Source organism: Crassostrea angulata, chromosome 6 (assembly GCF_025612915.1).
Source record: "Crassostrea angulata isolate pt1a10 chromosome 6, ASM2561291v2, whole genome shotgun sequence".
Lineage (NCBI taxonomy): Eukaryota > Metazoa > Mollusca > Bivalvia > Ostreida > Ostreidae > Magallana > Magallana angulata.
The window spans coordinates 47,589,999-47,733,005 of NC_069116.1; the positions used below are offsets into that span (position 1 = coordinate 47,589,999).

Below are 143,007 nucleotides of genomic sequence, written 5' to 3' on the forward strand. Positions count from 1 at the left end.
AATCAGATGCAACAACTCAGACAATTAATTCATTGCATGACCACTTATATTGTCTACAATTAACATCTAATACTGTAGGTACTCAAACAACACGTGAACTTTCATCTTTCAAAATTTTGACAGAGAAAGATTCAGTGTTTTATACAGGGTTGTCACTGACAGTATACTCTACTTTAGTAGATATAATGAGGGTACATGGCAACGATTTACCTTATTTATTGTCCATCGATGAACAAGTTTTGTTAACGTTAGTTAGATTACGTTTAGGGTTACAGTTCCAAGACTTGGGGAAAAGATTCGGAATTTCCCATCAGCTTGCTAGTAGAATTTTTAATTCATGGATAAATATCCTAGCTGTTCAGTTGAAAGATTTGATAATGTGGTTGCCAAAGGACACAATTCAAAGATCTCTACCAACTTCTTTTAGGAACACATATCCTAAAACTACATGTATCATAGATTGTACAGAAGTGTACCTTCAGAGGCCATTGTCCCTGAAAGCAAGGACTGCAACTTACAGCAGTTACAAGTCGCACAACACATTAAAATTTCTTGTTTGTATTGCACCAAATGGTTACATCATGTTTTTGTCAAAGTGTTATGGGGGCAGAGCAAGTGATAGGTTTATCACTAAAAAATCAGGGTTTTACAACTATTTGAATCCAAATGATGAAGTTATGGCTGACAGGGGATTCACAATAGGTGAAGAACTATTCAGTTTACATGTTGGGCTTAACATTCCTTCATTTTTACGAGGTAGAAAGCAGCTTAGTGAAAAAGAAGTTATCCAATCTCGTAGAATAGCATCAGTGCGCATTCATGTTGAAAGGGCAATTCGTAGAATGAAATCTTACAGAATTTTGAACAGCATTATTTCGATAAAGTCAGTCAAAAAAATGAACAAAGTAGTGAAGGTAGTGGGTGCTCTTTGTAATTTAAGACCTCAGCTTATTAAAGATTAGAGGTGCTCATGCATAGTGTAGAATTTTTACATTGTACTTTTTTGCTACTTCATTGCTCTTTTCTGAAGATAACAAGAAATTATGTACAAGTGTAAAGACTGTTTATTTTTGTTTTCATAAAGTTGAACACAATTTTTCATACTTCTCACTGAAAACAAATCTGCCTTGTGAAAAATCATCAACAATTCTAACAAGTAGATGATTGAAATAAAATGCTCTGATTCTTGGTAAAATATTGGAAACAAAAGTTTCGTTATATTGTACATCAATGCACACTGAATCCCCATTTTTTGCAAACCATGTAAAATATTTGCACGTCGATTTTCTTGTACAGAAAAGTTGCATTTGTATTTGTGTATAATATCCATTTCTGCCTGACTTATTAACAGTGATAGTATCATTTTCTTTACAAATGTCATAACTTTTGTTGTTTAAAAGTTCATCAATTGATTTTACTGGACATTTTATTTCTAAAAGCATATCATCATCAATTGTGCCATCAGGACTTGCAGACAGAAAAGGTTCATCTTTATTTATAACAGTACCACAATTTTTAACTTCTAAATCAAATTTCTTTTCAAAGATTTCTTTGGCTATTGGTTCTGATACTTTTCCATGTTGTGTTGCATTGTTGCCCTTGAATCTAGGATATAAATGGTTTGTAACAAAATTTTGTGGATTTGCTTTGCTTGTTTTTGGTACTTTGTTAGCCACAGATGCTGGAATTCTAACCTTGCGACTATCAAACCACAAGTCAGAATTTTGTTCCGTAGTATTGAGACAGACTTCATCAATTTTGTTTTCAGACAGATGAACATATTTTGTATAAAAATCTCTACAAGGCTGACACTGAATATCAGCAATATTGATTGGATTTGAATAATCAAGATCATGATTCCCATGATGCACATCTTTTGGGTTACTTGTTTTTCCTGCAGATGTGCTTAACTGACAGGGCTCAGATAACAAAATCTTATTTATAATTGTGCCCTTGCACTGAAAAATTTTTGAAAGGCATGATGAATGTGAAAACTCAACCAATTCATTGTGTGATTCTAATTTCTTAAATCTAAATTCTTTTTGAGGTTTACATCTCACAATAATGTTATCTGTATTTATCGGTTTGTTTTTATTTGGCCGTGAAAAATCAATTTCTTTGAGCTCCGCCTGATGGTCAACTGCAGAGGATGTTGCTCCCTTGCCCCAAGACACTGGGAAATCTGTAACAGATTTTCCTGCGAATCCTTGATTCCATGCCATGACAACAGCATACCCAATGGCTGAAATATGGCTGCATCCTCTTCCTAAACCTGCGGGGCATGTGCAACTAGCATTCTCAATCTTGTAGCTATCTTCTCCATCGGATGCAATTAAAATCCATGCATGATAATCTGCACGTCCGACTCCAGGCTGGGATGGAGATACTTTTGCTTTCAGGAAAACATTTTGTCCAACATTTATACTTTGAATATCTCCTAGCCACCTGGAGTTGACATAATTTTGTCCCCAAAGAGATCTAAATGACTTCATTTCTTTACCATCATAAGCATTTGAAAATATCAAGTAGTCTACTAAATCTTCATATAAAATATGAGGCCAGCTTTTCAGATCATTTGTTTTCCAACCTGGGTCAGATTCATTTGGTGGATCTGCAATTTTTAAATATTGTTATTTATTTCAATTTTGTTCATTATGCATAACTTTTTGGCGAAAGGAAAACTAACAATTAAAAGCAACTTATTATGAGGAGTTGCTGGTTGAAGAAATACAAAAACATTGATAACTAAATTTTTAATGCATGCAAAAATTTTGAACTGCATAAGAAATTGGAGATCCACCAGCATTCTCTTCAGATTATCACACTTCACATTACGGGATTTGATTGTTTGTATAAACCACCCAATTATATACTCAAATTCTCGACTCAATGTGTTACTTTCATTCAAGTCAGAGAATTGAGGGATGTAAATAAAACAAATTTACGTTAATTGTGCGAGGTGGGCGGGTACGGATCCAAGTTTTACTGTGAAATAAACAAAATTACAAACACAGAAAGACCAAAAACAAACAGAACGTGAATTAAATGAGGTTTAAATATATATTTACAATTCTTTTTATCCATCACAGTGATGTTCCACACTCAAAACGAGACAAAGTCGACGTAGTAAATATGACACTTGTTTACCGTTGTCAGCACCGTAATGGCGGTAAATCACGTGATCGTAATATGGCGCCGCCCATAAATTAGGTCAGAGAATTAAGTATAGTACGATTAAAAGAAATCTGGATACTTTAGAGTTATCGAACATTGCGGAGGATCGAAGTTGCCAATTTTGCCTGAAAATAAATACCATTAGAGTATATAATTATGCTAATCAACGAGCTCTGATATATATAAGTGAATGCATATCTATCGGCCTCAAAACAAATCATAATTGCACATATAGGTGATGATACTGATAAATTCATGTATCACACCGATTGTATGAGGGCTGAGAAAAACATATTCTTAAAAACAGGCCAGTACTCAAAATTGAGTGTGATGAAAATTGTACCTTCACTAGACCCTTTTTGTGACAGTAGAAAGAACCTTTAGACGCTTTGACATCAAAAGACTGACTGTGTATGGAATAAACAGTGTAACTACCGGGTAGTATTTTCGTAATTTGTGTTAGTAATCTTAGTATTCAATTTTTATCAATCGCATATTGACTTATTGACAATTTTCTATCGCAAACTCCTGGAAAGGAAAAAAATAACTCAAATTTAGGAGTTATTTTTTAATTGTAAAAGAAAAAAAAACACTTTATTTAATAAATGTATAAAGTCAAGAAGCGCCAATATTGGACCTGTTTTATTCTCTCTGGTGGAGATGTTTTCTTGATATTTATGAATTTTTGATTGGTGGAATCTTCAAAAAGGGTGTTTTGGAAAATCGTCTAATCAATGTTTAACACCCGACCTCTAAAGATAAAGTATCCACTTATGATGTAAAGTTGCATTAGTGGTCTCATTCAAAAGAAAAAACAGAAGTAAAACATTAATTTTAGTGTTATTGGGAAAACATCTCAAATAAACGCAAATACTACATTTTTTAAAATTCATTTTAAAAATTAAAATTTCAAGACAGCAATTTTAAAAATGTCTGTAAATGATCAGAGACGAAATATTTAGGGTTTTTTTTCTTTTTTTTAGATTTAACTTTGTCCACGGGGGAGTCCCCGATGGAGCACAATTTAATTCAGTACATAGACCGTGATATAAAATTTATACCAATTGCAAAGTCTTTACAATGGAACAATAATAGATAGAATTGACCAATTACTGTCACTTTTTCACCGTGGTATAAAATAAAACGCCAGTTTTTTCCATTGATACCATTTAATGTATATTTCAACCAGATTAAATATTCTGCACATCAACCAATGTATTGGACGAATCTTTTTGAGGGTGTATCCAACCATACATTATATAACTTTCACACAATAACAAGGAGTGGCAATTACCATTCAACATGCTGTACTGACCAACTGATATACGAGAACACCGTATGAATGTAATGTTGACCAAATTATTTTACGCTCTGACTCACTGCTTCATTTTTCTAACCGTTTAATATGAATACAGCACCAGTTATGTCATTATTACCACCATTCAACGTGCTTTTGCAATCATATAAAAATAGTTGTAAACAATTTATTGTATTACAGGCACTTTTAAATATGTGTTATTCACCATACGTTATATACTTTTCACCATATAACAAGGGCTGGTGACTATTTAACATACAGAAACGACCCTTTATTGTATGAATCTCACCATGTATTATGATGTAGGCCTACCATACCTTAGGCAGCTTTCACTAGGGTAAACCGGGGTAATTTCGGCCACCGGTCAATTTCGACCAAATTAGTAAAACTCAACAGTTATTCAAGGAAGTGTCTAAAAAAGTATCATGTTTTGCGAATTAGAGAAAGTCAGTCTCCCAATTGGTTAACTTTTTAACCAGAATAATGTTTTCTTGATTGAAATCACTGTTTTCAGAACGCTTGCTTTCACGTCGGTAAAAACAAGAGAGGCAACTCTTACCACATTGTTGACATTTTAATCAAAATTCAAAAGCACGTATCTTATTTTCTATTGGCATTGCTTCATGTTACAGTATGTTACTATTTTTTATTCGATTTTCCTTAGAAAACACAATATTTACCCGCAGAAGTTTGGTCGAAATTGACCCGTGTGGTATTAAATGACACGGGTCGATTTCGACCACATAGGGTCGATAGGGTGGTTACTACATGTATGCATTGGACACCCTTAGATTTTTCTTTTTTATATGCGTCAATTATGGTCTGAATAAAAATAAAACTTCTATTAAAAGTTACAGATTTTCCCTTGCTTAATTATTGAAAGACAATAAGTAAATTTGTTTAAAAATAGTAAATTATTAAGCACATTAATGCAGTATCAATGGGGTTACTTTTATCGTGCCAGAACCTACAGGAACTTTGGGTTTAATATGCTGTATCCACAAAAATCGGATTTTGTGTGGTTGGAAGAGAAAAGTCTTCTTCAATTATTTCTTTAAAATATATTTTGCTATGCACTTGGTTATATAACAAGGAATATGCACCTAACATGTTAATGATTAGGAAAAATCATCCATTGAAAAACTGTAATACATGGTTAGTTTGTGTCCGATCCACAGTGAAATGAAAATTTTGAGCTAAAATGACCTTTGAGTAAATGTAGATTAAATTTCCACACCTGATGTGAATAAAAAATTTGTTTCAAAACTTACTTCTTTCTTATCTTTTTTTTTTTTTGGGGGGGGGGGAGGGGGGTGTAGATGATTTTTATTTTTATTAATTCACATTCATGCATAGCCTTCAAATTATGAAATGGATCGGACAACTTTGGTTAAAAATTTATAGCCTTAATAATCTAAATGTGGTCGCGCTCGTGTTGTTTTGCATGTCCCTGAATTTGAACTAATGAACTTTATCATTATATTAAGAATATGATAATTGTTGAAACTTGTCATTACTGGTTATCAGTTAGTATTTACACAATCAAAATAATTGAAAGAAAGGTACAGAGGAGTTAAGCTATCTTTATTGAGCGACAATGGACGGGACAGACGTGGATATACAATGAATTTTAATTTTCTATTCTGCTGCACCAGTTCTTGGAAATTGATATCAGTAGCATCTCGTGCCAGCAACAACCTGGATGTAAAAATATTTACATATTTTAGTGTCTTTGTATGTTACATAACACTACGAATCGATTTTATACTGTACAGTCCAGTAAATTCAATCAAAGTATTGTTTGGGTGTAAGCAAGGTTTGAAGTAAAGTAAATCAAATGATTATGTCAATATTCTAATATTTAATCATATAATGGCTGGAATTTGGTGAATATAAGTAATATGGAATCATTGTTTCAATATTTAAGGTGATAATTTCATGAATTCGTTAATGATAAAATTATATATAATAAACGGTCAGAAGTCTGACCACTAATGCCACTTTATATCATTAGTTAATACTGTATCATTAGAGGTTGCCTCACATCCACATTACCAAAAAATCAGAATTGTTCATGTAAGTTAAGATTTTTCTTCATTTGTTTTTTTTACACTTCACTAATATTTGATCACAATCCTCATATTTCTTCTGTCAAACACAAAAACGTCGTCATTAAACCAGGGCCCTTTCACAGCAAATATTTCATAAGATGGAATACGCCGCCTATGTTATAACCTAAGAAGTTCCTAAGATTTGTTGAAGCTGTTTCACAAAACTTTCCAACCGTTGCCTTATTATAAGTTGTACCAATTAAGAGGCTGTCCAAGCAAACATCAGGCGAATATATAAGAAAACGTCGCACATCGATTTTCACGAATTTTTTGTTTTTCCTCTGAAATAGTTTCTTTGTATTCTCTTTTAACCCACAATAATGATGATTTGCTTGAAAAAATAATTTAAGTGGTTATTTGGACGGGAAGATATATATTTCATTCTCTTATATAAATCATTGAAACCATGTACCAAACTGTGATCTTTAAAATCCAATACATTGTTTTTGGTGAGGGTTTGTATTTTTTATAAATTAGAAAAATATTTTGACTTTTTATTGATAAAATAAAATAAGTGGGAAAAGCTTGCGTTGAAAAATTGTAGACAAGTATATTTTGGTAATGTTTGATAATTTCAGTTACCTCCCTTGCCAAATGAATATTTGGAGGCTTAAAAACTTAAGAAAATAATGAAAGCAATAAATTTTCAACTATAAATAATTCATATAAAATCAGCTTAATTGTTTATGATAGACATAATTTTTTTTAAACGCTGAAATATATTTTCAAAAAATATTCAGTGCGGGTATATTTTCAAAACCAGTGTAAACAAAGATGGCCGCCGACTTGGCAATCGGTCAGAGTACATATCTGACATGTGACAAGAAATGTAAATAAACAATTTCACACAACAGTATGATATTAGTTTTGCTAAATAATGATAATCAGAACATTAAATGGAATCTCTGTATGTGTTCCACAATATTTATTATCAATTTTAAGATCTTAACACTTGAAGGTACATGAATTTGTTTTATTATGTGTTTCTCTATTTTTTATTTTTTTTTAGAGAAGTGCAAATGAAATATTCTTCTGGAAAATACTATCCTTCTATGTTTAAACTTGGATAAAACATAGAAAAAAAACCTACAAGATTGCTGAAAGAAAAAAAACCCATCAAGTTGCTTAGCATGATGGATCTGGATGATTTTTACAGCATCTAATATGGGTAAAAATGATATTCCTGCATATGAAACAGTGAAAGTGTGCCGAATAAGAAAGAAGATCAAGAAGGGATTATGTGAAGCAGTAATTTCAAAGGATATATTTAGATGGCAGAGAAACTAACTAGATTTGCGAATCATTATATAAATGGCCACATTCATTCAAATTAACCAATGTTTTCCTAAGGAGTGGTTGAATTTCCAGAAGATGTCACTTGGAATTTGCTTTTCTCAATTTAATTATCTGCACATTTTTCTTCAATGAATAAAGGATGCAAACAAGACTAAAATAAGATGCTTTTAAGTTTGTCGGATTGACCACATGAGAGAGAGAGAGAGAGAGAGAGAGAGAGAGAGAGAGAGAGAGAGAGAGAGAGAAGTTGAATGAACTTGTCTTCATGCATCATGCACTGTATGTATATGTTATCATTTAGCATCTTAATGCTCAATAAATTGTTAAATTGTTATCTTGCATGAGTTTATTCTCTGTTTATTTATTCCAAATTGCTACTGCACACTTTCTTAGATAACTAAGTTAATTTTAATGTTATTATGATAAGTTCAATATCTTCATCTATTATGGTTGTTTGTCATACTATGAAAGTAACTCATACTAGCCTAGTTAGTTTGTATGTTTAGAGATTTCAATATCTTGAGTAAATAACTAAATACATGTATAATTAAATATATTAATTAGATGTCTGTGATGTCTGACGTTTCTGCTACATTCATTGTGGACTTAGTCTGACTAAATTATTGTTGTATGCCAGTCTGTTTATGTTAATTTTTACCCAAAAGTTAAACACCTGCCTAGAATTTCCAAAAGCTACCCGACTGAAAGTAGAGGTCACATTTCTTAGTTCTCATTCCAAAACAGTTGTATGCATTCATTTTGAAACTTTGGATTAAACAAGTTGCTAATGGCACTAATATAGAGATAATAACGAATTCAAATGTTACTACTAAGAAGAAATTATTTGATATATTTACCGGTATGTGTATTTGTACATTATGGAATTGCTATAATTGTTTTGTTTAAACAAACAACAACAAAAACCCCTCAAATTCAGTAGTACAAATGATAAATTGGATTTGACCTTTTTGCACAATTTGATAAAAAAAACAACTTCTTTATTTAAGATAATACCGCTTCAATATTATTATCCCACCAAGTTTATTACCAGTTTAAGAAGAAAAATTTAGTTAATACTTATTGAAAACACACAAATACATTGAATATAAAAAATACATTCAGTTTTACACTGCATTAATTATTATTCCTTAATCAGTGATTAACACATTTTGAATCCTTATTCTCAAATTTATGTACTTCATGAAATACTGAAAACCCTTAAAATAATTTTAATGTATATTAGACCATCCAAATAGTGAAATGTTCAGCTAATTTTCTTCAGTTGTGAATAGTTTTAGTAGACTTAAACTCAGTTTTTAACATTTTTGTCAAAATGACCTTTTTGCACTTAAAGTTATGAAAAATGTTGGTTTTTGACGAGTGATCATTATTTCTTTCGTCATAAAGCATTTCCTATTATAAAGATATAAGCATGTATTAAATTATAGTCAATATTTGTGACATGAACTCTGTCATTCACTGTCTTTTAACAATAATAATAACACATTATGCATGGAAAAACTTCATTTTCAATGTTAAAAATGGGTAATTTTGAGCAACTGCTTCTATGAGACTGATGCTGTTCCCACTGAATTTATTTTTGTTTCTCAAAATTTCATTTCTCAGGTTTATAAAGATGCCTCATTTTTTCCTTTAATGAAAATGTATTGGATTTTATTGAAATTTCAAATTAACATTAAAATACCAGAATTTTTGTTTACAAAATATGCATCAACTTTGATAAGGCATATTTTTTTGTTTGAAATATATTTATACTTTAAAAGCAGTCTAAGTTAAACAGTTAAGTGTGTTTAAACTAAATAATATAATTTTTAAAAAGGTTTAATGGAATTAAGTAGTTTTATTACTGATCAAACTTCACAATATTTTTACAACTTCTGTGACCTTTTTGCACTAAACATGTACAAAATTCAAAAATAGACATTTTTCTGCCTAGTTAGGCATACAATGAACTTTTTCTTTCACATGTATTACAATCATGTTAAAATGAAGTGATACACAAAAATTTATTGAAATCCAAGACATAGCATGTGCAAAGCACTGCCTGAATTTTGTTTGGACAGCCTCTTAAGTGAAACCTTTCAATATGACACAAATGTGCACTATTAAAGCGATTGTGAAAATTCATCATATTTTACATTCATATGCAAATATGAGTAGGAAAAAAATACTTATTATAATAATTCCATATATTTTTTAAATTAAGAGACAATGCATTACTCATATTGTAAACATTGGACACTTCTAGAATTTCTGTAATTTTTTAAAATTAATCTATTATGACCAAGAGCATTTTTTGTCTAGTTGGTCCTTACAAATCGACTGAGTGCTTTTATGTATACCAACGTTATGTATAATATTGTGCTTTTATGTATACCGACGTTATGTATAATATTTTATATTTAAATCTAGTCTTCTTTAATCGCTAATTTTTATCTGAATACATATTCATTTCTCAAAGTATGAACAGACAAACTTCGTGACGATTGTTTTGCCCTAGCTTTTATAGTGAATTTTGGGAAATCGGAACGAACGACAACCGTCGGTTTTTCAGGTCATGATTTCCTGCTTGACTCATGATAACGACAACAAAACAGGAGCCAAGTGTAAACAGGACTCTCATCAGTAAGTACTTTATGTCGGTTTTTATCGTATTGTCAATCATTTGAGAGACATATATAGTCTATTTTTCATTGCAACATTGTCATTCCTCTCTGATATTTGCACACAGATGTAGCGTGGATCTATTGTTTTAAAAATAGATGATATAGCGGTTTGAAAAAAACAAGTGCAACTGCCAGGGGAAAACAACAAAAAGGTAAATGTGCTACCAAAGTAAAATCAATAAACCATCGACAATGGTAGGTTGTTTATTTGTTTCTATATATATGATTAGCGGCACTCCTTGCATTAGCCAATGTTATAATATTTTTTCTATGCTTACGCCAACCGAAATGAATGTGAACTCCTAAATGATTCCATTGTTTAAAACAATAATGTATGTTTTATTTAAAGCTGTATGTTTCGATTTAGATGGGAAAACTGTTTCGCTATGTTAAATGAATAATTGTAGCTTTCTATCTACAAATCTACATGACAAAAAAAGCAATGGATAACATTCTAAAGCTATTACAAAATTAATGTTTGTAGCGCAAACAATCTCAGTTTTATGAGCGTTTTTTTTTCACCTTAATTCGCTCTAATAGAGTTCAGAATTATCTTTTATTTGCATTTGCTTTGAATTGTGTCTTCAAGCAAAATAATTTATTCGTAAGATAGAAATGAACTAAAACTTAAAGCTAAATCTGAGTAAAAAGTTACCATTGCTAAAGTGTTTTAGGATTATATAGGACTAACACAAACGATTCGTAGAAATGAAAGAAACAGAAGAAGACAGAATATCTTATTTATGATTGTAAAACAAGTACTAAGTGTGTTTAACTTATCCTTTGTCATCTGATCCAGTCCCTTGCTTCCCCTGGCACTATTTCAATGGTACTTTTAAAATGTTAACCAAAATACTATTTATCGTACTTAAAGTGCTAAAGATGTGTAAGCTTATTTCCGTTTGTCTAGCGACACCAGAAACTATTTTCCCACTGGCGCCATGTACTCATTGAAGTTAATTGCTTTTATCTAGTTTTGTTGGTTTAATTAGTAAGTACAGTATATATTTAAATTATTCAGACCTTGAGGTTTGCTGTAAGAGGTTTTTCCTGTTTTATAATGCCCACAAAAAATATGTTATTTGTCAATAATAAATGCAATTTTGTCTTTCAGAAGATGACTTTGGCAATGTTATTAAGCTTGTTGCTGTTGCTAGTAGATGTTGCATGGACAAACACTTGTCCCGCCAAGTGTTTTTGCAACAGGGTACTTACTTCAGTCAACTGTGACGGTAAAAGGTTAATGGAAATACCAACTGGTCTACCAAAATCAGTTCAAAAACTTTATCTGCGCTTCAACGAAATTGCGAACTTGGAGCCAAATTCACTATGTGGTCTTCCTGAATTGCAGGAACTTTACCTACAGAATAATAAACTGTCTATACTAAAGAGTTGGACATTCAATGGCACCAGTTTACCGAATCTAAAAGTGATACGACTTGACAACAATCGCATCAGTTCTTTGGAAGAAAATGCATTTTTCAATTTGACAAGTCTAAATTTGACCTATTTTACTAATAACTATATCACATTCATTCATCCACGGTCATTTGTTGAATGTTTAAAGATGTCATTTTTGCATTTAGGACAAAACTATTTAGATCACATTCCAGCAATATCATTACTACCTGGACTACAACAATTTAGCATACAGGGAAATAAAGTCAAGAACGCAACATTTCCTGATACTTACGAGAATTCAAAAGAGCTTGCAACAATTGGTCTAAGTTCAAATCTGATAGAAAATCTCACTAAAGAAACTTTTCAAAACCTGCAAAATTGTCCCGTCAGAAAATTGGAACTATCCAGAAATAAAATAACTTACATTTCCAAGGAAGCATTTCTGCCGTTGACAAAACTTGTGTCTCTCACAATAAGCTCAAACCCTTTAACGGCATCAAAACTACAAATTGGATTAGAAGGTCTCAAGTCCTCATCGCTGAGCTCACTTAATATAGCAAGACTGCAGCTTGGAGGTCAATTGCCCTCGTCCACATTTGCACTTCTAAATGGAACATTACTGAAGCAATTGCTTATGAGTGATAACATAATCAACCAACTACCTAGTCGTGCCTTTGCTAGTTTAAGGAGGCTAGAACAGATCGATCTGAAGGGTTGCAAGATTCAGACTATCGCCAACGACACCTTCGCCGGTCTTGATACTCTCACCAATTTGAACCTGGAAAACAACCTTTTAAACAAAGTTCCAACAAATCTTCCATCAACGCTTAATATACTGTATCTGAATAGGAATCAAATCATTGCTCTTGGTGAAAATGCATTTGTTAATCTAGTGTCGTTGAAAAACCTCTATTTGGATTCCAACAAAATTTCTGAGGTTAACAAATTAGCATTCAACGGTTTAGTCCGCCTACAAAAGCTACATCTCGTTTCCAATAGCATAAGTAGTCTAGCCGCAGAACTGTTTGCTCCATTCGGACAACTAATATCCCTGGACTTGAGCAATAACAATTTAAAAGCTATTCAAAATTCGCCAGACATTTTCTCATCCATGACGTCCTTAACGTCTCTCTCGCTTGCTGAAAACGGGTGTAGTTCTCTGCCGTTACAGTCATTTAACCATTTGCAGTCATTAAAACATTTAAAATTTGATGACAACAATCTTGAAGGTCTAATTGGAAGTGACAATATTGGAACTTTGTTTGCTGGATTACACAAACTAGAAACACTTAGTCTTTCAAAAAATTTTCTACATAACCTACCGACTTCGATTTTTAGGGATCTTAGTTCTTTACAGACGTTAACAATGAAGAGCAATAGAATTTCTGGTTGGAACAATGGTTTATTCAAACAAACGTCTGCGCTTAGAAGTCTTGATCTTAGCGATAATTCCATATCGTTGGTGAATTCATCTTCCCTGGCAGATCTCTCCCAAAACAGTAATTTTCAAATGCTGAATCTGAGTAACAATCCCTTAGCATGCACTTGCGACCTTCGATGGTTTAGGGATTGGGTAAACCAAACTAGAGTAAACATTGCAAATGTCGATAATTACGTGTGCAATTCTCCGAATGTATGGAAAGGAAAACCTTTCCTGTCATTTGATAGAACCAAAATTAACTGCGTTTGGTTTAACCTGTATTTTGTGGTCGGGGTTAGCGTAGCGTCTGGTCTTACAGTACTTGTCTTCTGCGTCATTATCTACAAGAAGCGATGGTGGATTCTTTACCGATGTTACCGTCTGAAAAACTGTTGTGTGGTCAGTGAAGCTCGCTATCAGCCAATAAATTATCAGGATGGACATGAATTAGTATTTGACGCGTACATATCGTATGCAGATGACGATTACAAATGGGTCCTTGAACAGCTACTGCCCGATATAGACTCTGGAGAATTGTCACCGGGAGAACCATTCAAAGGGGAATTCAAGTTATATTTTCACGATAGGGACTCTGTCCCTGGAAGCAGTATGATTTCCAGTATCTCCGACAACATTGAAATGAGCAGAAAAGTCATCATCGTTTTGACAGAAAAATATCTCTCCAGTGCTCGGCACAAATTCGAAATTGATCTTGCTGTAATGTTAAAATCACAAGGTGTCATCGACGATATTATTGTCATTAATGTTTGTGGTGTTTCGTTTGCATGCATTCCAAAATCGCTGCAAAGAAAAGTGTCTAAAGATGAGTTTTTGCTCTGGAAAGATGATGTGGATGCCATTTGGTTATTTAAACAAAGACTAAAAGCAGAACTTAAACATATGAAAGACGTGACTGAGGTCATAGCTTAACTGTCTGTTTAATGAGAGCATTTACCTTATCTAGGTGTTTGTCAAAGATATGCCTTTATGTGTACCTACTGTGTGTTTTAAATATCATGTTGTTAAAAATAATTGCTGTATGAAGGGTTATTTTTTTCCCATGTAATTTCGCCCATCTACACTTGCAAACAGTTTCGCCCCTCCTTAAATTCGCCACATGCAGTTGTGTTTTAAGAGAGATAATTTGATACATTCACATTCGCCCAGCCCTAAATTCGCCCGATGACAACGAGGGCGAAAGGGGAGAGGAAAAACCAGAAACCCTGTATACAGCACTATTTCTTTTATAGCTGGTTTTCCATTTTTTATCATTATCCATTATTAAATAGAAAATACAATAAAATTTAGGGTTTTTTTTGTTTATGTCAGAGAGTATTAATGATTTAAACATATAAATCATCATGCATAACCAGGAGCACCTGCTCACAGTAGATTTATCTATGGAAATGATGTAATTCACATCTAACTCAAGAAAAGCTTGTTATTTTAAAAAAAAAAAAAGCCTTTTAAGCTTTTTTTCTCGAAAGATTATGTATGATACTTTGACGTGTTTTAAGTCTAGGTCATGAACTTGTCAAATGGACATCAGCAATGTTTTACAATGCAAAAGCATGAATCATTCAGAGAAAAAATTAACTGGTATATGACATTTGACAACAAACTAAATCTTGTGCGGAAATGCAAAAAAACTAATTTGCAACACAACCAGGTGCAATTTTATAGACAGTATCTTGTCAAGTTATCAAAAATCGTTTTAAAATACCGGTATATCTACTTTCATCCTAACTAAAAGAATGTAACGTGTTTTACCTAAACAAAATACCGGGTTCTTTTGAAGGGATATAAAATTTTCCTAGGACTTTCAGTGCAATGATTAGACATATATTATTTTACTTCTACTCTGCCTGAATACAATGATTAAACTTGATTAACAATTGATTGGAGGCGTATTTAGTTAAACTGGGATACGTATCCCCGCGTGCCATGGTAAAGGGTTCTTAATATTACAGGAAGTCAGGCGCCTCAGTCATATAGACTTACTACCTCCCGACAACCAATTAAGATCCCAATTTCAATTACCGCTGAGGAGTATTCCTTCCCCTAGTCTGCCTACTTACAACCTCACAAATTACTTCAGATTTCTATTACTTTCCAGGTCTTGTGGGTTCTTCTGGGAGCTGTGGGTTTTAGACCTACTCTGCCTAATCTGCTAGATGTGTCTGCTTATATACCCCATTGGGAGAGTTTACTTCCAAGGGGGCACCAGGTCATTCCATTTCAATGAGTGTACTCTATTACGTGTACGGGTGTGCTTTATTACTTAAACTTCATGGGTTTGTTTCGCTGCTTGTCACTACCCCTATACCGTTTCACTAACATTAAAGTAATAGTTAAACATTTAAACAACAGTAAAATCTTATTAGAAATAACGTATTCTTCATAAATCCTTCCTAACTACACTAACTATGAAAAAGGTAAATTAGATTGTTTCATAATCCAAGACGCTTCGATTCTCGCTAAGATTTTGTTATTCACCCAAATTTAGGTTCAATAATGCTAAAAATTGACTTAATAACCCCGTGTAGATCTTTGTTAGGTACTAGCTTTAATATTGTGTTGCATACTGTGTGCATAGTTCTTTGAAAATAAAATGCATGTAAAATAATGGGGGGGGGGGGACACAGTCTTACATATCTGATAATATTTGCGAAAACATTATGTTATCATAGATAATCGTGCATACGAAAAAAAGTCATTCTTTTAATTGTTGAAAAATCAATAATTGTTTCATTCAGTCTTATCCGCCTATTACCTTTATTTACCTAACATGCGTGAATTCAACAGCAGTTTAAAACCTTGGCCTAAATATCTTGTTATCAATCTATCTGTTTTACTTTCGTTTTAGGTTTCTGCTAATCTTCATGCGAATAATTACCTTCAATATGAATCGATAAAAAAAGATATGAATCGCAATCTGCTAAAGTCTGCAATGTCTTTTTAGCGCAGTACACGTGTAAGTTTTCGTTTTTAACCATGTACACAACCACTTTTTATGTTTTTCTATTATTTGGACAAATCTTTGTTGTCTTCGGGATGGCTTCGTGTCCACAACACTGCTCATGTCGCAATAATGTTGTCGACTGTAGAGGCAAACAACTCAAAGGAGTTCCAAGGAATCTTCCAGCGTCCACACAGAAGTTATATCTCGGACATAACCAGATAGAACTCATCGGAAAGAGTGATTTCTGTTTTCTTCCACAACTTTTCGAGTTACAGTTGCAGAATAACCTTATCGCCTCACTGTCGTCTTTTGTGTTTTCTGGAGAGTGTCTCCCAAAAATCCAGACCATACAATTAGAGAACAACAGGATAAATTTTACTGAAGCAGGTACATTCTATAATCTATCATCGCCCCTCAATATAACTTTAACAAATAACAAAATTGCTGAGCTTAATAACAGGACCTTTGAAGAAACATCTTTGGTATTTTTGCACCTTGGCGGTAATAAACTTCAAGAAATTCCAATTTTACAGAATTTGGAAACTCTTCAAGACCTAATATTAGAGGGAAATGATATTCGGAATTGTACGTTTCATTTGGTATTCAGTAACATGACACAATTAAAAAGAATTGGACTTAGCAACAACAACATTCAAATTCTAAACAAAAATACGTTCGAAAACTTAAAAAACAGCAATGTGCGCATAATGGAACTTGCCAGAAATAACATATCTCATATATCTAATGACAGCTTTCTGATGCTTACAAAATTACAATCCTTAAAACTTGGAAGAAATCCTTTGACAGACACTGAGCTTTCTAATGCATTAGAAGGGTTGCAGCAGGCTCCTCTGAACTCTCTTAGTATTCCCAAGATGAACTTTGACGGAATAGTACCATCTTCTTCTTTTCAATGGTTGAAAAGTATGAACTTGTCAACCCTCGATCTTAGTTTCAATGAGTTATACACAATTCCAGTTCAGTGTTTTCAACATTTAACCCAATTAAAATCTCTAGACTTGAGCAATTGCGGAATTCGTGACATACACGAAAATGCGTTCGATGGGCTTCAAAATCTAAACAATCTCATGCTAAGCAATAATTTCATTGAATATATTCCAAAGAATCTTCCAAAGAGTTTATTATATCTCTATATGGCTGGAAATCAAGTTGAAGTTTTAAACAACAATGCCTTCACGAATTTGACTCTTTTAAACCGCCTTCACTTGGGCAACAACAAGATATTAACATTGTTTAAAGGAGCTTTTTCTGGACTTATTAATCTGCAGGACTTACAATTATATGGAAACAGAATCAACACCCTTCCTAAACAATTATTTGCTCCTTTAACGAATCTAACTAAGTTGCAACTCCAACAAAACAGGTTGACAACGATACAAAATTCTTCCAAAATTCTTTCCTCATTGACGTCACTAAAATATTTAAATTTATCCGACAACGGGTGTTCTGTTTTACCATTAACCTTGTTTTCAAACCTCAGATCTCTTAAGGAGTTGCAACTGAAAGGGAACAAGCTAGGAAAGTTTCTACTTTATGATGCGGAGGGGAAATTATTTTCAGGGTTACAAACACTGAAATTACTTGATTTGTCAAGCAATCAAATTCATACATTTTCTACTCGTTTGTTCAGTGACATGATAAACCTAGAAATCTTGAATTTAGAAGACAATTGGATACCTGGACTAGTCGGGATTATCTTATCCAAGGCTAAGCAGCTTCGCTCTTTAGTCCTTTCAAATAATATGATTTCTGTCGTAAATGAAGAAAGTATGAAAGGCTTGGAATCGTTGACAGAAATCAACTTTAACAACAATCCATTTGCATGCACGTGTGATCTTCGATGGTTTCGAAGATGGATCGACAAAACTAAAACTTTCGTACGGGACTTAAAGAAATACAAGTGTTATTCTCCTGAAGACTGGAAAGGCAAGACACTGTTGTCGTTTGACGAGACGAAGATTGAATGCAACTTGGTATCTGTAAAAGTAACCGTTGGAATAATTGTGACCGTGATAATATTGTTTGTCGTTCTAATTTCTATCAGCTGTTGGTATCGCATGCACATTTTATTTCTCACGTATTCAACAAAGAACCGCATTCGTCGATATTTAACAAGAAGGAATCAAAACTACACTGAATTAGTTAATATGGAATACGATGCATACATCATTTATTCCGAGGATGAAGAGGACTACGAGTGGATAAAAACGAATCTTCTAACAGAGTTCGATGAGGGTAGTGAAGACGATGAAAACTTTCATGGCAAATACAAGTTGTATTTTGGCGATCGAGACACCTTAGGAAGCGTTGACAATCTGCAAACATCAGTAAACACTATGGAAAACAGCAGAAAAATTATCATTGTCGTTTCCAAACATCTGGAATCCTACCGTCTAAGAGATATGTTCATTGGAGAAGCACTAGATTTGAAAGGAAACTCGTTGTGCGATATTATTGTTATCACTGTGGGTAATATTTCCTTAGCTGAGATACCGAGACTTCTTCACTCTAAAGTCAGGATTGGTGATCACATTGAATGGAGAGATGATGATATTTATCGGAGAGTTTTCAAGGTGAAGATGGAAGAAAAGTTGATGAATAATTCCACTTAACGTAATTGAATAACAAGATGCCAGATTAAGATTGTTGCTTGTTAACCCTTGAATTTCAAATTAGGGACATCTTCATAAATGTTATGCTCTTCAATTGAAATGATAAGTTATGATTTTGTGTTCTTGTATTTAGACTATGGTATTATAATTATCCAAATGAGAAAGTATAGAAGAAAAATATTGTAAAGGATTTTTTTCAGACAGAGTAACTGTTGAAGTGATAAAAAAAAACCAATGCTATATTTACAGGAATTTCTACTACTGTTATACAATTATTGTATATAAAAATATTTATACATATTAAATGTCGTTTTAAAAACAAACATTTGCAGATTTGGGTCTTCACATATGATACCATTGGTCCTTTCTTTAATCGCAAATCTAACATGAAAATAAACAATGCGGCCGATTTTGCATTGCGTTGAGTGATTAACTTTCTTATCTGTGTGTATTTCAATCGTGATTCGCAACAAAGATTCTGATTGGCGCATTTATATAGACCCGCCTATTCATCAAATGCATGTTGAGAAAATGACGCTAACACGTGGAAACAAATTAAATGTAGGGGAAAGAAAACTTATCAATAAATGAAGTTGTACTCGCAAGTTAAAAAGTACAGAGTTTTTTGAGAACAAACGGGCGATGTTTATTTACTTTGTAAAGAAGAAATTAGTCAGTAACGGAGCTGAACAGACTTGGTTTATTTTCCACAAAACTGTAGATCAACGGGAAAATTCGGGTTGACACACCGTGATATCCAAGAGACGTTTTACAGTATTTGCTAACAATAAATATGTACTGAAAATCTTTGAAACATCGACACCATCACCGTACAAAATGAAGAAGTGTGGTTTGTTTATATACATGTAAAACTGTGCGAAATGGCGACTCGGTCTGCACCGTGAATTTTCAATTCGAGTTAGATTAGCGTGTTTGAGAGAAAGTATGTGGCAAGTAAACCGTCAACATCAGTAGTAAATATTGTCTGATGAATATTGAGGTACATATATTAATATTAAATGAATGTTTCTACAGACAGAGAGCCACAAAATGAAGTTAATCACAGATCAGTCAAAAATTAAACACGTTTATGCCGTAAAGTTCAAGTTTGAGTATGTTTGATAACACATGCACACTTGTAAAAGTATACCATTTTTCGGTTGAAGTTCAATAAAATGCAATTTATGTAATTTTTTGTCAGCATCTGTTGTGGCTCCTTGGAATAAGCTTCAACAAAATAAGTAAATAATGCCTCAACTTAAATTGATGCGTTATAAATGATGGAATTCATCGATGAAGAATTATGTTGAAAAATGAAATGGGGAATCTGTTTAACCAACGTGATTGGACAATTGTTTACACCATAAAATCAAAGTACTGAGGCACTGACGGGAGTTGAATTTATCGATTATTTTATCTGAATCAACTCTCCTATGCACTTACTCGGGCAAAGCGAAAGTGTTTGGACCTAAGCACAAATCAATACCGCTGACAACACTTATTTCTTGAAAATAATCGATAAATTCGATTCTATGTATTCTGAAGCATTGTTTTTCAAGAAAACTTATTTATTAATACCATGAAAATAGTAAGATTTTAAATTCTACATAAAGTTTAGATATTTTTTAAAGTCGTATGTATTCCTACGCTAGAGTTCAATGTAGTCTCGTTCAACCAGACGCTTGGCTGTCTCCGTTAATACCTGACAAAACAGAGTCCCTCTTGCTTGTCAGAGATAAACTTAGACAGTCGAGCGTTAGGTTGAACAAGACAAGAGTTCAATCTTGCCTGCTTCCATACAATTTTTCAGAAATATTTCGATTACTGATACTACTTGCCATGCAAAATCACATATCGTTGATTTTGAATAAATGATAATCGATTAAATCAACTCCCGTCAGTACTTCAGTACTTTGATTAATTTTAAAATCAACGATACGTTATTTTGCATGGCAAGTAGTTTCTAATCTGTATTTGAATTACGCAAATTTTTATAATATGAATGAACTTTTCCGACAAGAATTTTGAGAAATCTCCATATGAATGATGTTGTGTAATATTTAAAGGTAGAATCAATTGCATCAAACTATGTATCAGAAATCGAAATATATCTAAAAATTGTACACATGTCTGGATCCAAGCAATATTGAACTCTAGTCTCGTTCAACCAGACGCTCGGCTCTCCGACTACCAAGAGAAACCCTCTGCTTGTCGGAGACTTACGGAGACAGCCGAGCGTCTGGTTGAATGAGACTATATCGAACTCTGGCGTAGGAATACATACGACTACAAAAAATATCTAAATTGTTCGTACTATTTAAAATCTTACTATTTTCAAGGTATTTATAAATAAATTCGTTTCCTTCAAAAACAATGTTTCAGTATACATAACACCGAGTTTATCTATTATTTTCAAGGTCTAAGTTTTGTCAGCAGTGTTAATTTGAGCTGAGGTCCAAATACTGTTTCACTTTCGGTTTGCCAGAGTAACTGCATAGGAGAGTTGATTAAATTCAACAACTCCTGGTCAATATACGTCACAGCTGGCAGTTGATGCATAAACTATCAATACCGCATAAGCAGGTAAGAGTGGGCGGGTACCATCTGACTAGTACCAAATCGGTCAATTAAAACGCTTCTTTTATTAACTGCAACCCGTGATTCGACCTTTATAACTGTATTCCCTCAAGCCAGATTTGCGATAACTTTATAGTTTTCATATCATTATTCTATTTCTATATCTCTGTGAAATAGAACCATTAGATTGATTTTGTTGTTGTCTTTCCTTCATTCAATTAATTTTAAAAAATATATATTTTCAGACGGCTTATCTTAGCTAGTTAAAGATGTCTAATAATTTAACCCTTTTGATGGTGAAAAGGCCTGCAATTTTTTTTCTAGATTCGGCGGGCAAAATGCGATTTCGTATTTTGAAATTCTGGACTATTAAAGGTACATTTATGTTGATATATTTCATAACTCCAATTAGCATTAAAAAAATTTAAATTCTGATAATTTTCTTATTGTGATAATCTATATAGTGCTTTAAAAACGGCAATGTATCTCGCTTAACGCACAGGGGCATCGTATCCGCTCTACACTCTATGACATATATGTCATAGAGTGTTGAGCGGATACGATGCCCCTGTGCTTAACGTTTATTGGATGATGTTAAATTTCCATATTTAAGTCATCGATTTTCGATTTTGTATTAAATGCAATTTTAATACAGGGCACGCCTGTTTTCCAATTATGATCCCAATACTACATGCACGTCTAAAAGATAACAACGGTCAGCAAAATTATCAACATTTGCAGAGGTGTGTGTCTTGTTAAACTTCGTAAACTAGTTTCTTGATAAGGAATAGTATTTAATTCATAATCTGAAAAACCACAAGCAGTATCGAATGCGCGCAGTACACGTGTCAGTCTGTCTTCTTAACCATGTGCAAAATTACATTATGTACGTTTCTTGTTTTAAGACAACTTTTATTTGTCATCGGTAAGACATCGTGTCCTTCCTCCTGTACTTGCACCAAAACTGTTGTCGACTGTAGGAACAAACAACTACTGGGATTACCAAAGAAGCTTCCAACAAACATGGAAAGATTATATCTCGGAAATAATCAACTATATGCAATTGGTAAGGATGATTTCTGTGCTTTTCCTCATCTTGTCGAGTTACAGTTGCAAAATAACAGTATCGCATCATTGTCGCCATTTGCGTTTTCTGGAGAGTGTCTTCCAAAACTTCAAACATTACGATTGGAAAATAATAAGATAACTGTCATTAAAGCAGGTACATTCTTTAATCTATCATCGCTTGTCAATATTACTTTAACAAATAATGAACTTGCTGAGTTAAATCCCAGATCTTTCGAAGAAACCTCTTTGGAATTTTTGCACCTTGGCGGTAATAAACTACGAGATATTCCAATTCTACAGAATTTAGAATCGCTTCAAGATCTAATATTAGAAGGAAATATTATTCGGAGCTGTACCTTTCATTTGGTATTCAGGAACATGACAAAATTAAAAAGAATTGGACTTAGCAACAACAACATTCAAAACCTGGATGGAGACTCTTTCGAAAATTTAAAACAAAGCAGCGTTCGAAAGTTTGAGCTTGCCAGAAACAATATCACTAAGATTTCGAATAAAAGTTTTTTGCCACTTTCAAAATTACAATCTTTGAAACTTGGATTAAACCCTATTACAGACGGTGAACTATGTAATGCATTGGAGGGGTTACAGCAGGCTCCTCTGAACTCGCTCAGTATTCCCAACATGAACTTCAACGGATTAGTACCATCTTCATCTTTTCGATGGTTGAAAAGTATGAATTTGTCAACCCTTGACCTCAGTTTCAACGAGTTTTACACAATTCCGGCTCAAAGTTTTGAAGGTTTGACCCAACTGAACTCTTTGGACTTGAGCAGTTGTGGAATTCGTGACATACACGACGACGCCTTCAGTGGATTACAAAATCTTAACAATCTCATATTAAGCAATAATTTCATTGAAAATATTCCATCGAACCTACCAAAACGTTTAATGTTTCTTTATATGGCTGAAAATAATGTTGGCGTTTTAAACAACAACATTTTCTCAAATTTGACTCTTTTGAAACGCCTTCACTTGGGCAACAATAAGATATTAACATTGTTTAAAGGAGCTTTTTCTGGACTTGTTAACCTGCAGGACCTACAGTTGCATGGAAACAGAATTAACACCCTTCCTAAACAGTTATTTGCACCTTTAGCGAATCTAACAAAGCTCCAACTCCAACAAAACAGGTTGACAACGATACAAAACTCTTCCAAAACATTTTCGTCATTGACGTCACTGAAATATTTAAATCTATCCGATAATGGGTGTTCCTTTTTACCAATAACAATGTTTTCAAGCCTCAAATCTCTACAGGAGTTGCAGCTTAAAGGGAACAAGCTAGGGAAGTTTCTGCTAAATGATGTGGAGGGGAAATTATTTTCAGGGTTAAATACACTCAAAATCCTAGATTTGTCAAACAACCAAATTCATACATTTTCTTCTCGCTTGTTCAGAGACATGATAAACCTAGAAATCTTGAATTTAGAAGAGAACTGGATACCTGGATTAAACGGAAACATCTTATCTACGGCTAAGCATCTACGATCCTTAGTATTATCAAATAATATGATTTCTCTGGTAAATGAAGATAGCCTGACAGGCTTGGAATCGTTGAAAGAAATCAACTTTAACAACAATCCATTTGCATGCACGTGTGACCTTCGCTGGTTTCGAAGTTGGATAAATAAAACTAAGACGAATGTACGGGACAAGAAGAAATATCAATGTCATTCTCCTCAAGACTGGAAAGGCAAGCCACTGTTGTCGTTTGACGAGACGAAGATTGAATGCAACCTAGTACCTCTAAAAGTCACTATGGGTGTCGGTGGTTTGATTATAATTCTTCAGTTATTTGTCTATTTGTATCGCATGCACATCCTATTTTACTGGTATACGACAAAGAAACGCTTTTTTCGTTGCTTTGGTAGAAGGAACAGAGATCTGGATCATATGGATTACGACGTCTGTATCATAAACTCCGAGAATCCCGAGGACTACGAGTGGATAAAGACGCATCTTTTACCAGACTTTGACAAAGGAAATGAAGATGACAACTACCATGGAAAATACAAGATATATTTTGGCGATCGAGACACCCCGGGAAGCGCTGATATGATGAAAGCAATGGTGGATGCCATGGAAACAAGCAGAAAAATAATCTTTGTCGTTTCCAAATATCTGAAAACATATCCTCTAATTAATCTGTTTATTGGAGAAGCAATACATTTAAAAGGAAAGTCGCTGAGCGATATAATTATTATTACTGTAGGTAATGTTTCCTTTGCTGAGATACCTAGACTTCTTCACTCTAAAGTCAGGATTGGTGATCACGTTGAATGGAGAGATGATGATATTTATCGGAGGGTCTTCAAGGTGAAGATGGAGGAAAAGTTAAAAAATAATTCGTTGTAATGAAAAACCAAGATGTAAGCGACAGGCTATTCTAATGTATATGATGTTGACAAAGAGTCAGACTGTTACCGTTATTTAATCACTTTACACTTCCTCATTTTATTGGAAAGGGTGAAAATTGATTGATGGATTGCAAAACGGTTTCATTTGCGCTATTACAACAATGCAAATCAATAAACTAGTAATATGTACGTTTACGTATCACGGCACTTGTTCTGCGTTGGAGTCTACTCCAGTATTGTAAAACAAAGGTAAATTATTGTGTGATGTAGACAAGTGTCTGTTTTAATTTCATGCATTTTTAATTTATTTAACTTCTCTTGATATAAATAAAATATTTTTGAACTGTTCGAACAAATGCTTAAACAAGCATGGGTTCAACAAGATATTATTTATTTTCAAGTATTTACAAATGGGGAAAAATGTATTTAGAGTATCATTCTGTAGAAAATAAAGGAGAAACGGTTACAAGTTCATCATTTATTACATGTAATTCACCAATGACCCCCTCGCGCTAATATCCGTGCCAACGAGAGATATTAATATAAGTTGTACAACTTGTTTATCAATCGTTGTAAAATAAATAAAGTTCAGTTCAGTACATGTAATTTGAAAATTGTATTTAAAATATATTATTTTGATTGGAGCTGTTGATTCCACATCACAAATTTAAAGTTCATCACAATTCCCTCAGAAGTTAACATGAAGCAATCATCTGGCCCATCAAGATGTCATTGAAGAGTCCAATTTAAATTCACAAAGTATGTTAAAAGGCTTACCTGAAATAAAAAATACATGGATCTAGAAAAATTATTCAAAAAACGCTATAGTCTCTCTTGCTTACAAGCATCTGGAAAAAATGTTACTTGGTCCATTTCCCTTACCTTTCAGTAAATTAAATATTAACACTACAAACGGTCAAACACTTCTCTTCTGATTCGGTATTAAACCAACTTAAATCAAATCTCTATTAGATACAACAATAACTGTTAAATTTTATCCCACCCCCCAACAAAATCATTTTCATATTGATTTATCAGAAACCAATTGAATATAGTGAACCAAAAGCAAACCTGAATTATATTTGTTGGCCAATTTAACTTTCTGATAAATTAATCAAAACAATTTCTATATAGCATAATAGCATCAACTTGTATACATTTAATAGTATCATTTTCACCTTAATGCTATCTATCTTTTTTTCTATCTTGAAGATAGCTACCTATCTTTTTTTCTATCTTGAAGATAGATATCTAGATTATATATATATATATATATATATATATATATATATATATATATATATATATATATATATATATATATATATATATATATATATATATATATATATATATATATATATATATAGTATTCCTCCAATTTTTAATTGGATGCACATCAGTGTTATTTTGTCCTATGCGACACATTATTACATAGCCAAATACTAATCATATATATGTAATTCTTCAAAATATGTCAACATCATTTAATAAAGAAAGGGTAACTTAAGTAAGAAATTGATTCTCAATAACATTAATTTTTTTCTGGGTTTTTTTTTTATTGGTGGGCACCTGTAATTTCTCCCAAAGCATTATAACATGCTTTACTACTTGATTGGTTTATAACCTTGATATGCATTTCCTCTTCTTATGACTGGGCTTCTTATCTGGAAGACAGAGAAGTATTTCATTATAAATATCAAATCCGATTTCTTATTAGAACCAGCAAGATTTATACTTACTTCAAAACACCCAACAGATATCAAAGTGTTAATTGATACTTTTTCTCTCATTAAATTCTATTCTAATCAACACTGAATAAATACACAGACACTTTACCAAATTTTTTTTAAACCTTTACCATATGTTCTTTGGAAATCGTATTTATTATTTCCCTCTGAAATATTAATCCATTAGGATTTCACCACTTTTAGGTGAAGAAATCAAAAAGTGTCATTTATTTTCCAACAAAGCAGGGCTTTTTATTGCTGTTCTCAATTTTGGCATAAAAGCCATGAACCCCTGAAAAGTGTATTTCAGTTTTCAACAGTAGGGTTTGCCATACATGATTGTTTGCAATTTACGTGAGCCGAGATGATAATTCCTCCATTGTCCAGTTGCCAGCCTGATCTCAGCTTTCAACTCGCTGGTCTTGTCACAATGAGATGTGTCTCATCTCTCGCAGATACAAGATGCAAAGAGAAAAGCAACTTATTTAGGAATAGAACTCTTAGCACACAGTGATTGAATAATATCTCATTGTCTAATACAAAATTGACAATTTGTCTGCATGTCTTTGTCGGATGTAGGTCAAAAAAAGAAGAGGGTGATGAAAAAAAAAATCTAATTAGACAACTAATCTGACAACAATCAATTGAAAGTAATCAAGAAACAATTATTACCACATAAAACCCCTGTGTGCTACCCAGCAGGCTTTCTTAACTGTGCTGTTAAGGCCTAAGTGAAGAGAAACATTGACATCAGATATTTATTTCAAAACTACAAAGAAATCAATACATAACAAAGACAAAACATGGAAATCAAAACATATACCAAAAAAAAAAGTCATATATCTTATTTTTTTCTATAATATATCTCATATATCTGATATTTTTTTTTCCCTAATATCTTGGCAAATATATAAATGTAAGAAAAGATTTTTATGCATTGGGGCTAGAGGAAACAAATGAAGAGGAAATAAGGTTTTTTTTCCTAACATTTGAAAAAATTAAATCAAAGTGCAGCATCTTGGTTTTCACTTATCTTTGACACATGAGCTGAAGTTATCACAATCAGGATCAAACTTTTTTCTGTATTTATACCATCATGTCTGGAACAAAACAAGTTCCAAAATCTTTTAAGAAATATATTTTTAGAGCAAACTAAATTTATTCAAATATTCAATATCTTTGAATACAATAAAATTATGAAATAATAGTTTTCAATTTTAAATTGTGTACATACTGACATACAAATTTACACAATAATGACCTCTGAAGAAAAAACTGAAAATAAAGTAAACGTTCTTGAAATGACTGTTTTTAAATTGTTGTTAAGATAAAATTGGAACTTTTCTTACCTATTTTACCTACAGTATGTCAAATAAAAACACATGAATGTTACAGAGATGACTGCACAGTCAGCGGAGTTCAGTATGGTTACCTTATATACAAAAGAGTTTTCCTGTCTGTGGGGCATTGAGCCCCTAGGCTTGTAGCTCATACTGAAATGTAAAACACATCACATACAGTCTCGACAATCATTTTTTTATCCAAAAATCGCAATAAAATAGTCAAAACATTAAGTCTCTTTCTTGTACTTCCGTACAAGCATTCTGGCAATAACGCTCACAAATCACGGAGTTCATGTACAAACAAATCTGTACAATTCCAGCACATTGTGCTATCAATTTTTTCCTCTCCCCTAATATGTCCCCTGTGTATAGGCCAGTATTTATGAGCCTATCATTACACAGGTTAATGTGCATTCACTCACGACAACCTATACCCTCACTAGACATACAGTCTTTGATCACAGTCTGTCCTGAATGAACGGGTGCGTCAGGGCCTGGTTAATGGAGATGCGTTTACTGGGGTCCAGCATGAGTGTGGAATCCAGGAGGTCCTTTAGCTGCCGCACTTTCTTTAGCTGGTCTTCTGGGAGGCGCTGGTACCCAATCAACTCTGCAAACAGGTCCTTGCTGGCACTGATGGTGCTCAGAACGGAAACTTTCTCCTACAAAACACGTCCATAGATCTTACCTGACAATCCTTGTTAAAGGGCAAGACTCAAGCTTGTCATTGTACATGTATATGTTAAGTAAGTGATCCCCCAACCCGAATCTCCATCTTCCCTGAGACAAGACACCATGTCAAAACTCCATAATGAGGCTTGTGATTACATAAATTGTGATTAAATAAATTAAGAGGAATTAAATAAACATACATTTTCTCTTGCATTACCTTACATTTATAAAATGCATCAACCTAAACTTTTGAAAAAAATCTAAACACTAATTTACAGTACATCAACTTGAATAATTTTCATCTTACAATTTCATATTGAAAGATATAAAAATAAGAATACATGTAATTTTCATATTAAAGAAAGCCCCTGTTCTGCTTACATTTTACTCTTCACTCTCCACACCAGTTGTAAGAAATGTCAATTATCACAAGAGAAGACAAACAATGGGAGTGATAAACTTCATTCAAAAATCAGGGTGTCAAGTACAACTTAACGAACACATCTAAATTTCACAAATTAATATGAATTAGCTTAAAAATTATTATCTAACAATTCACACACCATAGACAAGAAATTGCTGATGAAACATAAGGACTTACTCTGTGTGTGACTTTGTCCACTTCATGATACAGGAAGTTGTAGTTGCTGTCAAAATGCTGATCCCTAAACATACCCTTTCTGATGATTTTATTGGGGAACTTTCCCTTCAGGTCCATCATGAACTTGAGCATCTCATTGTTTGACTGCCCAGGGAACAAGATCTTGCCTGTGTACAGTTCAAAGATGGTTGTTCCCACGGACCACAAGTCTACATTATGGTCATAGCCCATTCCAATGACTGCAAATTAGAGTAAATAGAAGTCAATTACAGTAAATTCATTATATATGAGGTCATCTACTGTAAATGTGCAATATTTGGCTGTGTGTTCAATTACGAGTAATCATTTTTAATGGAAAGCAGTTTCCACCAAGTCAGTATAATGCTAAACATGAATGGGTACAATTGGTACATTCAGAAATGCGCTTAATTAAAAATACACCCTAACTTGTTGAAAAATTTGTATCTATTAAATACAGTACATGCTAAATATTATTCAGTTATAAGTCTTTAAATACCAGTACTTTATTTCGCAAAACAAAGAAGATTATGAAACAATTTTGAACAAAATCTCAATAAATCAGCTAGCAGTTAAGAACACCTGTTGTAGTGCAAGTTAAACAATTTGAGATAAACGTACTGATTTCTGGAGCTCTGTAGAATCGGCTGACCAGATAGGGGGTGATGTCATTTTCCGAGACATGCGATGCCGATCCAAAGTCACAAAGCTTCAGGTGAAGTTTACTTTCATTGACCTGCAGAGAGAACATAAGAATGAAGACCATCACATACCGTTTATCCAGGGGTTTTTTTCGTGTGTCACAAAATTTGAAAAAATGGAGAAAATATGTAACTTTTTTAATCAGCGTCAGTCATTTTTTGCGATTTAGAAAGTTTCTTTTAGAAAATCATACGGATATCATTTCTGTGTACTCAATTATTTGCGATTTAAAAGAGATCGCGAAAAAAGCGAAAATAAGATCAAGGTGAAAAGTACAGAATATACGATATATAATTTTTATTTTAAATTTGCTAATAGCCCATTTATGATACAAAAATAACAAGCTTTTCAGATTTTAGTGTATCCTCACCTATTGCTTTGCTGATTAAAAAAATCATAAAATCCATGTAAGTCTAACATGACTTCTAACTGAATCAAACCATGTCTTATCAATAACAACTGCTGCTCTGTTACAAATCATTTATCAAGTCTTATGAAATTCTATCTTCAGACATGTATAGAAAGACTGATATTTAGTATTACACTGTACAGACCAGAATGTTATCAGGCTTGATGTCTGCATGAAGAATGCTGTTCCTCTTGAGATGCTTAAGGGCCAAAAACAGCTGCTGACTGTACGATCTGACGGCCTTTACATGAAGTCCAATGTCTTTCCCATATTTCTTTAAGACTTCCCTTAAATTCATACTACAAAACAGAACATCTTTTTTTTTTATAATAACAGACACATATTTTAATATCTAATTCAGAATCATTCAAACAAAATTCAGAGATTCTTATGTAGAAATTCATTAAGCTATCTATTTTATTTTGCATTAAAGTCAAACTACCTAAAAAATGTTTCAAATATCTTTAAAAAATAATTTAAAATAAGATTCCTATTAAGTAATTTGATAAATAAAAAAACACAATTATCATATATTAAATTAGATTTTACATCACAAATATAAAAATCATGTCTAACCTTAAAGACTCGAACACTAAACATAAATGATTTTTGTGGAAGAAATGTCGATAAAGGCGGAGACAGTGAAATTTATCGTCTGGGTCAGCATCGTTAAGTTTTCTGAGAAATTCAAGTTCTTTGAGTCCAGTCTTGTGCCTTGAAAAAAAAATATGATAAAACCATATTAATTCATTTAAATGCATCACTGAAAAAAACCAAAACAAATATAAATCAGCAGAATAGTGTTTACTAGTACATGTATATTATTTGATTAAGAATTGATTGATTTAAACATTTTTGTTACATGGATCTTTTCCCATTACTGGTTGCAAAGATGGACCTACATGATTTCGTTATTTCTGATGATTTTGATGGCTGTTTCCATGTTTCCTCGAGCTTCGTCCCTGGCTCGGACCACATTACTGAACACACCCTGTCCTGTGTATCCATACACAGAGTATCGCTTGTCCAGCATCTCCCCAATCCTCACCCCTGAAATCAGAGTCAATCATAATACATCAAGTTTACACCCATAACTTTTCCACTTGAGTGGTTTGATTGATGGACATGTACAACTACTTACTGTAGTAGCCCTCTGCATCATCCCAGTTGTCAATCAGGGTGGGGTTCTCCACCACCGGCCCAGTAAACCTTGAAACTGTGCTTGGACTTCCCAACTAATGAATTGAAATTAAAAGTGTTGGACAATAAAGAAATTACCTTTTTTTATTCGTAAACATTTTATGTATTTCTTGTTGTGAAGTAATTCTTTAGTAAATAGTAAGGTATATGCTGAATAGAATTTAGCAACTGCAGATACTTACAGCGTAATCATCACTGAACATATCCTGTGTGTCAGCAAACATGTCGGCCTTTGACTTCTTCTTTTCACCCTCTTTTGTGGTTCCATCAGCTGGACAATAGTGAAACACTGATTAGCATACTTTCAATACCTTAATACAAATCAAAAGATACAAAGACATAATTAAGTTCACTTACCATCAGATTTGGCATCTTTAGATTGTTGCTCTTTCTTTGTAGGCTTTTCTCTTGACTGATCAGTAGATATGCTACCCTTTCTTTCACTCTTTTTATCCTTTTCACTTCTTTTGTCATCGGAATCATCTGACTCTGAACTACTTGATTCCTCCCTTCTCCTGTCGATATCAGGACTCTGGGATTTACTCTGGGATTTCCTCTTCTCTCGGTGGTAATCTGGACTCTTGGACTTTCTCCTCCTCCTGTAATCCTCGCTTCCTCTGGACTTCCTTTTTGGGTGATCATCTTCAGAGTCGGACTCCGAGCTGGAGCTGGAACTGCTGCTGTCAGAGCTAGAACTTCTGGAGGATGAACGATGCCTTGGCCTTGACCGGGAGTAAGACCTTGACCTAGATTCTGATCTGGAGGGTGACCGTGACCTTGATGGAGAGGGTGAGGGTGACTGAGGGGCTGAGGGTAATGGAGCAGGTGAGGGAGGCTTAGGTGAAGGAGCTGACTGTAGGCTTTCTTCTTCTGTTTTTAAACGCTGAAATTAAGATACACATACAAAATACTATGCTTATCAAAATAAATTGCAGTACAGAAGAAAAATCTCTTTCAAAAAAATTTCAGAACTATTCAACAAGAAATCATCACCTGCAAAAGAGCCTCGCGTTGCTTTCTTCTTTTCTCTATCAAAGTATCTTCATCATCATCGTCATCGTCTGGGATATCAATGTTGATCCTTGAGGAAGATAAATTATTCAATTAAGACTTTTATAACCCATTTAAACCACATAGGTTATAAATAGGATGCTGTGGTTACCCTTTGCATAATAGAAAGTGAACATTTGTGATGGTAGTCTTTTTAAAACTTACTCTTCATCTGACTCCTGCTGAAGGGCCATTCCCTCTGACAAGCTGCCTTTGAATTTATCCTCGTTCTTATCCTTCCGTCTGCGGTCCCTGGATCTACTTCTTCTGCCTCTTCTTCTGTCCCGCGATCTACTCCTGTCAAACCGCCTGAAAAAATCAATTGTAATTATTCAATGAATGCACAAAATCAATTAACAGAACTTTTTTATATATGCACAACTCACAACACTGATTTATTTTCACCTTATCTTTAATTTTGAGGGAACTTTAGTTAACTTTCTGAAGATAACTTATTACAAAACTGATTCTACCTAAATCAGGCGGAAATCTTTAAGGTACCTTTAGAACATTATGAGGGAAATTAAGGTGATAACAGACAGTAAAATGTTATAACTTATTGAGTTACTTGATTTATGACAAAGAACTCGGTAACCTACCCCCTGTCCATTGATCTGATTGGTGGGGATCTTCTGTCCCGCCTATCATCTCTAAATCGTCTGTCATCATCATCATTACGCCTCAGAGAATCGTCATCCTCGCCGTTCCTTCGGCGTCTCTCTTCCTCAATGAGTCTCTCCTCTCTTAATCTTTCTCTGGCACTCATTCCTCCTTCTTTGCCCCGGTCTGCATCTCTAGATCGATCTTGACTGAAGAAAGAAAATAACCCATTAATTATTAAAAGAATAAGCAAAACAGCACACTACAAAATGCTGTAAATCGCAAAAATAAAGATATTAATGAAATTTACCTTCTTCGAACTGGAGAACGACTCCTTCTCTCTCTACCAACTCTATCTCTACTCCTTTCCCTACTTGGAGAGAGTCTCCTTTCTCTTAACCTACTCTCCTGCTCTCTGACAGATCGTTCTCTCTCCCTGGATCTGTCTCTATCTCTAGAATGAAGTTCTCTATCTCTGGGTTCCCTATCCCTTGGTTCCCTATCTCTAGACATGTGAGGCCGCTCACTACTTCTTTCCTGTCGCCTTCTTTCATCCCTTCTGACGGAGTCTTCAGACTCTGACGTTTTTCTTCTGTCTTTATCTCTTCGATCAGTGTCTCTACTGCTTACTTTCCTGGACTTTTTGTTCTCTTTGGACATACTGCCCTGAGTTCTAATTGGGGGCATTTTCCGAGTAGCTGCTTCCACAGATACAATTTCACAGTCTGAATCTCCACTTTCCTCCTCAACCACCTGTTTCTCCTTTTTATCAGCTCCTTTTTCTTCCTTCTCCTTCTCTCTACGAATTCGGTGCATCTTCTGGCACTCTAGTCTCTTTTTCTTCTCTTTCTGTGTTTCTTCATAGTCCACCTCTCCCTCTTCCTCTGAATCAGTCCCGTATCCTTGTGCTATCAGCTCCATTGGATTAGAATCAATGATATTTCCATTGCTCTCTGACTGCAGGACCTCTCTCAGAGCTTCTCTGGCAGCCTCTAATTTCTCTAAATCAACAGAGTCATCAATTTTCATCTTTTTAGAAGATCTCCCTTCCTTTTCATTCTTACTGTTCTTACTCTTTTTCTTCTTATGTTTATGTTTCTTTTTCTCGTCTCGCTTCTCTCCATGCTTAGAATGTTTGTGCTTGTTCTTGTTCTTGTGTTTGTGTTTATGTTTTTTCTTTTCTTTGCTGATTTGAAAGTCTGCTTCTGGCTCTTCTTCCACCTCAATATCTTCATCTATTTCTTGGACATTTGCATCACTTTCTGAGGTTTCATCCTCGCTTCAATAAAAAGTATTAAATTAGTAACTGTAGTCTTTGACTATTGATAAAAATATTAACTGTAGAAAGAATATATCCTAATTTTCTGTTTATAAAATGATGACCGATTCTTTATTTTATATAATAAGTTACTTAGTGTTTGTGTATGTAACAATGAGACAAAACCTGATGGGTTAATTGTCAATACGTCCCCACCAATAATAAATGTAGTCCTACTGATGTATATGTATTGACTCTCACTAATGCCAACCAGCCTCCATCCAATACCATACAATTTTTAGGATTCACAATTCATTATGGTGTGTATGCATGGAAACCTATACTATAAATTTTTCAACATTATTATCAAGGTACTTTCATCTTGTTTGCATTGCTAAAATCCTATTTTCTCGCATTATTACCGGTGTGAGATCGGTTTGTCCAGTGCGAGACAGCAGTGTTTGAATTTTCTGTCTTACACTGAGTATTACTATGCCGCTTTAAATAAATGTAAAATAATATTGTAAAATAATGCACAAAAAATAATAATTCATAATAAACTCGCGTGGGATTGTGAAATTCCATTGAGGGGACAAGATTCACAGTCTAGGATGAGGCCAGTCCTAGACCATGAATTTTGTCCCCTCGGTGGAATTTCACTATCCCACACGAGTCTTTAATGAATGATTCTATTAATCTCCTTAAAAAATTATTTCTTTAAATCTCCACCCGGCGTGGAGTGCCCACATTGATACTTTACTGTACGAATGTAAATGAGTGTAATGTGAAAGTTGACTTTAATTTCATAATTATGTACAGTACCATAATGTACTTCACAATGAAAATGCTGAATTTTTAGAATTTAAAATACAAACAGATCATGGATCATTTAATAAATCAATGAAATTTGTAAAATGATAATATACGCCATTGGATTATGATGATTTTACATAACTTTGAATTTAAAAAAAGAAATCAGAATGACGACAAAAATTGACACCAGATAATTCCCGTTAATCATGGTTGAATTCATACCAAAAAATGAATAACCTATCTCAATTACATAGTCACTGATTAAACAATCACAAATAAAATACTGATCAAGACTTACCTCAACTTCCCATTGTGAGTGTATTCAGTCGCCATTTTCGTTAGCAGGTCGTTGTTGGTTTTACTAATAACAGTAAAGTCTTATAAACACATCAATAGGATCCATGCATATATGATTAATAAAAAAGTAAAAATTTTAATAACTGAGAAATTTTCTCATTTTTTTTCTAAACATCACAGTCATTCAAGAAATTCGTTGTGATTCACAATATTTCAAATATAAATGTCATACTTTTCTGAAATGTCATTTCGTTCAACATTAATTTCCCTATTCGATGAAATTTCTTTTGGTTATGTTAAATCATTTTTGACTCAAATTGTGTTTCTTGTTGTCGAAAAAAATATTAGGCCTATAAAATTTTATTCTTGTTGTCGCATATGTGAAACATATGTTTCCCTGTTTTTAGTAGATCTCTCTATGACGTCATAAAGGAAGTCGCTCACCTCCATAGTTTGACAGACATATAAAAGTCACCTGCCATTGTTTACATTGTTTCAACAGCTAACAAGTAACGAAGGAAGATGAAATTCAAGTTCAGAGAAGAGCATACCTTTGGTAATGTATCTATGGTTATTTTGGATTTTGTTTTCTTGAGTATCGATGTAAATAGTAAAGGTTTATATGGTCTAGTTTTGGTTTGGGGGCGAAGAATAACATTGTCTAATATTCAGCAGATATTGAGCAACGATTTCTCAGTGATGTAAACAAACGTTCATAATAGAATACTTTCTTAATCTTTCTATCACCAAGGAGATGAATAAATTCTAAATATAAACTAATATTGTTTTTAGATTTATATCATTTTCGTATTAATTATGTTACTAAAATTTATTTTAACATTCTGTCTCCAAATTAATGTATGTTGTTGTTAATTTTTTTGTATTCATATCTATTTTTATACCCATAAAGATAGTAGATTGAATCTTGTTTTTTCTGTTTATGTTTTGTTCATATTCAACGGTTTAAATACCCACTCAAATAAAACACCTGTCTTTAATTGTCCATGACATATTAAATAAAAAAGCCATGCAGATTGGAATCGCACACATATAAAAAACTTATAGACTGTTTCAAGATAATGCAGTACTGCTCAATGTTGCAGAGGACATTGATACATGTATATGTAACATAATGTAACTGCAGCAAATGTTTTATTAAAAAAATGTGTCAATATTATCAACCCTGTACTAATTAAAAATATAAAATTGTGTATTTTAGTCATGATTTTCATAAATTGAATGATGAAATTATGGATTTAATAAATCATTCAGAATATTATTTTATACTAGTATTAATATCATCTCTCAGCTAGTCCACAAAAAATCTTATATTATACTTAATTAAATTTTAGAGATTGATACAAGGATCTCTATAATTACAAAATGGCCATGTGCAGGGGCATTAATTTTAAAAATTGAACCCATCTTGTGTATCCAAGTTAGTGATACAAACTAAATTGTCACTACTTTTGTAATGAAAGAGATTTCAATATCTACAACATCTTAATCCTGCCCATATCCTTTTAGTTTTATGTCAAATCATAATTTTATTGCTATGCAACAAGTCAAAGATTTATTAATCTAAGTTGTGTTGTTGAATTTTTGTAAGTTTAATCAATGTATAAAATTAATTTGTGGAACGAAAAAATTCCATTTCACAATTTACTTACAATGTATGTAGAAGTACATGCATGCTCATACAATCTGACTTTTTGGCAAGTAGCTTTGATGAGGTTATTGCCATTCTATAAATATTCATTCATGGCAATTACTTGTACAGGTAGAAAAATTTCACAAGATCATCTTGTTATAACATATCATATTGTGCTATACACTGTTTACCTACATGTGTCAGATGACACAGCAGGTACCGAAAAGAGAAGAAAATTTCTTTGTATGCACATATACTTATGTAATGGTACCCCAGATTTAAGAACAATTTGAAGTAAATTAATTGTGTGTTTGAATAGCCATTACATAAACTCACATTGGGGGGTAGGCTGTCTTTAAAGTACAATTAAATTGAAATTTGTTGGCCATTTAAATCATTTGGGGTAAAATATTGCCTTTTGCTCCGGTAAATGAGCAATGCTGATGTTGCCACATGAATTACTGTACACAGCTAGGTCCTACATGTTATTGTACATAACATTACATAGCATGACAGCAATAGACACTGCTTAGCGTATATCTGTAGTCATGCTCAAGTTATTTACAATGTACACATGATCCGTAGGTTATATTCTGTAGGATGTTGATCCTGTGTATGTAAGGTATATGTACTACATGTTAGGTAATATCATATAATGTGGTATCTGCAAAATAGGCCTTTACTTGTAAATAAATGCAAGTAAAGTGTTGCAAAATAACCTGAAAATTTATCTTAATTAATGTCTACTAATTGTTGTAAGTTTAGTCTGGTCATATATTTGGTGTGGGTTTTTTTTTCTTTTTTTTTATCCCCAAAATTGTAAGTACCATGATAGGTAATTACATTTCAAATTTTATCTCAAAAAGATTGATAAATATATACACTTTAAAATCATTGGATCTTTTTTTTAAAATCAATATGTACATTTAATTCATCTATTAGAAAAGCTATGCACAAAATATTAGTTAAACAGTTTGCTCAAAAAGCATCTCTGTTTACACGGGTCACTCTGTATACACTGTGGATGCATTGTCTTACTGAGGAAATGACAATTCAGAGAAAATATGTGTATATATCACAGAGTTCTATATATTCATTTCTATATGTTGGTTTCCTGAATTCATGGAAAATTAGCAGAAAAAAATAAAAATAAATTAAGCGCATAAAAGATTTGAAAATTTTTATTAGTTACAAAGTTCAGTGGGATATGAACTTCAACTTGGTTGGTACATGATCAGATCCTGTGAGCCTGAAGAGCCTCTCAGAAGATTTGATCTCAAAACAAGCAAGCTAGTTCATATCCCTGTGAAATTTTTAAAATTGCTGTTAATTACTTATATAGTTACATTTAAGAAAGGAAAATTGTTCATAATTATAATTAACATTTCCTTGTTTTTATGTTTGCAATAATGCAACCGTCAAACAACATGTGCTTGCTGTTATCATCTTGACTTCATGAAAAAATTCTCACAGAATTGAACGTTTTTGCTTGCATGTATATAGGTTCATACAAGGAAACATATAATTTGCGAATGTAAATATTGTGCCATGTACTTACCAGGGTATATCTATTTTTTTCTTTTCTATGAAAAATATAATACTTCCCATTCAAAGATAAAAATAAAGCAAAATAATGGAATTTTAAGGTTATACCTCATTGAGAGCAGTTTTTGTAGTTACATACTGTATACAGGGTTATTTTTGCCCCGTCTTATTTTAGCCCTTCTACATTTGCAGACGGTTTCGCCCAGTCTTGAATTTGCCCAATTGCAGTTGTGTAAACAGAAATATTATTTGTAACATAGAATTCGCCTAGGCTTAAATTCGCCCTCTGACAACGAGGGCAAAAATAAAACAGGGGCGAATATTTCCCTGTATATAGTAATTAATATGTACTAGTGGGTGTTGTTTGTAATAAATGAGGAGTATATTTTGCCATTACATTTTATCAAAATGATATGAATTTAAAAAGTTTACGTAACTTGCTCAAGATCAAACTACGAATGCTAGAAGGTTGGAATATTGTTAGTTAGGAAATAATAGAAATGTTACGTCAAAGACAAAAATGAAAAAAATATTGTATATTCTATGTGTGTACTATAGAATGTCAAAAGTAGCTCACAATTTAAGTAGGTACTTAAAGTTAAGTGTTGATATGTTACATATAATGATGTTTTCAGGAAATATTGTTAAGTGTCAGAGACATGTTGCACATGCAATTAGGATATTTGAAACATTTTTTTGGTATTCATTATAGAACAGAGGAAGGCAGAGTCCACAAAGATTAGGGACAAGTACCCAGAGAGAATTCCTGTGAGTAAATTATCATGATATTGTTTATATGCTACTTTTATAAAACAAATAAAAATGATATGGATGCCAGCAGTCCTTACTAAGAATATTTTATGCTACTGGCCAAAAGATCTGTTGATTAATAATTATTTCTGTTAAATAATAAAAATATTTCTGTTTAATGTACATTTTCCTAAAAATAAACTTTCTTAAGATGCATTTAAACAGTGAAATGTCATCTTTGCCAAACAATAAAAACATATTTAAATATTTCACATTTTTTCTACAAAAATAGGTAATCGTGGAGAAAGACCCGAAATCCCAGATTCAGGACATAGACAAACGCAAGTTCTTGGTTCCCAATGATATTTCTGTGGCTCAGTTTATGTGGATCATAAGGAAGAGGATTCAGCTACCCTCAGAAAAAGCCATCTTTCTGTTTGTAGGAAAAGTTTTACCCCAGTCTAGGTGAGTTCATTGTGGAAATTAAGACACACTTGTGCTTAAGCACATGACTGATAAGTTTACTGATCTACGTGACACAGTAACTAAGAAAAAGAGTCATCATAGCTGTCAGTGTGTGCTTATGTGTGTTCGTGTGTTTGTGACAGTTTTAGTTTATTAATTGAATTCTTGATGTCATGTGATCACAGAGCTATGATAAGGCTACCAATTATTGAGTACGAAAAATTTTCTGGCCAGAAAGGCACTTCTCTGTACTTCTAAATATAAGTAACATTTTATTTTCTAAAAAATCTTAATGAATTTAAAAGCATAGTTTGATTTAATCACTTGCACTTTAAAACGTCTGCAAATACTGGACAAACTATCATGCCATAAATTATTAGTTACTTAGGATTTTACATATTGAATATAAGCATTTTTAGACTCTATATCATCTATGTCACAATAATTTCAAAGAAATACTCTAGACTTGGCTACAGAGCTGTTTTGCAGCATATTCTCAATAAGATACATGTATGATAAAGTTATTTTAAGTTCACGGGTATAGTAAGTAAAGCTGAATACCCGTATGTATGAATTGTAATCATTCCCTGAAACCAATATTTTCCAATATTGAATATTACGGTAAATGAATAAAACGATTTTCAAATAATTTACAAGTGAAGGTTAATTCTCACCTTTAATATTAACCTGGTACTGCTTCTTCTGTTAATATTTACTGTTCTGTTATTTCCAGTGCAAGCATGGGACAGGTTTATGAGGAACACAAGGATGAAGATGGATTTCTATATATTGCATACAGTGGGGAAAATACATTTGGACAGTGAACTTATGGCAGACTTTCTTCTGTGTGTCCAGTTCCCCAGTTGTTAATTTTTTTGTTTTGTTTAAATCGTCCATCACATTTATTTGTAAAATGAAAATACATGTATGTTAATTACACAACTACCGATAGAAACTGTCAAATCAACTAGTTATATCAACTGCTGTTGGTAGTCAATTAAAAAAAATTTTTTTTTTTTATTTATTTATTAAGTTAAGAATATTTAAACATTGTGAGATTTAATAATACATGTATTAGGATCATTTCTGATTTTCAGAAGAAAATAAATTACTCTTCTTAATTTGTAGGAATTCTTAATTTTTTGATAATGTATATTTAATTACCAGTATTTACATGTGTATGTTGTGCTTGTACTTGAATGGATTTGTTTTATTGAAACCAATCAAGAAAACAAATTACATTGTATAAATGTGTTTACTTTGTTTTTCTTCATTTGTCATTCATATTGTTCAGCAGGGCATATATAACTGATTGTTTGCAAATACATATTGCTTTGGTTGAACATTGCAGAAAAAGAAAGTAGTAGATAGTTTTAACAAGTAGTAGTATTAATTTGATCCTCAAAATTTGTTACTTTATATTTGTAAATACTGGTTATTTTGGTCAATAGTATTTTAAAGTCTTTTTAAAATTTGTGGTATGAATATGATATGTGTTAGATATAGCTTTGAGTTTATTTTTTAAACAAAAAGAAATAATTAAGAACTTTTTTATTACAAATTATATTAATGTGCATTAAATTGGCAAATGTTTCGGAACATGTATCTATAGAAAGTTACAATAAATATGTATGGTAATATGTATTTGCATTTTCATATCAATTTATGAATTTTTATTATTTTGACTTGTAGGCCTATATGAAAAACAGCTAAGTTTCTTGAAATGGCAAAATCAAATAACTATAATTGTTTGTTGAAATTGAAAATAATGAGATGTTATACAAAGTAATTTCAAATTAATATTTTCAAAAATGTCTAATACTTTAACAATACACCTTATTATGTAGTTTTTTTTTCAAAGATTTGTTGTTGATTATTTTTTTCTTTCTAATTTGCTTTCAGCATTAGAATTATTATTGTACATTTAAAAATAATTTGAGATTTCTGCAAAATAAATTACAAAGCAGATGTTTGGAGTTGTTTCCCTTCCTTACACTCTTTTGTGTTGATGTAAACATGCACTGATGCAGGCCTGACTTTTCATGGATTTGAAATTGACAGTACTTAGGTAATTTCTCCTTTCGTAAGTGATATGAATAAAATACCTGTTCCATTTTTACTAAGTTGATATTTCACGACACCGTTTCAAGATGTGGATCAGTGTCCAGAATTTCCTCAAATTCAAAACGAATCGTTTTAAAAGATTGAGTTTTTCTGGCATCCTATGAAATTGTTTTGGAGAGTATTGGTTTAGAAGATTCAAAACTTCTTGAAGATCTATCCAAAAAAATTTAGGGTTGTAAAAATACAAACCTGCTTGTTAAATTGTTGGTGAGGAGAACATATTGCATAAATGAAATTTCAGTCATTTCGTGTTGTAAATCCACTGCAGTGTGATACTAAGTGTATATTTAGACCACACCAGTATAATTTCTTGTTCGTCAGACCCCATTTGCTCGTAGTTAAATAAAACTATACAAATAATATTATTAATTTTCCATATCCATGCAGGAAATTCTGTGCTGTTCTATTTCCACTCTATTTTTTGCAATTTGAATACTTTATATTAATTTAATGTATAAATTAGAAACAAGTAGAAAAAATAGAACCATTCGTATAAAATTTATTTAACCGCCTAAAAATTTCGTCTACAAAAAATAACAACTTTATTATTTAATCGCTTGCCAGCTCGTACCTTTTTTCATTTGATGTCCGAAGAACAAGAAATTATATTGGTGTGGCCTTACATGATAAATCCCAGATCCCTCTTACTCTAACCCCCGCTGTTATATTGTAAAGTGCAGGTCTCCCCAACACGTCACAATATAAAAACAGGGGTTAGAGTCGCAGGAATCTTGGATTTTTACATGATATGCTTCTACTTTCACACTTAAACCAAAGCGACCCATCACAAACTATTTTTCTCCTTTAATTCTTACTTTTTTTACCACCCTTTTACTATGAAATACACAATATAAGCAAAATATACCAATAAAATTCACAATAAATGAAACAATATACCGGTACACTAATATTATTAATAGTAAAGGAGTGGTCAAAAAGTAAGTGGAGAAAATGTTTTTGACGAGCCTCTGGGCACTAACTAGTGGGTTAACCTTTTAATTCGGTCTGTTTTTAACTGAATGTCTTGGGTTCGAGCCTAGTTGTGGTCATTCATTCTATTTTATTGGTGCACAAAAAATATTAGCCATGTGTTTGGATTGAAGAGGCTCATGTGAGATTCTACTTGAGGAATAGAAATCTCGAAAGAAAAGGGGGAAAAAGGGTGTTAGTGTGCATGACAGCTAGAACCAGTAACGTGCTCTTCTAACACTTAACCCTTCAGCTCAGTTGGTAGAGCATTTGTTTTTAAACTGAAAGGTCTTGGGTTCCAGCCCAGTTGTTGTCTGCGTTTCTCCTTTTCTTTATCAATACAGTAGTAAGAAATTTTTCATAGCTTGTCAATGTGATAGGTTTAAAGCCAGAAGAAGATGGAACTTGATGAAAGGTTTGCAGACAGAGTGGCTGATTTGTGTTACATGAAATACCAGTCTCTACCAAAGAAAGGGAAGCCCCAGAAGAACAAGGAGTGGACTTTACTGTCCTGTGTATGCTTGACACGTAAGGATTTCTTCTGCATTGATTTTTTTCACCTAAAAATGCAAATGCTACATTATATTTTATTCATTATCGCTATTAAACTATGGCCAATATGTATGATCCTTTCCCATCTGGCCCGAAAGGAGCTGTATACTGTAGCTTGATGTAATGTTTCATGTTATACTATTTACGGTTTTACCAGAACAATAGTGCCATTCTGACAGAGTACATAATACTAATGTATATGGCTTATCGATGTACTTATGGAAATTTCTTTTATCATATTATGTAATTAATTTAAGAGGCACAAATAGAAATGTTTGACAATTATAAACACATAATTCTGACATTTATTTTACAAATTTCAATGCTAGTAATGTTACATCTTTTAGGAAATGCTGAAGAGATAAGAGTTGTTTCCCTTGGCACAGGAACAAAGTGCATAGGAAAGAGTAAGCTAAGTGCTGATGGTAAGATATGTAAATTATATTGTTATATTTCATTGTTCCATATTAACGAATATATATAGTGTAGATACTGATTTCAAATATTATAACTTGTTTATGTGAAAGAGAGAAGAATTTTGCAGGAGACATGGTCAACGACAGCCACGCAGAAGTTATTGCAAGGAGAGCTTTTTTAAGGTGTGAAATCTTGGGCATTTATCAATTTTTTTTGGATAAATTGAAATTTAAAGACAAAACTACTAAATTGTATTTTAATTCAATTCAGATCTGGGGAAAGATTATTAGTATTGTTGATTTACATGAAGTGAAATTCTGTTTTGTTAGAAATAAATTTGCTTCTAACTGAAAAAAATATGCAAATGGTCATCTTTCTGCAAGGTATCTTTATTCTGAGCTTAAAGAGGCACATAGTGGAAGAAAGAGCGAGATATTCACTTCAGCAGATTCAACCCACAACAAGTGTCAACTCAAGCCAGGGGTCAAGTTTCATCTCTTCTCCAGTCACACCCCTTGTAAGTACTTAATGGATGAGACCTGGGGGTTCATATGATCTTGTTGTATGTAAAGTCTTACTTTTGTACAATTCATGTGACATTGTATATTATTAGAGTGGTGAAAATGATTGCACTTTATTTGGAGTTGTCAATTTATGTACCTGGTATGTTTACATTATCTGAATACTGTTTCACAAAAGCATCGTAAATTTAGCACTACTTAACAAGCTATGGCATACTGAAGAACTATGTAAGAAAAGAAGTTTTTCATATTTTAAAGGTGGCGATGCTTCCATTTTCCCTAAAGATGCAATATCTGGAGAAGAAGAACTAGATTGGGATTCCTTTTCTTGGCAATATGGTAGAAAGAGAAAATCAGATACAAAGAGTGATATAGAACCCAAATGTTTAAAAGTAGAAGAGAGTATAACAAGTTCAGATTACAATTCTCCAAATTCTGACTTACTAGATTTACAAGATTTGCATTCAAATTGTCCAAAACAAAGTGAACAATGCGTATCAGACCTTGTGCTCTTTCCAAAAGAGACTGACACTGAGAAGGTTACAGAAAGTGACTCGAATAACCTAAAAACTGATGGAGAAGGGAAATATTCAGAGTCCTCTAATCAACTTACAAATGCTGCATGTCTTATTTGCAATAAACACAGCAAAGACGATGAACATTTACAAGTTACAAAATGTACCAAAGAAAATGTCCCTTTCACGGAAACGAAGGGTCAAAAACCACATTCGGATATTTTTAGAACAGGAGCAAAACCTGTTGCTGGGGGTGGGGAAGATCCCCTTGGAGAAGGGGCAGGGTACCACTCAGTGGGGCTGTTTAGAATCAAGCCTGGAAGAGGAGAGAGAACTTTGTCTATGAGCTGTAGTGACAAAATGGCAAGATGGAATGTTCTAGGATGTCAAGGGTCATTACTCTGTCACTTCCTGCAAGCACCAATGTATTTTTCTTCCATTATCATTGGCAGGTAGGATGACCAACATTTCTAATCTTTTCATTATACAGTCCAACTTTGTTATCTGTAACTTGATAGGATTAAGAGAGTTTCTTCAAATATTTGAGAATTTCAGATTTAGATGTTGAAATACATAACAAATAATGCTTAATAAGACTTCCATTTCACTTATATAGACTTAATTCCATTGTATTTGAAATGTTGAGGTTTGTGACCTTAAAGTAAAACTGAATGTTAGCAGGATTATAGAAAGTTTATTCAATCAATATATTTGAAATTTTTTTATTTGGCAGATGTCCATTCAGTCAGGAGGCCATGACAAGAGCTGTGATCACGAGGTCATCAGGGGTCAAAGATCTTCCAGATGGTTTCCATATCACACATCCTGCCATTCTCCAGTCCAATAAGACATTCGTTGACGGAAAGGCCAGTGTAGAGAAAAACACAACTGGAAGAGTTGTTCCCTCCTCAGCATGTATGAAACAACCATCCAGTATTCTCTACATTATAGGGCTAAGGGACTATATGTAGTTGCTTGATTGAATGTTGAAGTTTCTTTCCTCTTCCTCTGTACATTAAATGTCTTATATTTTTTTCTCAAAAATATTTGTGATAGATTTGTTGTGTCAGACTAAAATTCCAGTACATAATGATAATGAAAAAGTACCATTCTTTCAGTCAATTTTTAGATTTGTATTCTGAATTGAAGTAGTATTACTCCTTAAGGCTGTCATGTCTCTGAAATAGCCCAAAGTACAAATTGAAAGTTTCTTGAGATATGTCCTTAAAATATGTTCTAATACTGTCATGAACATCATACTGTAATCAAGGAAATATTCAGTTTTATTTTCGTCCCATTTGCCCATTTGTCCCAACTCCCAAGGTATCAAATTATCTCTCTTTAAACACAACTGTGTCTGGGCAAATTCAAGACGGGGCGAAACTGTTTGCAAGCATAGAAGGGGGAAAATAACACAGGGCGAAAATAAACCTTTATACAGTAGCTGTTACTACTCTAAATTAATTCAAATAAGTGATATAATTTATGATTGTGTAGATTTTTTCCTTATCGGTTGCAACTCGTTGCTTCTGGATTTAAAGAACTTGTGAGTTTATACTTACCAATGAAGATAAAAAAACAAAGATAGACCCATATCCATATTTTTTTAACTTCAGTTATTTCTTAAACTGAAAGAAAATTACTATAGCCTAAGACAATTTATTGATTTTCATAAGCTTTGTCATTCTTTATCAAATTGTAGCAATAATATGGTTCAATTCCATGGAAACACCTGAAGTGATCAATGAAGGGAAACCCCAAGGGCTCACAAAGAAAGATTACTTAAAGAACCCAGAAAAGGCCAGGTATGGAGAGAGAGAGAAAGAGAGAGAGAAACAACTTGTTTCGGCCTAATCCTCATATAGGTTTGTCAATGACCTCTTGCATTTTCTCGTCCTACAAAATGAACATACAGTGCAAGTATACTGTGAATCCTGTATACACAGCTGTGACTTAGGGGTACTACATACATGTATAGTACTGGTATCACACTTGAACATTGGCTAAGTCACTGAACTTTACACAGTACCAGGTAATGAACTTTAATCATGCACCATACACCTATAGGTTTCAGAGCTGATACAAGTACTAGTACAATGTACTTACCGATATATCCTTGGCCTCCACTGGCTCTTTTTACTTTACAAATGTATATCACATTGCAATGAATTGATTAGCATTCTTTTATTTTATTTTTAGGAGTAAAATATGCAGCAGAGAAATATTTCACTGTTTTATGGACCTTATGAAGTTTGTACAGATTGAAAATTTTCCTCATCTAAAATCTAGGTATGACATTTTTTAAAAATTAATAAATAGCAATGTCTTTATTTATTTTTTCAATTATCATTTTTATTTTCAGTAGCAGACTTGTTTAAAACTTGATTTTACCATTTCAGTGATGTCACACACAACTCTAGTTACTTTGACTGGAAGATGACCTCGAAAGATTATCAGCAGTCCTGGCAGATACTAGGGGCCCACTACGGCTCTTGGAGCCAGAAACCAAGAGATCTACTGAAATTCACTTGCGATGTGAAATTCAAATAAAATATTTATTAAAAGAGATTCATTTCCTTATTATATCATCACAAGAGAGAGATTCATCAGTTGTTTAAGGAGACTGGGTCTGAGTGGGTCATCAACAAAATACCAAATAATTTAAATATTCTTTTGCTATCAATATGGCGTTATTTTAAGAATTAATTTTTTTAGCTTAAAAAAGGTTAAGTTTACAATATTTTTGTACAGAAATTGTCCAGCTGGCAAGAATAATCTCAAAACAGCATAACCATCCAGCCGTTTTAAACCAAATTAATGGAGTCTCCGACAATTCTTTGCTCCAAAATCATTCTTCACGTTTACCTTTAATGAAACCAGTGCTGTGTATTTACTTAAGAACTTGTGACTTGCAACCAAATTCATACATGTACATGATGTTTATTCATAAACTATAATTTTAATCTTATACCAACAACATATTCTTTTGGCTGTTAAAATTGATTGATAAAAATTGTTTTCTTTAAATATAAGTCAAGGATTTTTTCACGAGACTTGGAAGATTTGATGCAAGTTCTTTTGTTAAACACAGTTAAGATTCTTTCATTGCGTCTGTCCGAATACAAACAAGAAACACACCTGATTTCACCCTACTTTTATTGAAAAATGTGTCTACATAAAATATGGCAGGAATTGTCTGTGATGTTGAATAAAAAAATGTGTGTATATATCAAACTGAGACACTCCCAAATGTGACATCCTGGTGAATGGGGTCAAATGAAAGGTCAGATTACAAAAATGACTGACTAGTTTCTCTGGCAACACTGATGAGTTTTTGACAGATGATGACAATTATTGCCCACTGCCCCTAACAACAAACAGCTAAAATGTTAAAACTAAAGATTGTTTACACCTAAACACTATATAATTACACAGAATAATCTCTAAACCAAGCTTTATATCTCAATTATTGCAAAAAATCATTGAAAGCACCATAACAAATCTGTTGTTACAATCAGACTGTTAGATTTCTGTTGAATAATACTGCATCAATAAGTGATGACTACATTAATAGCAAATACAAGTACTTGACCTGATTATAATTCACACCTGCCCTTGTACACACAATCAACAACATAACAAAATAGCATAAAATCTGAAATAAATAAATTTGTTCACTTAATACACTGATCTTCATACAATTCTCTAAAATACACTTTTCAAAAAAATCTGCACCATGGTGAAAATTTAATATTCTTTCAATGGTATTAAAATGTATTTTGCCCATCAGTCAATAATCAAAATACACGTATCACATTCATAAATCATAAAATTTAAGAAAAGAAAAATCCAAATCTCTGAGATTCATTAACAAGCAGTTTGAGTATAGATATAGAGTTAACAAACAATTGACAAATAAAGAGTTTAATCGAAAGAGGATAACCTTGTAGGATTCCTGCAACTGAATAAAAATCTATCACAGACATTCATTCACAATGTAAAAACCATGGTACCTCACAGTTTACATAACCTACAGTTGGTCAACATTGTGATTGAGTATATGTTCATGCTTAAAATATTCTTCAAAATGTCGCCAGCCAAAATTTTTTTTTCCTTAATCAATTTGACTGATTTTATAAGACCTACGGATTTTGTTCAGTTCAAACAGAGAGATTTAACCTCTTTTTAATGATTAAAAAAAAGAAAACAGTGAAGGTAATTTTTAATATCACACTTTGTTCAAAATGTTAAATAAAAATTGAGATGTAATTCGTCAGTAGAGTAACCTCCCTTTACCCTGTGTCTATAATTATAAAAGGAAAAAAATAGCACATTAAGTGATGGGGGATGTAATCTCTTTCTATGAAAACCAATATAAAATTGTGAGAAAATTAAGGATGAGGATAAAAGTTTGAATAAGATGAGGGACTTCTATAATGAGAGATCTGAAAGACTTGAATGAACGGGACAACTCCGTCTACAGAGACAGTTGATGCTGACTATAAAACCTTCACACAGTATAAATAACCCAACAGCATTCAAATACAGGAAATACAATGATGCAATAGTCATAAATATAAATATACAGAACACTAGATTAGTAAACTGGTCGATACAAGGATGGTCTGAAGAAAAACAATTCAAACATTGGTATAACAATCTACTATCCAACACTAGCTTTGACCAAAATGGATATTTTGTACAAATTTCATTTTAAAGAAATGAGATTAGTTTTTAATATGTGGTGTAAGTTGACGTAATTCCCATGTATTGGCTGAACTGGAGTTATGTGCTCTTGCTTCTGAAAATCAAGATTGCTACACAGCATCCGAGAAAGAATTCACCATGTCGATTTCATCCGAATTCAGTCCACTTTTCAAAGTCCGTCGCACTAAAAGAAAGGAAAATACAGATAATTATTAAACGATTTGATAATTAATTTAATAACACATGAATAAAATTAATCCCATATACATTCACTAATTAATTTTTTTCCTTAATGCATTAATATACAATCAAACATATCTACTATCATGTATAATAACATGCATTTCAAATGCATTCACATATAAACACATATGATTTTTCAGAGTTACACATGAATATAGAATACACGTAACATGTAACGAGGCATCTAAATATAAATATGCTGAATTTTAAAATTTTATGCATTTTGCGACATTGTGAAGGCAATCTTTACAATGCAAGGAAAAGACATTGTGAATGTTAATATATAGCACATTTTTTTTATGTTAAAATGCAAGTGTTCAATGGTGTCCTAACGGCAAGGATTCAATACAATCTACATTAGAAAAACAACAGCACTGATATCTACCGTACATTAATCTTTTGACAGAATGCGTCACAAATATGTAAAAATCTCATATTATAATCTAAACAGAATCATCAACATAATGCACAACTACATGTAAATTCTAGCAAACTCCAATCATTCCATTCATTTCCAATTCGGCACAATCCTCATGCTTTCTTATTCTAAAGAACCAACTTCTGTTTGCTTATAAGCCCACCCCCTCCCACATACCCTTTTCTCTCTGTGTTAGTTTTTAACTTATTTTCCCATTTTTGAGCCTGCATTCTAAAAATATGATTTTTAAAAAATTACAGAAAATGTCCTAGTGCTTGCATGGACTCACTGGTGATGTTAGAGGAAACAAAAGGACTTTATTTAATTAGTCTCAATGTGATACGATTATTTTATTTTAATTAATATTATGGGTTTTGATCATCAAACTTCTTATAATACACTGCAATATATCTACCAGTATCCACATCGCAATGTTCAGTCCACCCTGAAAATTATTGGGTTTTTTAATTCATAGATATAATACATCAATTTGAATCCTTTTAACAACATTAAACAAGCACCATCACCGAATTTTGTTTTTGCTCTTACCAGTCTCTGAATTCTGATTTTATAGAATTCCTACAGAAAGAGATATTACACAATTAACAAGGTAATTTGAGGGTCAAATGTTAATTAAGGTAGGTTGGATTTGAAGGCATCACATATTAGGTAAAATTGGTTCAAATTCCAATCAAATGTTTTAATGCTTTCAGACAGAAACATAGTCCTAACTGCTTGTATTTATAAATATTAAAGTTTGAAAAAAGAGAGAAAAATTTGTCCGAGTATGCATTGAAAACTCTGCTCAGAACCTTCTGCATAATTTAACAAAGATCTATGCTGCCTACAATACAAAACATAAACTACAATAGCTACGATGTGAAGAGTCAAACCAAGTAACTGAAAGCATCAATACATCGGAAATAACGAAACACAAAAAATGAAAAAAAAAATGTTCAAACTGAGCATGAGCACACTTGATGGCTGTGACGACGCTAGGCGGTTTTACCTAAATATGATCAGTGTCACTGTCCCAAACTGAAAGAGAGGCCATGACAAAATACACGTTACTACAGGAGACGGAAAGGTGAAAATGGTGAGAGCTAGTGCCCGATACATATATATAATGGATGACAGCTCTTGTTACAGCACGTTACAAGTATATGTATATTAATCTCTGTACTTTTTAATGATTTTACTATAATTATAAAATTTCAGCCCTGATTCATAACAGTTATAAATACCCTATAAGGTTAATAAAGAGAAATGTAGACAGTTGGTATGAGATTAGTAGGTTCTACCACAGTGTGGTGTTATCTCTCTTTTTATTCTTTTCAGCAACCTCATGCAGTGTCAACAATCTTCTAAACTCATCTTTAATTCTGACTAAAATGCATCTTAGTGCAATTGAATATGCTTGAGAGATAATGTTACAAAAGTGCTCTGCAAATATATGCACATATATTTTCTTAAACATACAAAACATTTGAATTCTCTACATTTTCTCCGTTAACACATAGCTTTGTTTATTAGTTGAACTTTTTTGTCCCTTAAAACTGACTGGACATGTGAAATAGCAGAAAGCATTGAAATGGTTAAATCGGGGAGCGTGAATTTTTCTTCCGGATTATATGTTATATACAGTTGCCTTTTAAAGAAAGAGCTTATACTTATATACGATCCTCCATGGAAGGACGAGTTCGATACAGATCGCTATTTTTAATCTCGGACATCAAATCACCCCACTCTGCTGTGTTAAAAAGATTGGTGATGGAGGTCAAAAAACAAATTTCATTTCAATATTAAAGACAGCATCAATAGCAAAGGGTTTGTAGAAACATCTGAATTAAAAAGGAATCTAACAGGCAGTAAAATGCTTGATCCAAATTAAATCAGAATCGGAAACCAATCAATAATGCAATAGTAACAGTAAAAACTTTTTCAATGAAAAACTATGTCAAGTCCTACTTCCTCTCCACGAACTCTCATTTTGACAAAAAACAAATTATAAATGTCAGAATGCTTCATAATTGCATGAATAGGAGATTATATGATTAATAAGATTCTTGTGGAGAGGAAGAGTACTTCTTTAAACACTGCACTCCAAGCCTGTCTGACTTCATGACGTAAGTCAGGGGCGTAAAAAGGGGCAATTTTTACCTGAGTGGGGCACACCTAATACATATCTAATAGTCGGGGGTCAATAACTGGAACGGCTGGAATTACAGAGCAATTGTCATCAAAATATTCAATGCTTTAAAACTCATCTATTTTATTTTCTTCATGTTTAAAGATGGGTCAAAAATGTTTTACCAATTTAATGGGAGAAATGAGAGATGATGACACAATTAAGGGACTTACAAGATTTTCGGTGTTTGCTGGCTCGCTTCCTTTCCCTGGGGGCTCGGGTCGGTGCGGCGGTTGCCGTCCTCACACAGGCTTCCAGTATCTCGTCATCTCCAGTATCATACATCTCGGAGTCCGTCGTTACACAACCCCTCGATGATGAAAACTTGGATTCAACTAAAAACACACCAAAACAAGAGTTTTCACAAATGAAGTATATACATATTTATTTACATTAGGAAATGATTCTAGAATGAAATGAAGAAAATACTGTTACAATGTATGACTGCAAATACATCAATAAAATAAAATTTAATCAAAATGCAACACAAGACGGAAAATAATCACATTTTAAGCCACAGAATCTACACTGCAGCATGAGAGAGTCCAACTTACGTGGTCCTACAGATCTTCGACCTCGACCCTTGAGGCCCCGTTCATCACAGCTCGTGTACCCATTGGACAGAAGCTTGTGTAGATTGGCCTGGTCCTCACTCATGTTCCCGTCATCTTTTGACCGACTTCGTGAAAAGTTGGCAGTCTTAAAAATAAAATACCAAAGTTTAAGTTTTCATAAAGCTTCATCAATTATTGTATAGGATTTTTAAGTACTGGTACTTATCAGTTCAACAAACATATCAAATTACCATATCAGCGAAATTTCCAAACTAAAAGTTATTAAGTGTTTAAAGATACTTTCCAAAGTGTTTTCAATTACTGTACTAACATCCACAATCATCTTTCCTCTGGTCTTCTTTCTCTCTCTCTGGTTGGCTTTCTTGGCCAGCTGCTGCATCACTTTTTCTCGTGTTGTTCTGTATTCCAGAGCAAATTCACTCACAATTTTACAGAAAGAGTTCACTTTCATGTCCTTAGCAAAATGTAGAGGAATACCCATGTATAGGAGCAGTTTATGGTAACGATTGATCACTCGTTTGAACACAATTTCAAGAATCATTATCCTCTGTGCTGCATCAGCCAGAAACTCAGATAACCTGTGTACATAAAAGAACATAACTATGTTTTATCAACAGACATTGTCAAAGACTAAGCTTTAACACAATACAAGAAAAAAAACTCTAGAACCACACTTTAAACAAAAATTATTTTATGCTCTCTCCCAACCGATTTAAAAAAACTTAAATCAATATCATTTCATAATCAATTTGAACATTTCTTTTTTTTTGAAAATCCAATTCATTGCAGATCAAATTTTCATCCAGCTTTATAAAAACAATTTACTTCTCCACCACTGGTCCCAGAGTTCAAACAACAAGTCCGGTGGGCAAAAAGAACAACTTTTTACATGCGTCCTGGGCCAACTGGTGAGAAAACTTACTTGGATTTGAGATTGGATGTTGATCCACCCTCATGTTTAGCTATTGCACGTAAGTGATCCCAAGAACTCTTACAGTCTCTCTCCAACTTTCCCAGTTTGTGTTCCAACTCCTCCCAATCCACCTGTAAACCAAATATCACATTAAACATGCTAAACATACAACTAGTGAGAGTAACAGGGCCCAATCTTGATAACATAATTTTTTTATGATTCCACACTACTTGAATATTCAATATATAAGTGAATTCTGAATTTAAGTTTGTATAATTTAAAACAGTACCAAAACTACTTAAAAATAACGCCCTGAATTAAGCTACGGTAATTAAAATTATGATCCTTTAATCTATGTGCCATACCGTAATTTATTAAAACAAAGAATGAATGATGGTAATGACAGTATGAGCTAAAAACATTGGGTAAGTATAAGAGGTAAACATATAAAATAATATTTACTCTAGAACAGCGAGCCAGGGCTCCGATCTCGGAGTACAGGTCCGTTGTGTCCGGGAACTGTTCGATGATGATGGCACACAAATGATGGAGTAATGAGTGTTTGTGTACTGTATCTTTGACTTCAGGAATTTTTGCCAAGTACTCAATACTGAATCCCCTGGCCTGGAATGATTAATGATAAAATATTAAGAAAGATGCATGAAACAAAAAAATATAGTCAGTGGTGAATGCTGGAGGAAAAGATACTTACTTGAGCACCATTTAGGAAGTTTCCTATCGTTAATATCACAGACAGAATACATTTAAAAGTTTTGTTCTTTTTCAGCTCGTCAACGCCTTTCTTCAAATCACAGAGTGGCTCTGAAATTTCCTGTAAAATAAAACAAATGTGATAAAACGGATAAATGATTAAACTGACTAGCAGTTGATAATAAATCTAATACATTTATTCTACATGATCCTTCATTGACAATTCTTGGTAGCAATTTTGTAAAATTCTTTCCTCAGTTTTTGATGAGCAGTGAACAGCAATTCTATCCAATTTCCTTCACATATTTTCAAGGCTTCTGTGCCATATTTATGACTTAACCTGTCAACTAATCTGATACTTACAGATTCTATTGTTTCGTAGTCCAGCTTGAAGAGCCAAAGAGAGAGTCGAGCATGCAACTCGCTGATGGAAGACAGAGTCAACAGAAACTGCTCAGCAGTTCCAAGGGGAATATCTGGGTTAGCCATCTGGGCCTCCAGAATATTTGTTTTCTCCTCTGCTGTGGGAATCATGCCAGTCAAAATTTTCTGGAGAAAAAAAAATAAAAATTGTGAATCAATCGGGTCCTTTATCAAATAGTCATTAAAGTAAAAATTTAAAGCTAATAATCTGGCATATAAATGCAGTTTTTCAGTAAAACTTCTGTTTACAAAAACAGAACATGAAAAACAGTTTATCTGTGGTTACCTCAATGCCTTCTCTGTTCATAATGGCATTATCCATCTTTAAGATGGCCGCCTTGATCGTCCTAGGGGGAGGGAGCACTGTTAATCCGATGTTTATTGCATTGGATCGCTTTGCATCTAGCACCGTTATTTCTTTCTTTCCTGTTGTTTCCTGACGCTGCAATCGTTTATAAAAACTAAATTAACGCAACTCAACCATACTAAGGAATATGTGCCTAAATGCAAGAACAATACATTTATCAATAAAACATCAACTGTTTCAAAATAATGCAGAACATGTTTTCAATACATGTATTACTTATCAGTTATTTTGAAATATTTGATTTAATTTTAAAAGTTGTCCAAACATTTACCATTACTTTTATTCAATTGAAAAATTTCATTATTTGAGTGTCAATATAATCAAAGGAGGGACATTCACATGGAAGCATTTCTGTTGGATCTGTTGGGTGCCCTGTGTTCTGATTCTATACAAGTGTGTGGGACTGAGGATTTTTGTGCTATACATTGTTGAATTAATAAACAGGAAAGGTTTTTCACTGGAATGTAAAATCTCACAGTACAATACCTTGTGGACAACAACTGTTAGTTGATGAACACTCTAAATGTTAGAATTAAATGTAATATTAGAGTGAATTAGTACAATAAGTGTATTATTATAAAACTTACTCATGCAAATTTGGTATTTCAGAATTTCTAATGTAATTAAATTAATAAGGTTAAATACAACATTTATAGAGTCTGTAACAAGAATGTAATAACAAGTAGACCAATAAGAAGTGAGTTATTGTCTACTAGCTGGTAAGGAGAGGAATAATGTCTGTAAAAAGGACCCATCACCAAGAGAGAGAGTGCTGTTTGTGTGAGGTCATACTGACTATAGGGATTATCAGACAAACAGAACAATTATATGGAGAGTCTATTCATTTCTTGTTTGTTTCTTACCACATCCTGTTTGTGTTTTTACAAACACGGCAAAACACATGCACAAATAGCCAATCAACATTTAGAACCATCAAATGTGTGTCAGCGATGAGTTAGCGCAGCATGAAATAGAAAGACAAGAAAAAAACCAACATCAGTGCATGTACAGCAAATATAGTTAAAGCTTCACACACGAGTGTAGCGTGGAATGATATCCTTATAAATTGCCAGCTGAACATTTAACACTTTACTGTATAATAATTGTCATTTACAAAATCTACAATACCAATCACAAGAATGTCAATAAATTAGTAAACAACATCTATGAAAGTATGCAATTTGTTTTATTCTTTCTAGTTTTATTCTACTATTACCATTTTTACAATGATTGTTGTCAATTTAAAATATACTAAAACATGATATTGTTATTTTATACATTACTTAAAATGATTTGATAAATTCTACTGTAGTAAAATTTGTGGTTATTGCAAACATCAAATGACAGAGAAGTGCTCCTTGCCTCACACCAGTAACACAATTATAACACTGACCTTTTTGTTGATCTCACTACTCCTGGTCTCAAACAGGTGCTCCAGCTTATCTGGGTCCACTTTTACATTTATAACATCTTTCCAGATTGTTTCCCCTTTGGTGGAAGGGTGGGGTGCTTCTGGTTGAACAGTTTTCCAGTGGAGTTTTATTGTCTTTTTCACTTTCTTCAAATTTGCCCCAGGTGGTGGAGGTAGGTTTACCTTTGATGTGTCGGGCTTGGGAGGACCTCCAAATGGTGGAGGGGGAGGGGGAGGGGGACCTCCAAAAGGTGGAGGAGGCGGTGGAGGGGGACCTCCAAAGGGTGGAGGTGGTGGAGGAGGAGGGATCATTCCTGGTATTCCAGGAGGTGGTGGAGGTCCCAAAGATGGATCAAACTTTGGAGGAGCAAACACATCCTCATCCTCAGAGTCTTTGAGATCAGTAAAATCAAGATCTTTGATTTTCAAAGGTCTGTGTAATTTTTGCAATAACTTATCCCACTGAACATCACTCTCTGTCTTCTTCACTTCCACAGGCTGAACAGGCTCAGGCTTTTTCACAGTTATCTGCTGCTGAAGTCCTTCTTTGGCACGACTAATTAACCCTGATTTATCCCCGACAGGTGCTTGCTTTTCTTTGGATTCAATCACACCTGGGCCACTAGAGAATTTGTCTATATGATCTTTGAGTTTATTGTCCTTTTCCTCAAAGCCCTCCACAACTTTTGGAGGCATGAGGGAGGTTCCTTTGAGTCCTTGCTCCAGGGTCTCTTTCCTCTGAGTGAGGCTGGTGTCCCCCCTGAGGGAGGGGTGGCGTTTGAGGACCCCTGGTTCTGGGACCTCATCCACCTCCTCCTCGTGCTCTTTTTCTTTCTGTTTCTGCATGTACATCAACCACCTACTGTTACTCGACATGTCCTGTGGTGGGAGTTCACTCTCCTGGCTCTGCCCGTTCTGATTCTGGTTGAGTTGGTCGTTGATGTCGTTGTTCCTGGTTTCCAGGTTGTTCTGTTGACTGTGAGAAGCCTCATCATTGCTGTTGTATCCTGATTCTTTAGAGATGGTGTCCTCTGGTTTCTGAGGCTGCAGTAACAGCTTCGGTTGCCCTCTTCTTTTCTCATGAACTACAATTCAATATATACAGCATTAACATTCAGTGCAAAAGACAAACTTTATTTTATGTCACAATTAATCTGCACAAATTAAAATTATTTGTAGATATGCTGCTTACTTACATTTTGCATAACATGTAAGTTATGAAAACATTTCAATACTGATTATATATGAATAAAGAACTTTACATGCTGACCTAGCATAAAAATAATTCAATCATGCAGAAGTTGATGCATGCTTATGCCTTTAAGTAAGTTTATCATTGGGTATATACAGTATTTATAAGTCAGAAATCTTTAAATATATATGAATATATCAAAGGACAATACATGTATCTAAAACACTGAATGTTATGATTAAATTAACCCACTTCTGTGAATGAATAGTGCATATATAAGTTTCATTTGAATTGTCATAATTAAAAATACAGTTTTTGTCTTGCAAGATGAATTTCTATCTATGCTCTACTAAACAGGTCCACTATATCTATGTCTAAAGTCTCTACGCTCTTACCCCTCGAGTGATCATTTGTTTCTACGTCACTGAGCGAGCTCAGTGATGAGTATTTAGACTCAATCTCCACAGGGTGTGAGTTACTATCACATGACCCCGTGCTGGATGTGCTGGCCACCGAAGCACGGTCAATGTCATGGTAACGATCAGAGACATGTTGCCGTGCTCGCTCCATTTCCTGTTCCTTAAGAAATGAGCGCTGTCGTTCTCTACGCTGTTGCCGACTCCTTGGAGCATCTGTTGGGAGGACATGCGTTGTTAGTAGGTCAAGTTCACAGCAAAGAAAATAAAAAATTCAACCAGAGGCCAACAAATCCAAAAAAAAAGATCAACCCAAAAAATTTTAACTTCAAAATTCAAATGTTTCCATGCCATCTAAACCTGTGCAGGGCAGAAATTTGCGGGTCCTTTTTTAGTTAATAAGATGTTCTCCATCCTGTATGATAACTCTTAACATACATCTTAGGTTGTACCCTTATAAAAAAAAAAATTAGCCAAGGAGCCGATTCAAAATCATGGTAGTTATTTCATACTACCAAAAGATTTTGGAAAACTCAGAATAGACTTTCAATTACTTGAATTCAGAATTGAAAATTTTTCCAGTTGAAGCAACATATTAAGGAAAGTGTTGGACATATATTGCACACAGTAAGGACAAATTACAGATGCGAAATTATATAAACATTTTCAAATGTGAATGGCTTCATTTTTTACTTTACTTATTCATTTTTAATTTGATTACTTATTAAGGATAAATGTTTTCAAACCTGCTGTCAAATCTTTGAGGAGGTTGCCAATACTATCTATAATATATCTTTACTTTCGACACATCAAATATCAAAGTTGGTGCAAATAAACCTTTGACTAGCAGGACATATTTTATCAGAGAAAATAATGGCTAAATAATGCATCTACACTTGCAAGACAAAGGACATATTACATTGTAATAGTGATTGAGTATAAAGGTGCCATATTGTGGGGGAGGAATATACATTTCTGCACTGCTTTTCATTGAAAGTGACTGAAAGCAAGAATAAAGAAATCAAGCCAATTAAATAATCATTTACTTTCTGTTTGATATAGCTCTGTAAATAATCTCAAAATAAAAAATTTGACATCATCAATAGAGTTAATTTAATATGGGCTATTCAACACTACATAAAGTTTGTTTCTGAAATGAACTTAGTATTTTATTTTGAAAAGTCTCTTTTATAACAGATGTACTTAATTTTCTATATCAAACAGAAAATAAAATCAGTGCTAAAACAACTGCTACTAGTTGTTTGGTCATCAGAAGCACTGGCCTTAGACTAGAGATGACATGCGTGAAGAAACCCTGGTAAGCGGTGATAACCTGAGTCTACTTACACGTGTTGACTTCAAAGGCTGGGTCTAAAAACAGACACATTCACAAATAAACCATGCAAGATACTGATCAACTTAAAAAAACCACAAGTGTTTATATACAAAATCTACTTCAAAACGGAAAATAAAATGGGATTGTGACATCGACTAAATACATAGAGAGTCTGAGATAGAGGAACTATGGATCTAGACAAACGAGATAAGTGACGTGTTCACAACAATCATTCTTGGTCATTCGGTCATTCATAGAACCATGCGAGGTACTTACAAGAGGACTGGCGACACTTGGACTCGGGGGTCACATGCTCCCCAAGCATCTCCCCGTTCATCGGAGACTGCGGCGGGGAGAGGGGTTTGTCTGGGGGTCGGTCTTCTTCTTCTAAGTTCTGTTGTAACTCCTCAAACTTCTTCATTCTCATCTGTTGATCTGGAAGCTGATCGTGTTGTTCATGTTCTTCTGGAACCAGCTGACATCGCCTGTAAAACACGCACACAATCATACAGCTAGTACATGTGAATTTCCCTTCATATTAAACATAAGTAATGTGCAATATTATCATTTTCATAGCAAACTAAACTCTATGTAATGTCAGTGGATGGCAGAAATTGAAGAATCAAATTATTTGGTATATTTCAAACATATTTACAATATATATACAGCATATTAAAGAGCAAAAATATACACACTCTTTTTGTTTTTCCTTTCTGATCTTGTATTCCTCAGCAGGGTGGAGATCTGGGACACTCTTGGATTTATGGAGTTTGTTGGGACCTGTTCCTAGAGAATATCGCCGACTCTTTCTACCCATTTCTCCCTCTGCTTTAATTCTTGGTGTTCTCCTAAAACCAAAAACATAAAAGTACAGTTCAAAACATTCTGCAAGTTATGGTAATTATCACTCAAGAAATGATAGGAGAGTCTTTGATAATGCCTATATGGAAACAAGAAAGACACTACACCAGTACCTGAGATTTTCTACTTGTGTTTGATCTCCATCCTCTTCACCATCCTCTGCTTTCAAAGCAGCCTACAATGAAAAAACGATTTTTAAATCTGGTGAAATTCATTAGTGACAAAAGTAAACTTTCAATTTTGTTTATCTTTTTCATTTTTATATTCACACATTAATGATGCATTATCACTTTATCCAACATTGGTTATATATTTAAATAATGAATTCCTCTTAAGGATAATATTTTTTCACTTTCGTTGCTTCTGCATTACAATATTACCTCATAAATCTGGAATTGAGACAGAAGGTCAAGGTCAGCCCCGTTTCTGTTCATGTGTCTCTGAGTCACCCTCTCCATACCAAGCTCCTCTAAAGCGTCAGTTACATCATAAAAGGTGTCTTGGTCTGGGATGGCATTCAGAACCTAAATAATGGTAAAAAACGATAATGCTTTTTGTCTAAAGGAAAAAGAATGTAGGGTTCAATAAACATAATCTACTTTTTCACTGACAATTAACAGATTATCTATTTGAGAAACTGCAAAATATTTTAAACATTTTTTTTTTGGTCTGATATTTTTATATCTTGGATGGCTTGGTTATTTATTTTTTTCGATCTACTCTATGATGTAAGGTTCGTGGGTATGCCCTTCACAGTACTGACCTTGTTGACAAGGGTCATGGCATACGTCAAAAGTTCAGTGTCTCCTCCTTCCTTTTCATCCAAAATCCCCATGATATTGGACCAAGGCTTAACCCCTGTAAACATTAAAACAGAGCAATTAGCTTTTATTATACAGTAACATGCTGTGGTTTGGGGAGTTATCTTTCTTTTCATAACGTCTTTGGTGTGAATTGGAAGGGGAAGGGGGGGGGGATATGATAATATTAATTTTCATCTGACATTTGGTAATTTGGGCAAACCAAAAAAAAATTCCAACAAATAAAAACAGGAGGTTATTTTCAATTACTAAATTTCTTAAAAATTCATTAAACAAAAAAAAGAAACTAAATATTCTCATAACAATCATGGCAAATTAACTTCCTTCATGCCTTCTTTTGTCATACAAGGATAAACATCTTTAATCAGTAACCTGGTTTCAATGTGCCATGAAATTGACCTAGGGGTTACACACAGAACCTGTGTATGAAGTTTCGGTCCGAGTAACTCATGACATACTAACTGGGAACCCGACTTGGAACCCGATATAATTTAAAATCGGCCAGCACGCAATTCTGTAGTGTCAATTGAACAATTCTGTCCATTCACAGTGTACTTTTAACTAGAGAGTCCCATGTCTCTCTCCCATAAATAAATTCATTAATGTCATCAAACTTATTAGTTTACATAATCAATTCATAACAAGTATACAACTGACAATATGTGCGTAGGTTTCTGTTTCTTTGTACATTGATCAATGCATGCAGTGGCGTGCACTGGACTGTGACTTGACAGACTATTTCAATAACATATCGGAGGCATGTTCCTACATTTGAATTGTGAACAGAATTTAATGTCTGCATTTGACATTTAATTACCGCGTTATGGGGTACTTAACAGAGTGTAAATGACATGTATCCGGCAATAACACTTCTGTACACAAACAACATTTAGTAACTTTAACTGGAAAAGTAGCAACTTCAAAAGATATCCCATAGAGATCATCATTAACAAATCAAATTTCACACAAAGGAGCCCATAGAAGAAATAAAACAGGAGTATCTTTATAATACTAATTTGGACATTCTCAAAGTTAAAGTACCAGAGAATTAGCCACTTGTCACTTATTATCATTACAGAGAGGTTGACCATTTCTTACCTCTTTTTGAGTCCACTGCTTTGACCGCAGCTACGAGGATTTCTGTATTGGACTCTGTATACTCCACGAACACAAGTAACAACTTCAATGATGTCTTCACAACCAGACGAAACTGAAAGTGAAGATTACATTATCACTTTGGTCTAATGTCATAATGAACACATCAGCCCAAAAATGTAATTCCTTTGTGCAACATATCTACAATATTTCTTGGGAAGCAAATCGATGTAAGGCGTCGAAATATAAGATGAAGAGTGAGAATAAAGAAGGAGCTCCTCTCTAAGTGTATTACCCCTGGGAGTCTGAGGACCAATACAAATCCAATTTAGTCATTGTATCTTTTAAGCAAGACAAAGTTAACAAGAATTTTCTATTTTTGTGTGCGGTTTGGCTTCATTTTTGTGAGACACTTGAAACTTGCCCACACTGAGAATGGTCAATGTATTTTCTCTATACATGAGTAAGACCTGGAGTTTCCTGAACTTAAATTGATTCAGTGTAACTTCAAAAGTTTCATTCTTAAGCGACAACAAACCGCAAGTGCTCTCTGTACTCAATGTTTACAACGAGAAAACACTGAATCTACGCAATCAAAGCACTGACCAAGGATATCTCCGAGTTTCTCAAAATGACTTGTATCAAAAGTATTTCTTTGAACACATGGGAGGATTTTGGGTGTATATGCAGAGGTTCAACAGGTATGTATCAAAGACGGGAGTTTTTCTTCATTCATACATGTAGAGAAGAAAATGAATTTTGTCTGTGATCAAGAAAATATATCTGGAATTATAGATATTTTTTTTTTAATAAAAATTTGGTGGAAAGCATTTAAGTAGATTGCAACTGCCTTTAAGTTTGGATCTTCTTAATTCTTATGAGCTGAACTCTCACCTTGGATGCTAGGAGGGAGTAGAGCCATTGTATTGTAGCGGTGTGGTGTATGACTCCATTCATACCATCCACATACAGCATCACTTGTCCCAGAGCTAAAACAGACAGATAAGGTATGCATGCTTATAACCCTCATATATAGTACATATATTATGTAGAAAGCTATAAATAATACAACAGAACTACCGTATGTATAAGTTTTCAAAGCATTATTGATGAATGATTAATTACTTCTTTTCTCTTGCAGTGCTTCATTTAATTGAGAGATGTTATTCTACTGATCTAATTACAAGTCATCTCCGTCACGCTTTCTGGACTTTTTTTTCTTTATTAAATCAGCTGCTGTCACTTCTTTCTCACAGGTATCAAAATAATAAAATCTAGAAATTCTATCCTTTTAGCATGACAAAGAAATCTCTCACAATAATATTATTTTTACTTCTTCATTATATGTAATCTTGTGAACAATTGTTTATAAAGTGTTCAGAATTTGACACTTTGAAACCTAATGTTCTGTTTCTTTTTAACTCTCAGGTGTCAAATCATGCTCTTTTCATTCAGGTGTCAATACTTGGTAATTTAATCATCACCCTACAGAACTATATATTTGTGGACTGTTTACTACCCTCAAGTACTTTAATCTAGGTCATGATTTTAGACTAGTGTTGTATTTTGTTTTTTGTTGGAATCACAATGTTCGATAATCTGTAAATACCACCAAGAGGAGAAATCTTTGTCAGCCATTGTAAACATTATGCCGGTCGATTTAAACCCACAAAGCGGACTTCATTACAAAGGAATAGGCCTAAGTCGTGAGTAAATACGGTAGTCCCGACCCGAACAGGGCATGTTCCATTAACACAGACTCGCCTCATAGCAGTGCTAAGTTTGCTTAAATCCCTTCAGTGTTTCAATCCCCGTGCAGATCTAAATATGCATATTGCAAACATTGAACATTCTTAATTCCTTCTTTTTATCTATTGTCCCTAGAACAAGACTATATATATATTTACCTATGTGCAGTATAGATTCAATAGACTGTTCTTTATGTGTTTATAATTCAATTTTCCCTGTGTGGGGTGTACTGCACATCAAATAAGGAAGGCTTTTGTGATCTCTACCTTTCAAACTATTCATTAGGTATTTACAATTATATGTTCAGCATGTGATAACCTATATTTTGTCACCATTTGTCAACTTTTCTTTTTTTGCAACTCAAGGTCAATCATTTAAATAATTCTTACACCCCAGAGTTAGCAAACAAGTAGGTACTCAATAAAAAATCTTCTTCAACTTCTGCTATATGTCAATATACTGGTTTTTATGCCAGTGTTATAAGGAAACTACTAGTGGCGTAAGATTGAAATGTTAAAGACATGGCCAATATATGAGGCGAGATATGGAGACTAGAAGATTAATTGTGTGGTTTACTTATAAGACCATATACCTCTGAGTATATAATTCTGGTAGTTCTGATCTGCCTCCGATCCGACTTTAATGAGGCAGTCCAAGCCATCATTGTTAACAAACTCATGGACCAAGTCTTTGTCATCCTAAAAAAACAGAAGGTATCAACATATGTGTACAACGTATACAGTGGGGTCACAATTGCATTGATTGCTTAAATACAGGTTATATCAACAGTAAATCAAACACATGCAACCGCCAAACAGATAACAGCATGTGATTGATGTGTGTGCAAGGTTTTTACCTGGAAAATCTGTTTCAGTGAAAACAATGCTCGCCTCAGCTCTCTCCCATGTGAATTCAAAAGTTTTTCTGCAAAGAAAAAGAACAAAATAATTTCTATGCCTTTTCAGCAATGTTGTAAAAGATACTTTTATTCACAGTCCTAACATGAAGAAACTGACTCATTAAGTTTACTTTGATATATGATGATATTTTTTTCCCCTGTGTAATACTTAAATATAATGAACTCCAGCATCAAAACATATGAAGCTGATGTTTGCGTGCTAAGTCTTAGAGAGGGGTGAGGATTACAGATAAATCCCCCCTATATTGGCAATGGCTTTAGTCTGAACAGTTGTAAAGGAAGTGAGTCATAGCTTCAATATACTTTTTATACATTTTATTAATCTGTATGTCAGTTACACCTGCACGTTTCTTTAACTGCTCTCTGACTGATATTAAGGGATTATTTTCGTACTCTGATGTAATATGCACACGTAAATTGAATAAATCCTAAACTCTACAAGTGAAAGAGTGACACTTCACCTGTGTTAGTGAGCTTGTACTGTATAACGAATAAATCAAAATGATTTTGACAATTATCTGCAGGAGTGTGGATTTAAGACACAGTCAACACAGCACTAACACCCAATCTCCCACTTCACAATCCCCAAGTAAACAGAGAGGTACATAAAACCTATACAGCTTGACCACTTGTGGAAATGAGGGAACACATAGCAAGTACCCACAAATCACTGGGACAGGAAAGCCCTTTAACGTATTATCATTGACCCCCCTGACTCTTCATAATGAGGCAAATCTTATCGCCTTATGAGGACCAATCACCATTACATCAATAAATGATCAAAGATTTCTCCCCATTTCCCTTGCATAACTGCCACAAGACCTGGGGACTTGGATTGCTGGATAAACACTCAAGCCATTCTAAAATTCAATACACTGAATGTCCTGTGAAACCTTCACACAGATTTGATCCCTATAATCCTAAGAAGATAGGGAATGTACACATATAATATAAAGGCATGTCTGTTACCAATATTGATGAATTTTGACCTTCTCCAGACCTCAACAAGCTCTGACCACAGAAAGGCCAGCTAGCTGACTGGACCGCGATATAGATTTGTATCATTATATGCTTCACTCAATAATCTCCATTCCAAATCTACAAAAGGCCTACCAGTATTCATAGAGATGGTACAACATCCATAGTTGAAGATACTTATACTTGAAATCAAATCAGTTATTTTCAGTTAAAAAGCTTTGGAAATAATAAGTGAAAGAAAGATAGTTAGATACACCAGCCCTATCCACTACATGGACTGCTCAGAGGGATACATAACTCACTGGTGTTTATTTTATCACCTTTGTCAAACACAAGAGGTCCTTTTTCATGACTACCTTCAAGCTACATCTGATATACAACCTTACCCAAATTTTGTCATAATAATCACAATTTTTTTTGTGGTACACTAAATACCAGTAGACGAATGCGTAAATGACCCACATTTTCTCACAGCCCAAAGGGGAAATAACTCTGGTGTAGGTGGTACACAAGTACCTCCCCTACGATGATGTATATCTGTTCATGTACAGCAAGACATGTTGTGAAGATACACACAGGGTTTTCTCCCCAAGACTCTTTAGTGCATCTCATGAAGTGTCTTCAGATTTTTCACACAGCTGTGAAAACTGATTTCAACACAGATTAAACACTGCTACAGGCAGAATGTCTTGACACACTGGGAGATTTATTATTAATCCATGTACCTATTTTGTCTCATCTACCTTGAATAACCTAATACATTAAAACTTACCAAGAAGGAGAACATATGAAATTCTTTTAGACACAAATTCCTCTCCGGAGACATTATTGTTGGAGTCTTTGGGATCCTTGAGAGAGACTCGACCACTATTACATGTCTTAGGGTCTTCAGGTTTACTAGCCTTACTCTTGTCTGCTTCATCAACATCTTTATTGTAAGATTTATTGCAATTAGACTTTTCTAAATCTTTAGTTGGTCCTATCAAAACTTGATAACAATTCCTTTGCTTAGATTTGTCTATAGAGTCCTTGGCCAATATACGACCCACACTGATGGTTGAGCAATCTCTGGGTGTTCTACCAGTCGTTCCTGTTTTCCATTGAATTCTACAAGAATGGTCATCAAGTACAGACACAGAATCAGTTACAACCTCTTGTCTTCTGGGCCATCTTCTTACTGGGTGGACCGAGAAAACATTCAATTCTGCTGCCATATTTTCCTTAGATTGTGAACTTAAAAGACCCCTTTGTCATATTCCTCTCTGTGTTCAGAATATTTTAACCTCCAATGACACAATTTCATATCAACAAAACACCATATATCCACTGACTATATAGCAAACACAGACAAAATTTTAACCATAGAATAAGTAGAAATATCAGTAAATCCAAATGAATGTCACCTTAGCTGTCAAACTGTAATCCACAGTACAGTTTAAGAATACACATGCATGCATATATTAAAGAAACTTGAAGACCAAGCAACTGATATCCTGACAATAGTAAGAATATCCCCTTCTGTTAAATCTAACACCAAAAGCCGAAAGACTTTGAAACTGATTTAATTTTCTGTATTCATAAGATGTGTTTCTTTATTTGTATAGGTCAGGGGGCACAGTTAGATGGTACATCAATCTTAAGACAGATAGTCTTTTTTTATCAGATTAATGTTGATGTAACTAATTGTAGAACTTCCTGGGATCCTGATAATGAGGAGAGCAGCAGGTGCCCCATCACTGTTTTTACAAGGGTGGGGGTTTTAATTATTTCATACATAAAGCGAGTATATCTACGATAAGTTCTATTTTTATATCAGATATATATCAATGAATGAGTCTTAATTTGTTTACTATATATTGATATTCTCACAGATATTCAAAATGCAAGACCATGTGACTACTACATAACAAGATTCACCAGCGATAAATAAAAAACCTATTCTTTTCAATACACGTTTGAAAATCAAAGCAAAACACAAAACCTAAATATCAGTTTGAGGGAAATTAAGTTATTTTCCATAAAATGAAGAAAAAAAATATCTTCAAAAGAAACCTGATGATCATGTGATGGACACAGAGTTATGAGTGTTCAGACCTTTGGCATCACTTGTTGATCTGAGGGAAGCTTTGGCAGACTCCAACAGGAAGCCCCGAGATTACTTATCAGAGCTTCATCGGCAGGACGTCTTCAAATGATACCAGCATGCTTATCTACAGGCCTTATATCTTTCAAGAGTTTTAAATGTGTATGAAAATAAAAAAAATCCTGATATTGAACCAGGTTTTCGGTTATTTTTAGCCCGTTAATTCTGCTTCAATTCACCACAACTCTATTTTTCATTTTTCAAATTGACCTAAAATTACTTTGTGTCATTGGCTTATTTCAACAAAAGATGGAAAATATAAATATGTTTAAGCTAAATATTTAGAAACCTTCTTCCTAGGCCTTAATGATAACTTTGGTTTTCATTATTCTCTATGTGAACAGTAAACTTTAAATCAACTTCACCCAAGACATTGTATTTTCAGCTCAAGGGGATTCTTACATGCCAAATTGAAGATTTATAAGATGGGTAACAAAGCAGAAAATTAGATTACATCTGGTAGATTTTCTTGTCTGTGTTTGCTTTAGCACAGACACCGGCTGTAACACCTCACAGCAATAGAGCTGATCAAGTGAATTTCAAGGTTGTTTAAAATCTTAAACCATAGCTTTGCTGAATAGTGAACAATTCTGGTACTTGTCTCATTTCTACAACTTTCATAAGTTATGTGAAACATTTTTACATCAGTTTAAATTCAATACCTATGAGCTTTAAAAAAAAGGAAAAATCTTCTGCAAGATAATTTTTTTTTTCTAAAATCACATTCGTAAAAGAATGATGTGAAGACATTCACATCTGAAAAGCAAACATATAAATAAAACAGTGCTTTGCAAAAGCATATCTGATCCTACCAAAATTTATTTTTTTTACCTTCATATTACCTAATCAACTGAACATATTCCAATCAAATTAGATGAGACAATATTTTCCTGAACAAAATCAATATAAATTATTTAATAATCAAACCAAAAGTTGGTGTTGAACAACAGTTATCTACCCTGATTAATCATTTCTTTGTTGTAAATGAAAAAATATGTATTGTCTATGAAAATAATATAAAGCCATCAATGAAAATGTTTGAGATCCTAGGATTTTGATGAGCCAGCTTTTGTCTGATTTTTCCATGGATGATAGCTTAAACTGTCACTTTTTTTCTGAACAAAAATGCTTTAATCAAGGTGTCATTTTTCAAAGTATAAAGGCTGAGGTATGCACCTCCCAAATAACTGTTGTTCCAGGTGGATGTGTACAGAAAGCTGACTTTTTAAGTGATTTATGCCAGAAATGTAAATAAATTACATAAGAAATGGGATGGAGGCCAAGGGAGATATTGAAGGTTCCTAGGCATAGCAAACAGAAGACCTGCCTACACTCCTGATTCATGAAACTGTCAAGTTGAAAATGCACTTACAGTCAAATCTATCAATATCAGGCCAATTGAAATTTTCAACAACAAAAAAATGCTTCAATAGATAACTGCCAAAGGTAAGCATGGAGGAAGGGAATGCTGTCACAAACAGAGAGAAGAAAACAAAGAAACCGAATCCTGAAAGGATGGATTTTCCCATGAACGTCCTTCTATTGGCTGTAAATAGAACCAGGATTTGGTGGGAGTCAGACATTGTACTATTGTATGTAACTGTCCTGTCTGAAGCAGGAGAATCCTGTCGAGGGTGACCACAGCTCTAATAATAGACTAATGATACACTTACCTATCACAGCATGTACTCGAACCGTCAGCTGTGTCCTCAAGATCAAGGCATTCTTCCTCCTGGAAAAACAACAAGCACAATAATAAGTATCCTGATTACAAGTATTTGTATTTATAAATAACATTTGAAGGACATACAATTTATATGATATAGGATATTTCTAAGTCTTTATTACTAAAACACCATATTATGCAGAATGTTATTTTAGCAACCAAATTTATTTGTTCATATGAAAATTTTAAAGGCTCCAACTACACCTGTATAGTACTGAAAATGATAATGCTTATTTCTAAAAAGACATCTCATGGAAATAAATACTATTAAGTCAAATCTCATTCAGGACATATGTCTAGACTTAACTTTTTATTAAATCACTTAAAATAACTAAAGTTGTTCACATAAACACTGGTGTTAGATCAAATAAATCTGAAAGGAAAACAGTGTACACTTTTAGCATTCTCTAACTAAAGTTCTGTAAGCGGTAATATATCTTACATATCTCCTCACAGAGATACTCCAATTTACAGATTAAAAGCGGAAGTTTGGAAATGAAATTAAATGTCTTTTTAAGTGGAGTTTGTTTTCAAATTGAAAAGCCTGTAAATGGCATGTAAAGCAAGGTGTTTGAAGTATGTGTCAGATTAAGATCTCAATCTATTGGTCGTGATGGACAGGACAGAGCTATGACTGCCGGGATTTTAACAATCTTGTGACAAAGCGTTAAAGCATCTTGATAAATCTCATTAAAGTGTGGGTGGCGAAAATGCCTCTACGGGTCCGTCACGATCTAACAACAAAAAACGGGGAGGGAGATCTAAATAAATAATGCATTGTAATTTGTACCCTTTTACTACCCACCACTGTACTTTCAATCTTAAGGAAACAAATTTATTTCATTTTTTTTTTTAAAGTTAAGAGTATAATAGCCTTTATAAAGAATCCTGAATCAACATAGTTAGGTAAATAAATTTTCAAAAGAAACATTTGACTTGTTTCCTTGTTTGCTTACTCACTGGGAGTTGTACACGGAAAGCATGTATGTAGGTGGGATGTTGACTACTTCAATGTTTCTTTAGTATCTGTACACATAGTGTCAAACTTAAATTAAAAGGCCATCCTTGTGAATTAATCAAGCAATTAGCATGTGTTTAGGTTCTAAATCTTATGGGTTGATCATTCCCTTGAAAGGGGTAGGGGTTTCAGCTATATCTATATTGATGAACATGAATATGTCATGTCAAAGAGATTTTGATTTACCTATAGAAGCCTATGTCCCCTTTCTGAATACATGGTATTTTTCCCCATCACAGATCCTAATTAAAGTGCCATATCTACTGACTGACTAGACATGCAGTGATTGATATATCGGGGATAAATAAAGGATTACATAAAATGACCAATCACAAACTTTCTCCCATTGTCAACAAACCTCGGAATCCCCCTCTCGGCCGCCAACTTTCATTCCCACAGTGTGCTATAATACTTTTTGGTACGATTGATTCTACTAAACTAGTACCCAACAAGACACTTTTTACCAACATAGGAATATATTTTTTCAAACCAGTTACTTAATAAGTGAATTTAAAATGGTGACAATTGATTCTGTTGTTGACAGACATGTGCATGACTATGCTAAGCACGGTTCCTTTTGGCTAATTGATCATGCACGTTGGTGTTTAATTTATGCAGATAAAACATGTCCAGGTTTTAAGATGTTACATAGTAAACAGGCGAACGAGTCTATGTCATTTCCTGACCAGGAGTTTGGTACATACCGCAAAATGGTTTTTCCTCTAGAGAAGGAGAAAAATTTGGAGTCAACAGAAACTTAATGACATATCATTATAAATATCAGCCAGAAATTCCATATTGAAAAGAATGAACATGCAGCTTTACATAATAGGTTTAGTGTAGGTGGGTTGTTGGGAACTTTCACTTTCACTCAATGCATGTGATCAAACCACTTGTCTGACACCTGCCCAAAATATGGACATTCTATGTATCTTTAAATCTAAACTGTTAGACTAAGTTCTTGGAAGAATGCCTTCAGCTCAAGGTTGTGTTTATATGAAGTATGCATGGGTATTTATCCTTATGATTCTCCCCAGATCCAGTGAAGAAACAACATTATAAACACCCAGGGATGTAAAACCTGTCAACAAAATACTTCTGATCTGTCAAACAATCCCTCATAAAGTAATGTACACAACCCCCTCTAACACTCTTTATATTGACCAACACGTACAAGGCACGGGTCAAACTTTGTCTACACTGAAAGTTTCAAAATTCCTTTCAAAAGTTATTTTGATTCGGTTTTTTTTACTGTATTATTAAATCTTTTGTATAATTGAAGACAAAAAAGTGCATATCTTTTTCTGCTAATATCAGTTACAAATATTCATTTGTACATGGCGACTAATATCTTGACGCTTTGTACTCATTTAAAGGGGGGAGAAGATTAGATTCACGAAAGAAGGAAAAACTGATAGAGGATTTTTTCTTTAAATTATGTCATTTTGTTTTTGATGTTTTGAAGAGTATTCAACCAAGGAAGCAGTTATACTGATAAAAAAAAGATCTAGTTTCAAAAGCAGATCCTTCGTCTAAATCTGGCATAAATGAACTTCAGAAAGCCCCCAAAGCTTTTTGTTGGCAGATACACTGTGCTACAACTTTCTTTAAATCAGATAATGCTGCTGTAGCAACCAGAGAAAAAAAAAATCTCGTGAAACTACAGGAAGAACGAAAACCCTAGTGGTTATATGTAACCTTGACAGTAAAGCTCAATTTTTTTTCATTCAAGCTTTCCCTGCTGTGTTTGATTTGATATTTTCAAAAAAAAAAAGCTGCTGACCAGGAGTACAGTAGATGATAAAACTGTATTAATATTTCTGAGGGTTTATTACTGGGTGTTCTTGGTGAACCCCCTGGCTTCTGCATGTGGCACTAATTGAATGCAGTGTCCTTGATGCTCTGCCAGCGCCAAGTCAAGCACACTCAGCACTTCAGATCCCTCGCCATCTCTTCTTGTCACATCCTCCACGGGAGAGACGTCACCTTCAAATCAGGTGACCACAAACATGTTTCATCAACAAAACATGCAGCAGCATCGCATTGAGACTCGCATACTGCAGTAGTGAGATGAATAGCACTTCATACTTTCGAGTTATCTACTGATATTACAATGACATCTTGAATGGTTGAATTATCAAGGAAGAGAGTACTTGACAGCTTTCGAGTGTTTTTGTGCTCATTATAATGTATGCGATAGAGGATACATTTTATCAATATATGCAGTTATCAAATTATTAAAGTTTGAAATATGAAGAGTCAATATCCGATACTTGAAGGGTTCATAAATTAACCACAATCATTTAAAGTTAAGAATGCTTTAGATATAGGTAAAGAACAGGTAAATTGAGGCAGATACAAAGACAATTATGACTGGTCCCATCTGTTGTTACTCATATGTTATCAAGAATCTAAGAAAGTAACGATGTAACAAATTTGAACAATGTGTAGCTGTGTAATTAGAATACCTCAACAACAGTATGACCACATAATAGCACTGAAACTCAATAGATGTTCCTTGGGGTAAACCAATTTTTACGACTTGGCACTAACCCTTCTTGTTTTGTTCCGGAGATAAACTGGGTGCTTTGTAAAACCGTTTCATTGTAAAGCTGTCACGCTATATTTACTGTGTTTATTATTCCCGACTTCTTTAAATCCTAATTTCTAAATTTACTGTATCTGTAACACCTATTTTCAATCCGTTCAGACCCTTCATTGCAGTGACGTAATTTCACATCCAAAAGGTGAGCAAATAAAGATTTCAAGCAATTGTTATTTTGAGGTCGTTGAAATTTTTATGATAAGCTAGCTTTCTATTTCTTTTAATAGAATGCTTTCAAAAATAAACTTTTGTCAGAAGCACACCAGACTTAGAAAACCCCGACCTTTCTCAGTCAATGACCCCAAACTCATAATTAACTTTAGCTCCTGATGCATTGGTTACTATCAAGGAAATTTCAGAGGATGAATATCTTGAAATCAAACTTTGGCAAGGACTCGAATCATTCTACCTTATTCCAAAAAGCTTTCCCCCAAAATAGCAGTGTTATCTACAACTTAATTGGGACCTTGCAGGACCTTCCAATGTAGAATATGTAAATGCATGTTACTGTTATTTAAAGTAATGCGTTAATATATGGGGAATAAAAACTTCATTAATGTAAAAAAATAATATGGCATTTGTATAAAGATTGTAATAGATCTTTTTTGACTATGCAGGAAAAATTCAGACCATCTACTGTTGCAAAAATTTCTGATAACCACACATAAAAGGGCTCTCTTTTACTACATTCTAAATCATCTTTCTATCATAAGCAAATGATATAACTCTTGGGTTTGTAAGATGTATGAATGGTCAAACTCTAACTTACTGGTCTTGGAATCCCTCAAGCTCTTCTTGTTGTTCATCTATGGTGGATTCCAAGTCCAAATATGTACCATAATCTCCCTGAGTTCCATTGTGATATCTGTATATTTGTAGGGCACAGTCTTCAAGCTGTCAATACACATACATTGCTCTGTTTTTATTTTGTAAAGTAAATAGACAACAAAACAACACATATTGAAATAATCAGTTTTTCATACCATAACTAAAATGGCTTTAATTATCATTTTACTCATTTACTACTTTACTGGTATGTAAAATCCATAAACTGCCTCTAGGAAACATTTGAAGATAAAATCAATCCTATACCTTTTTATGCAACTTTACTTGGAATTCATTAAAAGCAAGAAAAAAAATAAATCCTAAGGCAATGGACATCTGACAGGTCTTAATGACAATATCAGTAGCTCAAATCAAAGAAAAACCAGACAGGCTAAGCCACAGACATTCTATAAAAGCTGAAATAACATTGAATCATAACAAAATTTCAGTTTCTTAAGTAACATATGGTGTGAATATTTAATTGTCACTCATTTAAAGTTATTATGGTGTCTGTACATTTTCTTACGTAATAAGCATAACGTAGTGCACAAAAATAGATTTACGCTCAAATGTACTTCTTGTCCACATTTCGCTATTTGATTATCATCACATTTTATCTATGCATCAACAAATAACACAAAAAAAAAATTTTAAAAACAGCCATACTTAGACGCGAAATTAAAACATTGACCTCACGATGGGTTCATCGTTGTTAATTTGATGAATGAAAACATTTCAATGAAAATCATTGAACACTGAAAAATATCGAATTTATGCTGAATAATAAAAGTATGAAAATTGTTAAGTGATTCTTTAATTTTTCCCATATAACATAAAACAAAATAAGACAAAATGATGAGCTGTAAATAAATTTATGTAGTATTACTCAATAGACGTCTGCGTTTGTTTACACTTCACAACGCTTGTGCGATCACATGAAAAAATCTTACTTACTTTGTGAGGCGCTTCGAGAAGTCTATGAACACCGCCAATTTGATTAACCAAAGGAACATTAACATGGAATGTAAAAGTTGGTGGACGAGTCGGTTCTGGAAAATTAGTACTTGAAAAAGGATCGGTATCGTCCAAATACTGTACTCTACTCGCGAAGGTCGCCATATTTTTGATATGATTACTGATCTCCAATATATTGACCTTTGACCTGCGTATTCTTACGCGGCGCCTACAGGTGCGAAATTTAAACAACTATCCTGCACTGCAAACAGCGTGGTTCTTTGAGTAGTGTATGCTATTGTAAATAAACGATGAAAGGCATTTTGCCGAGTTTATATAAACCGACTTTCCCTGCAATGTTAATGGGCAATTGTATCAACGAAATTAAATTAAATTGCTGAATTTTTTTGCGGGGGGGGGGGGGGAGAAGGTGGGGGTATATATGCCAATATAGTTGATAAATAAATGAGAATAATTTGCTATTGTACTATAAACTGAGTGTCAATTCCTTTTCTTATTACTGATAATATTTAGAATACAAAAGTCTAAAAATATAGTGCTGCATTAGTTTAGCAGTCTAAGATAACAGAGTTATCTCGCCTTAGCTACCTTTCCAAAATATGTTTATCTCATTATCTCGAATTTTTGTCCTTTCCGTGTTTTGTTGAGCCTTATTAACCTTTTAAAAATTTAAAAACACTTTATCACACTGCTACTATCATGACTATTTGTATTCGTTAACACAGTAAAACATTTTTTTTTGGGGGGGGGGGGGGGGGGGTGAGAATATTTATATGTAGAAATACCTTTTTCTTATACATGTAAATCTTTAACAACTGTATCAACCCCATTATTGAATGTTTGAAGGCTTGTACGTAATATATATGCATATACATGTATACAAATGTTGAATAAATTGTCAACAATAAAAAAAACTACGAAATTCTCGATATAGATTTAAAATTCAAGTTTGGTATTTTAATTTAAGTTACTGTCGATCATGATTTTTGAACCCGTAATATCAAAATCACGAGAATGGCCTACGCTTCCTGTTTTTATTTCCATGGTCACCAACTTGATTAAAGCGTATATTCATACTGAAAGTGTACTGGACTTAACAAACAACAACAAACTGAATTTTTTAGCAAAAAACCAAAATACTGAAAGATTCCTCATAGTCTAAATTATTAGCTATTATTTTTTTGGGGGGGGGGGGCCGGGGGGGGGGGGTAACATCAGTTTAAAATTATGTCTCTGCTAAAAGTAAGGTTCCATCCTATCCACAACAAATTTCAAAGCCTATGCTAGGATAAAAGTTTTGTTTTTACCGGTAGATTATCACCCTTTTACTACTCAGAAAAACAGTGTGGAAATAGAACCACTGTAAAATTTGCATGCATATATATTCATTTCGAGAAAACATTTCAAAGTCCCCTACCTTCTGAGTATCAACACCTAGGTATTCCAGCAGCTGATTGGCTGACGAGAATCCCCGGAAGTGAAGCTCATCCTCCGGATTTGTAACTCCCGGTACCCGGATGACCTTCGGCTGTGGCGGCTTGAAACAGAGATTCAGAATGTCGTTGATGGTGACCGATCCTTTGTTGTTTTTTAGAATGTTGGCCATTTGCTGGGCCGCTGCCGACGGCAGGCCCCGAGTTCTCTGGGGAGACATCGGGGATTCTGTAGAACCAGGAGGGGGAGCCCCTAAGTTCTGAACAGTTTTCGGTTCTTCAATATCCACGAGTTTCTCCTCTATAAAATAGGATTTTTATGTGAACAGTTAAAACATTCTCCCAAGAAACTAAGAATGAATTTATTACTAAAATAACTACAACACACGCAGCCACTTAACATATTTCAAGACAACAGTCAAGCCATTCCGCGAAAACTACAATCTATTGATGAAAAAAGCGATGTGGCATACTTAAAATGAATGCGGTTGAAGCACAGTGACTAGTCCCGAGCTACCCACAAAGCGAAATAGATACACCAATGTTTCTCTGTCTGCTGCGACAACTTGTCTGTCTAAGTTGTTTAGTGTTGATGCACAACAAACAAGAGAGAGCGGTAACCGTCATTACTCATAATGCGCAGATCAGTGGAGATAGCAGAGTTATGACAAAGATGGGCAATGTGACAAAATAATCTGGAACCATGCAGGTCAAGAAACTGAAGTCGGTGGAAAAATTATATGCATATTTGAAAATTAAAAAAAAAAAAACATAAATAAAAAAAAACCAACAAACAAAAACAAAATAAAACGTGCCACAAAATTATAAAACAAAAAAGAAATAAAATGTAAGCAGCCAGCTGTCAGGCAAGTGAAGTCGTCTCCAAGATATAAACTTTGTTGTGAGGATGTGAGGAACTACTATCTACAGAAAAAGCAATTTGTCGGGGTTATTACAATTAGATTAAGGGATACCAAAATATTGTGAACAGTTTCGTTTTTGAAGGGACCTTTTGAGTGTGTGTTTTCTTTATATTACGCAGAGGATCCAAAGTAATATTTTGTCGACGTCATCACTTCTAGGGTATGACGTAAAATTACCTGACGACTTAGGCTGTATAGGGTGTGGATGATCGGGAACTGGTGCATCCATCAGGTTTTGGGATTTCCTAACATTTTTACCGTCTGCTTTATAAGCATTTTTGCCCAGTTTTGAGTCTTCATCGTCAGAGTTTAACAAATTGTCAATATCCATATTTGTTCCAATAAAACCACTTTTCGTTCGCTTTGCCTGCTGTGGTGGCTTTCGGCTTGACTGTTGACTATTTGCTTCATTAGAACCCGACACAAGGTCAGGTAACCCTGAATCGTTTTTCATACCTTTCTGCATACCTGAATTATTGGGTGACCTTGGTGAAGGGGTTGCTCTTGTTTCGTTGGACATGACCGAGGAGGTCGAAGTTGTTTTGCGTAGATTTCCATCATCTGGTACTACTGAGTTCATAGAAGGGATGGACGATGAATTGCTCATATGAGCCAGGCTTTCATTAGACACACCTAGACTCTTAGGTCGATTATACGCCGTTCCCCGGTCATCTAAGACGTTGTCGTGAGAGCCCTGTCTACTGTAAGGCTTCCGGTCGTCCAGATTGTCTTCACGTGAATTATGTCTACTTTTTTGTCGCCTGTTAACAAATTGAAACCTATTAGGCGAGTCTTCGCGATTGAACCCATAATGGGAACTATCACTGTGCTGACCACGATCACTCTGGTGTCCATCCCGACGTTGCTTTCTGTCATCCAGGGCGTCTTCTCTCGAACCTTCTCTTCTTATTCGTCGACTCTCGTAAGATGACTGTCGAGAGTGGCGACGATTAGGAGAATCATCTCTGGAAAATGCATCGGAAGAACTGCCCGATTTTCGATTACCTTGGGCAGGCGGATTCAAACCCCTTGAATCGCTTCTTGTGGCTCTTAAGTTAGAATCTCCATCGGCATCGTCATCCAAATCAAGCGATCTATTCAAGTTTGATTTTCGATAGCTTTTGTTTGGTATCCTGTAGTCCTGTCCACTGTCATTTGCGAATACATTATCATCCCGGTCACTTCGCAGTCTTCCACGCCTGCCCCTTCTAGACGGCGGGGATTCATCACGCGTTGGTGACGGTTCACGCATTGAACGCCTACCGCGCATTCGATCAGGTGACACATCGCGACTTGAAAGGTCCCTTTCAGAGTGTTTAGAGGATTTTGAGGGAGGATAATCATGCGCGGAGAAGTACTCACCCGAATCACTTCTCGGGAAACCAGCTTCTAATTTTCGAACTGGACCACTTGGGGCAGGATTGACTTCACCAGAGAAAGGATCTTGCAAAGGAAGTTGTTGTTTCCATTGCTGAACCTTTTCAATACTGTCACGGAGAGAAAGATTTTCTGGTGTTAAAGGAGCGTCTGCATCAACTGGATCATCCAGTAGCTCCCTACTTCCGTGTCGTCTACGACGTTGCACTGGAGGTTGTGGGTCTACAGGAGAATGAACAATAATTGCAGGCTCCACTGGGTCATCTAGCAGCTCTCGACTACTATGTCGTTTTCGTCTGGGTGTTTCATCAAGAATACTATCTCTTGAAGATGAGCGATGATAATCCGGTCTCGGGTCTCTATCTATATCTTTTTGTCTGTAGCGAGAACTTCGTGCGTCTTCCATGTCGATTTCGTTTGGTGATTTAGGAGTGCTCGTTCTTGGAGCTCTTCTTCTTCTGCGAACTGGGCCTTCATCTTCCGAATCAGCCACGGAAGATTTTGGAGTTTCGACATCACCATAAACTGCCTTTCTCCAAGACTTTTCTCCCGGTACGTCTGCAACTGCAGGTTCACTATCGCGATAGCCGTACCTTTTTGATTTGTTGCCGTCATCGTTATAACCAGGTGGCATGGGATTCGAAAACTTGTCTCTGTACTTGTAGAATGCTTCACCGGCTCCTGTTCCTCCTCCTCCATCTTCCATCATAGCTAAAGCTGCAAGAGCTGCCTTTTCGCGCATATCCACTCCGCCACTTCCAGCGTTACTACCCATAGAACCGCGGCGACTCCGTCTTGGAGATGGGGGCTCGAGGGTTTGAGTGGAACAGTCCACCACATTTGTTGATGGTCGACCCCTATAACGACCATCTCGTCTAAGTTCACGACTTAAAGGTCGAATGCGTTTGGTCTTTGCGATACTGTTTGATTTCCCACGTTTATACTGTTTGATTTCGCGTCGAGTTCCACCTTCTGGAATCGGCGATGTCCCGCGGGAAATAAGATATCGTCCTTTAACACCATCTTTTTCAGCTTCTGGCGCACTGTCGTCTGTATCACTTTCGGAAGAAATCATTTCTTTACGAGGTGGAGGGGGAATACCATAATCACGCGAGCGTCGGCGCTCGTATGGATCGTATTCAGTCTCAGATGGTCTTGCCTGTTGTCTTTCATATTTTCTTGACACAGGCGGTGAAGCTTCAGAAGTGTACGTAGAATAAGACGGCGAGGCACTACCACTGTACTCATACCTCGACGACCTGTTACTCACGGGAGAACTTTCTCTGCTGGCCCCTCCATAACTCCGTCCTGAACGTAATGAAGAGTTGTCGTACGATCCAAAAGATCTTGTGCTTCCTCCATAGTCTGAGAGATAGCCAGACCTATTAGCATATGGATCTGAGCTTGCACTTCTGGCGGAATGCTTATCATATCCGTATGAAACGTCCCTTCCTACCGAAGGGGCACGATTGCTACTGAGAGGTGAATACATGTCTTGTCTTGAGGAGCGGTTTTCTCCTGTTGAGAAACGCTGAATTCTGTCCTTCACAGGACTGTACAGCCCGCTACTTCCTCCGCCGTATGATGAAAATTTATTGCTGCTACTGTATGGACTAGATCCACCGTATGAATATCGATTAGATGGCTGGTAATTTGATGAGGAGTAGTTTTTGGATGAAGACCCGTACGATGGACTTAGATAGTTGCTACTTCCAGCTCCATATTTACTGGTTGGACTATAACCTTTACTTGTTCCCATGTTATCATAAGTCTGAAAAAGGAGAATGGAAAGTAAACATAAATTGCAAAACTAAATTTAACAAAGTAATAAAGATCCTGTTATAAGAATTGTAACCGAACACTCGCAGCGCTGCCAAAAACCCGAAAATACTGAGCTTGTGAAGAAGAAAAGGGTTGTTTACTTTTTCAGAGAAAGATTTGTTACGGTTTTGCATATCTTGTAGTGATTGATGTTAGAACGCGCTCCTTAATTTTCTGAAATGACCGGAAAGATGCTTTATTTTTTATCTCCCTTTCACCTGTGTCTCTAATCAACAGAACGACGAAAGTCTCATTCCCACTGTGTAGCAGTCATCACTATAGATTATTGTTAAATGTTTTTGATGATTGTTAAACTTTCGTGCGTAAAGCTGAGAAATTTTAGCTCCACTTGAATTCATATTTAAATAATGATTGAAAAAAATATGCCATTCCGAATAAAACCGATTACTCGTTTTATAAAATGAAAAAGAAAAGGAGAGTATCCTTTAGTTGTACTTTAGGCTTTCACAACTGATAGTTGATTATATATCCTTTTGAATTTGTAAGGTGTGCAGTCAGCATAAAAGCTAATGCTCTAAGTGCAATATTATACTGACCACCGCCTGGAAATCATTTGAAGCATTCTTTTTTATCTTGAATTGAGATAAAGACACAGAATTCCAGACCCAAACATAAACTAGAATTTGACCATCTCGCCTTGAAAAGCGATTGCTTCACATTCACGGAGCGATATTTTGTTTCTATAAGCACATCCTTGGTGGAGTTTCGTATTTGTCTAAGATTAATATACCAAGTTTTAACTAACCTAGATAATATTAATTGAAGAATCATCCTAAAGGTATGACGGGTTATCGAATCCGCCAAAATTAAATTAAAAACAAGTTAGAAACAAGTTTGTGATGATTAAGAAAAGGGATGAAAGCAAATGGAGATCGGCCAGGTTCACTCTCTATTCTAATTATCATTATCATTAAGCACGATGTTTGATACCGACTGCAAACTGTAGGCCCTATAGCTGTTCTATTTCCAGTATACAGAAGTAGTTAATAATAGTTTATTATTTTCCAGATGACCAATTCAATATCTTGATCCTGCCAACACCACTGAATTATGACCGGAAGAAAAGAGGGAGTCAAGCATTTTCACTTTCGTGATTTGATGATTAGCGAAATTTGTTCCACCCAAGATTTTACGACTGCGTATTGAAAACACGTATTTTTCTTTTCTCAATTGAAGATTATTACTTTCGTCAACATATATATATATATATATATATATATATATATATATATATATATATATATATATATATATATATATATATATATATATATATATAAAGTTAATCAAAATATATTATTCTGAAGCAGTTACAAGTTAGGGATTCGATCTAATTTCTCTTCAGTACTATTGCAGTGATTAAGACCCCATTTTACATCCTTGCATGTGATCTACGAGACAGTAAAACATGGAAAAGGTAACTTACATACGGATCCGTTTTCTAGTTTACATAGGTATATAAATTGAGGGTGAAAAGATTGGTTCATACCGAGACGCCAAGACAACATAGTCTTGTTCGAAGGATGACTTAGTAGCAACATTAGCGGCCTTATCTTGTGATCTGATCGGGTTTGGGATCCTCTCTATCAGACAAACTGCAGGTTACACCCTCGGTAATGTAACAGATTCCCATTAACCGTATATCACAATCAATCGTCTACATGACAAGGCGGCAAGAAACCTGTGATATGAGTTTATCACAGTTGCTATAACCCACTTTTTAACGCTAAAGTTTAGATTGAAGGAACTGTCTCCTTAAATTCGCGTCTCCTGCAAAAAATAAGCACCGGTTTTTCGGTTCTAGAACTTGGCACAATATATTGTACTTGACTTAAGTTTTGTACATAAAAAAGACAAGGCTATCATGTTTTTGCTTTGTTTGGGTTCAAGGTAAGAGCAACTGCAGGTACCCATATTATCATCATTCGTTCTAAACGATGTTCTACAAAATATAACACCCCTCATTGGATGCACTAATCTTGACCGGAGCTAGTGAACCTTTCCTCTAATAGAAGAACCCTACCGACTGCAAAATGTTTTCAATCTAAAAACAATCTTAATATACTAGCAACATATACTTGTAACCCTTTTGCGCTTCTTATTCATATAAGTAGTTTTGAAATTGGATTTTTGAAAACAATATTTTAAATAAAAAAAAATTTCTTCTAAATTGTCCATCGAAAAATATTAAAAATTGATAGAAAAATAAATTTAAAAAACTTTTAAATGAAATACAATGTATAACCAAATAATAATGTTTTCTAGATAGATGATGAATAAATGCCGCTTTGTAAAATAAAATGAAATAAAACCATACCTGTACAAACGAGCTTATCCCTAGGAACGATCTCTACAACTGCGCACTGCATCGAATAATTTCACAGTTTTGCAAATGGAAAATGAAGAATGCGAAAGTAAACATGCAAAACAACGCAGACGGAGGAAAATAACTGTTTAAATGAATTGGAAGCACGTGTGTGTGTGCAATTTGGTTTGACAAGATGATTGGAGCTAGAAGAGGGATTCTTCAGAAAAAGGCTAGGCGCGTCTTCGTGCAGGTAATAGTATGAAGCCTCTCTGTTCTCTGTTAGCGATCAGAAAGCGGGACCTGTCTTTCGTCTTAACAGTAGCTTGATGGTATTCATCAAAAGGTGGTGATCAAGAATATTGCTTCAGAACGTAAACAAGCGAAATGCTATTACAGATAACACGGACCATATCCACCCCTGCCAATATACCTATCAGTTCTATAATTAGGAATAATAAAATCCTAAACAGTTCCCTCGAAACGATGTATGAAGTTAAAAAGGGTAAATTGAGTCAGAATAACTAAGAACTTTAATAAAAAGGCAGGCAGTGAGATTCATGCGGGTTTCTTAATATGAATAAAACCTGCATCTACCATAGAACCAAGTTTCCTGAAAACGATGTATAAAGTTTTAAAAAAGGAACACTGAATCAGAATCGCTTAGAGCGTTATTAAAAAAAAACCACAACCAAAGTTCTGTGGTGTTTTTAAGAATAGAACCTGGATTTACCATTTGCTACAAATCTGCAAGTCGAAACATGGATATTATTGGCTGATAACGACATGGGATGGTATCGCATATTGTTGTCAGAAACACATTTGATTTGTCATCTAACACCTTATTTACATCTTAGAAAATATCTGATAATCTGTAAGAGTAAGGAAAAGAGTTCTAAACAGATTCTGGCTCCCGTCCTTGTGGAAATAGATAACACGTGCCGTCAAAGATTTTCTGTTAAACTCTGTCAGAAAACCAGCTGTTTGTTACAATTTGCTATTTGTTTCACGATTTCCACAGGATTGTTTGTTGTTGTTTATTTCCGTATTCTACGGCTTTCATATTATGCTCAAATTTTTTAACTTATCCGTTGAAAATTGAATTTCAGTCTGTGTGATCATTAAACAAAACTGACGTTGATTCCTGTGCAAGCATGCTTTTAATATAGATCCAGACGCACGCGTCGGTTGCAAAACATCGTGTAATTTCAACCGTTAAACATTGTAAACAACAAAATAGACATTTTTACATTTTACATATGTTTTAAACATCTGTTGAGAACGCCAGCTTGTCCAAATTACCATTAAACATTAGTGTTGTTTCCTATTCATGATGCAAAAATTCTCTAGAGTTAAAAAAATGTTTCAGAGGAAAATATATATAGTATGCGATAGAATAGAACTTACAGATCCATGACTTCTTCCGCTGGATATACTGCCATATCCCCGGTCAAATGACGGCTAAAACGAAAAAATAGAGTCCTCAAAATCTCACAAAGTTATGCCGGAGGGTTGCAATGAAAGTGGTTAATATCTGATGTCAGGGAATATTCATCGGGATGAGGTTGTCGGAATTAATTCCTAGGGACATTATATCTACCTTACTCCATAGTAACGGAGCCAGATTCTGGCAAAAGATCCCGATACGTCACGTGGTGCTATAAAGCCAGGTATATTTGTGTTTTTGCTTTCACTTGCAGATGCCGAAACCCCGGCAGAAGAGAAAATATTCTCTGTCAGTGATTAGATTTTACGGGAAATGAAATTCACTTAATTTCGCTTTTTCTTAATCTCATTGAATATGATATTTTTTCTAGCTTTCTACGATTATCTGCACATGCATATGGTTCCGTTATGCTCATAGAGATTATGTCATACCCCATGCCGCGAAAATCGCTTATCTACTGATCTGAGACGATGCCTCTTCATCCTTTGTTTATTTGTTTGATTCATTATGAAAACATTCTGGTTCTTTTCCAAAGGCTCTTGAAAAATGCTCGGGTTACTGTTCCTTGTTTTCAAAACATTAGAACTCAATACTATTTTTCAGTCTGTTTGTGTCTTTCGTTTACATTTTCCTTTAATTAAATTCTGCACTTTTGGTACATGGTAAATTGGATTTCATCTGTTTGGAGGTTTTTTTGGTGTAGGGGGATACATGATTACCCACCGCTCACTATCAAAAGTATTCCTTGTGAATGCTCGTCACTTGGGGGTTGGAATGTAGATTGCAATGTACAGAAGATGTTACAGCAATGATATGCTACAAAGACTGAGGATCGAGATAGTTGCAGGATTTATCATGTGGAATCGGTAAACAAAGAACAAGTGGTAACGTTTAATTACTGTGAGTCAGGCCAAATTTTACAGAATCATCATTGAAGGATTTCACCAATCTGTTTGTCAATGTAGGGTTTGACTGTTTATTTTCTAAGAAGGCGGCTGTTTATAATTACGCACTTATGTGGATAATTCGACGGACTGAGTTTAATAAGTGTCTCGATTCAAAATTAATTTATTATGGAGATTGTGGTAATATAACCAAGATTCATTTGAACACATTAAAATGAAAAATAAAGCAATCTCTTCTGACAAAAGCTTTTTTGCCATATGACTTACATACAATGTCATATGAAAAAATAAAAAAATAAGAAGATCTTAAGCACCTAGGCCAAACGTTTTTTTTAGATACGAGTACCCCAGAGTAGAGAATTGAAAAATGAATATTCCTCTTTTGTAAACTTGAATTATGTTGACAACTGTTTTAAAGTACTTTGGTAGTAGGGGAAATTAATAAAATCTAAAATAATAAACAACTTTTAGCTAAGTTTTGTGGAAAAACATGGAAAGCCCGATTATTTAATGGCGAGATATGAGGGTTCTGTGTCGATGCCTCGGGGGTCGATCGCCTGCATGTTTACACCTCAAGGTGAGACGTTGCCCTCCCCGTTCTAAAGCAACAGATTAGAATAGAAAGGCATTAGGGTTAAACCAACAATATTGCTTCATTGGGGAGGGGGCATCAAAAACTAACATACTTACAAAATTGTGGAAGTATGGAAGATTTTTTTTCTCTAAACTTCTGTATTTTTTTACCTTTCGTGAAATCAAAAGACAAACGAGACCATATTTATATTCATTTAACCTCCTCGTCTACAATTCAGTCTGAAAATTAATTCATGATTTCTTAATAGTAACCTGTCCTATATTTATATAATAGTGTTGTGTTGTGCATGTACTATGCCTAAATAGTAGTCAGGGTTTGATACATGGTGCACGAGCCGGAGGCGAGTGCACTATGTATCAAACCCTGACTACTATTTAGGCATAGTACATGCACAACACAACACTATTGTTATTATTATGCCGACTGTTAAATATACTGACGTGCTTTGCTATAAGTAGCTCTGACGTTCGAGTGTTGACAAGTCCCTTAAAATAATCACCAGAAAAGCAAGCGTTTGTTGTTGTTTTTCAAATTACGTGTAATCAATTGATTTGATTGTTTATTTAATCAACAAGTTGTTGTACAATAAAAAGTCAACAAAGATTTATGTTCTTTTCAAGAAATAGAGAGACGTTTGGCCTTACCAAGAAAACTCGAAATGTTTAGCAGACGAAATCTCAGTGAATTTTTTTTCTTGAACATTCTTTATCAAGCGTCATTTAAAAAAGCGTTTTTGTGATTTCATGTAGAATTTCTTTGAAAAATGTTCAATCAATTTGTTCAAAAGTTTATAGGAAACTTAAACTTTAAAATTACCGTCAATAATGAAGTTTTTTTTGGAAAAATGAATAATTTTAATTGCTTGATGTCAGTCGTACATATCTACGTTTTATATACCTAAATACCAATTGTCATAATAACGGCTAATTAAGCGTAGCGGTAACGCGTTGGGCTTCATGCCAGGTTCAATGATTTTAGCATCGTGAGTACGAATCCCGCTGTCGGCGCTTGACAGATTTTCGTTGAAAATATTCGCCGTGCTCTATTTCGGCATAGTATGCTTACGCTATATAAATCCTTTGATACGATGCGAAATTAGATGAGTATTGAATATATAGTGACAAACTGACAGAAGGCATAATAATGGCCGTTAAAGAGTTCGATTCCCTCTGTATTTTACTTGAATGCCACCAATAATAATTTTAAGTTTAATATTTTTTTTAATCGACAGTAAACTTTGTCTTAACATTATGCAGTAAAGTGAAACGACTGAATTGTACTTTATTTTCCCGGATTGTCTTTCGTGAACTGTTTCGTTGCGAACCTATGATACACGTGCTTACAATCAAACACTCTCGCGCTGAGATCTTTGACTGCTTGCCAACTCAACTTTCTGTTCAGTCAGTTATAGTTTTCATCGAACCATCTGCCAATATGACCTTGATCACACATTTTGAAACAAATAAAATCTCATTTCAGACATTAACCTAACTTTTTAATTACCGCAGTCACTACAAGTATAAGAAAAATGCGTGAATCGAGAAAATATTTAAAGGGTGGTCAAAGGTCGAAGGGATGTCTAAGATTTTACAATGTGACTAAAAGAAGTTTTCCGGGGGGGGGGGGGGGGGTTCTGGACGGACCCCTCTAGATCCGTGCATGATAAACTAATAACATGATTTTGTATAATATTTACCCCCACGGATGTACATATGGTTATACAGTTTTAACATGTACTTGTTACAATCTTTCGTTATAAATCACACAGTGGCCTAGAAATGAAATGGTAACGGCAAGTGCCTAAATAAAATAGATAAAGATTCTGAAGAAGGCTTTGAAGGGCAACTTCAATTTTGAAAGTTGAAATGAGAAGGGTATGTTGCCAAATCTCTTCGATAATTCAGAAGGAACTATTAATCACATTTTTTCATCTATTAAGTATCCTGCTTTGGTTCTTTAATTCGATGAATATCAACTCATCTAGGTAAATGTCTTGCTTTAATTTTCTTGGCATTATGCAAATTCCAACAGCAACATAATATCTGCTACGTTGAAGATGTGGGTACGAACTAGAAATAGATATGTTGACGTCACTCATAGATTTAGATTATAAATGCGCTTAGATAGGCCTACGTTGTACATCAAAGTTGATACTGATTATCCCCTTTAAACTACAAGTTTTCACGATATCCAGATACTCTTGGAGCCTACACACACAGAGAGAGAGAGAGAGAGAGAGAGAGAGAGAGAGAGAGAGAGAGAGAGAGAGAGAGAGAGAGAGAGAAAGGGGGTTGCAGGTTGTTTCGTTCTTCGTGTTATCTCTATCCATCATATTGACACAGGATCATTAAACTTAGCTGCCGCTTGAGTTTTTGGTGCAGGATATAAATATATAATCAAAAACATTCTACAGAGAGAGAGAGAGAGAGAGAGAGAGAGAGAGAGAGAGAGAGAGAGAGAAGAGGGATGTTTTGTGTTTTCCTTCACCACTTTATTGTAAAATAAAATATCGTGGGAGGATTGTTCTTTACATATGTTTCTGTTTGTATTAGAAGTTCGCCGAGTTTATCGACAGACAGACGGTGACGCACTTTTCGTCAGAATCAGCTGATCGGCTGATGATTCGACTGAGTGTGCAATGCCTTTGTAATTATACGGCGTGTGTCAGAAATTGACGGCGCGATTTATTCAAGTGTTAAAACATGTAAAGGATACACGATTTTTTTCTGGTATATATACAAATGTAGTAACATGTTAGCAATTAAAAGGATTATTAGATAAACCTATTTAAAAACCATAATTGCAAAACTTATTAAGACAACGTTATAATTTATTCTTAATTTTTCATGAATTCACCTAGATTTTTTTTTAGTCAATACAATAATGCCATACCTTCGCAGACAGACCTGTCAAATAGTATGGAAATCACTTTGAGTGTACGTGAATTTATTCACGAAATTTTAACCGGAAATCATAAAGAAGAATAACATTAGTTGTACATAGCTCCTTCATAGTAAGCCTTGGTGTGTTTGTTGTAAGATGAAACTGAAGAATAAAATAAAATAAAATCTGTCATTAATGATGTAAGCCCCGAAGACAGGTTTATCATTGACAAACTGTTTTTACATGCTATATATAACGAAACGATTTCCTGAAAAATTTTGATTTTGATTTAGAATTGCTACGATTATTGAATTTTCGCAACCTCACTCCTTTTTGCACAAGGATACATTGCATATTATAATAAAAATTAATTAAGTTAAATAGTTATAATAACATAATACACTGGCTACTGCAAGGTGAAAGAATTCTAAAAAAAAGCTTTTGAAAGTAACTTTTTAGCTTTTTCATGCAATAGAAAGTTTGGTTATTTAATAAAAGGCCGCAGACCTCAACCGTGAGCATTCAGGACATACTGTAGAGATCCTCTGATAAATTACTGGATCAAGCTAAAATGATTTATACTTATTTCATGGACAAAAATTTCAAATTTTATTAATTATTTTGAATTTTTGATAGCTTTACAGACCAAACAAAATATTGTTTCGCTATATTTCTACGCTTCTTTCGAATGAAGTCGATCCAACTACGTGTAGTAATAAGAATTAATTTTAACTTTAAAATTAAACAATCTCCAAAAAAGCAACAACGCCAACACGCCCACCCACCTCCTCCAGAAAACCCAAACAAAAACATATCAGACTTTGAAAGGTTAGCCTCCAGAAACGAATTGTCACAGAAGAGCCAGATACTAGTAACTGGTCAGTTTTGTTCAGTTCTTGTTTTTGTTGTTATGTTTCTCTTATAAATAGTGAATAACTATATTCTAATATAGATACCATAAGACACCTGATGTTTCTCCTAAATATTGAATTATTTCATTCTAACATAGGTACGACGAGACACCTGAACAAATTTATTTACGATTTCGCAAATCCGCTTATAGCTTATTTTTCATATGAAAAACCCATAATTGTGACTTCTCGAGGTTTCAGTTTAGACAATATTCATAAATAATACTGCCATTCATGAATATTTATTGTGTGAATTGTCCTACCTTAAAAAAAGAGGGAGAAATCATGGCAACCATTTTTGGATTGTTTGAACTATATGATGGTAACTCCACAATACTCGTATGTCGTCAAATGCAAAATGTTGTTTCCTTTAATTATTCACAGTAATAACGCAAGTATCTAAAATTCACCATGGTAGGCTAAACCTCTACTAAGACTAAAATAACACACCAGCACAAACGACATACGTTTCTTAAAACTTCTGGTATCTGTTTATAGTTGCTTACAAATGGCAATATTACTATCTACAAGTATTCACAGAACATATTTTTTTAAGAAATAAGGAATCATTCTTTCAGTATTATGATGTGATCAAATACGGTCGGTGTGAACAAATATGACTATTTATGATAGATTTGACCACCCTCGACCATATTTGATCACATCATAACACTCAGAGAATGATTCCTTACTACTTATAATGGTCATTTTATAGCGATTGTAAGAGATTTATATTAAAATAAGTATTGGTGAAACGTATTGGACTATACATCGACTTATAGAATTCTCATAGACTAAGACTCTGAAAAATGTACAATATTTGTATCATATTGTCACGAAATGTTTTTAATTTTTATACACACGTATAAATTAAGAGGGTTCAATGGTAATGACCATTTTAGACTGTATTGATCTCCTTTAGAAGAAGACCTCTATAATAATTATAGCAAAATACCCAAATTCAAAAGGTAAAATGCATGGACTTTTTTCTTTACTAAATAGTTTATAGCTTAGCAAATCGTATCTTAAAGTTTTAGGTAGATCTGATTGTTGATTTGTTTACCATCCAGCCTGCTTCAATAATCCAGTGAATATCAGTTGACAAATGTCGTCATTATCACTTAGATAACCCACAAAATATAATTTGTGTATTACAAAAATGCATTTTTTCCCTATCAAACTTTTCATGTATTCCAATGCAAAAAGAAAAAAATATTTTCATCAGTTTTGAAAGAAAGTCTTCAACGCCTAGAAACTGATAAGTGAGTGTAAAAGATCGGTTAATTTTTACGAAATTAACCTGGCTTCCAAGAAAAATGATACAGATGTGGAAATCCAGCTTGCTCGCCTTCAACATATTTTGTTTTGTCATAAAATGTCTCAATATTTTGGTTTAGTTTTGTCTGTTAATTGAGTTTACATAGAAATAAAAGCCCGTCGGCAACCTAAAGACTTGATGGAGAAAGATCAACAAAACTATATAACCGCTTGCCTTCATAAGAAATCGTTTCAAGACGAACGCTCTTAAAATTGATAAGAAAATGGATTTAATAGTAGTCTGCTTTGGCAATGCCAATTTTCCGGGATATAAAAGTAGTTCCAAAAACTGGTAGTTTCACCTCTTGTCCCTTCAGATGAAACAGATGGTTTTGTAAAGTGAGGGATGCGCTGTAGTGTTAAAATAGAATCTTTTTTTTGCATAGACCTACTGATTAGATGCATTATAGACAAAGAAAATAATCTTGATGCAATTACGACCGAGAAACCCAATTAGTAATTTGTGTGCAAGACAAAATACAAAGGAGAGAAGCCGTTCATTATGAATTCGTTATCTGCCGTGCACAACACGGTGTCAATTAATCACCTCATCGACAGGAGATCACCCCCATCGTGTGGTGCATGCCGGATAATACCGGTCCCTCACTCCCAACCCTCTCTTCATCAGCTGCAGGTCATGACATCTGGAAACAGTTAATAATTCGAACACTTTCTCTTCTAGATCTTTTTCTAATAGTTAACAAGGGTACCTCTTTTCAGTTTCGTATCTTTTCGAAGTGTTAATCTTGATCAAGTGGGACCCCACCTTGCTATATGCATGAGCAATAGTTGTTTGAGTACCTGAGGGGAACTTTCTCCACCCAGCAACAAAGATACAGATATTAGTCAAAGTAGTGATAACTGCATCGCTTACGTAAGAATCCTGTATACAGCTCTATCCTTAGAACAGGAACCTTGAGAGACCCTGTGACAAGTTTTTGGTACACGTCAAATAAAAGCATGTTTCAACACAAGGAGACCATTCATACGATGTTTTGTGCTTTAAAGATGGTTATCGTCTGACAAGCTCCGAGATTATATGCAGTTCTTGTAAAAGTGTTTTTATTCAATGGCTGCATGTCTAAGCTGCATCTTCTACAGACATAGACGCATCATAATTGCGGCAACCCGTAATTAGCGTCAGCTGTCGTTAGTGTTTACAGAATCATCCTTCTCCTCGATATCATCGACTCTCCTTAATTTTATATCTTACCAATAAAACATGCTTTCGTTTATATATTTTTTTCTTATATCTTGAAAGTACAAAAAAAATCAACTTCCCGAAAAGTTGAGGATGGGGCAATGGTTAAATTTAGATGATTTGTACGTTTTACAAATCGTTGTAATCAAATGATACTTTTGACTAAAATGTAATGAAAATGAGAGTCAATACTTACCGAACTACCTAAGTCTCTGGAATAGCGTCTATACGACATGGTGAAAATTGGTCCAAAAGGTAAAAAGGCAAAACAAATATCAAAAGGCTAAGACACTACATCTCCAGTCTTATCTTCCAATGCATTTTCCAATCCTTTCTACATGTATACCGGGGTAGGGTCTATTCGATTTCACGATCGAGATGAAACGGGTTCACCAGCCCGGGATGGCAGCGGCCCAATGAATGAATCTCAGACACCAGCGCCGTATTCTTCACAACTCGCAATCAAACGCACCGAAGATACGTCTTTAAAACTTATCTATCAAAAATAGAAAATATTTGATAAGGGAAATCTTGGCGAATCGTCAGTTGTTGAAGCCTTATAACTTTTTTTCTCGAATTTCTTCGCTTCTTTCTAAAGTTTATTTACACTCGTAGGAAGCAGACTCTGTATTTTCTCTGTAACTGCACAGAAGGTACCGTGAACGGGAAAAAAACAACACACAATGCGATGTCTGTTGCTGGTGAACTGATACGCCAGACGCGTGCCAAGATAACGTTGCATTAAAACTATAAGCATAATATTCTGACACTCATATTCTCTTAGAAATTGCGAGTACTAATTAAAGTCTCTAAACATTTACAACACAGCCCTGCTTTCTGCTTCATCCGATATGGTTCAATGTCAGTAAGGTTTAATCAGCGTAAATGTTTTTATAAAAATTTACGGGATATCGTTCCAAAATAAACTGAATGTTGTTCACACAAAGAATTTCCAAAACAAACTGGCTAATACTCACTCCTGCGCTTAACAAAAATAAGAATGGGAGAAACAGAGGCGAATTGAATTATTTAATTATCGTTGAGGTTCAAAAGGGTGCTGTACTATACTGGATGCTGAAGCCGTTCACTAAAAAGTGATTATAAATGTCACGTCAAGAGCCCGACTAGTACATCATTGCCCCCTGTAACAAGGGGGGCGTGCGGTATACACGGGGGCATATAGTTCTTATCTTCAATCATTCACAATTACCTGAAAAACCGTCACTTATTATCCCTTAAGACTCCCATCTGTTAAACAAAAGGAAATTATCTTTCCATCATTAACAAATGTGAATGAATCTTATGTACGAACCACAAATCCTGCGCACCTTTTGCATTTTTTGGACAACATTTAAACGTCCTTAATTACTATATGCACATGTCAAATCTTTCAAAAAAAGTTTTCAAACCAGACCCACAGTTGTTAGTTTTAGTTCGTAATTTTGTCTTCACTTTTCTTCAATTAGGCAAACAAAACAGACTTACAGATAAACAAACAATATATGAAAATAAACTTCATACCGACATATGGTTGAGGATTGTAAATAATTTTAAATGACTAAGTATAAAATACAAGGTGAGTTTACAAATTGGGTGAAATGTACATGTATCTTTAACATAATTTAACAAAACATAAGTCAATTTTGTATAAAAAAAAAATTGTAAATTCAGGTGCTATTAACCTTTTTATAGCACATGCCAAGGTAATTTTTATGATGTACAATATTATTGTAGAATAAGGAACTTTTGTGAAAAAATGATTTTCCAGATCTCTGCAAGAACAAGTTTCCCATGTCAAGAGAACAGACAAGCGGAAGTTATGACGACAAATTACATCATTTTAAAGAGATTCGTCTACGTTTCTACAAACGTCAGAAGTGGAGACGGAACCAGGCTTCTATTACCAGTCAGAAGTATTGCTTGCTTATAACTAATGATTACACTTCTCTTTTACTTTTTATTCATTATCTTCAATGTGTTGTAATATTCTATCGTCATGGAAACGGAGTTAAAATAAATGCGGAGTTATAGTTTGTTTCGCCGAGTATATTATTTTCCCGGCAGGCGTCGAAGGAACGGTAAAAGCTAATGTAAAGTCTAGAACGTTCACACCTGGGGAAGCCGTCACGTGGTATAACGCTAAGTTCTACAAAGTAACGCGCGCATGACTCGCAACTTAAAAGCATGATACAATAAACAATGAAAATTCACTATTTTCTCTTCAAACATAGCTATAAAAATAATCTAATATCAACAAGAAAGGCTGTTAAGTCATTAATGTTCCGAGTTAATGAATCGGGGAGAATCTTTGTACATGCTTACTCGCATAAAAAACAGTAATGTAGTAGACCATTGAATTTCAGAACCTGAGACATAGTATGTAATAAACTATGCTTTGTTAAAGTTATTTCAATGTTGGCACGCCCATTATTATTGCAATGCTTGGTAACTCTCAATGTAGCATGTCCTCCGTGGAGAAATGTTTTCTGAGAAATCATACAGATAGACAATGCAACAAATCACAGCATATTGAAAAGGCAGACGTTTCAAATGCAGAAATATTTTTGTCCGTGGGAAACTTTTACGGGAACCATGCAAGTTTTAAAAAAAAATTAATAATGTACATACACGTAGTTTATATCAAAAGGAATAATCAGTAGGGACAATACCCCTTCCCCTCTCCCTCTAAAAATACATGTACATTGTACATATTGCAACGTTACGCTGAATATATATACATGTACAGATGTTTTATTAAGAAACTATTCGCAGTAACTTTTTTAAAATGCTGTTTTGTTAAAATATTTTTAAAAAAACCTCTATTTTATTCAATGTTCAATTATTCAATAAGAATAACGCCTACCCCCCCCCCCCCCCCCCCCGCCAAAAAAAAAACAACAACCCCAAAAACAACAACAACGAGAGAGAGAGAGAGAGAGAGAGAGAGAGAGAGAGAGAGAGAGAGAGTCCCTTACGTGTATGACACTCAATTTCAAATTTTTGCGTGACAATATCTTTATATTAGGATTGCACATTACTGCAATCATGTAGCCCTCTCTCATTTTTTTTTTGGGGGGGGGGGGGTAAGAAAACGTTAGGTAAAAAAAAACAAAAACGGGAGTACTACATTATTGCAGCTAATGATGATCTGATGACCTTTCTAGCCCTTGGTCACGTACATATCTTTTGACCAGGGTTTACTGGATATAAAATTTGAAGTGTTATGATGGCAAGGAATGGTATCAAGATGGTATGGCTTGCATCTAGGATTCTAGTTGCTGTTGATAAGATGCATATACTGAGACCCAGACGAGAGTGAATTCTTGTATGATCATGCGTTATAGAAATCTGACAACAACCATTTGGTGGTCTGTTGGTGCAGTGGTTGATGGTACGAGGAAGATAAGAAGGCTTGGCGTACATTTATACGTAGAGCCCTTGATAAGATGCATAAATCTTAAACTCTGGAAAACCCAGAGTCAAAGAATTTAACGCTTTGTCAATTGTTAAGTACATGTATACCAATGTCTCAAAGTGCAAATTGCACTTACAATAAAGAACTTTAACTTGAATTGGCACGGACATGATTTAATTAGGATTGCTGACCTTAATAATGACCTTTACATACATTCTGAATAAAAAAATAAGGGATTCAGATCGGTTTCTCTCAGAATTACATATGATGAGATGTATTATGACAATTTTCAAAATGATTATTAGAAACCGGGTTTCAAATGTGCAACTTTAGATTTGTAGGTCACCTGAGTTGCGTTGCATATTGCGATCTGTCAGACGAATCCATTGTTAACGTGTCTGTGTCTGTTGCAAACATTTCCCCAAAGCATGTACACTAGAACACACTGAATAAAGCAGTCAAACAGAATGGTAGATTTTACCAAGGACACTATGACCAAAGTATATATGAATTATGACCTTGACCTTGGCATCAAGGTTATTCCAAATTTGATAGAATGATCAAACTGGTTACCAAGATCAGGGGTCAAAGACAAGGTTATCATAAAAATTGTTAGTCTTGATTTTTTCACCCAATAGGCTTTTGGTTGAATATATTATATATTCAGATCATTAGGGACAAATGGTAAGAGGAAGAACCAAATTATTATCAAGGTCACCACAGTTAAACATTCAGGTCCTGAAACCATAGATAGAATCCAAACATTTTCCCGAGTATTACTACAAACAGGCTGCTTATGACAGAAGCTTAACCTCCCTTTTGCTAAAATTACAGTAATAATGCATGTTTTCTTATATGTGTTATGTTGATAGACATGCATCTTTTTTAATTTCATCTTGATTTACATGATCTTAGAGTTGTAAAACATAATATTTACATTTTCCAGTGTCTTTCCCTGTGATAACACTACATATCAATTTTATACTATAAAACCCATAACTTCAAATGACATAATAATTGAGGCGCCGGCGGGGTTTGCTTATTTATATTAATATATTTAATCGTACGATGGTTTAAAATTATATAAATACAGGTTATAAGGAATTAATCTTTAAATATTATGAGGTGATAATTTCGGTCGGCCCTTCGGGCTTTATTTGATTTGACCACACCCCAACCAAAATTATCACCTCATAATACCCAAAGAATGATTCCTTATTCCTTAAATACATATTGAAACCTTACAAAACTGTACCTAGAACATAACAAACAAAACAATAATTAATTTATAAACCAATACGCACAAACACTTTAAATTTGCACCTTTTTATTTGCATCATGATAGCTGAGCATGGGCAGTTCACATATCATATAAATATCACATGGTTTAACAGGTGAGAAATTTAAAGGGACTAATGTATTCGTAAAGAACAAAATTAACAAATAAGTAACATAAATAAATAACATCAGCATCTTATACTGCATTTGGGCTTCCTTGTAAGTATGAAATTACACAATACATACTGTATACAGAGTTATTTTTGTCTCGTGTAAATTTCGCCATTAAATATACAGTTGTGAATAGTTTCGCCCCATCTTGAATTCGCTTAGACACAGTTGTTTTTAAAGAAAAAATATAAGACATTAGGAGTTGCCCAGTTGTAAATTTGTCTGCTGACGAGGGGGAAAGAGACAAAAACAAAATGGGGGCGAATATTTCACTGTATACAGTAGCAGATATAGAAGATTTGAAACCTGTTCTACAGTAAAAAAAACTCGCTTAAAGAACTTTTCAAACAGAGGTAGGATAAAACGTCCTATATGTGAACATAGATTGGAAAATTTGGAGTGTGTAAGAAAAAAACAAATGTTTTTTTCCCCAAATAAACTGGAAATTAACAGTTCCTCACACTCCAACAAACAAGCCTACAGAAAGCTCATAAACTGCACAATATCATAGTCATCTAAATGTTTGGCACATGGGTATAATATAAGGATTCATTGTACTATTTGTCACAAATGTCTTAACTAACTAGTGATCTACTTTATTTAAAAGAATTAGAAAAATATTCAACATAATTAAACTCACATGAATTAAACTCATCAACAAAACAACATTCAATCATCTATAAACAGACTTTTGTTCAAAAACAAGCAAAATATTTCGTAGATATTTGTTCCTATTACTGCACCTAATAATATTCATCTCTGTAAATTTGGGAATGTTTGATTTTCTTTGGGTAATGCCATTTAACATAAAAAAAAAAATTATACAAACCACTTAGGAAGCAGCTAAGCACAACATTGCATTTGAACATTTGAGAAAATATTTATATTTTATACTTTGGAAAATTCATTATTATTCAATTCTATTCAAAATCAGTTGAAAAATGTACACATATAATCAACGTCTTTTTTGTTTGTTTGCTGAATATTTTCTGACAACAAACTGTGATATAATAATCTAAGTACAGGGAATCAAATTCTATATCACTCAAATACTTAACGCAACCCACTGAGGGTGGGTGAAGTGGAGGAGAGAGTATGAGGGGGTGAGGCGGAATTTGAATAGAGTGAACAAGAGTCTGGGATTCTTGTTGTTGCTATGACATTCCATTAGACAGCAGTTGATTGGTGTCATTAACAGAAGAAGTCTCAGCTTCTTTCATTATTTCCTGAAGAGAAAAGAAAACATATTCTTGTAAATATATCTTTCATTATTGCATGATAAAATATTCTCAACTACACATTTTTTAAGTGTGCAACATTACTTTTTCTTACCTTACTCTGTACATTCATTTGCTTGGGTGAAAAAATTTATCAAATTATCGATTTTACAAGGACTTGTTTTACAAATATCCAAAAAGTATTGCAATTTGAGGAAATGCAAAATGAGAGATCAAAGATAAGTTTATTGATGCCAAATGCCTTCAAATAATCTTGTGTGAATGATGGCTCTACTTCCTGTTAAATTCTCTCCACCACAACCTTCTGATATTGGAAACACTGATAGATGAGTGTATCAATTATAACTATAACCTTCATAAATCAATGATAAATGTTTATTTTAGAAATATTTAGAGCACATTAATTCAATAAAAAACATATTATCATTCTGTATGAATATAAAAATAGAAAAAAATGTTTATCGCTTTTTCATGGTAAAACATAGGTAATCATAGATTACTAAGCTCACCGAGACGGAGCATCACCCTTATGAGACATCACCTTTATAAGACCACCTTTATCATTTTATATGAAAATCATACTTTATGATCTTGGATATTCATGGATTCTGTTTTGACAAAATATTGTATATCATCTGATAAATTTTTTTATGATAATCATATGTTCATATGTTAATCAATACAATGATATAAAATGAAATATTGCATCATGTCATATTTATAATATATATCATATAATACAATAAAATACCGTAATAAACAATAATGAGATATGATATTGTAACGTATGATATGACATTGTATTGTGTTATACCTCATTGTATTTGATCACATAATACAATATCATTAAATATAATACAATATAGTATTATATTACAATATCATATTACATAATACAACATAACATTGAAACATGATATTATATTGTATAATATAGTATGATATTGTATTGAATGACACTGAAACATATTTGATACATTATATGATATTATATCATATAATACAATATAATTTGATTCCAACATTGTATCTTATCAAATGATACAATATTATGTGATAAAGTAAAATATTATAAAATACATTATTATATTATACATATTGTATCATATGACACAATAATATATATTACAATATCATATAATACAATTTCATGTGATATGATAATATATCATATAAACCAATATCATATCATACAATATCGTATGATACAATATTATATAATATTACAATATCATATTATACAATTTCATGTGATATAATTCTATATTACTGAAACCAATATCATATTATACAATATTGTATGATACAATATTATAGAATAAACAATATTGTATCATAGGATACAATATAATATTTTGCAATATCTTATGTAATTGTATCATGTGATAAAATAATAAATTAAAAATACAATATAATATTATACAATATTGTATCATAATATACAATACTATACATAACAACATCATGATACAATATCATATAAAATATCAAAAAAATTGATACAATATCATATCTTATCGTATAACTTTTTATAATATAACATAAGATATCATATTGTATCATATCAAACAATATTGTTGAATATCATACAATACTATATCATAGGAATCATGTTATATCATTTATCAACAAACACATCTATCTATCGAGCTGGTTTGAGTGAGGAAGGAGATTTCTTTAGCATCCTTGATAATGGAGATCAGGCTCTGCATCTGAAGCAACTTCTGCATTTAATTTATAATAAAGTTAAATCAACTATGCAAGCTATCATCTATAAAACATGTGACCTGTTCCAAAAAACTAAACCTCATCCAGCATCCGAAACCTATGGCTCAGATTCAGCATTCAAGCCCATCAGGTGCATTGGTATCATAAGACGCATCATCCATGCAAGTTTGGTGAAGTTTGGACCAGTAATAACTAAGATATCATCATCAGAGGGCACTAGCAATTAAAACCTTAACTTCCTCCAGCATCCGCAACCTATGGCTCAGATTCAGCATCCATGCCTGTCAGGTGCATCTGTATCATAAGACACACCATCCATTAAAGTTTGGTGAAGTTGGGACCTGTAATAACTAAGATTTATTTTTTAGCATCCTTGATAATGGAGATCAAGCTCTGCATCTGAAGCTACCTCTGCGATTCATTCATATTACAGTTAAATCAACTATGCAAGTTTGAAATAGTACTATCATCTATTAAACATGTGACCTGTTCCTAAAAACTTAACTTTATCCAGCATCCGAAACCAGACTCAGCATTCAAGCCTGTCAGGTGCATCAGTATCATAAGACACACCATCCATGGAAGTCTGGTAAAAGTAAGGACAAGTAATAACTAAGATATCATCATCAGAGGGCACCTGTTTCAAAAACTTTATTTAACCAGCTCTTAAAACCTTAACCTCCTCCAGCATCCGAAACCTATTGCTCAGATTCAGCATTCAAGCTTGTCAGGTGCATCAGTATCATAAGACGCACCATCCATACAAGTTTAGTGAAGTTAGGACCAGTAGTAACTAAGATATAATCATCAGAGGGCACCTGCAACAAAAACTTTAACCAGCTCTAAAAACCTTAACCTCTTCCAGCATCCGAAACCTATTGCTCAGATTCAGCATTCAAGCTTGTCAGGTGCATCAGTATCATAAGACGCATCATCCATACAAGTTTGGTGAAGTTAGGACCAGTAGTAACTTAGATATTGCTATCAATGGGCACCCGCAACAAAAACTTTAACCTGCTCCAAAAACCTTAACCTCCTCCAGCATCCGAAACCTATAGCTCAGATTCAGCACTCAAGCCTGTCTGGTGCATCAGTATCATAAGGCACACCATCCATGCAAGTTTGGTGAAGTACGGACCAGCAGTAACTAAGATATTGCTATCAAAGGGCACCTGCAACAAAAACTTTAACCTGGTCCAACAACCTTAACCTCCTCCAGCATCTGAAATTTAGGACCCAGATTCAACATCCAAGTCTTTCAAGTCCATAAGTAGGTCCAGATGCATCATCCATGCAAGTTTGGTGAAGATAGGACAAATAATAGCTTAGATACAGGACCTGCAACAAAAACTTTAACCAGGTCCGGACGCCGACGCCGACGCCACCGCCGACGCCGAGGGTATAGCATAAGCTCTCCTTGACTTCGTCTCGGTGAGCTAAAAATAAAATGAAATCACTTTGCTTCTTTCCTAAAAAAAACTAAACATAAATATAGGTTGCACAGAGAATTATTTGTTAAACAATGCCTTTCTCTGAAATTCGGTATATTTTTGACTTTTTAAGAAAAAAAGAACGACCAATTACTGGCAAGTTGGAAACAGCTGTAAAATGTAAGCATAATTTGGAACAATATTCTAATATTTCAATGATAATTGATTTCCTTTTATCTCAGTAAATGCACTAAGAACAAAATAAGTCTCAACAGACACACACTTTACATCACTCAGGTTACAATGACCCACTGCTGTTTCTTGCAATACAAAGTTTCAGCAGTAGATAAGTGCATCCATCTTTCCAGATGCACATCTTGAGTAAGCAATCTAAAATCGGAGATCCCATAGACAAAGAAGATATGAAAGGTCTTTTTATACTGGTATTTATTTATTATTATAACTTAATTTTAGATGACCTTGGGCTTCTCCAGCCCTGAAAATCCTGACGATAATCTTGCATGAAGACAGAAGTCTTGTCATTTATAGTACAATAAACACAGTTTTCTGTGTCCTTTACCCCAATTCTACTACATTAATGTTAACAGTTCCTTCACTGACACCTCATACAATGTACAGTGCTTTAAGGTGAAAACAGCTTTGCTTGCAGCTGCTTACATGTAGTTGTGTGGTACAAGAGTGACTGGCTAAGTCATAGTTTAGCAACAACATCCTTAATGCAGTATGGGTTTGATATTAAGCATTTTTACCCTACAATTATTAAAGTATCAATTTCAATTTTAACAACAATGTATGAATAAATGTACGTGTGACCATGATTAATTCATATCAAACAAAACATGAAGATCTTTAAAACAAAAACAGAATCCTTGATAGTAAAGACTATGCTAGATGCTATATCTTACACTTTTGTTAGTTAACTGACAACGGCTTAGTTTAGACTGCAAAACCAAGTATTCTGTGCATTGTTTGCTAAATATATATTATTTGTGAGGGTAATAAAACTGTAAAAGTTAAACCTTGAACCTGAAATACAAATAGGTTGCCAGAGAAAACAAACTCGTAATAAGTACAACAACACATAGACTGAACTGCAGTACACTCAACTTGCATCCTATATTATACTGTGTATATATTAACACAAGATGCCTGTGGGCCACACTACTCACCTGAACAATAATGCCTTAATTACTGTGATCAATTCAGCTAATAAGCTTTATATCATGACAATACCACATTACAGTAATGGGTTAGATTGTCTATTTAGTTAAATAGAATGCATCTTTTTATATTTGTTGTATCAAATAATTTCATAATTTTTCAGGAATAAACAAATTTTTTTAAAGATAAATTAAATACAATCTTATTAAAAATAACATAACATAAAAATTGAGTGTTTTATGTTCAAAGCAAGACAGGGTTCTAAATAAATGCTTGTCACCTTGCAATTTCCGCCCTGATTTGCTAATCATCATTCCATTAAAATCATTTAGACAAACTTAAAGGCAGTCATCCAAATATGCTTTGCACCAAGTTTGGTTAAATTTGGCCCAGTCTTTCCATAGAGTAAAAAGTTATCAGGCACCAACAACGATGACAACCTACTTGATCAGAAAAAGCTTACAAATACACCAGTACAGGTGAGCTATAGTTATAACAGAATAAACATCCATTAATTTTCCTCCCTTTACTAATTAACTACCAGTCCTTAATTTTGTCTTAGTCATTTAATGATTGTGTTTTCAAAGTTTTTGCACTTCTGTTTCTCCTTCTGACAAAACTCCTAAACAAAACATAGATAAATTATGTTTTTTGGTTCTGTCTATATGCTCCAAACTTACTGTTTTTCTTCGCTGCCATGCATAAATGATGTAAGCTATTGTCGCCACTAGGAGAACAGACCCCGCGGTTATGAGGACAATCTCCACCATGTGTACCACTTTGAGCGGGGTAAACAACATGTTCTGTAGCATCTGAGCATTCTTCTCATCAATCACCGCACTCTGTAATACAGGGTAACCTAACATCAAAACAGTCAAGGTTTGATCAATTAATAGTTACGTAACAGACATGAACAAACAGCTGATGCTGAACCAGGAAACAAAATTGGATGATTATGTGACCGTTTTTTGTACAATGTCAGAAGAATTTTATTATATTTCGTTTTAACATATCGATTATTTTGAAATTTACAAATTTTTATGAGTATACTGTAGAAGCAGAAATATTCGGTGGGGATTTAATTTCATTTTTTTCGTTGGCAGTCTAAGTCAACGAAAATCAATCCATGACGAATTTTTAACGCAAGTAGTATTGAGTACTAAGAGATTACGATATGACGAAATTGAATGCCAACAAAATCTTCTTTCGTTTAAAAATCAACAAAATTTGACCCAATATGTGCTTTTACAGTATCAATTGGTTGATTATGAAAATTCATGATGGTTGATTATAAGTACAAAACTGAATCAACAGTCCACTGTTCATTGGTTTGCACTGCATGTATATAATGCAATCTAGCTAGGTTATTGAAGGAAATCTCTTGTTTGTAAAAGTCTTACAGATATATTTCTGTATTCTCGTTTTCAAAATAAATGTTCAGAAAGATAAAAGGATAAAAATACGTAAAAACGTTAATCAATAAAAGCCAGGTGAAATGTAGAGCTTGGAATTAAGATCACAAACATAAATCTATTCTTATCAATTTTTGAGAGTTTCAGTGATTCATAAATGTACCCCCATCCCCTTACAACCATGTAAATTCAGATCTCTAAAAACAACTATAATCTTTTCTAATATCTGAGAACATTCCTTCTTCATCCCCAGCATTTCCCTCCATCTTAACTGCTCGGCTATCTGATACCGGCTGATACAGAGCATTGGAAACCTGAGTTAAGGCAGAATATTCAGCAGGAATGCTAGAAAAGATTCTTACTCCTACAGTGGATATTTTTAGTTTCCAATCATGTCTAATAAAAAAAATCCATAAAATCCAGTACTACCCACCTGTGTTGTACATGTAATATATAAAAAGATTTTCAAAAATAAAATATGAGGCTTCTTTCCACTTATCAATTAAATTTCATGTATTGATATGTTCATTGAAGATATATCTGTGGAAAAAATTCATAAAATTGTATGAATTGATAGCTGAATCAACTACATATCTTTAAAAAAAAAAACAAATTAGTTTTCATATCAAATAAAAACTGCAGAAGAGACCTAGAGTCTGCAAATCACTCTTCAGACTTTTTAAAATAACCTGCTATTTTTATACCCTCTTTAAAACACTACCACATCCGCAGTTATTCATAACATTAAAGGGGAGATTGAAAATGTTTCATTTTTATCCCCAGACAAAGAAATTCCACAAAACTGCATGATTTTACTTCAACTAATTTAAGTTTCATACAATCAAAAGCTTCCTAGCAATAATGCTGAAAAAATCAAGTAGAAAATCGCAGACTCAGATTTGGATACCGGCAAATTATGTTTTAAGTAAGGCATAGACAAAATAATATACAAAATGAGTCAGAAATAATTACCTCATTTAGCCATAACACTGGTAGAAAAACTGGTGTGATTTTGGTGGTCAGTCTGGAATTATAAAAATTGAAAGAGCAATGAGATATTTTTACCAATTGATGAGAGAGAGAGAGAGAGAGAGAAAGAGAGAGAGATTTTGCTCACTCACTGCCAATTTTATCGTTTTCTATTTATATAATTGATGTCAAATGAATGCTATTTCTAAACATGATAGTAAATTATCTTCTTAAAGAAAGACATTTATTTCTTCGATAAACAACATCTGCCAAAGTTTGAAATTTTTAATATCTGAATTTAAAGATTTTTTTTCCAGAAAAAAAACCAGGACACAAATACAAATGTTTGTCTGTTTGAAAAGTATTCAAATTCTTTTTTTATCTGTTTTGTGTGAATGAAATTTTGTGTGAAATCTTTGAAAACACAACAACTTCTGCCATTAAGTGTGGAACACTCAAACATTTAGAAGAAGAAGTTAATGTTTCAAAAGATTAAAATGGATCATGCTTTACTAAGTGGGCACTCTTTTCACACAGCTGTTAAACTTATTGCAAAAGAAAAAAACCCAACACCCTTCAGTTAAGGAAAATTAATTTTCTTTCAATATTTTATATGAAAGTGTTCATGAATGAGTTTCTCCTTTTTCAGATTGACCACATCCTGTAATGGGCATTTACAAGACACATTCATAATATCTGTTGTTTTTATATTTATTTGTATATGAAACTTATGCTTTGAATTTTGTGTTTCAAGTATGATTTTTTTAAGCTAAAGATTAATTTTCCTTTTTTTATTGATCATTTATTAAAGCTGCCAGTAAAGTAAAACCTCTGACTTAACAACTGCAATATCACCCACTATTTTTATTACAACAATGGGGAGTTGCATATAAGTATAATTTCATATGGAACAACACATGCAACTTAACCCATTTGAATATCTGTCAAAACAACGAGTTGTGTTTGACTGGAATCCTGTGAAGTCTATTTCTCACTCTTTCTTTTCTATATTAATCACAAACAAATATGAAACATATCACAAAATTAAAGTAATATCATATTATCTTTCTCTTTACAAATCGTTTTTATGGATAGATGTGCATACATACTCGAATCCTTTGATAGGTTGAATGTACAGGTTGATCTGAAGTCTCTTGGCTGCCCTAAGCACCCAGCCAATTGTCTGTCAAACATGAGAAGTGAGAGAGAATTAACACCCACAAGACTTGTGAAGATGATATATCTCAAACCTGTTATCTTGATAAACTACAAGTCCGAAAAAATTGCAGGCATAAATTTTTTTGACACATATTCTGTATGTAATTTTTCTTTTCATTTTTTGTGCAGATTTGAAAATATTTTGTTACATCAAAATACATCATCAAATCAGACAAAAAATCCAAATAGATCTCTAGATTGCTGATATGCAAATACTGCAACAACACAAGCACTGTGTACATGTATTGCAAAAAAACTATCAAATCGTGCATATGTGCTGCACAAATCACAAACATTTAAATATGAGCTACATGTATGAGAGGTAAAATCCATTGGCTCTGCATCTATGACTGGGATCGAACCCATGACCTTCTGCTTACAAGGCAAGCGCTGCCAATAGACTACCTCAGCAAAAGTTCAAATTGTCTGTTTTAAGCACAGTGCAATGCATCCTTTTAGAGCTACAGTACATTTATCATAGGGAATACTTGTTCTTACTGGCTCTGCATCTATAATTGTTTGGTGCTCCTCTTTATTGGGCCTCATCCCTATTACAGCTTTTTGGTACCTCTCGGCTCCAAGGTAAAAATGAGGCAGGGAAATGGCTACTGGGATGTGGAAGAAGTCAACTGTAAAGAGAGTAAACCCAAATCAACGTAAAGACGCTAATAAATGAGAAGTTCTGCCTATGGTACATGGTACTCATAAGAGAATCCAGTTTCTGTAAAAGTAATTACAATGTAAGTAATTCTAAATATAGCTGAGCTGTTTTTAAAATGTCTAAAATCCAAATTAGGTTTTTTTCCCCCTGTTATGCGTATCCTATGTACCGTTACTTAATAACCAAGTAAGTTTTTTTATACCCCAAACTTCCATGCCTTCAAGGTTTCAATACTACAATTTTTTTTTAATAAGTCTGCAGGTGACCTTGACTTTTGACCTTGAAAAAAGGTTTCTGGCCTTGCCATAGACATGCATAATCATTTTACCTCAAAGACTATAGGTATAAGTCTATCTAAAGTCTGCAGGTACACAAGGATACGTTGCTGTTCATACTATACTTTTTGAGTAATATGTTATATTGTTTTACATCAAAACTGTTGTTTAGGTAATGAAGCATTTCAATACCTATGTGTTCTTATACAAAATATGAAAATCTCATCCACTCACTTATCTGACAGTTGCTCATATTGAAGAGTCCTTTGTCCAGACAGTTGGGGGTACAGAAGCCAATGTTGTCAGGGTTGACTGTAGCATTGGCTACATAGGAATCAGGGGAAGTGTACCTCCACAGTGTGAAGCCATGCGAATCTGTGACCTCCTCAGCAAACACCCCTTTTATGGATCTGTAGAAAGTAAAAGAAATATAAAATGTGTGATTCTCTTAGTACATGCATTGTGTAAAAATATATAACTTTCTAATGCTTATTTGTATTGATAATGAAATGAATAAACATGTACATGTAATTCTATACACAGATGAAAAGTTAAAAAACCCAGTTGTTTAAAGGTGCAAGGAAAAGGTTTGATGAATCAGAAAGAAAATCATTCAAAAATGATGTATTTTCATATGAAATCACATTCAAAGATATGAACTCACCTGCAAACATCTGAAGCAAATGCATAGGACACACGGGACTTCTTGGCAAAAGGGGGATTTACAGTGGCATCTTCAAAGGAACAATAAGGCCAGCATTTTTTTATTTTTAGATTTACGAAATATTTTTCAAATTATTTGGGTAGGAGGAGGGAAAAAAAATAAAAATAAAATTGAAAAATTTGTCCGTCGAGAAAAAAAATAAAAATAAAACAATTTTTCAACAATATTTTTTTTATTTTTAAAATAAGAACACATGTCCAGGAGCTGCCATTTTTTGAATATATAAGTAATTTTGGTTGTTGATGATGTTCTTATCATAACATATTTTATCCATGGGCACTGAAAATTTGTGTTAATATATTGTATATGCATGTATAAAAACGAAGGTTTTTTTTTATATATACAAGTACATATGGTACATATACATTAAAACCAAAAAAATTAAGGGAGTTTTCACTTCTTCCTTGCAGAAAAATAGGAAGAAGTTTGAGAAATCATTTATTTGATTAAGTTAACAATGCTATTCACAAATATTGTTACTGAAAATAAATTGGATTAGAAGCATGTCCATAAATGTCAGTAAAAAATCAAACAAGTTTTTTTATTTAAAAAAGACGAACTAATTTTTAAAATGTTATTTATTTATGTAATTATACCTTTAATAAAGGAAATGTTTCGTTATTTTGTTAGCTTAATGACAAATAAAATCATTCTCTTTCCTTCAGTCATAAGACTCCTGTGTTCAGTGTGTTTAGGGTAATTAGTCCAACCCTATGACCCACTTACAACCGTTATGTAGAGGATCTATTTCCAAACGGTTAAATTATGATTATTTTAGAATGTATTTTGCAAAAATGTTTTTTAAGTAAGTATCTTATCATTTTCTTGCCAAGGAGATTTTTTATTTTTAATTTACGGAATTGTGATAGAAAAAGACTTCAACTTCTCTATCTTGAGGAAATTCTGGCTAAGTTGCCGATCACAAAACTTAAAAGGGTCGTAAATTGTAGGGTTGGACGAAAGCAAACAGGAGTAGGCCCAATGGTGTTTTTTTTTGTGTGACTTCTAGTGCCTGTGACATGATCGGAAAGAACTTGGTCTTTTTAATCAATGCATGAACAACAATAATTCAGACTACACATAGGCTACGTGATTGCATCAACATTATTTTTATTTTTACCAGAAAGGAAATTTCGGGTCGGAGGAAAAAATAAAATTAATAGCTAGTTTAGGTCCTTTTATTTTTATTTGAACTTTTAAAAAAATGGGGTCGGCGGGTTTGTAAATCGAAATTTCAAAAAATGCTGGCCTAAATGTATCAGAAACATGCAAACAAGACTCGGATCCATGTGGCAAAATTGAACAGGAAAAGCTTATTCGCAAGGTACTGAGCAGAAAAGCAAAGGGTTCTAAAGATGCTGAATAGAGAATCCTTTTCAATATTTACAGTAGTTTTGCCTTTGATCTTTGACCCCATGGCTTAAATATCACTAGAAATCATCTACTTCTCCAAGAATATATGTACCGTAAATGTGTACTGAGCTTGAAGTTTGTCTAGCCAATGGTTTTTAAAAAATAGAGCAGGCAATAGTTTCCTTCATCAAGACAGTTTGACCCTTGACCTTTGAATTTAATGTCAATAGGGGTCATCTACTCCTGAAAGGGAGGGGGGGGGGCTTTACAAGATTTGAAGTCTTCCTAAGATATTGCATGGATAATATCATTCCATTTGCATATTTTTTTTTTTAGACCTTTAACCTTAAAGTTTGATTTCTCTCTTTTTTTTTAATGATTGACCAACCAAGAGGCACAAGTTAAAAATTCAGTTGAGCATATAATTAAATGTAAATATTATGAATAGAGAGTGAGTAAAGAAAACCAATCAGTTGAGAGAACACAAGAAGTACAAATGTACCGCGGTATGTCAATTTTCTAAAATGACAGCTTTACTCACCTGTTCCATTTATCATGTTGGCCCATTTTGTTGTCCAAAAATTTAGATATCTAACAAAAATAAAGAGTATATAACAAGGAGACTGATTCTGTAAATGCAGACTATACTGTATGTTTCATTGTACATGTACATGTATCAGTATAGAAGGGATTGAAATAAAGCAATGGAACATAAACCAATAAGCTTCCACTTTAGCACCCTACCTGGATCCATTATATTGATCAATGTGCCCAAGTTTTGTGATGTCTGTCTCACCAGTGAAAATTGTATACACTCCATCATTGGTGGCATTTTTCTGAAAAAATGCAAAATTTTGAGAAAGTTCTATCTGTACATGAATTTCCTTTCATTAATAAACTGTGTCATATTACTGTTCAGAAACCCTAAGACATTGTATCAGTCCATTGAATCCATCTCTTTTTCTGTATCATGGTTAATTATAATCATGGTATGGTATATAAATTGTGTTACGTGTCATATGCATGAGTACTACTCATACTAACATTGATGAAATAGCCAGCAATATCTGTGTAAAACCACTCAGGATCATATGCTTTGGCAAAATGAAGGGCTGGGTCCTGGTAGCCCCACAGAATCTCCTTGACTGTCCGGTTCATAAACACATACTCCTGTTTGAAGGTTGTCAGTAAGTTGATCAGCCAGTTGATGTCCTTGTTCTCATATCTCAAGGCACTGACAAGACTCTGTAAAATAAAGTTTGGAAAATTCTCCAAGACCAAGGGAAGCAATTCTCAAAAGAATAAGTTCAATATATTACATGTATATTCATTTAATATCATATGGTAAATACAGCCTACCCCGGATATATTGAAATTCAGGGGACCATGCAAATTATTTCAATATATCCGTATTTCAATATAAGCGAAATTGACTGACATTAAGCCGCCATTTTTGAAAGTTCAATCCCGATGTAAGCATAGAAAACCAAACCCGAACAAATTATTTGGTACCATATATACTCGCCTATAAGTCGGATTTTTGGGAACAGAAATTTGAGCGAAAAATGGGGGTCCGACTTATAGGTGAGACATAGTAAAAAAAAAATTCACAAAAAAGAAGTAAGTTATATTTCTTTTTAAATAATAAACAGATGAATGCATTGAACCTGTGTTCATAAAAGGATAATTCCAGCAGTAAGTTTTTCACACCTAAGGTGATAATAGATATAGGGGTCATGTCACCTAAAACAACACAAGCCAACACCCCAGTTTAAGGGGCTAATTACCAACCTAATCTTACCAACCTAATCAGTCAGTAAGGAAATAAATCACTATCATCAAATTTCAAAAGGACTCTATTTAAATACCTGGTAGTTTTGAAGCTATTACCAACTTGTAATTAGTGTTATAAATAATAATGGCATTTAAAATCAAAAGTTATCAAAAACATCATAGACCCATGATAGAAATAGTCTAGAAGCAATTATGGGGTGAAACAAGGACAATTTTTTTTTAACTCAAAACATGTATGATAAAATGTGGTATTTTATTGAGAGTATCTGTACATCAATTGTCCTGAAAAAGTGACCCGACTTATAAGGGAGTCAACAGCAAAATCTTCAAATTAAAGCTCAAAATAGACAACCAACTTATAGGCGAACCGTACTTATAGGCGAGTATATACGGTAATCATTTATCTATTACAGTGAACAGATTACATGGAATATTAGTCTTTGAAAGTTTGATAAAAATTATATCTGTAAGTTTTGTGAGTTTCATTTTGCTACTATCTTAAACCTCATCATAATCTCTGATCACATTCCTTTACGTTTAGAGAAAAAAACGCTGCTTGTGTATCATCTTAGTGTACTCGCGATAATCTCAAAATCCTTAGCTATTTCGAATTTAGCCTTTGTCCTTCTATCAACAGCCATAACTAGTTCGTATTTAGTGTCCGAAGATAAGGTTTTTCGTTTCCGTGGGGTTTCCATATTACTTCTAGCCTCAATACATCCGTATACGTAAAAACAAAAAATTCATCAGTGAATAAATTTTACTTTTTAAAAGAAGTATTAAAGTACACATGATTAGAACTTATTAATTGACACCTTTGTATATCAACCGGTCAGTTTGGCATAATTACTTTCACCAACCGTGAGGACAGCCGCCTGGGATTACTTCAATATAACCGTTATGAAAACAACTAATTATCACCTATGGGGACCGATCAGTGGCTTCAATATAAGCGATATTTCAAAATAGCTGATTTCATCCTATCCGTTGATTCAATGCAAAGAAAATGAGAGGCAAAAACTGGGGATTTATTTCTATTTCAAAATAAGCGGAATTTCAAAATAAGGAATTTCAATATAAGTGGAGAAAGCTGTACATCTATGTATATGGCCAAATCTAAATGTTTATATGGTAGATTATAGAAAACGGCTCACTTATGTTCTGAGTAAATGTCATATTACTGGTAAATAGAAATAAAATGCTGGGTAGGAGGGTGTAGTTTAAAGAACGAGAGAGAGAGAGAGAGAGAGAGAGAGAGAGGTTAATAACAAAAAGTTAATAATTATAACAACTAGATCGTTCTCGTTGCGAGCAACGAGTGGGTCTTCCGTCCGATTTTTGAATAAATGAGATAAAATCCTTCACTTTTAAGACTAAATTGTTAATCAACGCAAAAAAAAATTAGGAAAAAAATTTTCGGCACCTGAAGCTTCAACCCGGGTCGCCTGGACACATGTCCACGACTCTAACGACCGAGCTACTCAGACTCTCGCTTCAGGACTTTGATGCTTAATATCTCAGGAACACATCAATTGATTTCGAAACAAATTACATATTCTGGTTCAGTAAAAGAGTCTCTATCAATCCATTAGAAAAATATATTAAAAGCAAAAAGTTGAAAAAATCGATTTGTTATATTTCCTTCCGGTGACGACCGGAAGTGACGGCGGACGTTTTTATGACCATGTTGCAACAGGTAAAAGTGATGTCTATCTTCACTGAAAATTTCAGCCCTATATCTTTATTCGTTTTTTAGATCTCTAGCCGACAAAATTGACTTTTAAAAATCGTAAACGGACGATAACTTCCGACCGGAAGTGATTATCAAGAAATTGAAACGGCGGTACAAATTTCAGATGCCGACACATCATCCCTTAAAATCTAAAGAAAATCGAATGAGCCATCTTCGAGAAATCGCCTGCACAAAATTTGTAAGACAAAAAAAGAATAAAAAGAATAATAAGAAAAGTGAAAAAGAAACAATAGAATAATAATAGGGTCTTCCGCTGAAGACGGAAGACCCTAATGAGCATAAAAATGTTGTAACTGAATAGAACCCCACATTTCACAAGTGAATCTAATATTCATCTGGACACAACATCCTGACTTGATGTTGGCAAGTCTTTTCAATCGGTGATTTCCAGTTTCTAGGATGTACAAAGAACTTACAGGTGAAAGATGAAGGTTTAGTTTTTACCTACCCAGTAGACAGGGTTCGGTGTGGTAAACCGGTCACTCTCTGAGCCCACTGACAGTTTCTCCACAAAATGGAAGGTTCTGTTCTGTTTGTACGTCACAGTACCATTACTGTTGTGGATGATGTCATACTTTATTCTTTTTTCTCTGAAATCAGTTTAAAAAATAGTCACCGATCGTGAAAAAAAATTGCTAGTAAAAAAAGTAAGATTTTTTGTCACAATAGAGTGTTTGGAACACATGCAATTGCTCATATATAGCTTACATGTAAGTGTATGGGCCTTTTTCTACAACATACGGCTTTGCTCCATTAAGGACTTCTTCTGGATTTAGACAGTCGAACATATAGAACTGCATGTAGATAGGGATGGGAAGGTCTCTCCAAGTGTTGTACATCAAATTCCCCTCCTTCAGAATTACAGTCTGCATATAGATAAACACAATGTGTTCATTTTACAACATTTAAATGTAATTGTATCCTACATGACTAAGTTAATTCAGGCATAATAGCAAAGTCCTGAGGGACCTTTGGATTTTCTTCCCTGTATCTGAATAATGTCATTAATGACTGTGAAATATATACATAGGTGAAAATATTCATACTTCACGCCTCCAGGCAAAGGTGTTTAATTTTTAAACATACTGTATTGATATTGGAGAAACTCAGAAATTGTACATGTTATTATGCAAGCAATAAATTTTTTTGTATGAGGGAAAATAGCGTACCTCTTCTATTTTTCATCCCAAAATTTGCTGATTTTTTATACATTACGTTATACATTTAGATTAGCTACATGTACATGGATTTCTATAGCTACTCTTTGATTAGTTACATGTACTTCAGTCTGTAGCTACATTTTGTTTTGTTGGCTAACATTGCATTTATAACTCTTTAAAATTCATTTTAATTGAAATTGATGTCAGAATAAACAATACTTGCTTATTTCCTTTTCACTTTTAAATTAAAGCCATGAGAAAATGGGTTGTACTTCCCTTCTGTTTAAAGTTTAAAAGTTAATAAAAGTTAAAATTATAGACATACAATGCCAAAATACTCCTTCGTATCTTTGATAGCATACTATAAAATAGATGATGATAAAACTAACAATGGTATACCTTTTCCACTTCCCTCTTGATGATGTAGTCCACGATGGGGATGAGTGCCACACCCACTGCCAGCATCAGCAGACCCAGGCCCAACCCACAGTACTGCTTCCTCACAGTGCACCACTCCATCTCTGCTGACCTACAGCATACACAGCATAAACAGTATAAAAGATTGACACAAAGCATAAAAGATTGACACACAGCACAAAAGATTAATATATAGCATAAAGGATTGACACACAACCTAAAAGACTGTCACAGCATAAAAGATTGACACACAGCATAAAAGATTGACACACAGCATAAAAAATTGACACACAGCACAAAAGATTAAATATACAGCATAAAAGATTGACACACAACCTAAAAGACTGTCACAGCATAAAAGTCTGGCACAAAGCTGGAAAGACTGAAAATCACTGCAGTTTTAATCCAACATTTATTAATAATATTAGCAGTGCTTTGCATACACAGTTTCAGGTCCAACACATCATTGAACTTTGTCTTGATGTACATGTGTACTTCAAGCTCTTAATTCAAGTTATTTCTTAAACACGTGTTTCATACAGAAAGTCAGCTGATTTAACTTAAATAAGGAAATAGCAATACAAAAGATACAAATCTTTTTAATTACATTTCTTGATTTGATTCTTTGTGCTAAGACCTTGAGTAAGGAAGTGCAATATTTAGATAAGCTGTGGATCAAGTTTTAAAACTTCTTACTTCATTGTCAGAAGTATTAAAAGTGTTTAAAAAAATTTCATCATTAAATTTAAACTCCTTCCTGTTGGTTTTGATTTCTTTCTAGTAAAATAACATCCTTGTAATGCTTATAGTAGTACATGTATTGTTACCCCTCATTTTTCATATTTAAGGTCAGAACTTAAATAAAAAGATTTTCATAAATTCACACTATTTGAGTTTGAAACATTAATGCATAAATAAAGCATTGCAATTTACTGAAGACATTAAATTATGACTGTCTCTAGTCTTTGTTTATCTATCAATTGTCTGTGTTTATCTGTTTATAACCAGTGCTATATAGACATCACTTTCACCTTATATGTAAACATACCGTCCTATAACTTTTCTTACCTTTACATCAGTTCAATATACCGGTATACACAGCTAGAATTCATTGTTCTCTATACTTTTAAATCACTGTTTTCACACATACATATAATTCCAAAAAGAGATATCACACATCCTAAATGTTATATACATGTAAAACTGCATCAGGTCCTTATTAAGACAAATTTACGACGTTTCATCAATGTCTTAGAAATACAGGTGATGTTGTCAACAATCTGAGTGCTACTATACTTAGGACCAATTGTGACGGGACAGTATCTCTACATGTAGGTCAATGTACAGTATGTATCATACATGTAGGTTATCAACGTAGTTTACATTGATAAATATATACACATCATTGTTTACATCTGAATGTAGGCCATCAAATGATGGTACATGTACCTGTAATAAAACATTCAGTACTTATGTACTAGCTATTATTTGATATACGTGTGTAGCTTTAATGAAGTAAATATGGGGAAGAAGGATGGTGATCGGGGTTGTATTTAATTTCATAAATCAAGTCAAATTTAGATTTAATCATTTTCTCTTCGCACATTTCCCTAAGTGATTTTACATCCTAATATCAACTAAGCAGCATACATGTAAAGGCAGTCATTTTTGTGTAAATAATGCACTGCAGAATATACTTCATAAACTAATATGCCTTTTTAAAATATATTTTCAGTAACACATTTTAGGAATAATCTATGGACCATGTGTAGAGGGTCCTCCACACCCCCTGGTAAAGTTTGTAATGCAAGTCTGATTTTTATATTCCTTCAAGATATATATGAAATTCAAGCATGCATTTGACTTGAAAATGATGGAAAAAAATGTTCAATTTTGGGTACAAATCAACTTTTTTGAAATTTATTGCTTTTCATAAAAACAAAAGTCCCTGCTATATTCGATCTTGGGAAATACTGGGTTTAATTAGTAGACCAAATTTAAGTTATACCCACTGCGCTACAGATATAGACACCCAATTTTGATGACATAAACAGTACTGCAATGAGTTGAAATTGCTATGTTGTGACAGTAGAAGCATTGGGTGTCAAGGATCCATATTAATTATTAAATTTGTATCATTTCAATAAATAGTATTCATAAAATGTTGATATCACATCACTTTAATAAATTATTTACTATTTTCTAATCATGACAAAAATGTCCTTACTAATATTTCCCTTTATAGAAATATATAAATTAATCAAGAAATCCTGATCTGCATAAACACAAACTAAAATTGAGTTCTTCCTGTTGTATGTACAGTAAAACACGGTTATAGCGAACACGCTTATAATGAAATGACGCTTACCGCAAAGAGATTTTCATTCCCCATGACTATATAATATGTACTAAACATGACGGATATGACGAATTTCACTTAGAACGAAGTAAAATCACCCGTCCCTTGCACTTCGTTATAAGCGTGTTTTACTGTGCCATTTTTTTTTAAAGAATTCTGAATCCATAAACATAACTGTTTCTTTCTTCTTCTTTTTTTTTTTTTACTTAGTGAAGATGAAAGATCGAGTCAAGGAAATTATTAATGAAGATTGCAAGATTTTAATTCTTGAATGAACTCTAAAAGAAGGCATATACTTAGAGCACAGGAGTCTGAAGTTTTATCTGCAATGTTTGAGCTAAAATAATAATAATACACCTTGTTTTATACACAGTACATGTATATTGATACACAATGTTAAAGGGGTGTACTATTATTTATAGTCTGTCCCAGGTCATTGCTTCCAGTTCATACTTGTAAAAAATAGAAAAGGAATATATATTTATGTGTCTTCCCATACATTTAACGGCTAACTGGCAGAAATTCTGAGGTCTAAGCTAGCTGTGATCAGTGGTGATAAGTGCAATTACATGTATAGTCTACAAATATTTGTTGTCACAAACTTGCAAATATTTGTAAGAATTTTGAGAATATCATCAGATAAATTCTTTGAAATGTTAGTTAATCAAACGTCAAATTTTAAAAACAAAATATCAACAAGAAAACATGCTGAAAAGTACTCACGGTGGCAAGCAGACTACCAATGCTTCACATTTTGAAAGCAAAACTGAAAGTAAACGGTGGTAAGTTGTTTTCACATACTTTCTCTTTGAACAATAAGGGTAAACCAATAATTAGATAGATATACCGCCTTACTGGTTATTGACATACCTATTTTGTTGAATTTTTTATATCAATTTTATCAATACTCTTTTAACGACAACAAGAACGGGTATTGGTCTGACAACTACATGTTAATTATCGGTTTTAACATCGTAACGAATTCTTTTGACACCGTTTTTCAACACTTCCGGTTATGAAAGAAAAAAAATGTCGACAGAAACTTTGGCTTCCCTAGAAACAGGTGGGACTAAAACAGGTACTTGGTAATTCACGAAAAGTTGCTTGAAGCGATTTTTGAGTTTATCGATGACTAGTTTTTGTTATTTCCAGATATACCTATGCCATAAAGAAGTGAAATGGACGACACTTCAGTTTTTTTTCTTCACATATCAACAATTTGAAGATAACCAAACAGTGCACAACTTACCATATTTAGTATATTGACCCCCTTTACATGTAACACAGGAAAATGTCAAAAGGAACAAAGGTATTTTTTCAAATAGTTTATTTTATCTTTTTTGATCGCTTTTTATATAACTTCTTTGAAATTTGCCTTGGTTTATTTAGGATAATGCAATGTGATCTAGGCTTATAATAGTCTGTCCCAAGATATTTATGCCGCACATTTTCTCACATTGTATCTATATTTATAAATACCTTTGAATTCAAATGATGTTCATTTTATAGTAAGAAACGATCCTAAGATTTTCCTTTGAAATGCTCCCTCTATCTTAATTGTCAGGTTGCAATACACTGCTAAAAATTAAAAAGCCTACACTCAGGGATTTTCCATCGCAAAAGAGACAAAAGTAAATGTACATGGATGATACTGTTAAAAAATTGTCCGCATTAATTTGTTCCAGCCTATTTCAAATGTTTTGACTGTAACAGGTGAAACTGACCTACGCTGTATATATATATTTCCAATCTTGCCAGTTAATGTTCTGCCGTCTTAAGCACCTGTGGACGGCTTTGTGTGTATAAAGGTCTGTAGAGTTTGTGGTGAAAATCAGGATTTATTCATGTCTAGCTTGCTTAAAGGCCGAACATTTTACAAACGCCCCCTTTTTACCTGTACAAACTTCAAAATGAAGCCGCTTGTCAATCAAGTTTGAAACAATAGCATCCAGTTTGATTGACGTGATCGTCCGAGCGTGATCTGGCCCGGTCCGCGGATTTCTGTTTACTAGCAATTAACAACGTTATCTTTGATAGCTTCCGTAATGTATTAAAAAGGGGGAATTAAAAATTGAATTTTTAACATTACCAGTATCAAAACTGATTATGAAAAATAATTATTCAGTGATTGAAAATACGCACAATTTTTATTTGAATTATGTTGAATGTGTGTGACCCAATAAATTCCACGAGAATGCATGGACAGCTCCAAAACATATGAAATTTTCTTTTTACAACAAACGTATAATGTGCTACTAAAGCTATATTTACTGGTAATTCACCCAGTTGGAAGTTGGTGCATGTAAACGTCACTCCATGGAAAACGAACTCCATTAATTGTCGACCTATAATGACTGTCTTTACATTCCACATTCTTACTGATCGTATGGTTTTCTTATACTATTATAATTGTTAAAATTAACTTTTTGAACAATGTTAAGAGCTAAACACAATGTACTGAGTTATACTTTTATAGCAGAATTAATTAACTGCATTTTTTCAATTGTGCTTTACACACGTGTGCTTAGAGAAAATTCGGACGACACATTACATTTCCGTATAAAATCACTTCATATGGTCATTAGAACAATAAGATATTTAAAACAAGACGAATTCTGACTAATTCTTTATTTCCTGTGTATTAATTTGCCTCCTGTGTATAGCGATTAGCAGCGTTCACGACCACAGGTAGACTGCAAGCCCCGGAGGCTTTCACACCTCTTATAATTAAGCCCCGCCCTCACCTGAGATTTACCACCCGGTAAAAATGTTCGGCCTTTAAAAAATGTTGTTTATTATAGGTCCCAGGCTATATGCAAGGGAAAGGAAGTAGAAATCCACGAGGCATTATTGGGTAATTATGTGCATGAATAAGCAATATTATTTCAATTTCGTTTCACTCTTCAGTATATCTTGATTTTTCACTTATAGGAATTTTATTGCAAAGAGTAGAAAATCAAAAGCATTCAATTTATTTAACAAAGCTTTCTTGCAGTTTTATATGTAATAAAAAAAACCTTAAAATTTCAGTGACAGAGAAATCCGTTACAAATGTTCCCTACAGAACACAGTTCTAGATGTGCTGCGTGGAAGACCAGGTTGGCAGGAAGTGCCAGGGTAAGACGTCCATGATTTTTTCTTATTTTAATGATTTGAGGGGTGAGTGATCAGTATATGTACAGCATGGTGATTGTTGATTGAAAAATTTGTGCATGGATGTCTAGCAATTTCACTCTTAGTCTAATAAATTCAGCCAATTAAAATAGTTTAGTGTAAATAATTAAGGTTTGATTTAAAACTACCTGGTAAGACACTGCATGTCATTATATTAGAAAGTTAAGATTTTAGTGATTTTGAAAACTAATTGGCTTTAATCACAAAGACTTACAAATTCATATTAAAAGTAGAATATTTAACCTTACTATATGTATCAATCATAAAGAAAGTTTTTTCACAATTGCTTGCTATACTGATGACTGTGTGATCTGAAGCTATGACAAAGGATTTGATGAAGCATTTGATCATGAGTTGTGTGTGATTTTGTTGGGGAATGGAATATGTATTTCTGTTGTTTGTTTTCATGTTGCAGTCAAAATAATATCCCACAAAATGTTCAGGCTAACCCAAAACAGCAGGGGTAAGTTCAGCATCTGAATCTGTATATATATATTTTTAAAAAAAAATTACCCTTTGAAATAATATTGTATAATGTATACTGGTACTAGTAATGTGTAAAATTGTGTCAGACTCTAATGATATATTACAATTCACTTATTTACTGTAATCAATGCATGAGCCATGTATTTTACAGTTACATTACATTATAATTATTGACATGTGAAATTCTAATTACTATATTAAAATTGATAACAAAACTTACAGGATTATCCGTACATTTCATGGTGAAGGTTAGCATTAATGAATAACTTTATATTCAGTAGATTAATTGATGAAAAATAGATACAGGTACCGGTACATACTTTTACCAATGCCTGCCAACCCAAATTTGTTTTGTAATACAATAATTATGTATTTTATAACTTGAGTAGGAATTCCATACACATTGTGTTCTATGTTTTACCACGATTAATCATTTTGTGAATGTTGAAGTATTAAATGTTCGTGCGTCCTTTCCCTTGTGTTTTTACATTAATAAGCATTAAGCGATCACTTGCGCTATACATAGAAATGCGGAAACAAGACAACTATATATGCATAAGCATACTTTATAAAAAAAATTTTTTTTCTGTAATACGTCACCAGCATGAACAAAATAGTCTCAAATCCCAACTAATTCTGCTAATAAGAAATGTTTTTGAATCCTTGATTATATAACACAGATTTCTAACTCAATTTCAGTCAGCAATCCACCGGTCAGCAACCCTCTAACACTGGCAAGTCAGGGTAAGCCGTAAGTCTGTCTTATAGCTGATAGAGACAGACTCTTCCACTGTGTCAATACAGAACCTCTTACTACATATACTATTTAACTCAAAAATCTTCACAAAACTCAAAAAATCTGTTTTACATAAAAGGTGTAATATGGTCTCATATGTATAATTAAGTAATTCAGAAATCCTGGCAGAACTCTGCAAATTTGTTGCTGTTTAATTTATTTTTTATAAGGTTTAAGGAGGATTTTAGACCTAATTCTATTGTACTTTTGATGAATGTTATCAACCATTTTCCTTCAATGTTGGGTAAATTACAGATCAGGTTCTACTAACCAAGGAACAACCTTTGGAAACAAGGGAAGGTAAGGTCATTGCCATGGTGATAGTTGCTAAGCACTTTTGGGATTGAGGTGTTTCCTTTATAGTGAATGAACAGTTTCTCAGTCTTTTTAGTTTCTGTTTAGAAAAGAAAAGAAAATTCCATTGATACATGTATAAATCCTCCTTAGAGTTTAGAATCTAAAATCTCAGTTATTGAATTTAACAATAAATGCATTTATTAAAAGAGTAAAATCATAAAGTGTAAGAAAAAATACATTATATTTTGGAAAACACTTGAAGTAAAGCTGTAGATTTCTGCTTAGTGTAAGAAACCCCCAACAAGGGCCTGGTACACAACCTGGAGTACCCACAAGACTAGGGTGAGTGTAAGGACACAGACAATGTAACCCCTCTGTATCTACAATATGTTAGACAATCCTTACTAACTGTGGCTGACAGTGGATAAGACTGTTTGCAATATATAAGTATAGGCATGGGTTCTTTAATACACATAGCATGACAGAAATATCCAAAGTGTACAAAACTCTGTTTTTCTGTTTCTCTTTCTTTCTGTTGCAGTTTGAATCTCTCTCTCTCTCTCTCTCTCTCTCTCTCTCTCTCTCTCTCTCTCTCATCTTTGAGGCTTAAACATACTTCTGCATACTAATGAAGAAAAGGTATATAGAATATTATCCCCTGTGGCATGTTATTTGTTGTTATACCCTTTCCTATCTTGAATTCTACAATTGCTTGTGCATTATTTTTCATAATTTTGTTTTGCGCATGATTGTCATGCAAAAGGTATTCTTAAAAGAAATTACTTACTTCTTCATATTTAAGTTATGCAGAAGGAAATACTTCTAATTTCAATAATGCGCATTCAAACGGTGTCAGGACCCACTTTCTGTCGCCTTGCATGCCGTTTTCATTTTACGTTCCGATGCGTTTTATTGCGCGATTTTTGACGTCAATGCGATCTTTTGTTTTACAGTTTATACTTGTGCACTTTATAAATCTTTATTGTTTTGTTGTCTTCGAATTCATCAGCTCATATATCACTATTTTTTCTTATCTCTCTTATTTGTGTGTAAGAAATTCAGTATTTCTATAGAAAAAACTTTGTTTCATACATTTGTAGAAGAGTTTCATCCCATTTCATTGCGTGTTACTTAGTTTAATGTAGTGGTAACCTTTTGACCTTTCAGTTTTCAAAGTATTCCTCCTATAACCAGGAACAGGTAAGCTGTCCATCCTCTAGCACGTGCTAGCTCTCTATTAATGTTTCCGGTCCGTGTCACCACCCATCCTATTAAAGGCTAAAAAAAAAACGCTTAAAAATTAATTATTTTATAATTGTTATAATGCACATTGAATAATACATCCCATCTCCAATTCTTAATTTACTAGTGTTTGATTAAGCTGAAGTATTGTGTATTTAAATTTTCATTTTGCTAAATTGCTATATAAGAGAAGAATCCTTTACACAAAACACGGACCTTCCTGTGCTAATATCACGGAATTGTACCACACACTGCTCCTTCTCCGACCTGACTTTTATTTTTATCATACACCATCATTGCATTTCCCTACTACATGATATCCTCTTCCTTGCTTTTCCTTGCTGAACTATGTACATGTATTTAATTGTATCCATGTATCTATATACAATTTTAATTGTATTTATTCTTTACAGGGCTATTTTATTTTTCTATGCCAGAATTTATGCTTAATAATATGCTTAATATGAATTATCGACAAAGATGAACAAAATTTATACAGTTTTCATATCTGTCAAATAGACCTTTCATGCATTTTTTTCTTTTTCAGAAAATACTATCAAGTGCACATTTTTTTTTGGTTTTAATTCTATAGTAGAAGAAAATGCACATTGTTTTTTTTTTAAATTGCAATTTATTACAATTAATAATTCACGCACATTTTGAGACCTAGATAAAGCGTGGCGGGGAATGCGAATGTATCCGCAACTTTTGATTAAAAAAATATTAATTTATTTTTTATATTTCCTGAATGAGTTCGCCATTCTAAGACCCTGGTGATGTATATTATATACACGTACACGCCATGCTTCTATACTATACTTCTTATTATTCTATAAATTCATTTAAAAAAGAAGATATAAAATTTAAAAAATAAAATATATTGTTAAAAGAGTTTACTATATATAAAATACAAAAGAATATGAAAAATTGTTTTAAGTTTTACCGTTATTGTAACGTTAGCTATGGTCCTTGTACTAGCTGGGTACACGTGTACTTGCAGTGACGGTGACTGGGACTTTTACTGGTGTGACAGGGAGTGGCTCGCTCAGAACTACGACACAATGTTCCTGTATGAACACCAGAAAATTCTACACTTCCGGAACCACTACGAGGTGACTAAATTATCAAAATTTCAGAATTAGAACCGTTCAAGTCTTATCAAGTAATGTAATTCTACTTGAATAATTGTCATAATTTTCCACCGCCCCTCGAAAAAATATCTTTCAGTGGTTTTCGTATTGTTTAATTAGTTATAGAACGGGACATAAAATTATAGCATTCATTGGATTTTGTTGATACAAAATGATTAACTTCAATTGCACATTGTATTTACCTTTTATCCTGTGTAGCTGACCAGGAAGAACTTGATGGTCAAGAACCTGAAGCGTCTGAAGAAACAGACAGAGCGAGAGCTGGGCAAGGCCGAGGGTCAGAGGTCAGTGTGTGTCAATTTGTTTAAAATTTGGGAGTGGATTACCTATAGTTAAAGATTCTACTAGCTTTCTAATACATAAACTTTATTCAATTAACTGTTTATTTTATTTTTGTTCAATTTAGCTTTGAATTCTTCCCAACAACATATGAACTTCCCGTAAGTAAATCTCAAAATTTTGGACATGCTACATTGTATGTTCATATTATTGATTCATACTCGCATTATTTTTGTTTGCGATTCCATCCTTGAAATAAAGTAATAATCATATAATCCCCTGTTTGATATTTTCATAGTCTGAATACCACATATTTGTGGAGGAGTTTAAGAAGAACCCAGGAATTATCTGGATCATGAAACCAGCCGCCAGGGCGCAAGGACGGGGGATATTTTTGTTCCGGAGACTGAAAGACATTACAGACTGGAAAAAGGTATCTAAATGTCTCAATATAAGACTTATCCAATTATATTCAAGTATGAATTAAAATATAATTAACTGATTTACTATTTTTTATAACAGGGAGAGTACCAGCCTCTAAGCGATCCAAACCGAGAGGTTCCGGAAACTTACGTAGTGCAGCGGTACATAGAGAATCCGTATCTTATCGGCGGCCGCAAGTTCGATGTTCGAGTCTACGTTTTAGTAGTATCCGTAAGTAATATTTCCCTTTTGCACTGCTTACATGTACATGAATCCCTTCTCCCTTTTAATTAAAGAAGCTTTGAAACACCAGTAGATTTTTCTCGACTTCGAGCAAATGTATTTGATAAATTAAAGAATATACTCGAGACTTTAGGTAAACGTGCAAAAATAACGTAATGTACTGTGTGTTTAAATTTATATACTATCGCAAATGTTACTGAAAGTCAGATATTGGACATAAAGAAAAAACACAATATCATTATTTGAATACGAGTTTATTTCATATTTCATCATTTCACTTTGTGTCTGCGCGCGTGTCCGTACACCTTCACTTACATTTGTAATTTGTCACGTTATGTATTTCACTCCTACTTGCAGTACAATCCTCTCAAAGTGTGGCTATACAGAAGCGGCTTCGCTAGATTCTCCAATACCCGGTTCTCTCTCGATTCCATAGAAGATACATGTATCCTTTTAAACTTGTACAAACAACTGATGTTCGTGATAAAATATTCAGACACACCAGAAACAGTGACATGGTGTGAAAGAGTTTAATTTATTCTGAAAATTTCTTTATCGTTTGCAAGATGTTCATTTGACAAACGTTGCAATCCAGAAGAATGCACCGGACTATGACCCTGATAAAGGCTGCAAATGGTCCACACAACAGCTCAGGAAATACCTTTGTGCCAAACACGGAGTAGAGGCTGTACGGCATTTATCAAGCCATCTTATTCCGAGTTTTGAAATACTTAAGTATGGATGTCCTTTATGTAGTCAAATTGGTATACATCTTTATTGCAGGTCAAAAACGCATTCAAAGGAATAGACAACATCATCATCAAATCACTGCAGAGTGTTCAGAAAATCATCATTAACGATAAACATTGCTTCGAGATGTATGGATACGACGTGCTGTTCGATTCTGATCTCAAACCGTGAGTACCCTATCTATACATGCACGTTGATACAGAGATGCATTTTACAAAAGAACTTGCACCAAAGTCGTAAAGATTTTCAGTCTTATGTAACGATTTCGATTTCTATCTTTACTTTTAACGGCACATTGATTAGTTTGTGATTAATAAACCTTTATTAATTCGGTCCTTAATTGTTAGTTCTTTTATAAAACGATGGCCAGGTCTACCGTATTACGAAATAAAATCGACACTTCGTCCTTGACAGGTGGTTGATAGAAATCAATGCGTCTCCCTCACTGACTGCCAGTGGAAAGGAGGACTATGACCTCAAGTTTGGTCTCCTCAATGACGTGTTAAATGTCCTTGACCTGGAGAACCGCCTGACCGGTAAAGAGAAGCGGATTGGGGGCTGGGACTTACTCTGGGAGGACGGTCCTATCTTAGCTGACGACGGGAACATGGAGTGTACCCCCAACGGGACTACAGCGTCCATCCCCAACTCATTTCTAGGTGGGTCACAAGTCTGTCTCGATACTTTGCAATGATATACATGTGTGCAACTACGAAAATTGGTTAACTTCTAAAGTATATGTACACTATAAATAGAAAAGTTGGCTTAGTATTGTTTTTGGGGTTTTTTTTAGTGAAAATTATAGTATCATTTTCGGAATTTTATTTTATAAGTCAAGTTAAGCACACGATTACATATTAGGTTTTCTTTTACTTAAAATAATTGAATAAAATGAAATAAAATTCATTAAACAGGACAATAGTGTGATATATTTGCTTTTGTTTGTGACTTTTAGGCTGCCATAACGACAGGAAGCGACAGTTACGTGAACTGTTTACGGCCGCTCAGTCCATAAAGAAGTCATGATTGGGACGTGCAAAGATGTTTCAAACTTTACTGTCATCCGATTCATAATCACTCAAAATGTCATCTTTACCAGTTTATGTTTTGTTGGTGTTTGTTCGGGTATGATGTACTATATTTTTGTGATATTAAAACACCTTTGTAATGAATTTCAAAGTTAGCCATTATTATTATTAAAACACAAACCAAACTGCTGTTCAAAATTAAAGCATTTATTTGAAATTTAGGATGTTAAAATACAAACATGTATAAGAGAACCACTACAATAATTTTCAGTTAAGCTCGAAACCGGGTCATTGTTATTTTAATCAGCATGAGTGTATGTAAAGCACATAATCCATAAAACACAGTAACACCGTGATTCTATATTGCACAACAAGTATGATGTCAATGAATAAATACAAACCAAGAACAAGGAGAAATGGCGTGACATATACAAATGTATAAAATATACAGCTAAAACAAGAAAATAGAAATATCCCGTATTTATTTAACAAGAATGCTGTCTGTTCAGGATTTTACATACAATCCATTAAAATTTCAATACAATTACAAAAAAAGTCATAATCAACGTGTATAATACTCATATAGACCTCTTCTTTATGTCTATAATCTGGTCGATTCTCGTCCACTCTCGTCATCAGTCTCGTCTTCCACGAGAACACGGAGCTCGTCCCCGGACTTCCGTTCCTCCTCACCAGTCTGCTGAACCAGCGAAGAAATTCCGGGAATAGACAAGGCACGCTCCCTGAACGCCGGCGGCATGGGGTCCAGCATCCCCGCGGTGGAGAAATCCTCCTTCAACAAGTCGTACTCCTCGTTGATACTTCCCACGGAGTCCGAATCCTCAGTCGCCGCCACTTCAGACTCGTCCGACTCTCTCAGCACGAGTTTGGCTTTCTGTTCTATCGCGTCCTTCTTGGCGTCTCTTCGGTCGAGGGTTCCGTCGGGCGTGGTTGGGGTTTTCTGTAGACTGACGATGCTCGGGGGTCTTGACAGAGACCGGTCCGACTTGGACTTGACCACTATTTTGTCGCTGGACTGTGATTTGGTGTTATCATTCCCGTTACCGTCGTCATCCTGAATTCCGAACATGAACTGACGGTGTTTTTCCTGCCATCTCTTCTGTTTCATTTTCTCCGCTTTGCGTTTCTTCTCCGTTTCCTAGATTTCAAAAGAATGAGGCATTAAAGAAACGGAAACTCGAAGTAAAAAAAGTAAGAGCGAAATTTTGCATTTTAATTTTACTCTTACCTCTTCTTTCTGCTTTAATGCAATGGAAGTAACTCTGTTTAAGAGTTCGTCTATTTTAGACTCGGTCGAGTCTGTGTCTACTGAAGTAAGGCAAAGGGCTCTGTTCATTGGGAAGAAATCGTAGTTCTCTAACGCTACCTGCAAATATTTTCAAAAGACATGATGTTTGCAAAAGAACCTGAGACGGAATTTTAAGTTTTACTATTTGCTACATGTATTTTTACTTACAAGTTTGTGGACGTAAAGTTCTAACGCTGTGAAGTCGCTCGTCTTGACATCTTCGAGATGAATCAAGAAAAATACATAGGCCCACATGTTGTGTTCATTTCGAACGTGGTGGTCAAAGCCCTACAGAGCAAGAAAATTACATGTATAAATTGACTTCAAACAAGCGAAAAGATTTTAGAAGAGTAAAATAGAAGGTGCTCACCTTCCCATTGTGCTCAAAATCGTAGCTATTTCTGCTGCAAATGAAGCACGTGTCTTTCATGTCAGATTCAGCTCGCCACTAAAGATTGATAAAAAGCGTAAGTGTTAAAACTAAGCATAGCTTTGATAGTATGTATTAAAATTGATACAAGTTACCAATTAAAACTTATATGCACAATTTATTATTTCGTACCTTGAGGTCACGTAGCTCCGAGAATGTGTCAACGATGATACCAAAAATGATGTTCAAACCAATGGTGGTGATGAATATAAAGAAAGACACGTGGTACAAAACTAGCGGCCAAAACGTTTCAAATGAATCGTTCACGCCATTTTGTTTGATATTCTGAAAGAAGAAAAGAAGACATGTTTGTAAGTTTTGCAATATCAACGACTGTTTGACACAAATCAATGAACCAATCAATTTATTCAAATTGATTTTGTACTCACATCGAACATGTCCCCAATGAGACCGTATCTGATGACGGTGACCGTGCATTGCCATAACGTGGAACAATACAGGTACTCGCCAGGGGAGAAGTAAGCACGGAGTAACGAAAAACCAACCAGTGCATAAATGTATATCACAATGAGTCCCAGGATAGCCACCCACAGCAGAGACACACCTACAATAACAACAGTCAGAATGACCCTCGTATTCTTGATAGCGTCATCAGCGGGCGTAAAATTGGATGACATGATTGTAATTGGTTGCTGAAAGGTATGCCAATTATTTCAATTGAAGGACCTTCTTGTTTTAGGACGTTGCAAACCAGTAACTTATAGATAAGGGTGCAAATTTAGCATATAGTTCAGCAACCTTCTTTCTAACCGTAAGCTAAAGTCAACAAAAAGCTGGAATTGAAACCCTGCTACACTTAACTACTTGAACAATTATAGATTACCATTCAGTGTGACGGCTTTGATGACTCCACTGAGTAGTTGGTTGTTGTTGACAATGTTTAAGAGATGGAATGCGAAAAAATATCCATGAAATTTCGTACCAGCGGCGGACATGGCTAGGAACATCTGAAATTGAAAGTTGAAAAGGGAATAAGGAAAATCAAAATAGTTAAAAAACGACAGTCTACTGAAAATTGATATCAGAGGAAAATAGTACCATATAATAAAACGTTGTGAAGCTAAAGAATTTGACATCTAGCTTTGATATTTCATCAGGTTTTTTCTCTGTGAGATCGTCGCTTTTCTTTTTACCGCTACCATTATTTCCACCGCCACAGAGAGCTCTGCACGAAAAATATAAAGCATAAAGCAACATTGTGAAGCAACAACACTAAATATACCAAAGTGATCGTCAGTAGAACAATTTTGATAGAACACAATGCCCATACCTGAAAGGTGCTTTTACTTCCTCTTTAGTTGGAAACCTCGGATGATTGGACAGGAAGTAACTGATCAGCACAAACAAGGATAGAAGATTGTGTGTACCACCCAGCGCATACATAGCCAGCGTGTAATGGTCATGTGGCACGTAACCAATGCGTGGGATAGGACTGAACAAAGAAACCATCTGATCTTAGTTTATTATTTATAATAAAATTATTAAATTTGTAGACTTTACAATTTTGTAATAAATTGGGTCTTCCTAAGTCAAGGGTTTCTGATCCGCTCCGCTCTACATACCGGATAAACGGTTTATGTAGAGCGGAGCGGATCAGAAACCCTTGACTAGGGAAGATGAATAAACTATTGCAGCTATTTGCGTGACATGTTTATTTTAATAGAACGAATTCTTGCTCCAAATATGAAGTAATTGAAGATGTTTATAGGGTGACAAGAAAATTTGAATGGAATGACTTACTCTTGAAGTAATGCTCTATCCAGTGTCTGGTTCGTTATTGATTGGTTGTGTTTGTCAAAGTCTTCACGAGAAGCTTTCGCGTTCCACGTCACCAGCATGAAAAGGTTGATAGCGAGACTCAATATAGTTGCTCCATGGTTCCACAACAGCCTAAATGATTATAATGATAAAAAGCTAAATTTATTTTTTTTTGCTTAAAAGACATTCATGGAACAAACGTACAGTTTTCAAGAGAACAGCGAGCGCAATTTCAGTATCAAAAGCAAAACATACCATCCTTTTGTAAACATCATGGCTATTGGGTTACAGAGAATTTTCCTTTGGTAGGAAATGTCCTGCATGATGTCACGGGTCCATCCCATCAGGTCCCGGATTTTGTTGCTAGGCGACGACCGATCAACATTCCATTTGAGGTTTTCCTTGACCTCTTCTCTTAAGAAATTCTGTTTGCAAATATCATATAAAAGTAATGAATGGGGCACCTTCTATATAAAGAATAATTCAAGTAAACTGTTTACCGGTATTTGCAATTAATTTCAAACCTTATTTTTTACTCGGAAGTTGACTTTCTGCAAAACGTCGTCTTTGATTAATTCAATTGACAACGAATTCTTTTTGTAGAACTCGTATGCTTTTGCTTGGTCTGGCGTTATTTGAAGGGCTGCATTGAAGAAAAAGAATAAAATAAAGTGTTATAAAGTAGTGCTCATATTAAAGGTACATGCAATGATAAAAAATATGACAACCGACTTACTTGTGCTCATCAGTGGATCAATGTCTTGCATTCTTGCAAGAATAAGGAAGAAAGTAAAGCCAACCTCCATCAATGTCTCCCGCAGCTGATTCTTCTGAGTACCCTGTAGAAGACACAGAATGATTTGAAATGATCAGCTCTCGAGTCTTAATTATTCATTGACCTAATGCTTTAATACCAATTGTCAGCAGTATAGCAATATCGAAGAGATACATGTATATACCAATTCTTGCAAAAATATTCTATAAAATCTTACCACAAACCCTTGTAAAATACTGCCTCCGACAACAGCCAATGAACGTGCAGATTTTAGGACGCTTCCTTCTTCGGTTGGGGATAACTCCTCAAGAGAAGGCTTTTCTGATTGGTGCGCTTCATAGCACAACGTCATACAACGAAATATAGCCCCCTTGTCTAATGTATCTTTCACCTCCTGAAATTATTGGTTACAATCGAGATAATGTTTGGAGCATTGTAAAAGACATTTTTGACTGTTTTTATATATATTTTATTTCCGTCCCACCTTAGCTACTTGCGACTTTCCTGGTCCATTTTCTTCAATTAAGGAGATGATCACTGAGGCGATCGCTTGCCGTAACTCAAGGATCTAAATGTAGAAATCACGAAACTTCATTACTCTTAAATGATAACTTCATTACTCTTACATTCATGATAAAACAGTCATTAATTAGTGATTAGTCTAAATATTAAGTCATTTTACCTTCTCTGGTGCACAATCAGCTATGTCTCCAGCCCTCAAAATGAAATTAATGTAGTCCACAAGCTTCCGGTCATAAACAACTACTCTATTCTCTTGATTTCCCTGCAAGTTAAGTTTTATATATTAAATATTGCAATATTAAACAGACTTATCTCTACATACTTAATGTGGAATTAACATTGTTAATTATATACTGGTATAATAGTAATATTACCGAGCAGAATTCGTTTAGGGTATTGAAGAGTTGGATGATTAGATTAATGGTCTTTTTGTTGATTGTAGTGTAAACAACATTCAGGAATTGTGCCGTCTCTCCGACAATGTTAAACGATTTGACGTTGTCTGGTTGTTCTCGGAGGTAATTCTGAAAAATAAATTATGAAAGTGAAAATAAGAGCTAATCTTTAACAGTAGCAGCCAGTCCCACCCGGTGACATTAAGAAAACGTTGATGTCTACATGTACATATGTGATATATATTGTACCTGAAGTCCAAAATGTTGACCGTCACAGATCCTGGCCAGCAGTTTGAAGATGAGCTCTATGTAGCCGTCATCCTTGTATTCCAGCATGTCGACCACGCCCTCGTTCATCGTGGCGATCATTTCTTCTGCAGCCTTCTCCTCCTGTGAGACATTAGGAAGGTCTAGTAATTTACGGAAGGCACTGGCACTATTTCATTCATCGGACAAACGGGAAAGCTACATGTATACCTTTTATTTAGTTTTAAAACTTTTCTAAAAGTATTATTTTTAACTTTCTATACAAAGAATAGTAGCCTAACCATGTCGGAATGAAACGAATTAAAAGTGGGGGAGGGGGGGGGGGCTAGACTTGACAAGCAAACAAAGAATAAACCCCCCCCCCCCCCCCCCCCCGTTCCGACGACTATGATGACTATATTTGGAGGGGAACTAAATTTATCAATTATCAAATCAAACTTTCTGCAAAAGAGTATAACGACTGAAATGCAAAGGTGAACACTTAAAAAGCAATACCGTTAATAATAGACTGATTATTGTGTACGTACGTCTTCCTCCACCGCCACCATGACTGTGGGCTCTGAGTCTGGAACCATTAAGGTGACGGGGTTCTGTAGGGTGTCGGGGGAGGGGTCGGTGTACTTCAGCAGGGCCTCGTTACTGCTGTGGTCCCGTTTGATCCCGTTAGATATCACTATGTTCTTTTTCTTCTGGTCCTTCATTCGTTTCTTTTTATCTCTCTTGGATTCTACGACCGGTGCTTTAGCTCGACTCAATGCCGCCTGTGAAACGATGACCAAAAATAGAACAATTCAACTCAACGGCAAGTTCTTTTTTTTTTTTTTTATCTTTTATTGGCAGATAAAACAGTATTTATTGTTTTTAAATCAACGCACCCATCCCTGCATTTTTTCCTTTTTCACTCTAATTTCATACGCTTGAATCATCTGAAAGAAAACTTCATTTTGTTAAAGAGAATGAATGACATACACAAAAATTCTCATATACCGGTACATGTAAAATATGAGATGGCGCTTCGTGATTGTAGCATTAATGGATGCAATTAATTCGAACCTGAAGCGCTCTCCTTCCGGCGGAAATACTTGTCTGGAAGGAACTGAGATTGTCCAAAGCTTCTTTAACTCTACCCTGATGTTGAACCAGCAGTGATCGTCTGAGAAATAAAACGGACAACAAAGGTAAGAGTAGGAAATTCAATATTAATATTCCTTTTCAACTACTACAAAAGACTAGCAACACTGCAAAAATATGTTAACACTCTTGAACACTCTTCATCACCTCCAGTTTGGTTAGAAATATAGATAAATAAGATGTATTGTAGGAAATAGAGACGAAAAAAAAACCGCGCAATTAATCTTTAACAGTATTAGGAGAGATAGAGTTGTTTCCACACCACACTTGTTACAGAAAGAATCAAAACAATATATCTAAGTTGTACCTCATCAGGAGTATAAACTCTAATAATTTGAAGTGTCGACCATATATTAATAAAACAAAAACGTCTATTCATAAACTGTCTACTTCGCTATTAGTATTCTCTACTAGTATTTCAGTTTGCATTTCTGAACCTTTTGGTAACTGATTTTTTCTAAAAATTAAGAAAGCATGATAGACTAACAACATAACTTAAAATAAATGATAGATAAGCTAAAATGACGTTGGTTATACATAAATGTACATGATAAACTTATAGAAATATTATTAACATGGAAAGGATGTGTCCTCTGCTAAATGAATAGTGTGCAATGGTCCTTGAATGACGTCATTGTATCGTCACTGCGCTTATGACAACAGAACAGAAATATTATTCACACATGCAAATTACCCTTTTTGTTGGAATTTTCTCCTCAGAATCATTCTAAAAATGACACAACATTGGTGAAAAGTTATATTTTGTGCAGAAAACATTTTGATTGAAAAAGTTGTGATAATTTTTTTTACCATCTTGTAAAAGGCTAAGGTGCTAATATGGAAAAAGTACTGGGATTATTTTTTTCTTATTCTTACTTTTCTTTAATAGAGTTGGTAGAAATTTGCATTCTTTCTCGGACTGCCATAAAGAATACTTCTTCTCTTGTGGAAAGAAAATAGTCCAACATGGATCTCTATAAAAACACAAAATATTACTTTTAAATAATGAATCATTTTACATTTGGATACGGTTATAGCAAACTTTATATGTATGCATCCCTTACTTGGACTTCTCTGTTGGCATTGAACAGCATTATGGACAGGAAAGCCAGTACTTCACGACAAATACTGTCACTCCTTCTCGCGATGTGAGGCAGGACCTTGTTGACAAAGTCATGAGTGTTGATTGCGTTTTGCACGTCTTTGATATGTCCAAGTTGGCTATAAATATTACAAAAGGAGAAAAAATTGCGAATTCTGAATTTACAAAGACGCGTACTGCATGTACTGTTATGTATTGTTTTGTTCATTCTTTATTATTGTACACAACGCAAATGATTCTTTATGAACTGTTTTAATATCAATTATACGCGTAAGTATAAAAATTCAGAACGGAATTAGCATTGTTTAGATTATAGCTAATCGAACACGTACGTCTTGATTTTGTGTTCGGCGGTCTTCGTATCCCAGTCGTCCGGCAACTTCCGCTCTTCATTGTGAACCATTGCCCGGAGGAGCTGTAGACATTTAATGTCAAGGTCTTCTTGTGACGTGTTGGTTATTGCGTTACCCTTCCTCACCACTTTTGCTGATATACTATCAAATCACCAATATTCAATCAGACAACACACTTGTTCATAGCTTTTGTGCATTTTACTTGTTTTGCAATTTGCAAAATTAAAAACCATTTAAAAAAGGTTTTCCAAAGTTAGTCTGCAGTGAACTAGTAAACGATCTCCTTTTACTGATTTTTTAAAATTAAAAATCCATATCATCAAGTTATCTTTATGGTCACATGCATTATATGATTATATTTTATCTTACTCTAATTGCTGAAGAAGTTTCTTTGCAGGAGCAAATCTTTTCATGGCTTTCTTTTCATGGTGATCTACGAAGCATTTCAGCAAACTCTGGAATTCTTCTCCCAGTGGGAGCTCCTCATTGGACCCCATTGCAGTGTAATCTGACAACCGACGATACATCAACAATAAATTATAGCATGTATGCTTTTATTGGTGCTATCTTTATTTTAAAAGAAATGAAAATATCGTTTTGCGTCTAGCAACAACGAAGATACGGTTTTTGTACCTCTCTTGTTTTTATATTTCATTTGGGCTTGGACCGTATTGTGCCCCCTGAACAAAACACTGCTATTTGTGGCAAACGTGTGGAACTTGGCATTCAGTTCCAGCTCCGAGGCGTAATACTCCATGTTTCCCTTGGAAAGAAAACATTCTCGTTTAATCAGGTACAGAGTTAAAGATTGACTTCTGAGAATTTTATCGGGTAGTGTTGGGCACTCTTAACAAAATTTACTTAAACAAATGTTTTCCAAACAAATGATTTTGTCAACCGATATTAAACGTGTGTAACATCAAATCAATTTGAAATGTAAAATCTGGACTGCATCTAAAAATTGTTTAGTCTCTTTAGTCTACCTTAAACTTGAATACCTACCTTTCGAACCGCTGTCTTTGTGTCGCCTAGTTTCATCTCCGTACTGAACTTTTCCAGAACCGAGATTAAGGCCTGGCAATAAGAATCATTGATCATAATTGTGAGAAATTCGTTAAAAACATTATTTTATCTAACACTTATCAATTCTCTAAATTCCACAACTAGACCTACCGCTTTTGGCGATGACGAGGTCGATATGAGGATAGTAAGCAGTGAGACCACAGATTTCATGTGAGCCGGGTTGGTCAGCAGGTGCCCTATGACATCCGTAAACCCCTACAAATTTATATTACAAGTTTGCTTAGTATTAGCTGCAAAAGGTAGCCCTTCCCAAAGAAGGGGGGGGGGGGGGGTCAGAATAAAAAAACAACAAAAAAGGCTACATTATCGCAGCAAACTTCGCATTTGTATCGGAAACTATTATATTTTGCAATTGTTTAATCTTCGAGAGTAAAGGCTGTCCACAAATGTTTAATCACCGTTAATCCCGTTGCCAAATCTTCTGTGACCACCGCTTCGTGTGGATACAAGTCTTTGTCAGGAGCATAGAAAAGCGAGAAGAATACCTGAAATAAAAGGTGACGTATGAACTCTTTAACTATTGGCTTTTCTTGCATGCAAAGTGCAACGAAAGTGCGTTTATTGGTAAAGTACAAATGCAAACGTCTGCTCTGATTTTATCCGTAAAAATCAAAGTGTACTGATTATGTTGATGATTTAAGTGACATATTTGTACTTTTTGTAAACTCTTTTATCTTACATGTAGCTTGCATGATAATTGTAGTGAAATCTTAATCATGGAATAATTAAGCAATATCTAAGGAATGTCGGAAAATCCACGGGCGGACAGAAAATTACAATTTGCCTATCCTTGTCTGCTAATTACCTCAAAGAATGGCAGCGCTGCGTCTAAAATGAAAAACACTCCACCATGTATAACCGATCGTGGGTCATGGGGATCGTCAATAAAACTAAAACAAAACAATGTAGATAACATTGAGAAAACGCTGAGGTAAGGTTACAAAGGTAATCACTTTTTGGAGCGTTTAGTATTCTCTTCTCAGTACCTCTTTGAAGGTGGTGTTTTCAATATCGTGGTGATTTTCTCTCCCTGCGTTTTTATGGCATTTGTGACTTGGTTGATTACATTGCCGGCGGCTTCAATGAATTCCCACAGATCTCTAGGTAAATGGAATACAGAGTATTTCAAAGGAAGGCCTCTTTTTATTGTTAACTTTCAATTTGTACCAAAACGTTTTTGATAGACAACAAAGAAAACTAAAACATTTCTTGGAAAGCAGTATCACCAAGAAAGAGTAACACTCTATTTAAATTTATTCTGCATGTATTTCCTACTACACTGCAACAATGCCTTAATGACCATTGAATAACAATTTCAAAATACATGTTATAGTAATTACAGGTGGAGGGACTTTTCTAGTTCTGTTGAAATAATGTCAATAATCCAATGAAGTTTTCTCTAACCTTCTATTTATTACACCCTTTCTCTCTCTCATACCCTTCTTCATCTTTTTCATACTCTCTCTCTCTCTCTCTCTACAACATTTATAACATTTAGATGTTACCGGTTATGCTGTAGATCTGCCACCCCGCTCTCCGTCATACTACCCACAGGTTTCATGTAGACCCACATCAGGTACTTGACAAACGGTTTCTTCAGATTGCAAGCAATGTTTGGATGGTTGATCACCCAAAAGATGTCTTGCATAGGCAAAATCGTTTGACAGAGGGATTCAATGAATTTGTTCTCGCCCTAGAAATTAGGAAGTAAAATCATCTTGTTTAAGGTTTCTTTGCCCACGGTGACGTGTACATACATGTATTTTGACTGTAATTATGGATATTTTAAAGTTTTGTTAAACAGTCTTTATATGTTTTTTACATGTATGTGTTTTGCCAATTTCTTGCCTCACTTGGCAAAGAATCAGAAAACTGTTAAAAAAGAACCCGAGTATAAATATGGTAGGGAATTTTGTCACTAAATGTTTATTAATGATATTTGCAAAATTTTCTTACTTAGTTTCTTACAGGTGCAAGTAATCCATATATATCAAATAAGATTATTCCAGTTCATGTAGATATTCAAAAAGTATTAATATATTTCTAGCGAATATGTGACTATCTAAACGAGATACTTATATGAATCTGAGGTTAGATAAACAAACGAATGTTCGAATGTTTTACATGTTTTGTACTACCTCTGCGCAAGTTGCAAGTAGATCCACAAGATCAATGTAGTACGTCAGATCTCCCTCCTGCCCTTGATTGGTTAGAATAAGCTCCCTGAGAAATGAATTTGATGAATAGATTCAATTTACATTTTTAAACGAATGACAGAAATTTTCTTTAAGAATTGCTTAAATACATATTGGGCAATAAAACCTTGTACAAATAATCATTCCAGTTTGACGGATACCTTTGATCTCTTGGTTGATCCAGAACATAAGCGGCCTTTCTGTAGTTTTGCATTATATATTTCATCACTAAAGCTTGGTTCCTTTTGATTGTCATATCAAGTCCCTCCACTTTCACTAAAACACTTAGCAACTCCAAAAACTCTGGAGCCTCGTTCTGATGATGGGCACACAACAAAACTATCTTTTGAATCTGTTTTGAGGACACTTTTAAGCATGTCGTTTGATTTGCGAAGAAGAACTATAAGAAAAAATGGAAGTACAATACAAATCCTTGAATAATGATAAGACTTTTTAAATTTTTTAGGTTTTTTAATGTCAAAATAAAATGGAATTTTATTGTTCACCTCTTTAAGAGCAATGGCGAGATTGGAAGGTACAATTTGTACTTCTAGAAGATCGTCGATATGTTCAAACAGTGTTTCTTGCACTGCAGAATTTTCCCGCGCCAACAGTTCCATCAGATACAACGTTTTCTTGAAAATGGTAGCCATTCCCATATATTGCTGCTCCTGCAAAAGGCACCCTATCTGTTTAATCTTTCCAACATCATATTCCTCTCCAGATGAACGATAGAGACAAAAAAGTCATAATTTCATTTTATAAAACCAAATAAGACTTTTATTGAAAGAACCAATCGAATAAATGTATACACAGTGCATAATGTTACATATACATACTACAAGTTTGGCGTCGATTTCTTGAGAGAGAATATCAACAACAATATGCAGGATACCTGAAAATGAGGAGAAAAGAATTTGTTTACTGACAAAAGATAAATGTATATATGCTTAGATACACATGTACATATATCTTATGAGAGAAAAAGAAATGTATCCACCTACCATGACTAATCATGATGTTTTGGTTCATGAAATGTGGTTCTTTTGGATATTTTGGAAGATGACAGAATCTGTGAAAAGAACGTTTATTTCATGACTCTATATCAGGAACCTACTGTCGTGAATTTTAAAAAAAGCCATGCAAAGGTACATGTATAATTATATCAATGTATAATTCTTAAAAGTCCAGAAGATTTTTAGATCAAATAATTAGGTCAAGTTTGAACCGGGATCACCGTACTCTGCTAACTCGTCCAGAATTTCGCTCATGAGCTGAACCTGTTGGTCGTTCAGCTTTTGTTTGGCCAGCCTCCGTAACACAGGTAGACTTCTCTGTACTTCACGGTGTACACGTGCTGAGTCGTGGGTCAGGAGTATCTATAATAAACGAACTTTACTGAAGAGCTTTGTGCTTACAAGTTACTACAAAAAAATAATTGGGGAAAATAGAAATTCAATTCCTTTGAATACCTGAGCCCTGTCAGCCAATTTGAACATGTCCTCTTGCGATGAGTACAACTTGTTCAGAATATCCAGAGATTTGGTAACCACTCGGTCATATTTATATTCGGACAAGTCCTTGCAAATAGACACAAAAACACCAAGTTAGAATAATACCATAATTTTGCATAATTCCCACAGATAATAGATTTCTTAAGATACTACTTACAAGTAGAACCCGTGTTGTGTTGTCCATATCAAATATGGAAGACAAAGATACCATCTCACGTATCTCTTTCAATACTTTTTTCTGACATTTTAGAGCCTTTCTGTGTGAACAAAAGATACCACAACATTCAATTTTGTCCTTATCATATCTGATATACCATGAGAAGGACTATTATATATATATTAACCCATTTACTAAGTTTTGCTCAATTCTTAATCGCCGAGTTTTAAACCATCTGAATTTACAGTGAGTTATGTAGACGTACTTGGTCTGTTCCTGTGGATTGTATACTTCATACATCAGAGACTCCATTACTACTGGAGACCGATGTCTGGAGGCATTCTGTTCACAAACTTTGAACTTGGAGACAAATGCCTATTCATAAGATCATATTTGCAAATCAGAAAAAAATATCAAAGAAAATGTATACTTTTACATGGTTAGATTGAACTTTGCAATTCTAAATAAATTAAACTGTGATGAATTGCAAACAATTTTCATTATACCTTCAATCGCAAGTTTCTTTGGAATGTAAGAAGAAAATCCAGCACTTCCATAGCCCTGATTTAGAGAAAGGAGGTTAAATTAAAGTGGCATATTTGTATAGTACTTTGATGCAGCTGAGAGGGAGGTAAATATTGGACATACTGGTATTTTGCATTGACTACGGCCTCCGCTTCCTTGCTTTGTTCGAATCTTCCCGTAGACCTGTATTGGTTAACCGTTTTCTGGGAGTCTTTTGAATATCCTATGTAAAAAATCAACGACTGGACTATTTACTAGACATTGGGATTTTTTTTTTACTTTTTTACAAATTGGAAACTGAACATCGACAATTTTTTTTAAAGGTACATTAGAAAATTTATAAATTTATTACCCTTTCCTTTGTCTTTAGGAAACGGAACATCATGTGTTCCATCTAAAAGACTCAGCAATGGCGTCAACAGTTGTTTAACATCTTCCATGTCCATATAGTAGCCAAACTTAACCAAATGTTGCAGCAGTCGAAGAACCTGCAAAGGACAACGTTAGTTTTGTACTCCATGTTAAAGAAGTATAGTTACTTACTGTGTTAAACAGACATGGTCATGAAGAGAGAGAGAGAGAGAGAGAGAGAGAGAGAGAGTACCTGTTCTATCAGCAGGTTATGACCTATTTCTGACGCAGTCATTTGGCAATTTCCGGCCAGGAACTCTGCCATCCAATCTCTTAGAACTGGAAAAATGGTAACGAGGTCTTTGACAACCTAAAACAAATTTATTTAGGAAAACATTAAACTTTGACTTTCTTAAAAGAAATAACTGTTCATATTTAGATTGCGGTTAGTAGACAAATTTTGTTAATAAAAGTATTGTACATGATTTGTATAATAATAAAATATTTATAATATACATATATTTGCCAAAAACTTTTAATAAATATATAGACTGAGAGAGTTCGGGCAACTCAACTAATGATTATTCAAAAAGTATATCTAGATAAAAAAATATAAACTTATGTCGTAAAACCCCAAGAGCATGCAAATCGACAACGTTTAATCCCGAGAGTGGACATTGTAGAGAGAGGTGACGTCATGCAACATAAAAATAGTATGCTGTGTTTTGTTACCTCCCCTGGGCCCCTCTCCTGACTTCCGGCCGTCTGCATTTAATAAATGCAATACAGTCTTGAGAATTTTTTTTGAAAGCGTCTTTTAATCGGAATACAAGTCGCATCCTTTATTAATAACAAAAGCATAACTGGCAATACATTACTTACAAACGAGCTCTGTTCCCTTTCCGAGTCTTTGGAGCCGACATACTCGTAAATGAAACAAATGTTGGGATGATCAAGCACCGAATAATTGTTTCCAACATCCACAAATAACCCTAGAATGTGTGAAATGTAATATAACATATATCATTAATATTACGATGTTGCTTATAACAAGCATTATTGATGGAATATGACTTGCGTGAAATCCGTAAAAGCAAATTTCTTTGAAAGGTTTATTCCGCAATGGTTAATCATCTATCGAAGAGAGCCGTTATTTTAACTCATCAAATTAAAATTGTTAAGACATTGATTTCGTTTTGCTAAAAAATGTAATTCTAAAATTGATAAAAAATTGAAATTTAAAAAGTTTATACAGTTGTCATTTCTTTGTAAATATTCGATATTGTGTTTTCCGTGCCATAATGATTTTTGGTGCATACCAATGATCAGTTCACAGTATTTGGCCCGGATGTGGTCCGGAAGTAGGTCCGCCGTCAAACAAAGGTAGGCGTCCTCCCACGTCAAGTAGCCAAACTCTCGCGTGATCACGTGCACAGCGTAATCATTGCGACCCTTTTATGAACAGAGGAATCAAGAATATAAAAGGAGTTGTAATTATCATGTTGCCACAAAATAGTTCTCAAAAGACAGTAAGACAAGGTATAATCGGCATTTTTTATTTGTCTGGTATTAACAAGCAGAAACTTACAAAGCACAAAGCTTTGAAAAGGTCTAATTGGTGAATAAGGAAATTGTATTTCTCTTCATCAAACTCCGTGCTTTCAAACTGCAAAACAAGATAAGAATAAACTAGATTCGTTCAATTCCCAGATCACGACTTTCATAAATCAGG

At 34.1% G+C, this 143,007-nt stretch overlaps 10 protein-coding genes across 26 annotated transcripts in view; 6 read left to right on the plus strand and 4 right to left on the minus strand.

Moving 5' to 3' along the window:
- Nucleotides 1–10,433: 10,433 nt before the first annotated feature.
- LOC128189123 (insulin-like growth factor-binding protein complex acid labile subunit) lies at nt 10,434–14,720 on the plus strand. 2 transcript variants are annotated; one of them, XM_052860596.1, is made up of 3 exons: nt 10,434–10,545; nt 10,652–10,738; nt 11,701–14,720. In XM_052860596.1, the coding sequence occupies exon 3, from the start codon at nt 11,704–11,706 to the stop codon at nt 14,335–14,337; it is 2,634 nt and encodes an 877-aa protein (XP_052716556.1). In that variant the 5' UTR covers nt 10,434–10,545; nt 10,652–10,738; nt 11,701–11,703; the 3' UTR covers nt 14,338–14,720. The 2 variants fall into 2 exon arrangements, with proteins under 2 accessions (XP_052716556.1, XP_052716557.1); XM_052860597.1 differs by lacking the exon at nt 10,652–10,738 and having other exon boundaries at nt 10,504–10,545.
- Nucleotides 14,721–16,688: 1,968 nt separating this feature from the next.
- On the plus strand, nt 16,689–19,405 carry LOC128189124 (leucine-rich repeats and immunoglobulin-like domains protein 1). The gene is made up of 2 exons (XM_052860599.1): nt 16,689–16,756; nt 16,903–19,405. Exon 2 carries the CDS (start codon nt 16,981–16,983, stop codon nt 19,000–19,002), a length of 2,022 nt encoding a protein of 673 aa, XP_052716559.1. The 5' UTR covers nt 16,689–16,756; nt 16,903–16,980; the 3' UTR covers nt 19,003–19,405.
- Nucleotides 19,406–22,242: 2,837 nt separating this feature from the next.
- LOC128189126 (insulin-like growth factor-binding protein complex acid labile subunit) lies at nt 22,243–26,032 on the plus strand. Its single transcript, XM_052860601.1, has one exon. The coding sequence runs from the start codon at nt 22,447–22,449 to the stop codon at nt 25,021–25,023; it is 2,577 nt and encodes an 858-aa protein (XP_052716561.1). The 5' UTR covers nt 22,243–22,446; the 3' UTR covers nt 25,024–26,032.
- Nucleotides 26,033–27,499: 1,467 nt separating this feature from the next.
- On the minus strand, nt 27,500–35,774 carry LOC128189125 (serine/threonine-protein kinase PRP4 homolog). Of its 2 annotated transcripts, XR_008244207.1 has the most exons (15): nt 35,720–35,774; nt 33,661–34,629; nt 33,350–33,559; nt 32,916–33,059; nt 32,694–32,781; nt 32,058–32,583; nt 31,883–31,971; nt 31,642–31,735; nt 31,403–31,550; nt 31,077–31,214; nt 30,646–30,799; nt 30,011–30,125; nt 29,372–29,610; nt 28,188–28,760; nt 27,500–27,855 (listed from the first exon to the last, which is right to left on the minus strand). XR_008244207.1 is itself a non-coding variant. In XM_052860600.1 (14 exons), the coding sequence occupies exons 1-14, from the start codon at nt 35,752–35,754 to the stop codon at nt 28,557–28,559; spliced, it is 3,153 nt and encodes a 1,050-aa protein (XP_052716560.1). In that variant the 5' UTR covers nt 35,755–35,774; the 3' UTR covers nt 27,500–28,556. The 2 variants fall into 2 exon arrangements, 1 of the variants encoding a protein (XP_052716560.1); XM_052860600.1 differs by having other exon boundaries at nt 27,500–28,760.
- Nucleotides 35,775–36,135: 361 nt separating this feature from the next.
- Nucleotides 36,136–42,098, plus strand: LOC128189396 (gamma-aminobutyric acid receptor-associated protein-like 2). Its single transcript, XM_052860992.1, has 4 exons — nt 36,136–36,274; nt 39,627–39,682; nt 39,957–40,129; nt 40,863–42,098. The coding sequence occupies exons 1-4, from the start codon at nt 36,241–36,243 to the stop codon at nt 40,951–40,953; spliced, it is 354 nt and encodes a 117-aa protein (XP_052716952.1). The 5' UTR covers nt 36,136–36,240; the 3' UTR covers nt 40,954–42,098.
- A 28-nt stretch (nt 42,099–42,126) lies between these two features.
- On the plus strand, nt 42,127–47,789 carry LOC128189395 (tRNA-specific adenosine deaminase 1-like). Of its 2 annotated transcripts, XM_052860990.1 has the most exons (10): nt 42,127–42,197; nt 43,603–43,750; nt 44,122–44,199; nt 44,319–44,373; nt 44,575–44,708; nt 44,971–45,679; nt 45,961–46,142; nt 46,930–47,032; nt 47,427–47,516; nt 47,627–47,789. In XM_052860990.1, exons 2-10 carry the CDS (start codon nt 43,621–43,623, stop codon nt 47,775–47,777), a joined length of 1,632 nt encoding a protein of 543 aa, XP_052716950.1. In that variant the 5' UTR covers nt 42,127–42,197; nt 43,603–43,620; the 3' UTR covers nt 47,778–47,789. The 2 variants fall into 2 exon arrangements, with proteins under 2 accessions (XP_052716950.1, XP_052716951.1); XM_052860991.1 differs by lacking the exon at nt 42,127–42,197 and having other exon boundaries at nt 43,689–43,750; nt 44,302–44,373.
- Nucleotides 47,790–48,366: 577 nt separating this feature from the next.
- On the minus strand, nt 48,367–93,629 carry LOC128186544 (FH1/FH2 domain-containing protein 3-like). Of its 3 annotated transcripts, none has more exons than XM_052856362.1 (29): nt 93,178–93,629; nt 85,130–85,183; nt 78,376–81,346; nt 77,260–77,576; nt 74,812–74,936; nt 72,142–72,159; nt 70,367–70,425; nt 65,510–65,577; nt 65,246–65,351; nt 63,799–63,893; nt 62,908–63,019; nt 61,752–61,846; nt 61,369–61,512; nt 61,102–61,163; nt 60,823–60,975; nt 60,404–60,612; nt 60,139–60,162; nt 58,771–59,007; nt 57,166–58,268; nt 55,692–55,847; nt 55,346–55,531; nt 54,984–55,103; nt 54,734–54,895; nt 54,281–54,402; nt 53,669–53,936; nt 53,338–53,482; nt 52,957–53,118; nt 51,011–51,040; nt 48,367–50,118 (listed from the first exon to the last, which is right to left on the minus strand). In XM_052856362.1, exons 1-29 carry the CDS (start codon nt 93,214–93,216, stop codon nt 50,045–50,047), a joined length of 7,416 nt encoding a protein of 2,471 aa, XP_052712322.1. In that variant the 5' UTR covers nt 93,217–93,629; the 3' UTR covers nt 48,367–50,044. The 3 variants fall into 3 exon arrangements, with proteins under 3 accessions (XP_052712322.1, XP_052712323.1, XP_052712324.1); XM_052856363.1 differs by lacking the exon at nt 51,011–51,040 and adding an exon at nt 56,636–56,641 and having other exon boundaries at nt 93,178–93,626; XM_052856364.1 differs by lacking the exon at nt 51,011–51,040 and having other exon boundaries at nt 93,178–93,625.
- A 5,035-nt stretch (nt 93,630–98,664) lies between these two features.
- Nucleotides 98,665–118,301, minus strand: LOC128188851 (platelet glycoprotein 4-like). Of its 4 annotated transcripts, none has more exons than XM_052860142.1 (14): nt 118,242–118,301; nt 115,142–115,271; nt 114,291–114,448; nt 114,031–114,172; nt 111,080–111,280; nt 110,780–110,871; nt 110,577–110,626; nt 108,623–108,692; nt 108,193–108,368; nt 107,521–107,651; nt 106,914–106,987; nt 105,808–105,859; nt 104,104–104,265; nt 98,665–99,071 (listed from the first exon to the last, which is right to left on the minus strand). In XM_052860142.1, exons 2-14 carry the CDS (start codon nt 115,259–115,261, stop codon nt 99,000–99,002), a joined length of 1,500 nt encoding a protein of 499 aa, XP_052716102.1. In that variant the 5' UTR covers nt 115,262–115,271; nt 118,242–118,301; the 3' UTR covers nt 98,665–98,999. The 4 variants fall into 4 exon arrangements, with proteins under 4 accessions (XP_052716102.1, XP_052716100.1, XP_052716101.1 ...); XM_052860140.1 differs by lacking the exon at nt 118,242–118,301 and adding an exon at nt 116,228–116,624; XM_052860141.1 differs by lacking the exon at nt 118,242–118,301 and adding an exon at nt 115,496–115,631.
- A 191-nt stretch (nt 118,302–118,492) lies between these two features.
- LOC128187944 (probable tubulin polyglutamylase TTLL9) lies at nt 118,493–127,531 on the plus strand. Of its 9 annotated transcripts, none has more exons than XM_052858652.1 (19): nt 118,493–118,581; nt 118,671–118,827; nt 120,320–120,372; nt 120,549–120,635; nt 121,108–121,155; nt 121,878–121,922; nt 122,230–122,274; nt 122,557–122,613; nt 123,439–123,471; nt 124,514–124,625; nt 124,863–124,948; nt 125,071–125,104; nt 125,242–125,376; nt 125,466–125,597; nt 125,967–126,054; nt 126,176–126,297; nt 126,393–126,526; nt 126,774–127,018; nt 127,315–127,531. In XM_052858652.1, the coding sequence occupies exons 2-19, from the start codon at nt 118,810–118,812 to the stop codon at nt 127,383–127,385; spliced, it is 1,545 nt and encodes a 514-aa protein (XP_052714612.1). In that variant the 5' UTR covers nt 118,493–118,581; nt 118,671–118,809; the 3' UTR covers nt 127,386–127,531. The 9 variants fall into 9 exon arrangements, with proteins under 9 accessions (XP_052714612.1, XP_052714614.1, XP_052714615.1 ...); XM_052858653.1 differs by having other exon boundaries at nt 118,548–118,596; XM_052858654.1 differs by lacking the exon at nt 123,439–123,471.
- Nucleotides 127,532–127,578: 47 nt separating this feature from the next.
- LOC128187945 (inositol 1,4,5-trisphosphate receptor type 2-like) overlaps nt 127,579–143,007 on the minus strand; it is a 47,684-nt gene continuing 32,255 nt past the window's right edge. The window contains exons 22-71 of the mRNA XM_052858661.1: nt 142,864–142,941; nt 142,595–142,727; nt 142,158–142,267; nt 142,008–142,040; nt 141,529–141,645; nt 141,277–141,412; nt 141,048–141,147; nt 140,906–140,960; nt 140,665–140,774; nt 140,400–140,499; nt 140,201–140,308; nt 139,971–140,107; nt 139,733–139,800; nt 139,568–139,623; nt 139,235–139,399; nt 138,890–139,128; nt 138,672–138,756; nt 138,039–138,226; nt 137,520–137,633; nt 137,339–137,423; nt 136,932–137,018; nt 136,624–136,728; nt 136,453–136,524; nt 136,084–136,213; nt 135,820–135,958; nt 135,430–135,591; nt 135,060–135,216; nt 134,872–134,969; nt 134,690–134,722; nt 133,918–134,017; nt 133,740–133,790; nt 133,392–133,625; nt 132,847–132,987; nt 132,577–132,726; nt 132,363–132,464; nt 132,165–132,248; nt 131,898–132,074; nt 131,642–131,744; nt 131,430–131,548; nt 131,161–131,330; nt 130,888–131,037; nt 130,418–130,579; nt 130,186–130,312; nt 129,971–130,094; nt 129,516–129,691; nt 129,259–129,411; nt 129,067–129,144; nt 128,865–128,984; nt 128,637–128,774; nt 127,579–128,546 (exon numbers count right to left, since the gene is read on the minus strand). Coding sequence (XP_052714621.1) covers nt 127,989–128,546; nt 128,637–128,774; nt 128,865–128,984; nt 129,067–129,144; nt 129,259–129,411; nt 129,516–129,691; nt 129,971–130,094; nt 130,186–130,312; nt 130,418–130,579; nt 130,888–131,037; nt 131,161–131,330; nt 131,430–131,548; nt 131,642–131,744; nt 131,898–132,074; nt 132,165–132,248; nt 132,363–132,464; nt 132,577–132,726; nt 132,847–132,987; nt 133,392–133,625; nt 133,740–133,790; nt 133,918–134,017; nt 134,690–134,722; nt 134,872–134,969; nt 135,060–135,216; nt 135,430–135,591; nt 135,820–135,958; nt 136,084–136,213; nt 136,453–136,524; nt 136,624–136,728; nt 136,932–137,018; nt 137,339–137,423; nt 137,520–137,633; nt 138,039–138,226; nt 138,672–138,756; nt 138,890–139,128; nt 139,235–139,399; nt 139,568–139,623; nt 139,733–139,800; nt 139,971–140,107; nt 140,201–140,308; nt 140,400–140,499; nt 140,665–140,774; nt 140,906–140,960; nt 141,048–141,147; nt 141,277–141,412; nt 141,529–141,645; nt 142,008–142,040; nt 142,158–142,267; nt 142,595–142,727; nt 142,864–142,941 — 6,417 coding nt within the window. The 3' untranslated portion in view covers nt 127,579–127,988. The remainder of the gene's footprint in view (nt 128,547–128,636; nt 128,775–128,864; nt 128,985–129,066; nt 129,145–129,258; nt 129,412–129,515; nt 129,692–129,970; nt 130,095–130,185; nt 130,313–130,417; nt 130,580–130,887; nt 131,038–131,160; nt 131,331–131,429; nt 131,549–131,641; nt 131,745–131,897; nt 132,075–132,164; nt 132,249–132,362; nt 132,465–132,576; nt 132,727–132,846; nt 132,988–133,391; nt 133,626–133,739; nt 133,791–133,917; nt 134,018–134,689; nt 134,723–134,871; nt 134,970–135,059; nt 135,217–135,429; nt 135,592–135,819; nt 135,959–136,083; nt 136,214–136,452; nt 136,525–136,623; nt 136,729–136,931; nt 137,019–137,338; nt 137,424–137,519; nt 137,634–138,038; nt 138,227–138,671; nt 138,757–138,889; nt 139,129–139,234; nt 139,400–139,567; nt 139,624–139,732; nt 139,801–139,970; nt 140,108–140,200; nt 140,309–140,399; nt 140,500–140,664; nt 140,775–140,905; nt 140,961–141,047; nt 141,148–141,276; nt 141,413–141,528; nt 141,646–142,007; nt 142,041–142,157; nt 142,268–142,594; nt 142,728–142,863; nt 142,942–143,007) is intronic.

What these genes read in the sequence shown, in the direction of transcription:
- LOC128189123 (XM_052860596.1), top strand. Translation starts at nt 11,704, where the DNA reads ATGACTTTGGCAATGTTATTAAGCTTGTTGCTGTTGCTAGTAGATGTT.
- LOC128189124 (XM_052860599.1), top strand. Translation starts at nt 16,981, where the DNA reads ATGACACAATTAAAAAGAATTGGACTTAGCAACAACAACATTCAAATT.
- LOC128189126 (XM_052860601.1), top strand. Translation starts at nt 22,447, where the DNA reads ATGTGCAAAATTACATTATGTACGTTTCTTGTTTTAAGACAACTTTTA.
- LOC128189125 (XM_052860600.1), bottom strand. Translation starts at nt 35,754, where the DNA reads ATGGCGACTGAATACACTCACAATGGGAAGTTGAG. An exon ending in CGTTCTCCAGTTCGAAGAAG is followed by an intron (nt 33,560 to 33,660) that starts GTAAATTTCATT and finishes TTCTTTCTTCAG; the next exon opens with TCAAGATCGATCTAGAGATG. An exon ending in TGATGCAGAGGGCTACTACA is followed by an intron (nt 31,551 to 31,641) that starts GTAAGTAGTTGT and finishes CTCTGATTTCAG; the next exon opens with GGGTGAGGATTGGGGAGATG.
- LOC128189396 (XM_052860992.1), top strand. Translation starts at nt 36,241, where the DNA reads ATGAAATTCAAGTTCAGAGAAGAGCATACCTTTG. An exon ending in CAGAGAAGAGCATACCTTTG is followed by an intron (nt 36,275 to 39,626) that starts GTAATGTATCTA and finishes TATTCATTATAG; the next exon opens with AACAGAGGAAGGCAGAGTCC. An exon ending in AGTACCCAGAGAGAATTCCT is followed by an intron (nt 39,683 to 39,956) that starts GTGAGTAAATTA and finishes CTACAAAAATAG; the next exon opens with GTAATCGTGGAGAAAGACCC.
- LOC128189395 (XM_052860990.1), top strand. Translation starts at nt 43,621, where the DNA reads ATGGAACTTGATGAAAGGTTTGCAGACAGAGTGGCTGATTTGTGTTAC. An exon ending in GTCCTGTGTATGCTTGACAC is followed by an intron (nt 43,751 to 44,121) that starts GTAAGGATTTCT and finishes TACATCTTTTAG; the next exon opens with GAAATGCTGAAGAGATAAGA. An exon ending in AAGAACCCAGAAAAGGCCAG is followed by an intron (nt 47,033 to 47,426) that starts GTATGGAGAGAG and finishes TTTTATTTTTAG; the next exon opens with GAGTAAAATATGCAGCAGAG.
- LOC128186544 (XM_052856362.1), bottom strand. Translation starts at nt 93,216, where the DNA reads ATGTCGTATAGACGCTATTCCAGAGACTTAGGTAGTTCG. An exon ending in GCGGAAGAAGTCATGGATCT is followed by an intron (nt 81,347 to 85,129) that starts GTAAGTTCTATT and finishes CTCCTTTTTCAG; the next exon opens with ACTTATGATAACATGGGAAC. An exon ending in CTCAATTCCAGATTTATGAG is followed by an intron (nt 61,164 to 61,368) that starts GTAATATTGTAA and finishes TTTTCATTGTAG; the next exon opens with GCTGCTTTGAAAGCAGAGGA.
- LOC128188851 (XM_052860142.1), bottom strand. Translation starts at nt 115,261, where the DNA reads ATGGAGTGGTGCACTGTGAGGAAGCAGTACTGTGGGTTGGGCCTGGGT. An exon ending in CACCGAACCCTGTCTACTGG is followed by an intron (nt 111,281 to 114,030) that starts GTAGGTAAAAAC and finishes TTTATTTTACAG; the next exon opens with AGTCTTGTCAGTGCCTTGAG. An exon ending in CAATTATAGATGCAGAGCCA is followed by an intron (nt 106,988 to 107,520) that starts GTAAGAACAAGT and finishes CATGTTTGACAG; the next exon opens with ACAATTGGCTGGGTGCTTAG.
- LOC128187944 (XM_052858652.1), top strand. An exon ending in ACCTTTGGAAACAAGGGAAG is followed by an intron (nt 122,275 to 122,556) that starts GTAAGGTCATTG and finishes ATTTCTGCTTAG; the next exon opens with TGTAAGAAACCCCCAACAAG. An exon ending in CGATTCCATAGAAGATACAT is followed by an intron (nt 126,055 to 126,175) that starts GTATCCTTTTAA and finishes ATCGTTTGCAAG; the next exon opens with ATGTTCATTTGACAAACGTT.